This window comes from Leuciscus leuciscus (assembly GCF_965113295.1).
Source record: "Leuciscus leuciscus genome assembly, chromosome: 6".
NCBI classification, from domain to species: Eukaryota; Metazoa; Chordata; class Actinopteri; order Cypriniformes; family Leuciscidae; genus Leuciscus; species Leuciscus leuciscus.
The window spans coordinates 7,182,891-7,321,537 of NC_138730.1; the positions used below are offsets into that span (position 1 = coordinate 7,182,891).

At 39.3% G+C, this 138,647-nt stretch overlaps 3 protein-coding genes and 1 long non-coding RNA gene across 9 annotated transcripts; 2 read left to right on the forward strand and 2 right to left on the reverse strand.

Annotated features, from left to right (window-relative positions):
* Positions 1 to 33,338: 33,338 nt before the first annotated feature.
* On the forward strand, positions 33,339 to 39,361 carry LOC309501999 (GTPase IMAP family member 4-like). 3 transcript variants are annotated; one of them, XR_014207065.1, is made up of 4 exons: positions 33,339 to 33,412; positions 33,960 to 34,025; positions 34,543 to 34,608; positions 39,327 to 39,361. XR_014207065.1 is itself a non-coding variant. In XM_082174315.1 (4 exons), coding segments are annotated over exons 3-4 (852 nt in total). In that variant the 5' UTR covers positions 33,339 to 33,412; positions 33,960 to 34,025; positions 34,543 to 34,607; the 3' UTR covers positions 38,748 to 38,912. The 3 variants fall into 3 exon arrangements, 2 of the variants coding, with proteins under 2 accessions (XP_082030441.1, XP_082030442.1); XM_082174315.1 differs by lacking the exon at positions 39,327 to 39,361 and adding an exon at positions 37,897 to 38,912; XM_082174316.1 differs by lacking the exons at positions 34,543 to 34,608; positions 39,327 to 39,361 and adding an exon at positions 37,897 to 38,912.
* A 6,095-nt stretch (positions 39,362 to 45,456) lies between these two features.
* Positions 45,457 to 87,502, reverse strand: dsg2l (desmoglein 2 like). 2 transcript variants are annotated; one of them, XM_082174204.1, is made up of 16 exons: positions 87,355 to 87,502; positions 84,439 to 84,561; positions 80,862 to 81,017; positions 79,091 to 79,229; positions 71,333 to 71,490; positions 70,848 to 70,982; positions 69,323 to 69,508; positions 68,793 to 69,058; positions 68,545 to 68,687; positions 67,644 to 67,865; positions 64,881 to 65,102; positions 61,684 to 61,811; positions 53,429 to 53,725; positions 49,851 to 51,459; positions 49,539 to 49,736; positions 45,457 to 49,506 (listed from the first exon to the last, which is right to left on the reverse strand). In XM_082174204.1, the coding sequence occupies exons 1-14, from the start codon at positions 87,403 to 87,405 to the stop codon at positions 50,479 to 50,481; spliced, it is 3,207 nt and encodes a 1,068-aa protein (XP_082030330.1). In that variant the 5' UTR covers positions 87,406 to 87,502; the 3' UTR covers positions 45,457 to 49,506; positions 49,539 to 49,736; positions 49,851 to 50,478. The 2 variants fall into 2 exon arrangements, with proteins under 2 accessions (XP_082030330.1, XP_082030329.1); XM_082174203.1 differs by having other exon boundaries at positions 49,539 to 51,459.
* An 8,837-nt stretch (positions 87,503 to 96,339) lies between these two features.
* Positions 96,340 to 119,900, forward strand: ss18 (SS18 subunit of BAF chromatin remodeling complex). 3 transcript variants are annotated; one of them, XM_082174285.1, is made up of 10 exons: positions 96,340 to 96,498; positions 98,639 to 98,715; positions 100,482 to 100,566; positions 105,301 to 105,427; positions 110,649 to 110,828; positions 111,003 to 111,167; positions 111,824 to 111,901; positions 113,284 to 113,406; positions 117,455 to 117,585; positions 119,090 to 119,900. In XM_082174285.1, the coding sequence occupies exons 1-10, from the start codon at positions 96,430 to 96,432 to the stop codon at positions 119,114 to 119,116; spliced, it is 1,062 nt and encodes a 353-aa protein (XP_082030411.1). In that variant the 5' UTR covers positions 96,340 to 96,429; the 3' UTR covers positions 119,117 to 119,900. The 3 variants fall into 3 exon arrangements, with proteins under 3 accessions (XP_082030411.1, XP_082030410.1, XP_082030412.1); XM_082174284.1 differs by having other exon boundaries at positions 96,341 to 96,498; positions 110,649 to 110,873; XM_082174286.1 differs by lacking the exon at positions 111,824 to 111,901 and having other exon boundaries at positions 96,341 to 96,498; positions 110,649 to 110,873.
* Positions 101,377 to 104,926, reverse strand: LOC309502058. The gene is made up of 2 exons (XR_014207109.1): positions 104,412 to 104,926; positions 101,377 to 104,345 (listed from the first exon to the last, which is right to left on the reverse strand). It is a non-coding gene; the product is annotated as an uncharacterized lncRNA (long non-coding RNA).
* Positions 119,901 to 138,647: the final 18,747 nt, after the last annotated feature.

Consider the following 138,647-nt stretch of genomic DNA (forward strand, 5'->3'; position numbering starts at 1 on the left):
GATTTACTGGTGTGTATTAATCACATAAAAACACAAATGAAAACACACATTATCCTTTATTTCATAATCTGCATTTCTAACATTTGTTATACAAACTAAACATACAGGCTAAAGTTCTCACTTGACAAACATTATATTATATGTGTCCATATTATCCAGTCCATATTATATATATATATATATATATATGTATATATATATATATATATATATATATATATATATATATATATAAACTATATTGCTTCTACAAACATTTGTGAAAGAATGGGTTGCTCTCAGGAGCTCAGTGAATTCAAGTGTGGTATCGTGATAGGTTGCCACCTGTGCAATAAGTCCATCATTTCCTCAATACTAATAGTGTCATCTTGAACTGATGTTAACTCAATCTCCCAAAACACAGTTGTCATTCAGATTACAGAGTTGAATGTCAAATGCAGGGTCTTCAAATTGAAGTGTGATGCCACGTGTAATTTCAAGTTCGTGACAGATGATATCCTTCCACTCTTCCAGTGATGATGGCTTTCCAGGAATGTCAAGCCTCTGAATGTTGTCTGGGCCCAGTATAACACAAAGCAACATTGTTCTGACAGAATGAAATCAATCAGATCATCATATAGTTATGTAAAATATTAGTGTGTGTGTAGGTGTGCACATTACTTACTAGCAATGAATATACCTCTTGAGACACACCAGATGCTTTCCTCCAACTTTGTACACTGTAAGAGGGTAGAAATCATTCAGTTCTTTGAGAAGCTTTACTTGTAGTTCTCCAAAGGCACTTCCAACAACTTCATAAGCACGAAGATGTTCAATGTACCATGAAGCCAGACTTTTCAGGAACAACGAAACCTCACCATCAGTGATCAAAATATTCTGGATGATGCTGAACTCTGGTAATCCTGAACATGAACCAACAGAGACAGCCATACCCTTAAAGTAAGTTGTTCCATGGACAGCGACTGTTCGCTGAGAGTGTTGAAGAGTGGTCCGACACCCAAGCTTTCTTCAATGGCAGTCTTCAGGTTTGGTTCTAGTGAAGCTGCTCTGATGGTTTTGACCTTGCTGACTTGTAGCACTAGTTTTTAAAAAACTAGATGACTCTAGGACATATGCCTGCATCAGTTGATGTCGATTTGCTAAAGTTTTCAGGATGTTTTTGGTATTCTTGCTGTCACGAACGATCCTTTTGAAAAAGTTATGCTTTGATTCAAATCTCATAGTCCACAGGTCAAGCAAGGGGCCAAAGTAGCGGATAAGATGAGTGTTATGCTCAACAAAGTGGTGCTTGAGTTTAAGCTTTTTATTTGCAAAAACCTCTTTGAACAACTGCCTATGATCAGAAATGTTTGAAATAGCACAGTGAATCTTCTGATTACAAGCTCAACTATGTCCTTAAGGTCCATTAAAACTTGCCATGCCTTTTCTTCTTCAGGTACTAGGCTACCTATCTTAAATGGAAGAAGTCTCAACCACGTCCAATTCTAATGGCCATTACCACCAATACTTTTATTTTTGTCAGATGCAAATGTTTTTGGAATTTTTTGTGGCTTATTTACCTTATCAGTATGTTGTTAAGCTGGTCCAATGTGAGAGTCTTTTCAGAAATCAGCTTCCGCAAACAGAGATCCATTTCAAAAGGGACAATCCCTTCGAAAAAATCATGCAGTAAATCCAGAGGGAATCCAGTTACTGGATGAAAAAACACCATTACCATCTGTCAAGTTTTCATTAGATTTTAGTTGCTCCAAATTGGAATCATGCAATTCTGTTGTCCTTAACTGAGACTTTCCTTCTTGTTCAGTTGTTTGAATCTCACTCTTGGAGGCTAGACAAAACCGATAGAATTTATCCACCAGAAAGTTTTCATAAAACCCTGCCAGACCATGGCCACCAAGATTATCAGCTGAAACAACAAAAATGGTTCCTTTGATTTTTTCACCCAGCTGCTCTACAAAAATGCCTTCTCTCAAGAATCTTTAAATCATTGAGTAGAGGACCAAAGAATCTCTCATAACCAAAATCTGTGACATTGTCACTTCTTCACCAAAAGGACCAACTGAATGGAATCAAGGCTTGACCGAAAATGTGATGGCCAATTGAGTATAAACCAGTAAATAGCTGTTAGCTTATTTTTTTTAACGCAAAGTCCCCAGTGGGTTGGCAGTTTCAAAATCATCAATGTACAAGCCTAGGCTCAAATGTAAATCTTCATTTTGAAAAAGTTGTTTCATTTATAATAGTGTCCATCTCTGAATGAAGTATATAATCCAGTTGTTTTCGCTGAAGAATTTAAAATTGTTTTTAAAAACTTCAGATCGACTCAATAAAGTCTTAAAAAGTTTTAGAATAGGAACATAGACAAATTACTTTTTGTGTGGTCTTTCAAAAAAAATGTCAACAGGTTCAACTACAGTAAAGTTGTTTTTGAAATATGCTAATCATTTGTGGTGTGTTGCCAGTGACCCTTTTCCACTAGTGACAAGTAAAGGGTTAGATTTATGTAGGAATTCAGATACTGTATTTCTGAAATTACAGTTTCATTAACAGTATAGTTGTTTCTTTGCAAAATGTCCTTAATAACACTAGCTGTATGCAAGCTTGAAAAAGACAGTAAGTCGTTAAGATTTTCAATTATTACCTGAATGGCATTAGTTTGATAAATGAAGAACTGTTTGCATACACAGTAATAGTGCTGCAACTTTGCGTTCCAAAGAAGTATTAAAATCTAGCTGTCACTGTCACTACATTTCCCATCATCCTCCCTGGCCCTCACCTGCATGCTCTTCCTCTATTCATTGTTCAGCTGTGCCTTGTTAGTTTCCATGGTTACTGTCATTGAGTTAATTTGCCCCAGCTGTGTCTCGTTTCCCTGATCTGTTCTCTGTGTATTTAAGCCCTCTGTTTCTCCCTGTTCCTTGTCTTGTATCATTTTACTTTAAGTTATTGTTGACATGTGGTTATGTTTCCTGGTCTTATTTCTGAATTAAAGTCTCCTATTGAATCTCCTTTGTTAGTGATGGAAAAATGAGGCTTCCTGAACCACTGAGAGCTCACAGCCCATTGCTTCAGCCAAAGGTTCATTACTCGAAGCTTCATTCAGCATTGCTCACTAGTGACACCTAGCTACTGTGCAAAGAAATAACAAATTAATTCATTCTGAACCAGTCTGTTTTATTTATTTATTTATTTTCTACTCACTGTTAATGTCTGTAACCTTTCATTTGCTATAATAAAAAGACCTGAGCAGACATTTGTCCATTACATGAGTACAATATAAAATATGTATCTTTCTCTGTCTGAATTTACTTGTGCAGAGACAACTGTCACACAAAGAGTTAAGTTAATTAATTATTCATAAATTGTTTGGATAGTGACAGTATGAACAACAAAAGTGACACTGTGTTGAGTGCAGTGCTTATGGTGGAGGGAGTGTAATAAAGTAAACTGCAACAGAATAGTCTGGAAGGAAGGATTACAATAGATTTTTATTGAGAAACAGAATTATTTCAAGTGTGTTGGGGTTTAGACGATTCCTCTTCTCGGACAAAATCTCTCCAGCCTTGGAAAATATCCTTTCACAAGGAACAGAGGATGCAGGGGAACATAAAAATGCCAGTGCCAGCTCGTATAAAGGAGGATACTGATGCTTCTGTTGAGTCCAGACAGGGAAGGATCTCCTCTTTCTCGCTGGCTCCATTACCAGGAAAAAGGAAGAGGTCAAAAAAAGCAAACAAATCCAAAAGGGCAATCCAAATCCAAAAGCAGTCCAGTCCAGATCCAAAAATTCAAAGCAATCCAAATAATCTTATCTAATTAATATAACAAGACTATAATATAGCTACTATAATTAATAATAACAATATTTTATAATTATTCTAACCTGATAATGTAATAATATACAGCCCTATCACATATATGACACAATAACGACAATGACAATGATAGTTCTCTAATTCTCTGACTCTCTGACACTACTACAACGGCTTCTACTACTCCTGACAACACCCACAAGGTGACGCGAGTTTCGAACCGCCTTTTTTTATCCGGAAGCGACACTCAGACCAAACTGATTTTTTGCGGTGTTTTCTTTTGTTCGTTTTTCTCCATGGATATTGGGTCCTTGTGAAGATTTCGCCGCATGTGGAGTGGGTGCTGGTAAACAACAACTCTGCATTCACCATCGGCCTCACAGAACCTACCAACACCCCTCCACCATGTCCAGAGTCTCGTCCCGTTGAGATCACCCTTCCAGAGTCTCGTCCCGTTGAGGGGACATGCCTGCCCAGCCAGAGACTATTCCCGTCATGGCTGCCCAGCCAGAGACTGTTCACGGCAGGTCAACCGTGCCTGTGTCTTCGGACAAGGTGGCCGCTGCACCTGAGACAGTTCCGGATGATACAGCACTCATGTTTGGACAGCACACACATCGGCTCCAGCCTGTGAACCCTCGTCTCTGGCCAAGATGGCCGCCGCCTCACCGCCTGAGCCCTCAACCACGAAGGTCGCTGCCACATCTGAGTCTGTCCCTGAGATCCATAAGATTTGTCTTTATGCAGATGATTTATTGTTATGTTTACCTTTTTTTTTCTGATTATACAATAAACTGGAATAAATCAACAATACTACCCCTTTCTGAGGACACCTGGGATTCCACAGCTCATAATTCTTCTCTTCCACTCCACACCAGCAACATTACATACTTGGGTATCAACATTTCCCCCAGACTGTCAGTTGATTAGTCTCAACTATACCCCACTTTTAAAAAGGATTGGAGATGATTTAAAACGCTGGACTAACCTACCACTATCACTTGTCGGTCTCATTGCTACAGTTAAAATGAAAACTTTACCACAAGTCAACTATCTGTTCTCAATGCTTCCAACAACTCCCACCGATAAATGGTTCAAATCACTTGATTCATTAACCTCTCACTTCTATTGGAAGAACAAAACACCTAAAATATCTCTGGAAAAATTACAAAAGACAACGTCACAAGGCCGCCTAGAAGCTCCAAATTTTCAATATTACTTTTTAGCAAACCAGCTACAACATTTATATAAATGAATTCATAAAAATAATCATAATAATTTATGGATGGAATTGTAACAAAATCAGTGCAAAAATACTTTAGTTTCAGGCCTCGCCTTCCAACCAAACTCAATTAAAGGACAAGTTCGGTATTTTACTTAAAGCCCTGTTTACAGATCGTATCTGATGAAATAGAACAGTTAAGATTAAAATTTGGACACATGCTGCTGTCCCGAGAATTTTAGGTTTATTTCGCTTCACCCCCCCACCCCCACAATGGTTGTCTATATGCACTGGAAGATTCCGTCCTAAAAACACATTAAACTTTCGTTTACAAAGACGTGAAACTCACCGAGTGGTCAGGGGGTGTTCACTGATATGTGCACTCAAAAATCGCTGAAAAAGATGCATTCCAACAGGTTTTATCGTAGTTTTTGTCCAACTCCATTGACTTAATAGGACGTGCTGTGAGACCGCAGCACCTTTACGATATTACTCCGCCGCTTCTTCTTCTGTGTATTCAATGAAATGCCCGTGGTTTGCTTGCAATTGGCAAAGGTGCATTATCGCCACCAACTGGGCTGGAGTGTCTATTATTCAAGCTCTCAACGGAAGAATCACGGGTGTGACGCGTTTGGCAAAATAGGTCCACAAAAGCGAAATAAACCTAAAATTCCCGGGACAGCAGCATGTGTCCAAATTTTAATCTTAACCGTTCTATTTCATCAGATACGATCTGTAAACAGGGCTTTAAGTGTAAAACACCGAACTTGTCCTTTAAGAAAATGCACTATTTTAAGAATATTACAATGGCATCAACTCTGACAGCTTGGTGGAAAGTAAACAAAATTAATAATTCACCACTAACATCATGTAGACACACCCCCATCTGGTTCAACCCTGATTTCCAACTTTGCAATAAACCTATCAATTTTCCATCATGGCAACAAAAAGGAATTACTCACCTCCGTCACTTATTTGAAGATAACCAATTCACATCATTTAAAACACTAGTCCAGAGGTCCGGTCTTGGGGGAGAACAGTTTCTACAATATCAACTAATTAAATCCATAGTTAAATCCAAGATCAACATAATTAATAACCCACTTCACCCCTCTCTGTTAATTGAAGATATAATGAAAATCACTAACTCCAACAAATTAACATCCAAACTACATGATGCAACAATTATAATACCCATGACCAAATGGGAAAAATATTTTAGGCTTCTCCCTCAACACCGACCTCTGGAAGGAAATCTGTAACAATACATTTTCAATGACTAACAATACAAACCTCCAGCTCATACAGTTCAAGATTATTCACAGGATTCACATCGTCGAAAGAAAGAAGTTTATAATGGGCTTGAGGAACACAGATGTTTGTTCACAGCGCACATTGGGGAGCACAGACGACTACTTTCAGGCTATATGGAACTGTCAATCAGTTCACTCATTTGGATATCAGTGACCACATAACTCTCCATTATCATGGGTTGTGGAATCCCTTCATCTCCGTCACTCTGTGTACTCAGTAACAGCATAGAAGCTGATAATCTCCCAGTCTAATATAAAAACCCACTCCTCATTTCTCTAACTATCGCCAAGAAAGTAATTTAGCAAAACTGGAAATCCAAAAATTGTATCAATCACTGGACTGGACTAATCTTCTTACAGCATACATCACATTAGAAAAAAAATAACATACACTAACAAGAATATTATATCTACATTTCTTGATATCTGGAAACCATTCCTACTGTAACTCATCTTCATATAAATCAGTCACCTGGAACCGGACCTGGAACCTGGAATCGGTGAATCGAAGGGAGGTGTACCTGCATACACCACTATATCGATATCTATATTTAGCTGTTTTCTCTCTCCTGTATGTATGTGTGTCATTGATTTCTTACCTTGTATAAGCTACTGTTTTGTTAATTTGCAAAAAAAAAAATTTCATTAAATGTTTATAAATGTTCATTTTAACAACACAAACATCAAAAATGTTCTGTTTTACGCATTAAAATATTTTATAGCGTATAGCTGACCTTAATAATTTTAGCAAATATTGGCTAGATTTGTGTTTATTAGTCCAGTCAACATTAGCCATCCTAAAGTATCCCTTCATTTAATTTTTTTCAAATATATTTTTGCAGATTTAATATAATGTCTTCTTAAAGCTGCAGTCCATAACTTTTTGGGGTTAAAAATTATCTAAAGTAAATTCTAATCTTTCCTGTAGCTCAAACAGTAGAGCGTTGGCGCTTGCAATGCCAAAGTCATGGGTTCAATTCCAAGGGAAAGCAAGAATTGATAAGAATGTAAATGTGTACCTTGAAATGCAATCTAAGTTGCTTTGGATAAAAGCGTCTGCCAAATATGTAAATTTACATTTTTGAGCAAGTACATAATCAGCCAGTGTTCAAAACTCTCTGCTTGTCTTAGCTCGATTCAAAACGGTAAGCTTGTAATAATGTTTTTAATTCCAGTGGTACTGTTGGATTTCCACGGGAAATTCGAGCATGTCTTTGCATCGTCACATCTGTCCACATAAAGTCACATCTGTACACATAAAGAAGAGATTTATAGCCTTTTCTCACAGTACTTGATATAATTAAACTTATCAATTTGATGGTGAATCCAGAAAGGTTCAAACAACAATTACCAGTGACAACTGGAGATTCACCCATTGTAAAAGGCAAAAGACTTCGGACTTCGGAGTGGCTACAGAAAAAAAGAGACCGGGCCCGTGCGAAAACAGGGATAAATATCGGAAGGGCATTAAATGTAGTCCCGCAGTGCTGATGTTGTTAACATTAACAATTTGAGAACAAAGTATAATTTGCACAGTTTGACGTGATATAAGCGATTGTTAGATTTAATCAGCGTGATTTACTGCAATGCTTTTTTCCCCTGAGTTGGTCAGAACAAAAGTGGATGTTACTTGTTCAGACGACATATTCCGGTGAAAATTCTTATGTTGTTCATATTTCCAAAAAGTAGGATCTGTGATTGCGAATGCCAGGATCCACACCGGCGCGTGACAGACAGCCGCACATTCTCCTCAAAACATTGGATTCGTCCATGCCGAGGCACAACGCACGTAAAGTTGATATTTCCGCGAATAACTGCAATTGCAGATTTTGAACAGAGATGGCGACAAAGAGGAAAAACTACGGACTGCCGCTTTAACTAATCCCAAGCATGAATGTTAGTTCAATTGAAATATTTTTTGCTCTTCCAACATTTTATTAATTGGCGTTTTTACAGTGTAAGTTACATATTTTTTGTTTTAAATTGGGTTATTAAAAAACAACACTGAACTGGAATTTCAAAAATGAAACGCATATAATTATTTTCAACATTGTGGGCTCACAGCGTATGTAATGGTGCCATAAGCAATACTAGGCTATTTCTAAGCCAAAACACATGGGTTATATGTAACACATACTTTAACGCCTTGTTACAGTATAGACTTATTTAACATCCTTCCCTCGAGTCATTTACACTCGAAAACATTTTTTTTTATTATATTTGACCCCCTTAGGAATGAATGGAATGCGATGAATGCTTCAGTACACACAAAAACCTAAAAATGCTAAAAATTCAAACTAAAAATGCTTAAACTTTACCAAAAAATGATTGTTTAATGTCTACATGTGTATCTGAATGTATACTGAAGATAACTGACTTTAGGACCCAGTGGAACAGCTCATTTGCTCCATACAGAGCTATAAGGCCATCTAGTGGCAAGAGTCATGAAATATCAAATGGAGATTTTTTTTATATTAATTCTTTTTTCCACAAGAGGTCAGCAAAGACACCCAATTTAATATATTTTGAGCTGAATTAAAAGGGTTAGGCATGAAATTGCGAGTTATTTTGAATTTAAGTTGAAAGAATGTGAGAAATTTGCTTAAATTACTATTTATTTATTTATTGATCAAATCTAATAATTTAAAAGTAAATAAAAAAATGATGTCTCCCGGCTGGCCTGGGAACGCCTCGGTGTCCCCCCGGAAGAGCTCGAGGAAGTGTCTTGGGAGAGGGAAGTCTGGGCGTCTCTGGAACATCAGGCATCAGGGGGGTTTTCCTTTGAGAAACTGTTTGGCAAAGTGATTTTACTTTTGAATTCCGTGATTGTTTTCCATAGGAAGTGCACTAGGCTGGTGTCGGGAACCGCAGCGTTTGCAGCTGAAAGTCTTCACATGCTTTGCATTCTTTGTTGGCAGTGTTTGTCTTCAGTTCTCACTCTCAGTCTCTCATTCACCGGGACTGCACATGGGTCTTTCTCTGTCCTTCATATCAGAAATCCCCAAAACTATTTGATCGCAAATCATAGACTCCTGTAAGTCTGCGAAATTACACGTTTAGGTCTTCAATTTAATAAAAAAAAAAAATCAGTCAGAAAAAAAGTCCAATGCTTTATCATTTTGCTGAACTCGGGAACGGAAACAGTGTTCGTTGAACTTCTGGAGTATTACATCATACTTTGTTCTGTTCTTAAAAACTCTGAGTTGAACAGTCAGGAGCGATGCTATTGTTCTAGCATGAGGTTTACTTTCCAGTCCAACAGCACAAATTGTTGCTTAAAAGTTCTCCATTTATTGTCCACATTCCTTCATTTCAGTTTATACGGTGGTTTCAAGCTTTACATCTTGCCTTTGCTTTTTAAACCCTCATTCTCTCCTCCCGTACCTGTATCCTTCCCTCGTGGGCCAGAAGCTCTAAAATTGTACTTATTATTATTTAATTTTTTGTCCAGAAAGCTTATATCATTTCGTTTTGATAATAATTTTTTTAATACATTGATATATATATATATATATATATATATATATATATATAAAAAATTACCTCTAAATGACTAGATTCTATCAATAATTTTGAATATAAATAAGCACATTCTTCACATTCTTTCACTTAAATACAAAACTATTCTCCATTACATGAATAAGCCTGTTAAAACAGCTCTTACTTACACTTTACATTAAACTGCCATCTAGTGGTAGTCTGGCTCAATCTTTTGGCTGGCTTTACCCAGTCTAATCTAGTGGGGTATTGAACACAATGATAGCGATGATGTCACACCCTGTAATACATGTTGTCCACATTCAGTCGGTGAACTCTTTTATGTCTGGACTGAAGTCGACTCATCGGATCGGATGTGGATGTGGATGTGGATATCACCCGCAGGTCCAGGGAAACGGTTTGCATATTCATTTTAGATGCATTATTTCCTAAAGGACTTAATCAGGAAATTAATTATGGTATGTTTTATTGATTAGTGCTATTGTTTTTTTTTCTCTCTCTCTTCCTCACTCGTCATGTCACGTGACACACATGGTACACACTTAGTTTTTGTTTCTGTATAAAACACCAGGTTAGGGACGTGTGCGCCTGCTGTATTTTAGTGTAGGGTAGATAAGACGTCTTGGGCCTTGAAGATTTTTCTTTCTACCATTTCTGTTTTATTAGACAGGTTATGCAAGTAAAAACAAGTTAGAAAGGTTGTGTTTTTGTTTTGTTCTTTGCTTTGGTACATTTCTTTTTCCTTTTCCAGTTCCCTTAAAGGGATACTTCACCTCTGGAAAGATGAATGTGTATTTAAAATAGGTCATTTATGTAGAAGAAATGTGAAAATATTTTTGAATTTGGAGCTTTCTAGACTGAGAAAAGCCAGAAAATGTATTTTTGGCTTATGTGGATGAAAGACAACAACTCCCAGAATGCACTTGCTTCGCTGCTCTACGAGGCCACTCCAAAGCCACGCCTACTGGTAAGAGCGCGCAGTTGAAAACAAGGCTAGGCTACCAGAGCATGTGAGCGGAGTGGAGCGGGAGCGAGCGGGGAGCGGGAGCGGGCGGATCTTGGACAGAGCACAGAGCGGCATTTTTAAAAGGACGGAGCGTCGCCTTATTTCCCGCTCCAATTTCGCTCAGTTCACACCACGAGTCTGAAGCATGCTCAGTCAAACCTAAACCAGGATCCATCTGTCTTGCACAGTCATCAACAGTAGACTATTTTCAGTCAAAACTCGGCTCAATAATGGAGTTCAAAAAGTAGGCTACTTCTAAAAGGAAAATGAGAAGTCATACAGGTGTAGGCTACTATTAATATAAAACTAACTAACAATGATAATGTGGTACAAGAAAACGAATGTGGAGACATCGTTTCAGTCAGCAAAGATTCATTTTGGAATCTCAAAAGACACATCTCTCGAAAACATGAACGTGACCTACGCCAACACACAAAAGGTTAGCAAATTGAATACGGTAACTTAAAGTGTAAATTAAATATAGCATAATATTCAAACAAATTCGTTTTTTCATTCAAGTAGACCTAATGGTTCGTTTTATTTAGCCGAATTTGTGTCGTCCGTAATAATATTTATATTATTAGGCCCATTTATTCGTTTTAATTGTTAATTTTAATCGTGCGAGTTGCGCAAAAGTTCACTTATCAAAATTCTGGCCTTATAGTTAATTTACTTAAAAAAAAATGTATATGTATATTTTTGTTTATATAATTTTTATTTATATTATTAGGCCCATTTATTCGTTTAATTTTACAGGACTTTTTGTTTAGGCTATATTGCTTCTCACATAGGCCTGTAATTTGAAATAAAACATTTCAATTTGAAAAATGTTGTTGTTGCTCATTAGTTGTTTAGGAGGTAAGGCTGTGGTCTAAGCTAAAAGTGATATACATGTAGATTTTTTTCCTTTTTCGGAGCGAGCGGGGGGGGGGGGCGATTTGAGTGGAGCGCGAAGCAAACCTCGTTGAGCGCTGAACGATAATGACGGAGCGGCCTGATGTAGCTTAGAGCGGGGGAGCGGAGGGGTGAACAGTTCCGTGAGCGATGAGCGGAGATTCTCACCGCTCCACTCCGCTCACATGCTCTGTAGGCTACTAGTAAGTCTCCGTGAAGAGTCTGCCCGGGATTTCGAGATTGCCCAAAATGTCCGGGATTCGGCTTTTGCGTTCTACAGTCGCCATTCATTATGTTTACTGTGGCGAGCAGGACGAGACTGAGGGGCGCGGGAGAACGGCGCAAGGCCGGTGGCGTGATTACCAATGAGCAGGTCGCGCTGCAGTCAAAGACGCACTGGTCTCGTATCTCTCACGGAGGAGCGGGAATTTTCCTAGCAATGTTAAAACGCACATCAACCGATCACTTGTTTAGCGTTCATGTAAACACTACATTCATATTCACCAATCGGAATGAATTCAGTTAGATTGAAACAAAAGGTGTGCATGTAAACAATGAATGGCGACTGCAGAAACCAAAAGCCGAATCCCGGACATTTTGGACGATCTCGATGTCCGGGAAAAAGAGGATAGTAACCCCTACCTCAGCTTTCTCCTACTACTCAGCTTTCTCCTACTACTCAGCTTTCTCCACAGATCAAGAGCCTGTTAGCTTAGCTTCCAAAGAAAGACGGCGGACACTGTGTACATTCTGTGAGTGAGATCCCTCTATGGGCGGGTTGAACACATGCGGGACAGCTCCTCCTACTGGCTGTAGTCTTTAGCCTCTGGCCAAAAAATCTTCAGATGACGCAAAACAACGATTTTTGTGTCATCGGAGGATTTTTTCCAGACAACAAATACATAAATCTCTCGTCTCAGGGGGATATGAGGGTGGAAAGCACGGTAATTCGAAAATACTACAGGTTTTCTACTAATACAAAGCTTAATGCTAAATCCTGAAGTATCCCTTTAATTATTGCCTGTGTGTGTACATAGATATTTACCTTTGTAATTATTTTCAAGTAAATTATTATTTTGTTTAATCTCTTCCACATTTTGTTGATCATTGCACCGAGAAATAAACAAAGTTTCACTTGTTCTGCCGTTCCCGCTGGCCGTTTATGTTGTTTATGTCTATGTGGTGTTTTTAATGCTTTAAGACAAACCATGTGTAAATTCATAAGTCGACACCATTGCTGAGTATTTTCTCCTTAAAACTGCAGTGAACCAAAGACAGTCTCAAAAACACGGGTTGAAATCGCTGGTGTTTCTGACGTCACAAACTACTTTGTAACCAATCAGATCAACGTGTGATCGTCCACCCCTTGGATCTCTGAGTGGAGGCAGGGCTCATTTGCATATTCATAGAACTGCGTATACTAAATGAGGCAAGGGTGTCGAGCTACAAGCCATTTAAGGCAAGGAAAACACGCTTAAATATGCCATTTTGGTGATCAAAGATGAGTTTTAAGGGATAAACCGATACCTCCAGAAATCAGTTTCCTCATTTTCCTCTCAACACTGATTAAATCAGCACAGATGCGTCAGATGAAACCTATTGCAGACACCGACGGGAGTAACACACTGATCCAACAAAACCCGGTGTACGTGTCTGATGCCGCTGGTCAGTGTCTGTTGGTGCGGTGTGAAGTGGCCTTTATAAAGACATACTAAATGCTAAAAAACTTATCCATGTGTTCATAACCTCAAGACTAGATAATTGCAGGACACTACTGGGTGGAAGTCCTTCAGGCTCAGTAAATAAACTTCAGCTGGTTCAACATTCAGTGGCTAGAGAGCTTACGAGAACAATATCATATCATATCCGCCCAGTTCTGTCAGGATCACTACCGTCAAATATGATTGACAATTAGCATACAGTTTGGATTGGCGGTATGGTTCCGTTCTGGGCGAGAACTCCCTGCGCATCCATGCAGCCTAGGCAGTGTTCGAATTGTGTCAAAGCTCTTGGGGGGGGGGTCCCCCCCCCCCCAAAAAAAAAAATAAAAAAAAATAATAATATATATATTCATTTATTTGTTTCATATAATACTATCATTTAATTTACTTAACTTTTAATGTTTCAGAACATGTTTTTGCAGCTGAGCATTAACTCTGCATAATTGATGAACAAAGACTTTTCTCCACCCAAAATCTATGTAATAATTCGGGTTTTTCCTGGCTCAAAATGAAGCGTAGGTGCTAAAATCCCGATCATGTATTTTAATAAGATAATTAAATGTGTATTTTTTGTAAACCATCATATAGCCTACTGTGTTTCCAACAGTATTTTTGTGGGTTGAGCTCGGTACCTCTAGGGGGGTCCGGGGGCATGTCCCCCCGGAAGAAAATTTTGTACATTTTAAAGATAAATTCATTAATCTGGTGCACTTTGAGTCACCCGAATCTGCTGTTAAAAATAAATAATCCACCCGCAAACCTCCCGAACCTATGATATTCTCTGATTTAGATATCTGATCATCACATTACAATTTTTCTAATTCTCAGTGTTAAGCATGATAATATGATAAAATATCACACTGAAGTAGGCTGATTTAAAATTAAGATTGATTTAAAATAAAAGTTCTTCTTTTGTCAAAATTACATTTCCAGCGTAAACAGAGGCTTTACTCCCTTCAAACTTAAATTGTCAATGTTTCATTACATCACTGTTGGAAAACACTCTTATCAGAATAATGTTTTAGCTTTATAAAGGGCATTTATTTCCCTAATTTTTACTCTCTATACTCTCTCCCTACTCTCAGGGAACTGAGGTTATACATTAGTAACCGAGTAGGCTACGTTATCTCTTATTTTATTTTTTTGATATTGAAAATTGTTTTAATCAGGGCATTTGTCCAGTTGGGCAAGTACAATTCTCTTTCACTTGTCCCTTAAAACACACACGCACGTGTCCCGGACAAGCGTTAATGTCGAAATTCTATTCAGATCAGTAAATTACCAAACAATCATAAAAGAAAGAAATATTATCTTACCGTCATCGTGAGGTGAAAATGAGAATCCACTCTGCCAGACTCTCTTGAAAGTGCTTATCTATAGCACGAAATGTATTTCTCGTACCATTTATTCGCCAAAAATAGTTTTTGCGTGCATATGATAGGCTACGCACTTTATGGCGTGTAATACGCACATACTCCAAACCCCTAATCCTACCCAAGGGTTTTAAAAAAACAACAACTATTTTTGGCGTATAAATGGCACGATAAATAAAATGTATCTGTTTATAAATTCAACAGTCTGTAAATTCCTTCAGAAAACAGCGTGTGCCGCACTTGAGCGTCTTATCAGACGACTCTAATTTGAATTACTTTCTAATGGGAGCGGCAGCGCAATACTTTGATTAAAATATATATATATATTACCTAATAAATTATGTTTCTATTATTTTAGTTTTAATGAGAAACCAGGGGACCCCCCCAGGTAATTTTTTTGGGCCTTATGGGGGGTCCCTTGATGCTTATGGGGGGTCCCGGACCCCCCCAGCCCCCCCTCAATTCGAACACTGAGCCTAGCATGGATAAGAGCAGGGAGAGCAGCAATAACCCCCCTTAGGGTAAACAGAACAGAACCAACATGAAAATTTGCAAATATATTTAATTCAAGATTTTAAAGTACAACATTATTCGATATTATTCTGATTCAAGGGGAATCAGAATGTCAAATCCTGACAGGGCGAGAGGAGGAGCTGGGGATGGAGGAGGGTAATTAGCTCCTGAGAAACGCGATAGCTGCTGCTGATAATACTGAAGGAGTTTATATACACTGTTAGAAAAAACTGTAGAAATTACAGTATTACTGGCAGCTACTTGCCAGTAACTTACTGTAGATTTAAATTGATATTATTTACTGGCAACAATTTGTTCAAAATTAAATGAACATTAAACATTAACAAGTCTTTATCTTTACATAATAAAACTAAAATAACAGCCTCATGCAAAGCATTCTGGGAACCAAAACCTGAAGGAAAAAAACAGAAAAAGGTTGATGAAGATTTCTGGTTCCCAGAATGCTTTGCATTAGATTGTTATTTTATAATTTTATTCTGTAAAGGCAAAGACTTGTTAATGTTTAATGTTCATTTAACTTTGAACAAACTGTTGCCAGTAAATAACATAAATTTAAATCTACAGTAAGTTACTGGCAAGCAGCTGCAAAACTACAGCAAATTTTTTACAGTGTATGTATATGGTGATAGGTGTCGTATTACTATAGGTAGATGTGGATCAGCTGAGGGTCAGCTGATGCGAGCTTGACTAACGTGACCTGCCAGAACTAACGCTACGCTTGATTTTTATCATCATGCTGGCCTGTCAGGTACAGTATAACTGTTTCAAATCCCAATAATTACATGCAAAGCTTTAAATGGACTCTAGCCCATCATTACTAATGTGTACTTTATACTGTGCAATAATCCAACAAACTTTCAAAACCCACAAAAGAAGATTGATCCTTTTCCTATTTGGCTTCTGATAGCCATGTCCAGGAGTCAGACACACTCTCGCACTCCTTTAGTCAAGAGTACATCTAATTCATTCACACCTCACAGCTCATGGCTTTATAATAACATATTTCTGTAAAGCTGTGTATTGTGAACAGTGATATAGAAGTAAAATTTACTTTACTTGAGGTGAATTTTAAATTAAGACAAAATAACGGGACACTTTCATGACTTGCATGTTCGTTCTTTGTTCATTTATTTACAAAAAAATAGTTTTAACACATTGTACAGTCAGATCTTACTGACAATACCAGTCTAACCACCATTCTTAACTAATACAATACACTGAAAATGTTCCTTTACGATTATGTTCAATGAAAACTCTTACGAACACACACATCCACAGTAAGCAATATACTTTTTAATTCTCATAAAAGCATACAAATAAGATCATTCTGATTTTAATAATTTCCTTTTCTGGTCCTTGAAAAGACAGGAACTTTCACTGGAAGTTTTTTTTTTTTTTTTTATATATACGTACAGCATTACTTACTGAAAAGAAATGTACTACATTAAAGCTTGGGTGGAAAAAACAAATTTTACAGTGTCTATCACTTTACAGTCATTTATCCGTTCGGTATTTATGGAAGGGGCCACCGGAGGAAAATAGGGGAGGGTCATGTCTTTTTATTCTTTGTTGAGGGGAGGGTCATTCAACTTTTTTTAGTCTAGGGGGAGGGTCACCCAACTTTTATATACATGAAAACAGCAACTTTGTGCAGCAAAAGTGGCTTGTTTGGTGATATTTTTTTCCATTTAGCTCCATGTTGATCTCGCGTTATCAGCCCCACTTCGATATCAGATGGGTCTGACCCAACAAAAATCCAGTTTGGCGCTGTTTGACAGTGCGCGCGCACTTCAGTTCGCGCTTAGAAAAAATGCATCATGTCAGAACAGAATGCCAATGAAATGTTTACCCGGCAAAGCTTTAAAGCACGAGCAAATAATGAACTTTTGTGATTGCGAATAAGTGCACAGTGTCCTGTGAGTGTAACTCTACCACTGCATTAACATGTGATGTGAACGTCGAGTTTTACAGTATTGCGACTGAGGCGCCAGAACTGCTGCTGATAGAATGTGCGCTGTAGCGTGATACTACCATATTTTAGTTCCATTCTTATTTTGTTTCCACGATGTGTAAGATGTAGGGCTACCACATCTTTAAATTACTATTAGTATTATTTAAGTTAACATAATAAAATACGTAGACCTACACCACAAAAACTAGTTGAGGATAAATTCGTTAAAATTGGGCGATTCCAGTGTTATAGACGTAACATTTGCAGTCAAATCTTGAAATATAAATTCTCCGAAAATGCATTTAATACCAATATTTTGGAGTCAAGACATTAGAAAAATAAAGGAGTCAAGACATTAGAAAAATATCAGTCTACACATTAAATTTTATATTTAATATGAGGGAAATACACATGTGACGTGACGTGACACAAAAAAATCTTTAACTTTTAGGTGGCAAAATATGTTTTAGTAATTCTTCTATAAATTATACTGTGCAGACCAAAAGATATATACCCACCGGATGAATAAAGATCGGCCTCCACAGAACATAAAATATTATTTTTATTTTATTTTTCGTGTTCGCATTTATGTAAAAAAACAACAAAAAAACAATGTTACGGGCGTGACAGTTCTCCATTACGGACATGACTGCTCTGAAAGCGACTTTAAAAATTTCACAGAGACCTCAAACAGAAAGCACAAAGCCTTTCTTTAAAGTGAATTTCGTTTTTTTATTAATTGTATCTTAATTTTAATCAATGTTTCATCTGGATTTAATAAATAAGAAGTAAATATAGTAGAAAATAGATAATCACGGAGGCGCGGGCGAGTGAACTGGACTCTTGTCTCATAAATGAACCGAAACTCAGCGTAAGGTATGCTACTTGCCTCACAGACCTGAGAAATATATAGAAAGCTTGAAATGTCTACTTTTAAACAGAACAATTCAAAACGAAGGAAAACAGACTGCTTTCTGCTTATGAAATGTGCATTTATCTCTGGCGCGTTCTGAGAAGATCGCGACGCATCGTCAACTTCATCTTTGCAGTCGACACAGAAAACACTTGTTTATTAATAAACAATTAAAATGTTTAATTCCTTGCTATATTTGACATATTAATAATCATTACTTTTGCTGGTTCTTTGTGACAGCTTTTAGATGCTTTATTGGCAGCCCCACCCACATGTTGAACGAGTCACAAACATCAGCACCGAAAACATGATTCTCTTACGAGAGGTCTCTCGTACTGCGTAAGATATCTTACGCTAGGGGAAAATCCTTTTCCGCGAGATATTGAAGCCAAAAATTATCCTTAATTTTGTAATAATGCAAAACGCGTTGCAGCAGCAATGCAGACATAGGCGAGACAGCTCGCGCGCCTATTGGCTGCTCTGCGGCAACTGCAGCAGCCTATCGAGCGAGGCCTGGCGTGACGTCAGACCCAATCAGGGCACTTCGCGCCCGCTGCGTCACGTCCCGCCGAAATGGGCGTGGTCTAGGCCTATAAATATCGCTCGCAGGCAGCTATTATCTGATTTTTCATCCTTCAAGCGAAGCACACGCATCGCTGGAGCTGGATTAGAAGCCGCGCCGTCGAGAGAGAGCACCTTCAGCGGGACGAGTCACTGAAGTCGCTGGCCGCGCCGCCTTCCTGCCTTCCTGCTGCGCTTTCCGGCGCTTATATCCTTCTCTTTTATTTGCACTGTATTTCTGGCGGCGACACACATTTCTAAAAGAGCTAGCGTCTTTTTAAAGATGCCTTCCTGCGGCTCGTGCAGAGCCACACTCAGCGACGGGGACCGCCACGTGATCTGCGTTTCCTGCCTGGGTGAGGAACATGCAGCTCTCGCGCTCGCTGACGGCGGATGCCCTCACTGCGAGCTGATGGCAATGGCGACTCTGAGGACTCGCCTAGCCGTCTTCACCGAGACTGCTCCCCCGCCCGCCGCGGCGTCGCGCCGTAAAAAGCGCCGTGCCCAGCGGGCCCCGGAACCCTCCCTCAGCCGCCAAAGCTCGCCGGTTCGCCCGCTTGCTTCCCCGGCTTCTTCTGTTTCGCTTCCTGACGGACAGCGGCCGCCGTCTGCCGCCGCTTCCGTTGATATCGCGGATGAGGAAGCCCTGCTGGGAGAGGATGATTCCTGCTCTATCCTGGCGTCAGGCAGTGAGGATTGGGCGGGCTCTGAGGACCCCGCACCCCCTGCCCGCACTTCGTCAGGCAAGAGAGCTTCCATTGAGACGGAACTCATGCGAGTACTCGCACAGGCCGCGGCGAGCCTCGGCCTCGAATGGTCTTCGCCTGAGCAGCCCGCTCACAACCGGCTGGATGGATTTTTCCTGCCTGGGGAGCGCGCTTCGCCTGTGTCCAGACCGGCGCCTTTTCTTCCTGAGTTACACGAAGAAGTCGCCAAGTCCTGGAGCGCCCCCTATTCTGCTAGAGTGCGTCCTGCTGTTTCTTTGGCATTCTCCGCCGTTGACGATGCCAAGAACAAAGGATACCTCTCGCTGCCGCCGGTTGAAGAGGCGATAGCGGCCCACTTATGCCCGCCCTCCGCTGGACGGCGCGCTAAGCCGGCCCTACCCTCTAAAGCTTGCCGCACGACGTCGAGCTTGCTCCACCGCGCTTTCTCCGCCGCCGGGCAAGCTGCGTCAGCGTTGCACACCATGGCAACGCTCCAGATCTTCCAGGCCGATCTCCTCCGTAAGCTGGATGAGGAAGGACCTGACGCGATCTGCGTGCCGGACTTAAGGAGTGCCACGGACCTCGCTCTTCGTGCTACTAAGTCCGCAGCGCAAGCCATTGGACGGACTATGGCTTCTCTCACCGTGTCTGAGAGACATCTCTGGCTGACGCTCTCGGAAATGGCCGAGTCTGAACGCACCGCGTTCCTCGACGCCCCGCTTTCCGCCACAGGCCTCTTTGGATCCTCCGTCAAAGATTTCGCGGAGAGATTCGCAGAGGTACAGAAAGCGTCTCAGGCTATGAAGCACTTCCTCCCGAAGCGCTCCAGCTCTGCAGCAGGCCGTGCGAAACCGTCTGCTCAGAGCTCACAGCCACAGCCACCGTCCACTGCCTCCACTTCACAGCGCCGCCAGGCCAGAAGCGCGAGACCGCGCTCCCGCTCATCCGGTCGCCGCCCCGCAGGACGCGGCTCGCGACCTAGGATCACGGTGAAGCCCGAGGCCCCGAAGTCGTCCTAGCACAGCTAGGAAAACGACGGTGTTCCAGTCCCGCTGCGGCCGGACTCACACCAAAGCTATTCGCTCGTCCAGTTCCAGAAAATGTGACTGTTCCAGTGTTTTCTGCAGCCAACAAGTCGGTTCTGTCACCCGCTTGCCTGCACACAAATGCCGTTTTTACGGCTACCCAGATAAATCCCCAAAAGAGTGTATTTTCTGGTGTCCCGGCCACGGCCGATGGTGTTTCGTGTGTAGTAAGAATGCCCACTGCCCAGTGCCCATCCCTACACATAAGCACAGCCTGTCACACAGGGCTCGCGCACATAAAACCGACTCAGATCGGTTGCGCTTCAAACATGGTGAACGTGCCCACTACCCAGTGCCCACTAACACCACGTTATGCATGTCTCACGGTTTCTGTAAAAACGAAACCAACGTGCACTCGCTTCACGCAAGCGAACGATGCTTTCGGTGTGATAAATGTGCCCGCTGTCCCGCGCCCACATCCACACATAGACATGACAGTTCCCACGGGAACCGCCCAGCCCTCCCCCTCGCGGTTAACCACCGCAGAGGAGTCGAGCGCGGGCAATCTGCCCGCTGTCATCAGCGCGCCCCATGCCTCAAATGTCACGAGCGACACGCTTGTGTTACAGCACACCGAAGCTTCTCCATCGCTGAGCGAGCGGAGCGCGCTTCGTATTCGACCCCTAGCTATCCATGCAGACGCATGGGCAAAGCTACCCGGGGTTTCGAAGTGGGTGCTGAACATTATAGAAAGAGGCTATTCGCTGCAGTTTCGCCGACGCCCTCGCCGCTATGTGGCGCGCGTCGAGACCACGGTAAAAACAGAAGTAGCACATCTACTTCGAGCCGAAGTGACGAAACTATTGAGCAAAGGGGCCATAGAACCTCTCTCTCAAGATCAGAGCGAGGGAGGGCTATACAGCAGATACTTCCTGGTACCGAAAAAAGACGGGGGTCTCAGACCCATACTAGATCTAAGGCAACTGAACAAAGTGCTTGTGAAGCGACAGTTCAGGATGCTCACGACCAGGCAAATCCTTGTGCAGATTCGCCAAGGAGATTGGTTTGTGTCAATAGATCTGAAAGACGCGTATTTTCAAATACAGATAGCGTCACGTCACAGGCGATATTTGAGATTCGCCTTCGAGGGCCAGGCATATCAGTACACAGTCCTGCCGTTCGGTTTGTCCCTAGCACCCCGTACATTTACGAAGTGCATGGACGCGGCGCTCGCACCCCTCAGAATGAGAGGCATGCGAGTGCTGAACTATTTGGACGATTGGCTGATTCTAGCGCAATCTCGCGCAGTGCTCATAGAACACACGACCATTTTACTCGATCACCTCGAGGATTTGGGTCTGAGTGTCAATTGGGCGAAGAGCTCCCTGTCACCCAGTCAGAAAATGTCTTTCCTGGGCACAGAACTGGACTCACTATCCATGATAGCGCGACTATCACAACAGCGCGCGGTAGACATTCGACGCACAGCGAACTCTTTTCGCTGCGGCGCGTCTGTCCCGCTCAAAAGATTTCAGAAGATGCTAGATCTCATGGCCTCAGCATCGTCAGTGCTCCAGCTGGGTCTGCTCCGCATGCGCCCGCTGCAGTTTTGGCTGAAAGCGCGAGTCCCACGCGAAGCGTGGGCACCCGGTTTGCTTCGCCTCAGGGTCAATCAGAAATGCGTTACAGCTCTGAAACCCTGGAAAGCGAACGACTGGTACCAATCAGGTGTAAGCCTGGGGACTTCCTCGAGGGTGAAAGTGGTGTCCACGGACGCGTCCACCTCGGGATGGGGAGCGCTGCTCGAGGGCAGACCGTTCTTCGGCCAGTGGTCAGAACGGGAGAAGCTCCTGCACATAAACTGCCTCGAAATGCTGGCAGTAGACAACGCGCTGACGCGTTTTTGTCCCCAAATAAAAGGTCACCACGTCTTGGTCCGTTCGGACAACATGTCTGTGGTGTCCTACATAAATCGCCAGGGCGGCATCAGATCCGAGAAACTGTACAGGCTGGCAGAATGCCTCCTGGTATGGGCTCAGTGCAACCTGCGCTCGCTCAGAGCAGCGCACGTGCCAGGGATCATGAATATAGGACCAGACAGACTGTCCAGGAACAATGTTCCGGCAGGCGAATGGTCCCTACACCCACAGACAGTCCAACTGCTGTGGAAGAAATTCGGCAGAGCGGAAGTGGACCTGTTTGCGTCTCAAGAAAACGCTCACTGTCAAGAATTTTTCTCCAAGAGCAGGAGCGCGCTGTCCCATGTGTGGCCCCGCCGCCCGCTCTATGCTTTTCCCCCCGTCTCTCTCCTGCCTCAGGTGATAGAACGGATCAGGGAAGAAGGATGCTCAGTACTGCTGGTAGCACCGTTCTGGAAAAACCAACCTTGGTTCCCAGCCGTGATGCAGTTAGCAAGTACTGCCCCGTGGCCAGTACCAGTGAGGAGAGATCTCCTCTCACAGGCCCGCGGCTCGATCTGGCATCCTCACCCGGAGCTATGGTCCCTTCATGTCTGGGCCATCAACGGGTACATGTTGGACTCCCTAAAGGAGTATTAAACACGATCACGCAGGCTAGAGCTCCGTCTACAAGACGACTCTATTCTTCGAAATGGTCAGTGTTTTCGGGCTGGTGCACAGCCCGTGGTGTGTCACCCACAAACTGTGATGTGACGGAGGTGCTTTCCTTCCTACAAGAGCTGTTGGATGGGGGCAGGGCCCCCTCCACGCTCAAAGTTTATGTGGCGGCTATAGCAGCGTTCTCAGAAACAACGCTTGGTCAGTCAATAGGAAGGAACGATTTAGTCATCCGCTTCCTTAGAGGAGCTAAGAGACTGAATCCTCCCAGACCTCCCTCAGTCCCCGTATGGGACCTTTCTACGGTTCTGGAAGCCATGAAAGGTGCGCCATTTGAGCCTTTACAGTCAATCGATTTGAAACACCTGTCTTTCAAAACGGTGTTTTTGCTGGCTCTCGCTTCAGTGAAGCGCATAGGGGATCTGCACGCGCTCTCTGTGAGCGCGGCGTGCATGGAGTTTGGGCCCAATGACTCAAAAGTTATACTCAAACCTAAGCACGGTTATGTTCCAAAATCCCTCAACACACCGTTTAGGGCGCAGATTATCTCTCTGTCAGCCCTACCGGTCCCTGATGAGGAAAGAGACGCGAGCCTCCTTTGCCCAGTCAGGGCATTACGAGCTTATGTGTCTCGCTCGTCTGTTTTCAGACAGACGGAACAGCTCTTTGTTTCGTTTAGCGGACGTTCTAAGGGACTAGCCGCGTCGAAACAGAGCCTATCCAGATGGATAGTTGATGCTATAGCGCTGGCATACGCCTCCAAGGGCATGCAGTGCCCTTTGGGTGTCAGAGCGCATTCCACGAGAGGCATGGCCTCTTCGTGGGCCTGGTCAAGTGGGATTGCCTTGCAAGATATTTGTATGGCGGCAGGCTGGGCCTCCCCGTCTACATTTATAAGGTTTTATAACCTAGAGGTTCCCGCCCTGCAGGCCAGGCTGCTGTCGGTCTAAACTACCAGTATTATCTGACCTGATGCGTTCAGCTCAGAATGCTGCGTTTGCTGAGCACAGCTCAATGTTCGACAGTTTAAAGCTGGGCAAACTGTGTAAGACCCACATTTTTTCCCATCAGTTCAGGCCGTACCCCGCCCTGTCTGTATGATGAAATTCGCGTCCCATCGACGCTACTTTATGTGGAAAAGTGAGGCTGCACCCCTCCTTCTTCCCGGACTCTCTGTGAGTTCACTGAGTGATTGTGCACTATATGTACCCCGGGCTTTCGCCCTTGGGTCTTTGGTGTCAGATCTCAGCATGCACGGCGTTTTACATTGGGTCCCCTAGCGTAAGATATCTTACGCAGTACGAGAGACCTCTCGTAAGAGAACGTACTCGGTTACTAACGTAACCTCGGTTCTCTCTAGAAGAGGGAACGAGTACTGCGTATCTTGCCGTGCATGCACACGCTCTGGTTGCTTCGATGATGAAAAACCAGATAATAGCTGCCTGCGAGCGATATTTATAGGCCTAGACCACGCCCATTTCGGCGGGACGTGACGCAGCGGGCGCGAAGTGCCCTGATTGGGTCTGACGTCACGCCAGGCCTCGCTCGATAGGCTGCTGCAGTTGCCGCAGAGCAGCCAATAGGCGCGCGAGCTGTCTCGCCTATGTCTGCATTGCTGCTGCAACGCGTTTTGCATTATTACAAAATTAAGGATAATTTTTGGCTTCAATATCTCGCGGAAAAGGATTTTCCCCTAGCGTAAGATATCTTACGCAGTACTCGTTCCCTCTTCTAGAGAGAACCGAGGTTACGTTAGTAACCGAGTACGTTTTTTTCAAATCTAAAATCAAAAATCGTGATACGAACCGAATCGTAGGTTTGGTCTATCGTTACAGCCCTAGTAAGATGAGAAAGCAAGAGTTTATGGTTTAAAAAAAAACAAACAAAAAAAAACAATGGCTATCTGAACATCTTTGCCAAGCGCAAACCAGTACTGAAGTAGGCTAATCAATAAATTATCGGGGAGGGTCATGCTTTTTTCACAAACATTTTGGAGGGTCATAGAAAAATGTATTGCTGGTGAAGGGAGGGTCATGTCTTTTTTGACAACAGATCTCAAAACTCCTCCGGTGGCCCCTTAAATAAAAAATGAACAGTCCCTTACGATTTCCTGTTTAACGTCTGGTTTGTTTGCCCTGGACTTGCTGATTTGTTTAATAAACTCCAGAAAATGGATTCTAAATCCTCCAGTAGTGGATCCGTTACAATGACACATCTAAAAAGAGATATAAATAAAAATAAAAATATTTGGTAAATATTCAGGCTCCTCCACTGACCAGTTCATACGGCATATGCAAGCAAATTACTTTTTTTTATTATTTTTTTATTGATATAATATTTGTTATTCTATTTTTTACACTCATTGGATTATTTCAGGTCTGCACCATCCCTTCCAATCTGATCGAAATTTCCTTTAGATCTAGCTCAATAGAAGATATTTAAACTATAAAAGGTGATAACCAACTGCCCACTGAGTTTCAGATTAGGAAAGTACAATTCCTCCATTCTCACTTCCTTTAGAATTCCCATAAAAACAGATCAACTTCCTGTTTGAATCTCTTCATCACTAGGCTGGTCCATTACCACAACACACCAGGTACTAAACATTTAAAGTCATCTTAATTAAAAAATTAACTTAAAAAAAAAAAATCCCATTTTAGCCAATTTTAGATTTTTAACTGGTTTTAACTGGCTTTGAGTAAGCCTGTGCACTAACTCAAAAACAAGATCTTTAAACAAACCAATATAGTAATGTCCTTTTATTTATTGATCAATGCAAAGATGAATGTATAAGAATTATGTGTGACATATATCCTGGCCATCACACACACCCTCACCCTAAGATCTCATGCTGGTAAGTAGAAGAGGAAGTCAGCAGTATTACTTTTTCCGGGCACATGCTGGATGTTAAACTTATAAGGCTGCATATAAAGGTACCAGCGGGTAATTCTAGCACTGGTCTCCTGCATTCTGTCCATGCACTGTAATGGTCGATGATCAGTTTCAATGGTAAACTCTCTACCAAGAAGGTAGTACCTGAAGGTATCTAAGGCCCATTTCACTACTCCTTCTCAATGGTGGAATACCGTACCTCCCTTGGATACAGCTTTCTACTGATGTATGCCACTGGATGTCTACTGTCTGCAAGTAGATATAACTGCAGACCGGAGATCTCCAAAATGGGGTGGGGTCTCAGAGACTTTCACCATTGGCTCTGGCTTCAGCCAATTGTCACAGAGCTGCCAGTGGCACTCAGACTGAAGTTTACCTCCCGCGAGCCATCTCAGTGCAGCACATGGGAAAGTTTTTACTTTATCTCTGTGTTCTAAGCAATGGGGGAGTCCCAGGGCTTGAGATTCGCAGGGAAGAAGAGTGTAGTGACGCTGAGTGCAACTAAAAAGGTCCCATTGTCCTGAGGTACAGTTGGGGAGTTATGGATCTGCCCAGCTCGACGATCTCATATCGCATAATCATATTAACTGCCATGCAGTCTATTTCACTGGTTAAGGCTAGGGTCAGGTGTAGGGTAGGTTTAAGGGTTAGAATTTGTTATAGTATATCATGGTGTAGGAAATCAGCACTGTAGAATCAGCTGTGGGGCGGAGTTTGCGATGAACTGGATTGTTGAAAAAATCGTGCATACGTATCATGTGCTTATCTTCCAATGAGAGGAAGCCACACCCTATTTTGGAGTTCCCACCACCATGTCCTGGAAGCTTTCTTTGCTTTCTCTGTCCAGCAAATCTGGAATTCTAAGAATGATCGGATCTGAGTTTTTGTCTTTGAAAGAAGGCAGTTTTGGATACCCTAATTTTTTTTTAAGTTGGGGTCTAATGACCCCATTACCAATTACATACCCTAGGTACTCAGTTTCCTTTTTAGCTAGGGCACACTTGGAAGAGTTAATGGTGAGACCCGCCTCCTGAATGCGATGGAGCACCTCGTTCAGATGTTGAAGATATTGCTTCCAGGATGAACTATACACAATAATGTTATCCAAGTATGCAGCTGCGTAATCAGAAAGGCCAGACAACACATAATCCATAAGTCTCTGAAATGTAGCGGAGTACAAGAGCTGAGTCATCAGTTCTCATTCTGCTAGATATATCTGCAGCATTCAACACCATTAATCATCAAATCCTTCTGTCCACCCTCTTATCACTGAGCATCACTGGAACTCCACTTTGCTGATTTGAATCTCACCTCACTGATAGGTCCTTTAAGGTTTCTTGGGGAGAGGAGGTATCCAAATTACATCAACTGGTCACAGGGGTTCCTCAGGGATCAGTTCTTGGACCCCTCCTCTTCTCCATGTACACTACATCACTGTGACCCATTATACAGGCACATGGTTTGTCCTACCATTGCAATACTGATGACACACAGCTCTACTTTTCATTTCAACCAGATAATCCCACAGTAACTTCATGGATCCAAGACTGCTTGGTAGACATCTCTTAACCTCGCGAAGACAGAGCTTTGTATCTTCCCAGCCACTCCGTCAGTACAGCACCAATTTACCATCCAGCTACATTCATCAACAGGGGCTTTCGCACCGGAGGAACCTTTTTATAGTTTCTAGAACTAATGGTGGAAGTACCCGGATTTTGGCACGTTTTTACCGCAGGAACTATGAACTATGAACTATGAACGCCTTTTGGAGAAATTAATTTAGCTCCTACTTCAGAGTCGGTCTAAACCAGCACTATAGGATCTACCAGTGACGTTAGTGTACGCTAATTGGCCGAACGCACGCAAAACACCAGCACCCGCCATTTAAAAAAAAGCTGTGTAAACACAGATTATAGCCTATATATTTACTCCAGAAACTAACTCTACGAACTTGGAAAACAGTGATAGATGGGTCTCTTAATCTTTACGCTAAGGAGAAAATCCAACGCACCTTTGAGGGGACCAAGCCAAACATGATTATGTATTTCTGCTCAACTAGCAACACTGGACATCAATCACACGGCATATGCTAATACATTTTCATTACTGTCTACTTTCTATTTGTAACTGTTCTATCCCCTCATAGAATAGCCCCTAATGATAATCCCATTGAGTTCGGCTGGAAATCTTGGCGTAAATCTTTGATGATCAGCTGACCTTTGAAAGTTCATATTGCAAAAAAAGCACGATCATGCAGGTTTGCACTGCACAACATTAGGAAGATCAGGCCCTTCCTAACAGAGCATGCAACACAGCTTCTCGTACAGACCCCTGTCATTTCTAGGCTGGACTATTGTAATGCTCTTCTTGCTTGCTTGACCTGGTGTGGTCGCTGTGCTGTTGAACATCTGACCAGGTCCCTCCACTTGTCTCGGTCATGTTCTAGTGCCTGTGTCTCTGCAAAGCTTTTCATAGTCCATTCTGTGATGTTATCAGCCCACTTCTTTCTCTGTCTGCCTCGTCTTCTGCCACCTGGGACGCTACCTTGGAGGATTGTTGTGGACAGATTTTTGACATGACAACATGTCCATACCATTCCAGCTTTTTCTTTATAACTACAGTGAGGAGATCTTCATACTGGCCAGCTTCGCGCCTAATGATGTTTCTCACCGTTTTGTTTGTGATATGGCCTAAAGGTGATATGGTTCTAAAGCATCTCATTTCAAGTGCCATACAGGTATGGTATGGTACTCACAGTTTCCAGTTCTTGTCCTCTGACTTCAATTTTGGTAGTTATCTGCTTGTCACTATTCACGGCCGGAGTGGGACTCATTTTCAGCCCTGGAGTTTCATGCCTTAGACCGGCTTACTTAAGTTCTCGACTGACTATATTAAAATAATGTAATTAAAACCTCAGTATATAAGTCTGCAATTGTGCACTCTTCTGAACAGCCGTGTAATTTATTGTTTCTCCCCCCAAGAAAATTTAGATTTTCCTGATCTCGACATGTGCATTTTAAGGTGTTTGGAGGCCAACAAAATTGACAACAAGTAGCTTTAAAGGGATAGTTCACTTTGAAATTAAATTTTGGTATGTTTTAGCTTACCTCAAGGGCATCCAAGATGTAGGTGTCTTTTTTCCGCAGTAGGTTTAATTTTGATATTTTTAGGTCAAACCGTTCTTGTCTGTCAGTCAGATAATGCAGGTCGATGGTCACCACCTCAAAGAGCACAGAGTCCAAATTAAAACAATTCCCCGTCATCCAAATTAAACAATTCCCCATCGTAAGTACACATTGATGGCCTAAGACACGAAACGAGCGGTTTGTGTGAGAAAACAAACAGTATTTATATCGTTTTTACCTCTTGTACACAGCCACGTCCAAGTGATCTGAGAGCGCGGGCGGGTATAGATATATACAATAGAAGTCGCCTTGGCTACGGCAGTTCATTGGAACAAAACCGTAGCCAATGCGACATCTAGTGTATAGATCAACAGTAGGCTGGAATTGTTTTAATTTGGACTCTGTGCTTGCTCTTTGAGGTGGTGAACATCGACCTGCATTATATGACTGACAGACAAGAACGGTTTGAAACTACTGTGGAAAAAAAGACACCTACATCTTGGATGCCCTTGAGGTAAGCTAAAACATACCAAAATTGAATTTCAAAGTGAACTATCCCTTTAAAAGCATGTCCGTGGGCAGTAGCATAAATTATTTCGTCAAGCATATAACAGATCCTTAAACATGAGAATCAGTTTAAATGTTGCATTGAATGATCCACACTACAAAATGGAAATGCAGAATGAGAGAGAGAGAGAGAGAGAGGTGCTTGTGTTGTTAAATTGAGCTTATAGTTACCACTGTCATTGGCAAAGAACGTATACAGTATATCTGTGTTAAGTAGGAATCCATTGTAATAAAGTTATTCTCATTCTGGGCACAGTATGCAATAGGCTACCTGCTCCCCTCTCTCATCTCCATCTCCTTCTCTCTTTCTTCTTCTCTCGGTCTCTTTCCTATTATCAATGTAAAGCTGCTTTGGAACAATCTACATTGTTAAAAGCGTTATATAAATGAAGATGACTTGACTTGACTCTTTACCTTTACCTGTAAATCTCCCCTTCCAAAACAGCTGTTTAGTTTAGCCACTTGCATCTTATCTCATGAAGCATCGCATTGGGATTCATGCTCGGCTCGCGCTTCTGTGAACATAAATCCTGCTTGCTTTGATTGGTCATCTCAAACATTTTGACATTGCCGACGAGCGGGTTTTGATTGCTGAAGCAGCTCAGATGAGAAGGTCTGTTATCGTTGCGATGTGCGACTCATTGCTGTACACAAATTAGAGTTAATATTAGGCAATTATTTCACAACGTTCATTATACACTCAGAAAAATTACAGAGGTACGGACCTGACTCGTAGGCTATTTGGCCGCTTGAGTTTCTAGAGATTTTTTATTATTCTGGCCTTTTCAGTGCCGCCTTTGCGCCTAGTCTACTATTATCCGTGTTTTGTATCTCATATTTTTTGTTCGCACATCTTTAACAACTGACTTTTTTTTTGTGTGTGAGTACTGTAAAGAACTCTATAACCATCAGACCAAAGGAGACCCAGAAGTGCTTGAGGTATCAGAGTCCTCAAATTATGACAACTTCCCCATTCTCAAAGACGAGGTTGAGGCAGCAGTAAGTTCGCTGAAGAGTGGGAAGGCTGCTGGAGTAGACAACATCCCAGCAGAGCTCATCAAGAATAGAGTGGAACCAAAGTATCAAAGTACTTGCAACACAGAGACAGAGTCTGGCATGATGCTTTATGGGCAACAATGAAGAAGTACACCATGGGACAAAAGATAACCAACAACATCAGACTGTTTGATAAGGCCAGCAGTGCAGTAGTCACCCAAGGCTGTGGGACAGTGGTTCTGTACAACAGTAGGTGTATGGCAAGGTTGCCTTTTGTCACCCACGCTCTTTAATATATATTTAGAGTGCATCATGAGTGATGCCCTAGAGAACCACTGTGGCACAGTCAGCATTGGAGTAAGAAACATCACCAGTCTCCGATTTGCAGACGACATTGATGGACTAGCTGGTAGCGAAGCTGAGCTGGCCGCCTTAGTGAAAACCTGGATGAAGCATCCTCTAGGTTTGGCATGGAGATAAGCACTGAGAAGACAAAGTTAATGACAAATAGTGACATGCCCGGATTGGCTAATCGGGAGCACCGGGAGAATTCCCGGTGGGCCGGTCTGTTTTATTGGCCAGGAGGGCCGTTGTTGTCATGGCACTGGGTTACTTTCCTCAGTGAGGCATTTCCCGTCTTTACCTGGTATGGAACAGATTTTGTATTGTTTTTTGTTTTGTTTAGTTAGGTCTTTCACAATTTGGAATGCTTTTCTGCTGATGTTTTTCTTCAAACTATTCTCTATTTCTAAGCACTGCTGTCCTGTCCAATCGTATTTAGCCTTTTCATGCTTTTTCGGATCTTTTTATTGATTTCATGGTATTCTGCTGCCACAGTTGTGTGCTTAGTTTTGAGATTTCTCCGGGTATCACACATTTCAAGAATCTCTTCTGTAACCCAAGGTTTGTTCTTTGAGCGATAGGGGCCAATGATGTCTCTGGCAGTTTCCCTCATGACTGTGTTGAAGGTAGTTGTCATAGCTTCAACATCCTCATCAATCATTAGGAGTGGTGCAAATTCTCCTCCAATTTTAGCTTGAAAGGACTCACGGCACTTAACTGCATCCTGCTAAACTCATTATTCCTTGTTCCAGCTTATAATATCTTGAACTATGACTGAAACTTTGTATTACTGGCACTTGCATATTTATTGCCTTTTTAAGATTAAACGCTTGTAATATTGCTTAACTGTAAGACACTTTGGATAAAAGTATGTAAATAGGGTTGGGCCGATAGACGCATCGTGAAGCCAATCAGTGTATATGGGGATGATTAGGAGGCCACGATGGACAGAGGCCAAGGGGCAAATTTGTCCAGGATCCCGGGGTTACACCCCATTTTTTTTTCTAATATTTGCACACACACGCACGCACGCGCGCACAAACACACACACACACACACACTAAAGAAAACACGGAACAACCAGCCTACAATGGTAAAAATCCGCTCACTCCTTTTTTTTAATAATTTTTTTTTATAATCCCCATTAATCAGAAGCAATCTGCGATTTTTGCGATTCAAGCGTTTTTGCAGCGCAGCATTTTTTTCAGTTGAGACGCTTTGCTTGTTATGATACGGAATATCCGTGAAAGTGTCACATATTTTACGCCAGCCGCGTGAAAAAACGCTTTGGTGGACAGGGCCTTTTGTAAGAGTAGAGAATCCCCGTCCATAACTGGTGACAATCTGCCCTATTAGCAGTGGTCCGCCCTGAGTGAGCCGCAGCAGTCCACCATTTCTGTTTCCTCACTGTAGCAGCTGAAGATGTACAATGTCTGTGCCAAAAAAACATTAACAAATGTTATGTTATTGGATGTCTCCATAGATTCTCGACATCTGAGCCACTGAGGAAACTGTGGTTGAATTTCATTAATGAATAAAATGTGCCAAAGAAAGTCGGTAAAGTGTTATATATTTGCGCAAATCATTTTACGTGTGATGATTATAATCATACATTTGCATAAAGCATCCATATTTGTCCATGCCCATGTTGATTAAAGTATTAAAAACTTGAAAAGTATTAATTTAAGGTACATTTAGAACAGATAAAAAATTGGATTAAGTTGTGATTAATCACGAGTTAACTATGGCAATCATGCCATTAATCGCGATTACATATTTAAATCAATTGACAGCCCTAATATATATATTTATTACATGGCTTGGTTGAATTCTAAGGTAGAATGCGGTGTGTTATTTCTTGATAACAGACCACTGCGAAGTATAACACACCGTTGCCATGAAAAACAGAGCATGGCTATGGATGCAGGATTCTAACCGTAGAGACGGAACAGACTATTTTCTTTAGCGGAAGCAAAACAATCGTTTTTAAATCAATAAACTCCTTTTTAAATCAATATTTTGTGTCAAATTATTGATTTATTTGGTAGGTAGCCATGTAATAAGCGGGATAATGTAGAGCAAGGCGGTTGTTATCAGCGTATTCACGTCGGGGTCCTGATCAGACTGTCGGGGTTGTATTCGCTATAACAACCGCCTCGCTCTACATTATCCCTTACATATAGTATAAGAAACCAAAATACAATAATAGTTAAAACACAAACACACACACCCCAAACTAAAGAAAACACTGATCATTATAATGGTGACTTCAAACAAAACATTTTCATTATAATTCAAGATACACATTCTTATCACAGAGCAGCACATCTTGTTCAGACAACGGGTCAGAGATTACCAGCAGTTTATAACCAAATCATCATCAAGTTTTCTAATTTATCCTTATGAAAAGGGGAAAATGCTTACATTTTAATGGTGAATTTAATATATATATATATATATATATATATATATATATATATATATATATACTGTATATACAGTATATTCCTTCAAATATTCCTTCTTAGTGATACTCATTTTGCAATTTAGTTATGGAGATAAAAATAAATAATAATCACTGTGTGAAATGTTATTCAATCCCATTTGTGTTGAACACTTTTTAAACTTTTAATATTACAGTGATCATTCTTAAATATATATACATAGTATAAGAAACTTCCCAAAATACAATAATAGTTAAAACACACACCCAACTAAAGAAAACACTAATCACTATAATGGTGACTTCAAACTAAACATTTTCAACAAAACATCAAGAGGCTGACTTACAAGAACAGCCTTCATTTACAGGAAACGCTGCGTCACTTGCATGGGGGCGTTTGTCTGTTCATTTACAGAGAAGAAGGGAAATGTAACTCTTTATTCCCTTTTAGACTGATATATTCACATGTACATTCATTCTTATCACAGCGCAGCTCATCTTGTTCAGACAACGGGTCAGAGATTACCAGCAGTTTATAACCAAATCATCATCAAGTAAGTTTTCTAATTTATCCTTATGAAAAGGGGAAAAGGTGCTTACATTTTTATGGTGAATTAAAAAAAATATTGTAAACGGATGTTTTTCTGATGACTATATTCTTTATTAGTGATACTCATTTTTCAATTTTGTTAAAGAAATACAAATAAATAATAATATTAATAAAACAAATTAATTCTATTTGTGTTGAACACTTGAAAGGCACTTTTAAAACTTTTAATATTACAGTGATCATTCTTAAAATATATACATAGTACAAAAACCTCCCAAAATACAATAATAGTTAAAACACACACCCAGAGAACACTAATCACTATAATGGTGACTTCAAACTAAACATTTTCAATAAAACACCAAGAGGCTGACTTACAAGAACAGCCTTCATTTACAGGAAACTCTGTGTCACTTGCATGGGGGCGTTTGTTCATTGTAATTTTCAGAGAAGGAGGGAAATGTAACTCTTTATTCCCTTTTAGACTGATATATTCACATGTACATTCATTCTTATCACAGCGCAGCTCATCTTGTTCAGACATCAGGTCAGAGATTACCAGCAGTTTATAACCAAATCATCATCAAGTAAGTTTTCTAATTTATCCTTATGAAAAGGGGAAAATGTGCTTACATTTTTATGGTGAATTTAAAAAAAATATTGTAAATGGATGTTTTTCTGATGACTATATTCTTTATTAGTGATAATAGAAATAAAAATAAATAATAATATTAATAAAACAAATTAATTCTATTTGTGTTGAACACTTGAAAGGCACTTTTTAAACTTTTAATATTACAGTGATCATTCTTAAAATATATACATAGTACAAGAAACCTCCCAAAATACAATAATAGTTAAACACACACCCAACTAAAGAAAACACTAATCACTATAATGGTGACTTCAAACAAAACAGTTGAGACGCTTTGCTTGTTATGATACGTTATATCCGTGAAAGTGTTACTAGTATCTCATTTCACACATATGTTGTTTCTGTGTTGATTCTATATTATAATGTCGATACAATGTAACATATTTTCTCTGGCTCTTGTTTTAAATGAGTCTGTTACATTATTATGTTTGTTGTTGTCGTGTGTTGATGTTGTACGAGCAGAATGTGGCGGTTGGTCGGTGTGGTATTAGCCCCGCCCCTCCTCCACTGTGATTGGACGGTTGGGTAAAAAGTGACAGTGATTAACGCTGCGTTTTACCCAAAATTGAACATTCTTCAACTCTCGGCGACCAGTAAAAAACGCCAGGCGTTCAGCGCTTCAGCATGAAAAAAACTCTCAGCGCCTTGTTACGCTCATGGCACTCAAAAAACGCAGCGCTCCCGTTGAAAACAATGGGAAAAATACGCCAGCTGCGTGAAAAAAACGCTTTGGTGGACAGGGCCTTTTGTAAGAGTAGAGAAGCCCCGTCCATAACTGGTGACAAGCTGCCCTATTATTATAGCTCCGCCCTGAGAGACGCATCTGAGCCACTGAGGAAACTGTGGTTGAATTTCATTAATGAATAAAATGTGCCGGAGAAAGTCGGTAAAGTGTTATATATTTGCGCAAATCATTTTACGCCGGTGTGATGATTTAAAATTTTTGGCAAATATTCGTCAGAACAATGGGCTGCTTCACATATGAGGGTCAGTTCAACACTGGATTTGCACAAAAAATTTAACATGACGGTGCATACTGTAAGACAAACAGAACCTCAGATACTACTGAGATATCTCCTGAGATATGGACAACACAACACATTCTGCCATTTGTCTCCACACCCCACAAAGTGAAGTTGCGGCAAAAAGGTTCTTTCCCTCCTGTCCTCCTTTCACATTTGTTCCTTCTTCCCCACTTCCTTCCCTTGAAAGCTTGAAAAAATATGCATTGCATTTACAGTGCTTGCTTTTAATGCATAATATTTTTAGGGCTTGCATTTTTATGGGCTGAAATTCAACATATTCGTATATTTAAGCTGTGTATATTTAAATTCAAAACATTTCACACACATTTTCATTATTAAAAATTTCATCAAATTTCACTTCCAAAATATTCATTCTTTTTAAAAATACAACCTATAATATTTGACAGGCAAATGTCGGTCCATTTTAATTGCACAAATTCAGTGGTTCAAATTTGGCCGAAAATTCAACATTTCACATCTGGGAACTGCAGGAATAGCAGTAGAGTCCCGATGCATAATCTCCATCTGCCGTTAGTCAGCTCACCAGCAGAAGACCAGAGCAAGAGTTAGAGCAAGTCATTCATTCATAAAAACGGATTTACAGAAATTGAGTATTTGTGATGATTATCTGGGCCAATATATATATATACAAAAGCTGTGATTACATTTAAGTCCTCGTTGTTACTTTTGTACATGTAACAGTTTCTCTACCGTGAACGAGATCATAACATTATTCCCCAATGCAGATCAAATGTTAAATCTGAGGTAGACACATATTTATCTTGGTTGTTTAGTTTCCTTAACTTTATATCTCGGTGTAAAAAAATATCTTGGTGCTGTGCTGCAGTACTGGTGGTTCATACTCCAGGATTCCCAGCAGTCGGGACATAAAATGCTTAACATAGCTTAATGGACTAAAACAGTGACATAAAAGACAAAACTCGCACCTTATTGGGAATGTAGGATAGGCTACATGCAAGAAAATGGACTCAGAATATGAATACAACGCGCAAAGTTTCACGCTAAGCATTTCCCAGTGATATACTGGCATAAAGTTGGCTTGATGTTGGAAGTTCGTCAGAGACTGCCTCTAAAGTTACATACGACTGAGATGCACGTTTCTAACTTCAATAGTATTTAAAGAGAATGACTTAAATCCATAAAACCAACTGTAAAGTGTTCATGTAGGTGTCAGGCATGATGCACAGCTTTTAGATTTTTTTATATTAAAATAAATGAGGCTCATGCAGTAGTGAAAAAATAGCAATATTTACACATGATTTGACAGTTTATTTTATTATATATCAAAAATATAAAAGGTATGCATTATGCCTGACACCTACATTAACTCTTTACAGTTGGTTTTATGACTGTAAGTCAATCTCTTCAAATTCTATTGAAGTTAGAATCGTGTACCTCAATGTCGTATGTAACTTTAGAGATGGTCTCTAATGAACTCACTGTGGTGAGTGTGCCCTTTTTCCCGGGGTCCTTCATCCAAACCACCTCCTGTTCCTCGACAAGGTGCAAACTCCTTAGGTCTATGACCCTAGTCATTGCAAATTCCTATTGGAAGTTCATGCTCCACATTTGGGCATGTTTTGTCTTGGTATTTAAAGAAATGCTGAAAAAGGCTCAGGGTGAATTGTGGCCTGATCCGCCAATAATGCCGAGTGTCGCCATTGTGTTTCATTCTAATGTCAGGTATGCATTTTTTCCTCCTCATTTCCGAGCATTTAATATTATTGTATTGATTTTCTTTGTATTTATTATGTAATTGGCATGATACTTTTACCTGACTACTAATAATTTGTTATGTTTGAATTTATTCTGACTTAAGAAAAGAGTTAAATAGAATAATCAAACATTCACCTAAATTTAATGATTAACAAACATCAATTAAACCTTTTTCATTTTTGGAGTCAGATGAAATAAAGAAGTAGTTAAATTACTTTGCCACACTGAAAAGACAGAACGTGCATGAAACCTTCACCTTCTTATCGTTGGGCCGAGCTGGTGGGCCTTACAATACTAGTCGATGAGTTGAATCAACCCTACTCCACAACAAATCCATAAATGTATCCACTAAATGAGGCCCATGGTCTTGGTCTTGGTTTGGTCTTGACTACATCTCTGCTCTGTTCTGAAACACTGATATACAGCCAACAGATTTTATTTTAGTCTTTGTTTCACAGTGTCTGACATAAGGATTGTCCTGCTGGGTAAAAGTGGATCAGGAATGAGTTCAACAGGAAACACCATCCTGGGCAGAAATGTGTTTAAAGTGGGTTTCTCTTCTGAATCTACAACTCAACAGTGTGAGAAACATGAGGGAAAAGTGGACGGAAGAAACATCACAGTGATTGACACACCTGGACTGTTTCACACATCCATCACAAGTGAAGAAGATCTGAAGGCTGAGATTGAGAGGAATCTGCAGATGTCTGACCCTGGTCCTCATGTGATTCTGCTGGTCATCAAACTCGGCAGATTTACAGAGGAAGAGGAGAACACAGTGAAATGGATTCAGAAAAACTTTGGAGAAGATCTTATGAGATTCACCATCCTGCTGTTCACTGGAGTTGATCAATTGGACAAATCACTAGACGAATTTCTGCAAGAAAGCATCAAGATAAATGAACTCCTAGATGAATGGAAGGTGGCATGTCATGCCTTTAATAATGCAGAGAAGAAAGATCGAACTCAGGTCACTGAGCTGCTGGAGAAAATAAAGGTCATGATGAATAAAAATGAAAGAATGAATGAATACTACACTGCGGAAATGTATCAGAAGGCTCAGAGTAAGATCAGAAAAGAAGAGGAGAGAAAAAGACAAGAGGAAGAGAAAAATAAACAGGAGGAAGAGAAAAGGAACCAAGAGAAGGAAGAAGAGAAAGGAAAAGAAGATGGAGTTGGTGAAAGAACAATGATGAGAGAATTTGCAAAAGTAGTTTTAATATCAATAGGAGGACTAGTTGTAATATCAATAGCAGCAAAACTATATGCAAGATCTTGTCTGAGGGGAAATAATCATATATCTGTATGAATCACAGGTTCTGATCTGCATGAAAAAAATGTAATAAATGAAATGCATGATTATTTTGGGATTTTTTTAACCATTCATATAATAAATCATAACATGAAGAGTCAACATAAAGAGCTACTTTTTCGTAAATGTGATAACATGGCAATGTAAGCTGGCCTTGTTGTAACAATTATACATTATAATAAACAATAAAAAAAATTATAAATTAATCCAATTTGACCAGCTGATGTTTTTTTCTTTTTTTTCCTATATTAAATAAATGTAATGTGATCTACTGAATCTATTTTAATACCCAACAAAAGGGATTCAAAAGGCAGGATTTGACACACACACACACACACACACACACACACACACACACACACACACACACACACACACACACACACACACACACACACACACACACACACACACACACACACACACACACACACACACACACACACACACACACACACACACACACACACACACACACACACACACACAAACAAACAAACAAACAAACATAGTGAAGTGTTTTATTTGTAGAATTTGTTAATGTGTGTAACTGCTAACTATAATTTTGTGTCACAGATTTACCTGACGCCTCAAAACTACAGCACAGATGGGTGAGTACTGATCTGTGTGTTTGTTCTGGCATTATGTGAAAGGCTGTTAAAAGATTTGCCAAATCAAAGTAATGGCACAATATCCTGTGTACAAGCTCGAGACAAGAGCTGATGCTGATGGGGACCCATGTTTAAGTCCTGGGTTGGACTTTCCTATGAGATAAAGGCAAATTGGTTTAACACAATATATTTTTTAATCAGTATAAAATAACTTAATGTTAAGTAATTACTGCCTAAATTTATTTAAGCCTTAAAGAACAATGCGTTACATTGGTAATGTACTTTTGGGGTTGCTTTCTGATCATCTATTATCTTTGGATAATCTAAGTGTTAAGATTTTTTTTAAAAATAATAAGACAATTCTGAATTACAGTTTTAGCCTATTGCTTACACACTTTTTGCAGAATTTGGCTCATTATGTCAAAACTCTACACACAAGCCAATCAGACATAGCACTTGGAGATGAACAACTCACATCTATGGCAAAATGAAACACTGAAATCAAAACTTAACACTCCTTTCTAAAAATGCAATTCTTGCAACAAAACCATACACACAATCACTCTTTCATATCACCAGCAACACACTGATGGGCTTTATATAAAACACTGCAGTCTTTGTGTTTCTATTTTATTGTCATTTTCTCAGACTCAGTCTTCTGTAAAGCTCAAAAGTAGAATTTCTGCAGTAATCAAACAAGAGTTTTTACAAAAAACAAACATTCTAACAGAAATAAAGAAAAATAGAATCACAAATCATCAAATTTCACAACAAAACAAAAGTAAAAAAAACAAAAAACAATTACTGGATAAATTGCTATTGGGGGAAAAAAATAATATATATACTTGTTTTGTGTGTGTGTGTGTGTGTGGTGGGGGGCGTTCTGTTCGGATCTGGCCACAAGACCTTGTCCAACCATTCTGTAGAAAATGCCACCACAAGATGTCATTGGTTAGGTTCTTTTTCACATACTGTACTTTCAAACTGTACACAGTACTGTTAACATCACAATGGTATTCCTTTACATATACTTAACAGTACAGTTAGTACAGTAATACTGTAATATGATACAGAATCATGTGACACATACAGTAGGTACAGTCTGGAGTAGAAACTTGAAGATTTACCTGTTCTCCAGTCAGAATGTCCTATTTCTAAGGCTCAGACCGATTGGTGCTGTTTTCTGAGCAAGTGTTTTCAGGTGTGTATGTAAGTGCCTACAATGGCCAGATGAGTTTTGTATTTTGAACAGAGTGTTTTCCCAATGATAACAGGTGATTTTGTTTTTGAACAAAGTGTCTAATGTAAGAAAACGTGTAGTGTTTCGCAATAAGTGTGTTACAGAATTGCAAACAAAGTGGCAAGTTGACAATGTGTTTAAAGGGATAGATCACTTTGAAATACATTTTTGGTATGTTTTAGCTTACCTCAAGGGCATCTAAGATGTAGGTGTCTTTTTTTCCGCAGTAGTTTCAATTTTGATATTTTTAGGTCAAACTGTTCTTGTCTGTCAGTCATATAATGCAGGTCTATGGTCACTGTCTCAAAGAGCATGCACAGAGTCCAAATTAAAACAATTCCCCATCGTCCAAATGAAACAATTCCCCATCGTAAGTACACATTGATGGCCTAAGACACGAAACGAGCGGTTTGTGTGAGAAAACGAACAGTATTTATATCGTTTTTACCTCTAATACACAGCCATGTCCAAGTGATCTGATCTGACGTGTACACAGACTGGTGCATAGATATATACACTAGATGTCGCCTTGTCTACGGCAGTTCATTGGAACGAATGTCTTTAAGGCGACATCTAGTGTATATATCTATGCACCAGTCTGCGTACACGTCAGATCTGATCACTTCGACATGGCTGTGTATAAGAGGTAAAAACGATATAAATACTGTTCGTTTTCTCACACAAACCGCTCGTTTCGTGTCTTAGGCCATCAATGTGTACTTACGATGGGGAATTGTTTCATTTGGACGATGGGGAATTGTTTTAATTTGGACTCTGTGCTTGTGTTTTGAGATAATGACCATAGACCTGCATTATATGACTGACAGACAAGAACGGTTTGACCTAAAAATATCAAAATTGAAACTACTGCGGAAAAAAAGACACCTACATCTTGGATGCCCTTGAGGTAAGCTAAAACATACCAAAAATGTATTTCAAAGTGAACTATCCCTTTAAGCCATGGTTACACTGTTTAAGGTATGCTACAAGAAGTGTAGGTATTGAGGCTTTGGTCTAAGCGTTCAGTTTTAGTGTGTAAGCAATGGGCAAAAACTGTAATTCAATATTATTTAATATAACAAATATCTCATATGAGAAGAAAAATGTATGTATTTTGTCTTATTTTAGAGCAAAAAGATCTCCGGATTGTTCTGCTGGGTAAAACTGGAGCCGGGAAGAGCTCAACAGGAAACACCATCCTGGGCAGAAATGCTTTTGGGGAGAAATGTTCCTCAGAGTCTGTCACTAAGAAATGTGATGCACATGATAAGATAGTGGATGGCCAGAAAATCACTGTGATTGACACGCCGGGACTCTATGACACATCAATGAGCCCAGAAGACCTAAAACAACAAATAGAAGAGTTGTTCAATCATTCTGGTAATGGTATTCATGCAATTCTGCTGGTGATCAGTCTGCGCGCTAGATTTACAGAGGAGGAAAGGAATACTGTGCAGTGGGTCAAGAAAAACTTTGGTGAAGAGGCTTCAAAAAACACTATAGTGTTGTTTACAAGTGGAGATGAATTAGAGTACAAGGAAATACCAATTGAAAAATATATAAATGAATCGGAAACCCTGCAGAGATTAGTTAAGGAGTGTAATGGAAGATATCAGGTTTTAAAAAACAGAACTAATGATCGCTCCCAGGTCACTGAGCTTGTGAGAAAGATAAGGGAAATGATGCAGGAGAATAACAATAAACTTTACACTAAAAAGAATTATGATGAAACTCAAAGTAAAGTGCTCAAGGCAATTACTGTAGGAGCTGCAGCAGCAGGAGGATTAGGAGCATTAGCAGCAGGAGGAACAGCTGCAGGATTAGGAGCTGCTAAAGGTGCAGTATTTGCCGCTACAGTGGTGGGGGGTGTAGGTGTAGCTGCAGTAGTTGGAGTTGTTGGAGCTGGAGTACTGATATATAAGTTTGTAAAACGTAATTCATCAACTAAAAATAAGGACCAATAAGCTTGAAATTAGATAATGTATTTTCAAAATGTGGACTAACCATCTTTCCAGGGTGCCTCTGGCCTAGAAAATTGGGATATAAGAGAAAAATGTGGTATGCTTTTGAAGATACACATCACATAACTATGGAAATTAATAGAAATTTAAAAACATATATTTTATTTTAATTGGCATGTTTAATCCTAAAACAGGCAAGGGTGGAAAATGATCATCAAAAAATAATTGAATGTCACTTTCACACAATATCATCTGGACTTAAGTAAAACATATCCAAAGGAATTTTGGAAATATTTGATATAGTTTGTGATTGGATTGGATTGTATGTGTTGGATCTCCCAGGGTAAGTTACATTGCCCTATAGGGTATAAATAAGGCCCAAGTCATCAATGTTTCTGTGATTTGTTTGATGCAAAAAAAAAAATATGTTAATGTAAATATGCTGCATGAATGACATGTCTGAGTGTCCTAAAATTAGGGCATATACCTTTCTTATATTGTTCACTGTTGAACAGTTGAGTCTTCAGCCTCAGAGATGGGAAACTCTAGCCCTTGAGGTCCACTGTCCTGCAGGCATACCCTCATCCTCTCCTCCTGTACCTGTAACAAATCCTTCCCTCGCACGGGTCAGAAGCCCTAAAATTATACTTATTAAAAGAAAAATTGTCCAGAAATAATATTGTTTCTATATTTTTAATAAAAAAAAATTGGAGATATTTTATTGTATTAGCCTCTAAATTACTAGATTTTATCAATCATTTTGAATATAAATAAGCACATTCTTCACATTCTCTCACTTAAATACAAAACTATTCTCCATTACATGAATAAGCCTGTTAAAACAGCTCTTACTGACACTTTACATTAAACTGCCATCTAGTGGTAGTCTGGCTCAATCTTTTGGCTGGCTTTACCCAGTCTCATCTAGTGGGGTATTGAACACAATGATAGCGATGATGTCACACCCTGTAATACATGTTGTCCACATTCAGTCGGTGAACTCTTTTATGTCTGGACTGAAGTCGACTCATCGGATCGGATGTGGATGTGGATATCACCCGCAGGTCCAGGGAAACGGTTTGGATATTCTTTTTAGACGCATTATTTCCTAAATTTATTATGGTATGTTTTATTGATTAGTGATATTGTTTCTCTCTCTTCATCACTCGTCATGTCATGTGACACACATGGTACACACTTAGTTTTTGTTTCTGTATAAAACACCAGGTTATAGGGACATGTGCGCCTGCTGTATTTTAGTGTAGGGTAGATAAGACGTCTTGGGCCTTGAAGATTTTTTTCTTTTTTATTAGACAGGTTTAGCAAAAACAAGTTAGAAAGATTGTGTTTTTGTTTTGTTCTTTGCTTTGGTCCATTTCTTTTTCCTCTTCCAGTTCGCTTAATTATTGCCTGTGTGTGTGCAGAGATATTTACCTAGATAGATAATTACATACTATGTCCAGTATGTAATTTAACATACTGGACATATATTCTAATAGGTGTGGTATTGTAGATTATATAGCATCTTGCAGGGTGCAATAATTCATTTTTTTTCATAATTGGGTAAACATTGGTATTGGCATTTTCTTTTAAATATTTTACTTTTAATGTATGTGTATGTAGAGGTTTGCAATGTGTGTATGTATACATGTATGTATGGATATTGTATGTTTCGGTGTGTATATGCACTTATACATATATATATATATATAGGCATTTATCATAATTTTTTTTTATTTACTTGTTACTTATTTGCTGGCATGGGGTGGGGGGGTTGTTCTGTAAAAATGTGAAAAACTTTAAATAAAATATATATATAAAACATAAAAAAAAACTGCAGTGAACCAAAGACAGTCTCAAAAACACTGAAATCACTGGTGTTTCTGACGTCACAAACTACCTTGTAACCAATCAGATCAACGTGTGGAGCAATTATTTGGCATGAAGGAATTATTTTTCAAGGAAAAAACACTTAAATATGTCATTTTGGTGATCAAAGATGAGTTTTTAGAGATAAACTGATACCTCTAGAAATAATTTTCCTCACAACACTGATTAAATCAGCACTCCTCGCAAACACACATGCACTTTTGTTTCTGTCAAGAACCCTCGTCATACCAACGGTTCGTGGCCAGGTCAGATTACACAAGAGTTTTGTGTAGTTTTTTGCAGTTCAGGCATTCCCAGACCCGACATACAACGCTTAAAGTAGTTGAAAGTCAAATGCGTCAGATGAAACCTATTGCAGACACCGACGGGAGTAACACACTGATCCGACAAAACCCGGTGTACGTGTCTAATGCCGCTGGTCAGTGTCTGTTGGTGCGGTGTGAAGTGGCCTTTATAAAGACATACTAAATGCTAAAAAACGTATCCATGTGTTCATAACCTCAAGACTAGATAATTGCAGGACACTACTGGGTGGAAGTCCTTCAGGCTCAGTAAATAAACTTCAGCTGGTTCAACATTCAGTGGCTAGAGAGCTTACGAGAACAATATCATATCATATCATATCCACCCAGTTTTATCATCATGCTGGCCTGTCAGGTACAGTATAACTGTTTCAAATCCCAATAATTACATGCAAAGCTTTAAATGGACTCTAGCCCATCATTACTAATGTGTACTTTATACTGTGCAATAATCCAACAAACTTTCAAAACCCACAAAAGAAGATTGATCCTTTTCCTATTTGGCTTCTGATAGCCATGTCCAGGAGTCAGACACACTCTCGCACTCCTTTAGTCAAGAGTACATCTAATTCATTCACACCTCACAGCTCATGGCTTTATAATAACATATTTCTGTAAAGCTGTGTATTGTGAACAGTGATATAGAAGTAAAATTGACTTTACTTGAGGTGAATTTTAAATTAAGACAAAATAACGGGACACTTTCATGACTTGCATGTTCGTTCTTTATTCATTTATTTACAAAAAAATAGTTTTAACACATTGTACAGTCAGATCTTACTGACAATACCAGTCTAACCACCATTCTTAACTAATACAATACACTGAAAATGTTCCTTTACGATTATGTTCAATGAAAACTCTTACGAACACACACATCCACAGTAAGCAATATACTTTTTAATTCTCATAAAAGCATACAAATAAGATCATACTGATTTTAATCATTTCCTTTTCTGGTCCTTGAAAAGACAGGAACTTTCTCTGGAAGTTTTTTTTTTTTTTTTATACGTACAGCATTACTTACTGAAAAGAAATGTACTACATTAATGCTTGGGTGGAAAAAACTAATTTTACAGTGTCTATCACTTTACAGTAATTTATAGTTAAATATTTACTTATTTTCTGTTTATTCCCATTCTGGAAAAAATACTTTAATTCCCATGTACGCATGCCATTGATAAAGGTGTTTAAAGCTACACTGTGAAATTCTTTTAGTTGATTCTTAGCAAAAAAAACACTTAGTTCTTTCAAAAATATATGTGCTCATTAATGTATATTTACTTCTTTCAAGTAATAAAGTAAAGTATTCTCGTAAGTTTATAATCTGCCACTGAAAGTACATACGGGTGAGGGGTTCGAATGCCGGCCGCCATGTTGCCCCTCCATCTTGAAACTACATTAGTCAAAGAGGGACATTTCCAAGATGGAAAGAGCTCATGAGGAGCAAGCATTTTAAAAAGGACGCCGAAGTTGCCTGCTTTCTTCTCGACAGGTAACGTTAATTCAGCCTATTTGTGTATATTGGAAGTTTTATTGTTGCTTGGCTAATTATATCATGGTTGTTGTGCTGTGCCTAACGCTAGAACGACGTCTAGGATAGTTTTCCTCGCGTCAATGATGAAAAAGTATTGTTTACCTTGTTACACTCATGGACGAAGTCGAACTGGAAGCCATGTTAATCTTGGACTAAATCAGCCACCGTAGGAGTTAGAACGCACTAGGAATGGGGGAGGGGCTAGAAAGTAATAATCAGTTTGTGGTCATATACAATATCACCACTAGATGGGAGTAATTCCTACACAGTGTAGCTTTAAACAAATGTAGTTTACATGTGAACTGAAGTATACAGTAGTGGACTCTTGCTCATCAACAGCTGTCGCTCATTAAGACACTGACAGACATCAGCTGATAATTCTGCACAGCTTGTGGAAAGAATAAAGCCAACTAAATCTAATCCCACAAAATAAAATAAAAATACATCTCATTTACAATGGTGATTATCCTAGATTTTGTTTCTAGATTAGTAAAAAAATTATTAAAAAAGCACAATCTGGATTTTGATCTGTATAAAAATTTGAATAATTAGAATCACAAACAAAATCCTCACAAACATTCCTGTGTAATCCGTGCAGGAGTTTATCAGCGGATGATCATTACAGTGTTTAGGCGGTGGCAGACAAGTATTTACATTTATTCCGATAACAGATGCTCTTATCCAAAGGAACTTACAAATACACAAAAACACAAGCAACAAACTAGGAAAGAAATAATAAAAGTAGAATAAAACACTGTATATTAGCAGTGCTGTGATATAAAGAGTGTACACCACCAGAACAGCACAGAGTTAGTGAAGAAATATAAATGCAACAAAAAAAGTTGTTTCTTAGTTTGTTTTACTCATAAGAAGCAGCGTTATGAATTAATGCTCATAGAAGAGTTGTGTAATGGTCTCAGAAAGTCTGTTGAAGGCTGGAAAGCATTTCACCACAGTGGGAGAGAGCAAGGCCAGTTCACACCTGGTGTTAAGATGTGTTCAATCTAACGGACAAAATAAGCTTGCACAATTTCCATGAAAAGGGAAGCTACATGTAGCCAAAGCAGAGAGATACCATCACTCCATCTACATCAGCCAAGAAATATCTTGTTGAAACCAGTATTTTAGCGTTATTTGACTATGGTGATGTATAGGAATGCAGGAATTTAGAAGAATTAGATGTGTTATATCAAGCAGATATTAGACTGATCACTAATGCACCTTACAGAACGCATCACTGTGAACTGGATTACCTTTTAGATTGGACATCAGTGGATATTAGACGGGAAATACACGGGTGTATTATCTTAGGTTGATTCCCCTTACGAAAAAGAAGTTTATTCAAGTGTGCTATTAGTATACTTCTTTTAAACTAAAAATAAGAAAGTATACTTTCAGTCTACATTTTATATACTTCTCAAAATATATATTTAAAATGACACTTAAGTGTACTTGACTTATACTGAGAGAAAAGTGTGAGTATATTTGGCCTGTACTTGAACTCAATCTTTTGATCGGGATATAATTAAGTATTCAAAGTAAACTTGGCTCTTTTGATCGAGTAGCCTATTTAATATACTTTTTTTTTTTACATAGTTTTTCCATATACAGTCTTATGAAACTTACATTGTTTGAAAATATTGATTAGAATATTGATACAAAACAGATGTTTCTAATTCTGCGTATCTGAATGTTTGTGTAGGCTAGTCCACTGGTAGTGCACATAGGAATTTACTTTAATTCTACTCTTTCCCAGCATTGACTGAATTTTCCAGCTATCCATGTTTTCACTGTTATACGGTAGGGGGCGCTATGACACATCTTCTAGTACAGAATCTCCAGATCAAAACAAGAAGATGAAGAAGCTGACACAAGTGTTTTTGAAGAAGATTGCTCACTCAAATGTGAAATAATGTGATCCTCAAACATTAAACAGCTTGTAAATCAAAACTGCTTAATGTTTCCAAATGAAATGAAGCGTAACCCATGAAGAGAAAACGACTGTGAAGCTTTGGGAGTGTTGGACTCGATCTACTCCATCTGTGTTTTGATCATGTTTCTGAATCAGGTCAAGGCGTAGTCTTTGACAAAAATGTGATATTCTCATCTTTTTCGTTTAAAATGTTGCCTTTCTTTATGAAACTTACAGACATTCAAGTGTTGATAAAAAAGGATGAATGAAGCTAATAAAATTTTTTAAAATTAAAGTACAGTTAAAGGTATTTTTCAAGTATAAAAAATAATATCTACATTTGGTCATAGTAGTATACTGCAGGTGCAAACATAATATATGAATAGTAAACTATAAGTATAATGTTATGTTCACTTAAAGGGATAGTTCACTTTGAAATTAATTTTTGGTATGTTTTAGCTTACCTCAAGGGCATCCAAGATGTAGGTGTCTTTTTTTCCGCAGTAGTTTCAATTTTGATATTTTTAGGTCAAACCGTTCTTGTCTGTCAGTCATATAATGCAGGTCTATGGTCACTATCTCAAAGAGCATGCACAGAGTCCAAATTAAAACAATTCCCCATCGTCCAAATTAAACAATTCCCCATCGTAAGTACACATTGATGGCCTAAGACACGAAACGAGCGGTTTGTGTGAGAAAACGAACAGTATTTATATCGTTTTTACCTCTTATACACAGCCATGTCGAAGTGATCAGATCTGACGTGTACGCAGACTGGTGCATAGATATATACACTAGATGTCGCCTTAAAGACATTCGTTCCAATGAACTGCCGTAGACAAGGCGACATCTAGTGTGTACATATCTATGCACCAGTCTGCGTACACGTCAGATCTGATCACTTCGACATGGCTGTGTATAAGAGGTAAAAACGATATAAATACTGTTCATTTTCTCACACAAACCGCTCGTTTCGTGTCTTAGGCCATCAATGTGTACTTACGATGGGGAATTGTTTAATTTGGACGATGGGGAATTGTTTTAATTTGGACTCTGTGCTTGTTTTAAAGAAAATTTAAAGAAAACTTACAAGTATACTTGCAGTATAAACTACTAAACTAGTAGTTTACTGAGAGGACACTTCAGTGTGTACTTTCATAAACTAAAAAATTTACTACTTGTATTAAAATAGTAAACTAAGTAGTTTATTACTGTTACACTTATAGTACACTTAAACATGTAAGGGTTAATGCCCGACGAGGTGTCCATTGTCAGGTATTAATGGACAACGGCGAGGCGTAAACTGTCCGACGCGCAGCGGAGGTCCATTAATACCTGACAATGGACACCTCGAAGGGCATTAACCCGCTTATACCATGGTCACTTGCCAAATAACACATTTTTAAAACATTAGTTTATATTTTAATTAGTTTTACAATCGAAATCTAAAGTTTTTACAAACAATAACTTGGTTTCCCTGGTTACGCCTGACGGTTTATTTAGCAACCGGAGATATTTATAGTCCGCTCAGCTCTAGAACCCTTCAGTTTACTGCCTGTTGCTATGGTTACTCACAGCTGATGTAGCCAGCGCATTTATTTATTAATTTCGAACGGTAAACAGTCAGTTTCACCAGAACCCCTTTACTAGGTGTCCTCTATCACTTTTTAATGGACACCCTGCAGCCAATCAGAATCGAGTATTCACCCAGACCATGGTATAAATACTTTTAAATACTAAAAGTGGGCCAATTTAGTCCCAAGCAGTATTGAAGTAGGACACTTACAAGTTTACTATTAGTACACATTGATATTAGTATACTTACTCCATAAAGTATACTTAAAATATACTTGAACATTAAGTATACTTCATAAAATGAACTTGAAGTATACTTCTTTTTCATAAGGGTTTCCCTAGAAAGAAAACTGTTCAAGCTGCTCCACAATGATTGGAATGTGCTACAAAAGTCATTGACATTAGAGTCATTTATTTCAATCTCTGCATTCAAAAAAACTATTAGGGAGTGTTTTTATCACAGTTTGTAAATGTTTTAAATGAATGTATGTGTGTGTGTGTATTGTAATATGTTAGTATGTCTTTTTAGGAGATTTGAACTCTCCTACCAGGCTGTTGTTGAAAATAAGAACTTGTTCTTAAGTGACTTGCCTGGTTAAATAAAGGTTAATCAATCATTATAAATCAGCAACGAGCGGAGATGAACTTAAAGATGTGGGATGGGAATATCAATCCGATATATTATAGATCGTGAGACTGCTTACAGACTCTGAGGAAACCTCATATCCAACGAACCAATAACTTCCCTCTCTCTGGCCCCTCCTGACATCCCCGATCTGACCGGATGGATGGCCCGTCTAACCTCACGAGACTCTGTGGACTGCGTTACTTCAGTGTTAACAATCTGAAGCCCTCCAGAGACAAGCCCTCCAGAGACAAGCCCTCCAGAGACAAGCCCCCCAGAGACACTCCCTCCAGAGACACTCCCTCCAGAGACAAGCCCTCCAGAGACAAGCCCTCCAGAGACAAGCCCCCCAGAGACACTCCCTCCAGAGACACTCCCTCCAGAGACACTCCCTTGAGTCCCTTGAGCCTGAAGAGACGCTTTAGTAACCGGCTGCTTCTCAACAAGGACTACGCTCTGGTAGTGCTGCATTTCACGATTGGCATTTCCACGCAAGCCGACATCAGATCTCCTCTGCTCCTCTACTAGCATACTCTCCTGAATGCCGAGGACTGGGCCGGACGTCACCAACACAGTAGGATGGGGTTCAACCACATAAATGGGGCTGGCAGAGGAGTAGTACAACGCAGGCTGCTGGACTAACAGAGTTTGGTTAGGAACCATCATCTTCTCATGGACATACACTCCTGTAGAGGACATGCTGCTTGTCTGATGTGCTCCTCCAGCATGAATAGTGGCGGAAGAGCTTGCTTTCTCCTGAGAGTGTAGCAGACTAGTCGTCCCGTGTACCTCGTCATCTTTGTGTGTGGCAGACAGGACCGGTTTGGAGGTCACATGGGTGGTTGTGCTAATTTCAGTCTCTATTGTAGAACCACTACAGATCTCAGCCAGGGTTCTGAACCTTATGTCAAGGTTATCAAGAAAAGCAAGGTCATCGTCTTCATGCAAGAGACTGCAGATGTCCTCAAATGAACCCGTGAAAGATTCCTGACCCTCGTAGTCATAGACCTTCACACAGTCTCCCGTTTCATGCTTCTCAGCCACATAGCTTGATTTCTGTAAAAACACAGAAATAATGTTGCATTTACATATACCAAGTTCTGTCATGAAACTCTAGATGGCACAGGCTGACAAGTCCTCAACTCTGTAGCGATCACATCATTATCTACATGGCACAGCTGATTGGTTGCTGTTGCATCAGAGGCCAATGAGTTGCAGCTCAATATTCAAATACTGGTAGTGTTGCTGTTAGCAGTCTACTTCGCTTCCAGAAACCCTCCTACTTCCCCAGCTCCACCTGTATAGATCTGCTCTGTATGTTACATGTACAGCACCAGCATGTCACAACAGTGTCTGTGAATAGGGTTGGGAATCGAGGTCAGGAATCAGATGCTTGTTATAAAATTAAAATTTCGATTCCTCTTATCGATTCCTCTGTGTGCATTTCAATATGACTAAACAATTCAAGTGCGAGACGACTCACGAGCTGTTTTATGTTCTGCACACACATCCAAAGCGCGCTTACAGAAAGAGTGATTTTAAACCATTCAAGCCCGAGACGACTCGCACGCTGTCTCCAGTAGAGTTCTCAACGTGTCGGGTCGGCCCGACAAACCCGACGGGACCCGCGGGTTCGGGTCGAAAATATAAGCAAATGACTCGGGTCGGGTCGGACCTCGGGCTTAATCTTTTCCGCTAAGTAAAAAAAAAAAAAAAATGTATTAATCATCGCTGCTGTTCACCGTAAAGAAAGTCTGGCTGCTGCGTGCAACATGCATCATGGAGAGGGGCGGGGGCAGACGCCTTTAGCCTGGAGAAGAAGATGGAGTTGGTGAAAAGTAAACTTGCCGCAGGTGAATTCACCGTCGCTACTACAGCCTATTTATATATTTAAAGTTGATTGTTTCAGTTGTTTGTATTGTTAAAAGGCGTGAACATTAAAGGTTGATTTGAATTCGCGTCTGCTGGTCATGATAATACGTGTATGAGAAAAAAGAAAATTCCGACGCGGCGTCGGGCCGCGGGCCGGGTTCGGGCAGATAATTCATGTTGATGTGTCGGGTTACATCGGGTCCGGGCTTTAAAAACCACGGGCCGGGTCGGGTCGGGTTGTAATTTTCAGGCCCGTTGAGAACTCTAGTCTCCAGTGCTGCAGGCATGAGTAACTATATTGGGCAGCTCTTAAAAGTGACCACAGCCTAATATTCCTGCTGCCGTCTCTATTAATAACACTAATCAAACAACAAAAGACAACTGGAAAATTCACTCGTTCTCGAATGAATACGTTTTGTAACTATATTTGTAATGTATATTTTATTTATAAAGTGCAGTGTTATTTTACATCTGATTACAGTTTCTGAACCTGAAAATATTAAAACACTTATTTATTTCAAGCATACATTTTTTCATTTGTATCTATTTGTTGTGATTGCTAATTTTTTATGAGTCCTTTTTTAATTACTGAGTGTTTACATGTCTTTAATAATGCTTGAAATGTATATTAGTTAGGCTAGTTGTTTATCTATGGTATTTTTAAACCACAGGCAAACTCTCCTTGTGTAAGTGTTCTTTAGCCTGTTGATTTATGTTCATGATATTCAGCTACAATTAAATATTTTGCTATAAGACTAAATGTGAATGATATCTTTATCTTAGTGTTTTTTTGTTGTTGTTGTTGTTGTTTTTTTTGGAATCGATTAGAATCGTAATTGTGATTCAACACAATATCATAATATAAATTGGAGCTGAAACTGTGCAAGAGACCACAGCATGTGTGTGGAACAGCAGAAGAGAAATGCATGGATGTCCACAAGAGGACTTTTTGAATTTCTGTAGTATTTCTTACCTGAAAACTACTATTAGATAGACTTGTCTGAAAAACTTAAAGCACACATTCATTGATGTTTTATTGGTACAAAGACCTCTTGAGAAATCAAACTTTCCTTGACCTTTTATGTCATGACCCCTTTAAACTCAATGCGGCATTGATATTTAATTTCTTAAGCTGTATAAAACTCATACTTACTTGAGAATAGTAGTTGCCTAAGAAAGCGCCAGACAGTGCAAGCCCATCATAAGTGTCAAATCTGCTATACATGTCTTTCCTTTTTGTATGCATGTAGTCCCCATCAGTCTGACTCTTGTGGTGATGATATGCCTTATCGTGCTGGTCATATTGGTGGAAAGAGGACCAATGTGATCCTTCAGCCCTCCCTCCACCATCTTTTCCATCTTTTCCCACATTCCCCGTATGAGCCCCTTTTAAAGGGCCCAAAGTGATGATGTCATCATGATCTTTTGTCATCTGTAAGAAAGCCATGTTCTGTAGGGCAGAGCACAACATATGTATATGCCTCTGTTAGCAGTGCCTGATGCAATATTCACATGTACGCAAAATGCAGGGTCTTAAATTAACACTTGCTGAGTATGAAAATCATCTTTGGCAAGTAAATGATATATTACCAAATCACTTTAACTTGATAGGAATGATAATTTGACCCTTGCAGATGTAAGCGATATGCATGATTCAAATGAAAGACAAAAAGAAAGCTCAACTTTTTTCTTTCTACTAAATAAAACATCAAAACTTTAGACCGTCCGAAACTAAAACATACAACCAGACGTTTGCTCTAAATTTAATCTAGGACGTCTTTAGTTTTTTTCCTTCCTTAAATGTGCAATATCCCTTACTTAAAGCCACAAAAATGGAACAAAATATCCACATCAACAGATCATCTGTGGAGGAACATTATGCTTCTTTTGCCTCTTTAGATTTAGATCCTCAAAAAAACGTGTTTTGTTAAAAAGACAATTGGGTTGTATGAGATAAACCTCAACAGACTGCGGCCGAAAAATACAATCTGTTACATATTTGTGTCAGGGCAAGTGCTATTCAGATTAATAAATAAATAAACAATAGGCATATGTAATTATTAGGTTTAACAATTTGTGTGGTTGACAGTGAAGAGCAAACATTTCTCAGGTCAATAATATTGTTGAATATTAAATTAAATGTTAAATTTAATGTCCCCAACTAAGCAAGCCAAAATGGCAACAAAGGGGAAAAAAGGTCAGTATATGGAGTATCGTGTAACACAAAACAGTATAATAATTATTATTATTTAAAAAACAAAAAATTAGCCAAAAGTGGAAATTATTCCAATTATTTTTTGGGTCCAAGCAATTTGTAAAATTACCAAAATTGTTAAAATCTGAAAATGTCCTTGCATTAATGGTAATGATCATTTGAGTTGGGGGCAATTATAAAATATTCAAAGGGTGCAAAACTGTGAATTAGCTTTCCATAGTGCTAACGTTGGCCGATCTGAACATTTTCTGGAAACACTGCCTCGTTGAACTTTGCTGATAACGACAGAACTTGCGCCCATAGTTGACAGCTCTCGACCTGTGGTTAGAAGAAGAGTTTCTTGTTTGCATGACATGTGGAGTCAATAAATCATTATCTGGAGCCAAATAAGCAAGCTGACATTCAGTACAATCTGTATCTTTTATTTAGAATACATACAAATGTAATTTACGTCTTTAAGTTTGTCAAGAGATTTAAAGCGTCGTTATTGAAGAGTGCGCATGTGTGAACGTGCTCTAGTGTGTAAGAACGAGACTATGAAATAAAGCAAAATGACTGAGAAAAAGAGTCCTCAGATGTCATGTCCGTAATTTATAGCAAAACATCTAGCATTAGTTCGATCTCAAACAGATTCATTAAAGTAAGTCATTACTCCAACACCTGCGTGACATCGTGGTGGAACAACCACTTTGCGACAATATGGTTTTGGGAAACAGTCGTGACTAGCTAGTTGGTTTCTTCAACGATGCATCATAATATGATAGTGAAGCAGTGAGTTACGTCGTTCTTCGGGAAACCCCCCCAGTCAGTCGCCTAGGGAAGTGGTTTCAGTCGAGAGGGAACCTCAGAACGATTTCTCCCACAGCTAACTGGAGTTAATACAGTAGATGAGATGGAAAGTGGTTGTATTTTTGAGCCCAAGACAAATTTCCCTTTGGGACAATAAAGTATACCTTAACCTTCAGTGTGTTGCACAGGTGCCCACAAAGCTGGAAAAGGCTACAAAAGCATTTCTAAAGACCAGGGCCCGTATTCATAAAGATTCTAAGAGTCCTCTCAGAAAACTCTTCATTTAGCTTAAAAACTTTTACGTAGGAGTCTTAGCTTAAAACCGATTCGGGACCGATCTGAGAGCAACTCTGAGTAAGGAAAAGACAAAAAACGTTCATCTTAGTAAGGAGGCGGGGTTGACCCCGTTGCTATGTATGCAGGGCCGGAGTGGGACTCATTTTCAGCCCTGGAGTTTCATGCCTTAGACCGGCCCACTTTAGTTCCCGACTGACTATTAAATTAATGTAATTAAACCCTCAGTATATAAGGCCCAATCTTCCAAGGGCTATCTGGCCCTTCCCCCTACCCCTAACCCTCCAACCAAAAGAGAATCGAGCCAACCCTACCCCTTCACGGGAACGCGCAAAACGGAGGGGTCAAGGGCCAAGGGGTGAATTGGGATTGAGCCTAAGGCTGCAATAGTGCTCTGTTCTGTACAGCCTTGTAATTCATTGTATTTTTCAAAAATATAATTTTCTATTCTGTGCAATATCAGTACACAGGGTTTTATAAATACAGAGGTCCCAAAAGTGATCTAGGGGGTTCGGGGGCATATTATTTTTCCACAGTCATTGGCAAAGAACATCTGTGTTAAATAGGAATCCATTGTAATAAAGTTATTCTCATTATTATGCAATAGGCTATTGCTCTACCTGCTCTCCTCTCTCATCTCCATCTCCTTCTTCTTCTCTCAGTTTCTTTATCTTTACCTGTAAATCTCCCCTTCCTGAAGCTGAGCTTAGATTGATACAGTCTTTGCAAAGTGATTATTTATGTCGGTCGTTTAAAATTTCTATCGTAAAACAGCTGTTTAGTTTAGCAACGTGCACCTTATCTCGTGAAGCGTCGCGTTGGGATTCTCGCACGGCCGCGGCTCGCGCTTCTGTGAACATAAATCCCGCTTGCTTTGATCGGTCATATCAAACATTTTGCCATTTCTGACGAGCGGTGTTTGAGTGCTGAAGCAGCTCAGATGATGAGGTCGGTTATCGTCGCGATATGCGAATCATTGCAGCACCAAATTAGTTAACCCCTTAAACCCTAAGCGTCCCGCCGGCGGGACGCCACCCCATGAAAAATATTCATAATCAAATTACTAAGCAACCACTGAATGGAACAACACAAAATAGGTATCATTTTAAAGCTTAGAATCTCAGCTTTTTAATGCATCTAATTACTTCGATCAACTTCTAATGATTGCAGAGTTATTCCACTAAATACGAGTGTACCCGCCGCAGGCGCCACCTAGCTGCAAAATTAATAATCATAATTTTTTTTCAAAAATATTACCTGGATCAACTTAAAATAGATGTCATTTGAAAGCTTAGAGTCTGAAATTTACAATGAATGTAGCCAATTTGATAAACTCCAATGTAGTGCTGAGTTATTTGCTGATAAATAGAAAAAAAATGTTTTCATAATTTATAAACTACTTTTTTGTACCACATACTGCAATATGTCAAAAACATCATACAGCTCAGATAGTCCTGTGTCATATGTCATTTGAAAGGTCTCAATGAGTAGAATACAACAAGCATAATTGTTCCAGGGTTTTTAATAAACTTGAGCAAGGTTTTTGTAAAATAACCCCTTAAGAGACCCATGTGTAAACCATATATGGATGCTGCATTTTAGACACATTTCCGCTTGTAACTTCATGAAACATGCTCCAATTGTGGAAAATGACACATCATTATTTACAGCAGATGCTTACAATTAAAAAGAGTCCAAACTCAACATAATCCATCACTCAGAACTAAAGATAATCCTCATGGAGTTCTAAACCACAAAAAATCCACTGATTCACGTAGCCTAGCAAGGTAGCTTAGACTTGGCCTTTTTACTCGTATCTTCATGAAACATTCGCCGATCATGAAAAATTATACATCGTTATTTACAGCAGGAGCTCACGATTACAAAGAGCCCAAACTTAATATATTCCATCAATCAGATCTAAAGATATTTCCTCATGGCGTTCTAAAACAAACAATACCTCAGACGCGCCTATCCTAGTATATACTCATGAAGCACTCGCGTTTGGTTTTCACTTATAACTTCACAAAGCATGCACAGATCGTAGAAAAATGCACATCATTATTTTCAGCAGACTCTCACGATTAAAAAGAGCCCAAACTCAGCAAAATCCATCACTCAGATCTAAAGATATTCCTCGTGGGAGTTGTAACACACGAACCACCACCGGCGCGCATAGAGCGTTTATTATAGATGTAGCACTTGTCGCGTTTTAACTCATAACTCAATGAAGCATGCATCAATTGTGGAAAATGGCACATCATTATTTACAGCAGATTGTTAAGATTAAAAAGAGCCCAAACTCGCCATAATCCATCACTCAGATCTAAATATATTCCTTATGGCGTTCTAACACAAAAAATTCCACAGGCGGATCTATGAAGTAGCAATAGCAGTGATGCGATGTTGTTTTGATGTGACGTTTCAGCTCATAACTCAATGAAACATGCATGGATTGTGAAAAATCACACATCTTTATTGACAGCAGATTCTCACGATTACAAAGAGCCCAAACACAACATAATCCATTGCTTTGATCACGAGATATTCCTCACGAAGTGATGCATACTTGGCTAAAAAACAAGTCTCTCATCCTCCCGGGGTGCAAAGTGTTTTCCAGTTTTCCCGGAACCATCCGTGCTCGATTTCAAACGTGGAATAACACAAAATATGTATCATATTAAAGCTTAGAATCTCAGCTTTTTAATGCATCCAACCACTTCGATCAACTCTGAACGAGTGCTGACTAGTCTCTCTCAACCGGAGTGTACCGCCCGTAGACGCCCCACAGGCGCCACCTAGCTGCGAAAATATTAATTATCATATTTTTCCAAAATATTGCCTTGATTCAAACAAAATTGGTGTCATTTGAAAGCTTAGAGTCTGAACTTTACAGTGAATGTAGCCAATTCGAAAAACTCCTAAGTACTGCTGAGTTATTTGTTGATAAATAGAATATTTTTTTTCATAATCTATAAAATAGTTTTTTGTACTATGTACTGCAATGTGTCAAAAACATCATACATCTCATGAAACATTCAAAAATCATTGAAAATTGCACTTAATTTTTTACAGCATATTAATACAATTCAAATGAGCCCAAAATTTACTTAATCTATTGCTTTTATGACAAGATTTTCTTCATGGTGAAACAATTTTAAAAATGCCCATGAGGGGGCGTCAAGGTCTCAACAAAAAGGCTATCTTGGTTCCAAATGCTATAACTTTTGATTGCTTTATCCAATCACCACAAAATTTTATCCAGATGCAGCTCATATATAGAGGGACTTCCCCAAAAAAGAATTTTCCTTCTACCTTATTTCCTTCCTGAGTTATTCCATGTCAAATAAGAAAGATATGCATTATCATTATAAAAATTATATATATTTTTTGTCTTTTATCAGCAGTTTCTCGGCAGGAGAATGTCCAAATGTAATGTAATGTATATTTTCAAAAAATTTGAAAAGTGTTCTTTCAAACGATACCTACCTTTAGAATCTCCTTGCTATAGTTTTGAAGTTATGAGTCTTTAGTTTTGTGTATGTCACTAAGAAAACTCATTTTTTTTATTGCCTTCCAAATGTGTGAGGACTTAACAAAAAGGCTCCCTTTGTTCCAAGTGCTGTAACTTTGGATTACTTTATGCTATCATCATAAAATAACGATCCAGACGCAGACCACACATAGGGGAACATCACAAAAAAAGAATTATTTTGCCACCGTATTTCCTTCCTGAATTATTGCATTTCAAATAAGAAAGATATGTAAATTATTAAAAAATAATATTAATATTTTTGTCTTTTATCAGCATTTTCTCAGCATTAGATTGTCCAAAAGTAATAAAAATTTATATTTTCTAAAAATATAAAAAGTTTCCTAACAAATGATATCTACCTTTTGACTCTCCTCTCTATAGTTTTGAAGTTATGAGTCTTTACTTTTTTGTTTGTCACTCAGACAAAAAACTCCAAAAATGGCCTCAGGGTTTAAGGGGTTAATATTAGGCAATTATTTCACAATGTTCATTATAGGCTACACTCAGGAAAAATTACCTCAATGGTCGGTACGGCCCTGACTCGTAGGCTATTTGGCCGCTTTTCTAGAGATGTTTTATATTCTGGCCTTTTCAGCGCCGCCTTTGCGCCTAGGCTATTATTATCCATGTTTTGTATCTCTTATTGTTTGTTCGCACATCTCTAACAAAGTGACTTTATTTATGTTTTGTGGGGCTGCGAGAAAATAATTATAAAAAAATTGTGGGGCTGCGCTATGACTGGAGCCTATAGGGAAAGCATTCAACCCAGTGCCATGACAACACCGGCCCTCCTGGCCAATAAAACAGACCGGCCCACCGGGAATTCTCCCGGTGCTCCCGATTAGCCAATCCGGGCCTGTATGTATGACACAATCTTTTGAAGACTGTGATTGGTTGGTTGTCCAAGAAGGGAAAAAAAAAGTGATTTTAATTATAGGGTCTATTCTAAGCCTTCACTTTGAAATTACATGCGTCATTTTTCCTATTTGACCGTTCTCACACACACACACACACACATTATATATGTGTATATAAATCCTTTTTATTTTTATTTACCATGCTGTTAATTTCCTATAAGGTATTTGATTGGCTTAGAATGATAAAAATGGTTCCACTCTTTCCAATTACACTGATTGCTGGCATGTCTATTTAAGTGGTGGTTTGAATGTTGGTTTTAATGTATCAAACATGGAATTTTCCCAGTTGCCGAATATCGTAATGTAGTGATTACTTTCATTTCTGGCGCTATGGCATTTCTGTGCTGTGTCGGAGATGTTAGCGCGTCTCTAATAAGATCAGTCACAAACATGATCCCTGCACGATCTAATCTATAGCGTCTTATTAACTCACTGTCATCCACTGTCTGCAACACATTTCTTCTCCCTCTTCGTCTTTCTGCCATTTTCTCCTCTGCTAAAGAAACTCTTAAGCCTCTTAAAAGTCCTCATTCGTGCTCCTAACAATTTTGACCTTAAGACCTCTTTTAAGGGTTAAGATGCTTTCTGAATGACTTTTTTTCTTTACTAGGATTTTTTTCTTTAATTTTAAGAGTAAACGCCCACATTTCTAAGAATTTTCTTAGAATTTTGTCACTAGGAGCTACTCTTTGCATTAAGATTCTTTATGAATACGGGCCCTGGATGTTCATCCATGATAAGATATCCTTCAGAAAACTCTGGACTGTTGCTAGTCTCCCTAGGAAAGCACATCCTGAAAGAAGTGAGAAAGAGCCCAAGCCCTCCAGAAGATGCGACATGTCATTTAATATCTGACTCTGAACTGCCACTATCAGTCTCTGTTTCTATGGTTGCTGATTAATATACAGTCAAAACAAAAATTATTTATTAAATTAAATTAAAATTATTATTCAGACACCAGATATCATTTTTAATATTTTTTTACTAATGTGTGCAGGACACTATAGTTAATTTATGTAAGTGAGGATAGAAAAATAAAGTAAACTCTGACATATAATACCCACAAATTCTTCATACAGTGACTACCAGTTAAATTTATACAAATGTGGGACCAAAAATGATTCGGACACTTTGACCTGACCATGTTTTGCTTAAGTATTTTTCCTTTAATTGCTAATGGACCTTTTTACACCACAGACTGAACAAAATGAAGCATTGCTTGGTGATTGGTTGAGCTAAACTGGTATTATCTAATTGTGTAGTTAAATATAACAGCTAACATATATTCAACATAATTCATGTGTGAGACAGTCTAACAGAAGGACGGACAAAACCAGTCAAATATCCACTGATCTGATAACTCTGAGTTCTTGTCATATTTGATTACCATTTTCTAAACTATAGCAAATAAACTGTGATAATGTGAGAAATGTTGAAGGTGTCTGAATAAAGTTTGGTTTGACTGTACATGAGGAGCACTACTGACTCTGCAGAAACAGAAACCAAGCAACCGGGAGAAAAAGTAGTGTTGGTCCTCATGTGTCATCGTCACGGCTGGCTGGGACAAAAACTCTCATTAACATCTACCTCTACTGCGCCACGACTGGTTAGGGCATGTGTAAGAGTAAAATTCTGCCTTGTACTGTAGTGTTACATACCTTGTCCTCTCCCGGTCCTTCAGTGTTATATGGGATAAGCTGCTCTTTAGCATCAAATGGGATGGTCTTGAAATCTGCAGCAGCTGCGGCTCCGCCACAAACACAGAACAGCAGCAGAAGAGGAACCACTGCAAACACAGACAACTCAGTGTTAATTCAGCTGTAGTCGTCTTTAACTCAAGTGTTCATTCAGCTGTAGTCGTCTTTAACTCAAGTGTTCATTCAGCTGTAGTCGTCTTTAACTCAAGTGTTCATTCAGCTGTAGTCGTCTTTAACTCAGTGTTAATTCAGCTGTAGTCGTCTTTAACTCAAGTGTTCATTCAGCTGTAGTCGTCTTTAACTCAGTGTTCATTCAGCTGTAGTCGTCTTTAACTCAGTGTTCATTCAGCTGTAGTCGTCTTTAACTCAGTGTTCATTCAGCTGTAGTCGTCTTTAACTCAAGTGTTCATTCAGCTGTAGTCGTCTTTAACTCAGTGTTCATTCAGCTGTAGTCGTCTTTAACTCAGTGTTCATTCAGCTGTAGTCGTCTTTAACTCAGTGTTCATTCAGCTGTAGTCGTCTTTAACTCAGTGTTCATTCAGCTGTAGTCGTCTTTAACTCAAGTGTTCATTCAGCTGTAGTCGTCTTTAACTCAAGTGTTCATTCAGCTGTAGTCGTCTTTAACTCAGTGTTCATTCAGCTGTAGTCGTCTTTAACTCAAGTGTTCATTCAGCTGTAGTCGTCTTTAACTCAAGTGTTCATTCAGCTGTAGTCGTCTTTAACTCAGTGTTCATTCAGCTGTAGTCGTCTTTAACTCAAGTGTTCATTCAGCTGTAGTCGTCTTTAACTCAAGTGTTCATTCAGCTGTAGTCGTCTTTAACTCAGTGTTCATTCAGCTGTAGTCGTCTTTAACTCAAGTGTTCATTCAGCTGTAGTCGTCTTTAACTCAGTGTTCATTCAGCTGTAGTCGTCTTTAACTCAGTGTTCATTCAGCTGTAGTCGTCTTTAACTCAGTGTTCATTCAGCTGTAGTCGTCTTTAACTCAGTGTTCATTCAGCTGTAGTCGTCTTTAACTCAGTGTTCATTCAGCTGTAGTCGTCTTTAACTCAGTGTTCATTCAGCTGTAGTCGTCTTTAACTCAGTGTTCATTCAGCTGTAGTCGTCTTTAACTCAGTGTTCATTCAGCTGTAGTCGTCTTTAACTCAAGTGTTCATTCAGCTGTAGTCGTCTTTAACTCAGTGTTCATTCAGCTGTAGTCGTCTTTAACTCAGTGTTCATTCAGCTGTAGTCGTCTTTAACTCAGTGTTCATTCAGCTGTAGTCGTCTTTAACTCAGTGTTCATTCAGCTGTAGTCGTCTTTAACTCAAGTGTTCATTCAGCTGTAGTCGTCTTTAACTCAGTGTTCATTCAGCTGTAGTCGTCTTTAACTCAGTGTTCATTCAGCTGTAGTCGTCTTTAACTCAGTGTTCATTCAGCTGTAGTCGTCTTTAACTCAAGTGTTCATTCAGCTGTAGTCGTCTTTAACTCAAGTGTTCATTCAGCTGTAGTCGTCTTTAACTCAGTGTTCATTCAGCTGTAGTCGTCTTTAACTCAGTGTTCATTCAGCTGTAGTCGTCTTTAACTCAGTGTTCATTCAGCTGTAGTCGTCTTTAACTCAGTGTTCATTCAGCTGTAGTCGTCTTTAACTCAGTGTTCATTCAGCTGTAGTCGTCTTTAACTCAAGTGTTCATTCAGCTGTAGTCGTCTTTAACTCAGTGTTCATTCAGCTGTAGTCGTCTTTAACTCAAGTGTTCATTCAGCTGTAGTCGTCTTTAACTCAAGTGTTCATTCAGCTGTAGTCGTCTTTAACTCAGTGTTCATTCAGCTGTAGTCGTCTTTAACTCAAGTGTTCATTCAGCTGTAGTCGTCTTTAACTCAAGTGTTCATTCAGCTGTAGTCGTCTTTAACTCAGTGTTCATTCAGCTGTAGTCGTCTTTAACTCAAGTGTTCATTCAGCTGTAGTCGTCTTTAACTCAAGTGTTCATTCAGCTGTAGTCGTCTTTAACTCAAGTGTTCATTCAGCTGTAGTCGTCTTTAACTCAAGTGTTCATTCAGCTGTAGTCGTCTTTAACTCAGTGTTCATTCAGCTGTAGTCGTCTTTAACTCAGTGTTCATTCAGCTGTAGTCGTCTTTAACTCAGTGTTCATTCAGCTGTAGTCGTCTTTAACTCAGTGTTCATTCAGCTGTAGTCGTCTTTAACTCAGTGTTCATTCAGCTGTAGTCGTCTTTAACTCAGTGTTCATTCAGCTGTAGTCGTCTTTAACTCAGTGTTCATTCAGCTGTAGTTGTCTTTAAACATATCCACAACCACACAGGATTCTTATGCAACACTTACATTTTACTAATATGTATTGTACGTACAGGTATACTCAGATTTCAAAATCCAGGATGTGGACATGGAGGACCAGATGTAATCAGTATTTTGTTATTTTAAGTGCTTATTATTTGAATAGAGTAGCCTTTAGTTTGACAGTGATGTAAGGCTCCAAAAAACTCGTATCCAAGGCCCAGTATCATCACCACTGTCACCCTATACATGTCGAACTAATGACGTTGTCATCGGGTAAAATGCACGTTACTTCCTGAACAAGTGCGGACCCAAGTTCGAGTTGCTTTCAACCATGAACAAAGTTCATGTGCAACCGAGCTCTGACCACTTTCTACAGGTAGTCTTGGGTTCTGCACTGCGGTGCGCTCCTGTGTACACATGACAGCTCTCACATTAACCAATGTTCATGCAAACCCTGCTCTGTTTCAAACTAAACCATGGAAGCTTGTTTCCGCCACAGAATAAAACATTTTAAAAGATAATTGCGAGTTTATCCCACAATTGCGACAATCTCAGAATTCTGAGATATAAAGTCAGAATTGCGAGATATAAACTCACAATTGGGAGAATAAACTAGCAAATTGTGAGTTTATATCATGCAATTCTGACTTTATAACTCGCAAGTCTAAGATAAAAAGTCAGAATTGCGAGATAAAAAGTCGCAATTACCTTTTTTATTTTGTATTCTGTGGCGGAAACAAGCTTCCATTCTAAACTGTCTGTGTGAAAGCAGTAAAAAAAATATTTCTAGGAAAACACACATTTTACTTTTAAATCATGATGCAAGCATTTCTATGTTGACAAACAGCGCGTCCCTACAGCAAGAGAGAGGTTAAATGTTGCTACTCACACAGAAGGAGCAGCAGTCCCAGCAACATTAGAAAGACACCAGATATTCCAAATCTAGAGACCGTTTCTTGTGGCAGGCAAACTTTGGATGCGTCACATGTGCAGACGTCTATGCTGAGCCTCTGAGCAGCACAGATCTTCCCCTGCTGGTCCCTCACATCCACAAACACATTGTACACACTGGGCCATAGTGTGGTTTGAGATCGGAATATCGCTGTAGTGTCTGAAAATATGATGGTAAACAAGAAGACATAAAAAGATTCATACATGATTAATGACCCGTTTGAGGCAAAAATTCAGTACTAAAATTAGTTTCTAACATTTTTAGGTTACTAATTGCATGACTTCATTTACTTAACAGTCTTAGGGTATGTTTACACGACACCGTTTTCAACTGAAACCAAATTTTTTAACGCACTTTGGCCGTTCATTTACACGTCAACGGCATTTTGGGGCCTGAAAACACAAGCTTTTAAAAACGGGTATCAAAGTGACGTCATGCGCATGCATACTACATGTTCACGCTGCACGCATGTGTATTACGTGTTCGTCGGGTGTTTCTTGACATCGCCAACTACTGGCCTGGCATGCATAATACAGCCTTTTTGGTCATTTTCGCAGGTCTGTGTGAACGGGGATCGTTTAGACAACGTTATCGTCTGTTTTTAGTACATCGTTGTCTTGTAAACATTCTCTTAAGCCCTATTCTGATAGGATGTGGGGTAATGTGATAATAACCAGAGCTTCTCCAGGATCCCAGACAGCAACATAGTGTCATACTGTCCAAAATCAGACTTTTTCTGAACAGTGCATTCTTGTGCTTGTAAAGAAATGTCCTTGAAAGTACCCTCAGGCTGCTGATGCACTAGACCACATCCAGTTATTTATTCACTAGTGTAACATGTTCATTGTGCTTTTCTTTTGTTGTGTGGACTTTCAGTTTGTAGTCTGTTCTGTTCATGTTTCTCCTCATTAGTCCTTGTTTCCAGGTGTGTCTTAGTCTATTAGTTCTTGTGTATTTAAGCCCTTGTGTTTCAAGTTTTCATTGTCAGGTCTAGTTTATACATGGATGTTTAATCCGCATGCTCTGTTCTGTTCCGTGTTTCTCAGTTTCTTGGTTTTAATTACAATCAGTTACTTATTGATGGTTTCCATTTTAATGGAAAATCTAAATGCAATGCTTACATAACACGTCTGTCATGCATCTGCATCTACAGCATTATTCCCATGAAGGGGGTTTAAAATGCTTTAAAAGAGATATGAGGCAAACCCTATTGCCCTTCATGCTGATTTCAAGTTATTGTATATATATACATACACACACACATATATATAATGTGTTGTTAATATAAATATATAAATATGGCACATAATATAGCAAATATTTATATAATAATGTGGCACTGGCCGCAACAAAACTAAACAAACTGAACACGTCCCTTCCCGCACACTGTAAGTACAGTAAGCACTTAAAGAGGTGAAGCATGTTTTTCTCAAGCATTTCATTATGCTGTCATTAGGTAATGCAGTTTAAGAGTCATTAAACTTGTAATACAATTCTAAATTAATTTCAAAATGCTAAATTTGTTGACATTTTGTTAGCCTCATAAGAGAAAGAAAGGATTGGGTTTTTTTTTTTGGTTACGAAAATGAAAAAAGCATCCAGGCATGTAATGTCGTGACTGGAATAGAGTGAAGCGAGGGTGATTACAGGCTCGTTAATGACAAAAGTAATTTTTTGATATATGGTCATGTTTTAGTATTTCCTGCATAATAAATTAGAACAGCCAAATACATTGTGATAGGTCAGAAACAAGTGATGACATTGTGTAAATGCAGGAGACAAACCCGTCTCAGTAGCTGTTTCCATCCAAAGTTGGGAATTACCGTAAACTTATGCGCGAAATTGGAATATAAACACAGAACATTTCCAACACAGTTGGAAATTCCAGTCAAAAAGAACAAAATCTTCACTTCCTGATAAACAGGTGCTAAATATAACTAAGAAAAGTAGGAGAAGCCACTGACTGTTCGTATATAATTCATTACTTGTTCATTACTAGCACGCAGACGAAATGCAATACACGTGCTAAAAAAACAATAATCTTGCTTTCAGAGGCATTTCAGAACGACCAAAACATTATTTCAGATGCTGTGCTAAAAGATCGTCCGCTGGTTAGTCCAGTTATGCCGTCCCAAAGCGCAAAGTCACATGATTTTTTTTTGATCGAAGACTTTATTCTGTAAACGAGTTGCCATTATAGTTTATGCGCATGTTTTCTTATCCGATAAAAATTTTATCCGACTCAAACGAGTGCAAATAGTTTTTATGTTTTTTTTTTGAATCGATGCGCATCTTGGCGTTTCCATCCAGCAGTTTTTGATGCGATATCCCAAAATGCGCATAAAAATAGGTGGATGGAAACATAGCTAGTGATTTCTACAGACACTGCTTATTAAGTGTGATGACGTTTATGACTGAAGAATTAAATTACAGCCTGTTTTCTAATCAATCAGTCAATCAATCAATTGCTTTCACATCACAGCAATCGAATAGATAGACAGTAGAAATAATGAACATGAATAATATGGACTACTTTTATGTGGTGTTTGATTTTGACATCTACAATCACTCTTATTATTGTAGAAACACGATTATGATTACAGTAGCTGGAGTAATCTTGGAAAGTATGGTTAATAAAGTATTTTAAAATCTTAAAATGTACACATAAGACAATAAGTTTCGGTCCTAGTTTTTCATTACCGTTGAGATGTTCGACACGCCATGACTCCTTTGTTCTTTTGCTGTCCACTGTGAAACCAAAGGGGGCTCCATTGGGGAAATGATCTTCGTCCTTCGCCGTGACATAAACCACGTGCTCTTCATAGCACAGTCTTTGAGACTGATGGATCAGCACAGGACAGTGGTCATTAAAGTCCTTTACTTGAATGGCAATGGTACCTGTAGCAGTTTTAGCTGGGACTTCTGTAACAGAAGTGATATATTCCTCCCATGACTTTAAATGCAGTTTAAATGTTTGCAACACAACAATATATGTCACAATATATCATAATACAAAAATGCAACAATATGTATCGTGGATAGTGACGATATTTATCGTGGATAGTTCACCCAAAGAAAACAATGTTTAGTGTCAGTACCACATTAAACTACTATATATAATGTTGAATATAATGTATAATAATGCAATGGGGGGATATTTGTGGGTTCTGATAATGCCAAATGTCTTACGTTACCAGTAAAAAGTGTCTAAATTATTTTACATATATCTCGTCAGTGACAGAGATCAAGCATATTCGTCTACAATAATTCTGTGTTTTCAGCTTCAGAATCATGGATATTTTTACTCTGGTGTCTCTATTGTCCTGTTCATTGGGTTTCCAGAACCAAGTCCAAGCCTATTCATGTACACCCACAATGTAATACCAAATTTAGCATTTTAATCAACAGAAATAAATTTGTTAACCTTTTATCATGTCTTTATCATGTCATATCGTATTGTGTGTTCAGTATCGTGATATGTCTCGAATCGTGACATGAGGGTATCGTTACACCCCTAATGTTTATTGCTTCTTCTTTTTTTATGCTTGCCAATGCTAACTGTCTTACATCCGTATCATGAAATGTACACAGATTGACTTACCATTGGTGATGCAGATTATGTGGGCATAATATGTGCCATTGACTAGAAACTTGGACTCATAATCTGGAATTTTATTGAGTCTTATATCAGCCGTCCTCTCATCTATAATTAGCCAGTTGTCAACGTCTTTGCCTTTTGCATACCTAAAATGAATGAAATGAGAACTTTTATTACAACATCTGAACAAAACACATTCTTGAGTATGTTGTAAAGGCATGTTAATTTTCACAAAATGTTTGCAGTCTCACCTCACGTTAGTAGCAACTAATAGTGTGTCGCTGTCGATTGCTGCGTAGTTGGTTATGACTTTAGTTAAAATACTAGTGGTGCTTTCTTCAGATACGGTGATGACTTTGACTGCAGGTTTGAAGCGAGGGCCCTCGGGCTGGTTGACCACACTGACTTGGATGGTGTACGTCTTGCTCTCTGTTATAACTACTGACGAGTGATACTGTGCCTTGTTAGAGACAGACACCTGAAGACTGATTTCCTTCAGCTCTTCATAGTCCAGTTCCTTCAAAACGAAACAAAGGGTGAAAAGCAGGAAACGGGGGATGCAAGAATGTAGGACACTTCCTATCGAACTGCTTCACATTTATTCCTGTTCCATGAGGTCCACTTATAATGCTGGTAAGATTTTTACATCAAAAGTAATCAGAAATTGAACAATACATGGCCATTTTTCCCCCCTGTTTTCGAACACAGCTAGTGAACAAGGGAAAACAAAGCCCTGTTTGTAAAGGCAGAACAGAAAAAAAGGACAGTTTGGTCAGTTTACCTTAGTGAGAATCAGGATGCCTTCATTGGTCTTGTTGTCTGTGGTTATGGAGAAATAACTGGCCTCGTTTCCAGACACGATTGTGAAGACAGCCAGCCAGTTCTCAGAATAGATCAGATCAGCATCAATCGCTTGAATTCTCGTCACTTCCACATTTTTAGTGTTTTCCTCCACCCTGCACTCATACTACAAACCAAACAAAATGATTACACATGTATTAATAACTAGGGTTACTTCACCCTGAAAGTAAATTAAGTCATCGTTTACTCACCCTGGTGTTGTTCTAATGCCGTATGCCATTCTTTCTTTTTCGGACCACAAAAGGAGAATAAAAAATAAAAAATGTCCCGCTTGTGCTCTTTCATATAATGGCAATGAATAGCGACCGGCATCAAGCTTTTTTAAAAATATGAAAAGCATCACCGAATGGTCCGATGCTACACATTTCGTATATTCCAAGTGTTCTAGGGTTCATCGAAAAAAAAATGTAAGTCCCCCTGTAGTAAATAATTGTATCCCTTAAAAGGGAACTTGGCAACTATCTCAACTTAATAAAATCGTTTAGAAATCATTTGGATGGTTAAATAACCTGTTCTGGTGAGAATGGTGACTTTCTTCGCTCCCCCCAGCGTTCCCAGGCGGAAAACCAACCTTGCAACATGGGGACTAACGTCCCGGTAAGTTGGAGATAGGAAGTCTCGTGAGAAGCGAGAAAGAGCGAGAAACACGAACAGCTTTACGGCAATTCGACATAAACACACACGCCATATGATTAAGATTAAGAAAAATGGGACATGAAATACAATCCATGTGTTTTCTTCTCTGAGGTGAATATATCCGATGTGTTCGTCACAACACAAGTTATTACCGTGTTCACATCTGTCAGCCGTCATTCTGACTGTTCCGGTCAGGAGATATTCAACTTGGTGAAGAAAACTACACTACTTTTTGGGGATTTCTAGACATTGTGTTTCATGCAGTGTTTTGTGTGCTTTTTCTGGGCGAGTCGGAGCTAATAGACTGTCATGAACATGTGCCATCCACAGAAGACCAACGGCCAAGGTCAGGATTTTTGTTAAATGATACATTATATTTTTGTTTATTTTTCACCAAACCCTATCGTGAACCCCAGAACACTTGGAATATATGACACATGTCGCATGAGATCATTCTGTGATACTTTTGCGTCTTTTTGATCGCTATTCACTGCCATTATATGGACAAGCGGGTGGGACATTTTTAAAAACTCTCCTTATGTGGTCAGAAAAAAAAAGAGCGGGATACAACAGCAGGGTGAGTAAATGAAGACCCTGTCCTTTCAATGCTTGTGAAGTGTAATTTAAATATGAAATATCATAATTAATATAATACATATAATACATGCATTTTACAAGCTCACATCTGCATAAAAATCTATCATCACATCATGAACTAAAGATGTCATTTTAAGTCATTTGGTATATGTTGCAGTGGCTCTTAAGCTGGACCTGAGATGCCATGATACTCCAAAAAAAAGACATCTTACAAAGTTTTTCTCCAAAGTAGGAATGTTGTCATTGACGTCAAGAATTTTGATGATGGCTGTCCCCCTCCCTTTATTTCCGCTTGAATCTCCATCCAAATCGGTTCCTTCAATGGTCAACGTGTAAGTGTCTTTTTTCTGCGATGAGAAAAGCACAAACTTCAGTCTTATGGGGAAGACAAATATCAGAAATACAATTAGGATTCATTTCAACAGTTTTATTTAACTTCGAAAAACGTTGAATTCTGAAAACTCCATTTCAAAACCTTTAGTTAATGTCTGTGGTAAAACGATCCAGAAAAGTAGAAGAAATCAATGTTCTGAATGTCAGTCAATGGGAAATTTTCAATCTTTAATCTAACATTTATTCAAGAATAAATTTGACTTAACACCTAAGTCTGAAATTAACTACAAAATCAGTTTTGAATGAGTGTGTATGCTAAGCGGTTCAATAATCTAAACTCATGTTAGTGACTGTGACTGTATACCTCTCTGTCTAGCGTGTGCTTGACGTGTATCCAACCAGTCTTTCGATTAATGTAGAACATGTTAGCGTGACTCTCTTGAACAATGCTGTAGGAAATATTCGAATTCCGAGTTCCTGCTTCATCTGCGTCAGTTGCTGTGATTTTCATTACAGGCGTGTCTGAAAAATGACATGAAGAAACAAGGGTAAAATATAGCACACCTTAAATACACATAAACTTGTGAAAAAAGTGTTCAAACAACCTGTACAAGCTCTTTTTTTTTATATATAGTGGGAAATGTATTTTGTTTGTTTGTTAGATTTATTTGTCTTTTACTTATTTAATACTTCAAGTTAAACTAAACAAAAAAAAATTAATGGTACATGTTTTAGTTTGAGATAACACAGGCCAGTATGCCACACCTCTGACCACTGTATGTGTCATTGTGGTGCTATCAGCCAGTCAATGCCATCTTGGCATATTTCCCTGCAGCTCCAAAGAGATTAGTCACATGGCATTTGCACCAAAACACAACTGAGTTTTCATGCTGTCTGCTTTGAGATGAATGAGAGTGCTAAATGTTCCATGAATTCAAGGAAAATAGAAAGAGACATAACAATGCTGGTGCACTACAGCCTGATGCCCTTCACTGGGCAGTCTCCTGGATACATCCTGGGCTGACAACAAGCTTTATTCATAAGGAAAGAATGGGACTGGAACCGGCGAATGGTAAACATAACTTTAATAATAAAATAAATATAAACAACATGAAAGTAAAAGCAAAGTGCTGGTGTTTCGCGTGTGTTCAGCCAGTCAGCGTACACTTACGCCACTGGTAGTTCCTATAGTGCTGGTTTAGACCGTACTCTGAAGTAGGAGTTTATTAAGTTCCCCTAAAAGCGTTCCTGGAACTAAAATGGTTCCCAGTTCCTGTGGTGCGAATACGCCAAAAAGCATGTACTTCTGCCATTATTTCTAGGAACTATGAAAAGGTTAATCCGGTGCAAAAGCCCCTATAGTACAGTAGTCAACATTTGAAGTGGACCAAAACCTTTCATCAAAGTTATACATACATTTTTGAACAATACCCGTTCTTGTCTTAGGACAACTTTGATTAAGTTTTTTGATCCACTTCAAATGTTGACTACTGTATCAAGTCAGAACAGTCAGTCATTCTAACCCAATCATATGTTTTAATAAGGATAGAATCTTACTTCTGTTTCACACTGGACACGTAAGCAGAATGGAAGCTGTGTATAAGCTGTGTGTATGTAGAGTGGAAACTCCTGCTACGTCTATTGTGGAATAGGCACCAGGGTTAATGCACCATCAGAGCATGAACATGTGGGCAAGACTTTATCTGTGTGCCTGTGCTTACATGTCCAAAGCATGAAGATTCCTGACTTAAAAAACTCAGAATTCAGTTAATGGTTTAGTTTCACAGTGCGCATTCTGATGATTGATGCATAGATATGTGCAGTACAGAATGTGCGATTCTTATCATCTGCTCAGGTAAATATTTATATAACAAATGGTAATTACTGTTAAGTATAAGGAGGATCTGATGTTAAATTATATTTAGTGTTTATTTAAAGGTCAGTATTAACTTTTTAAAGTGACCTGCATAGCATACACCGATCAGCCACAACTTTAAAAGCACCTGCATACTGGGAACAGCCCACAAGACTCGCTGTTTTGGAGATGCTCTGACCCAGTCATCCTTGTCAGAGATCTTTTCGCATGCCCATTTTTACAGCTTCCAACAAATGAAATTCAAGAACTGACTGTTCACTTGCTGCCCAATATATCCCACCCTTTCCCAGGTGCCGCGATAACGATATGTTATTCACTTCAACTGTCAGTGGTTTTAACGTTGTGGCTGATCAATCATTTACTGATTTGACTGATTTGAAAGACACTGAACTAAGACCAAGTCTTGGCTACCTTGAATAATAAATACCCCCTGCTGACTTTTAAGTATGAGTATGGGATTACACTCTTATGGATATACACTCAACTCAGCAATAATGGCATTCTTGACATGCTTTACTGCTATGTAAAGCGTGTTTTCTTCCAGAGCTGAATGTATTCAACAGTGCTACAGCCTCACCTAGCAAACAATCAATTAGAGTTAGAGAAGTGTGAATTTCAAGTCTCTTGTTTTTTCTTGGCTATGTCATTTGAACAAGCAGAATGGATATGGATATTAATAAGTTCAAGGCAGTCTCTGGAATAGCCAGTTATGAACAAAGTTAAGAAAGCGTAACCATTAAGATCACAAGAATTTGGAGTTAATCAATGAAGCAAAAAGGTTGAATCCTAAACATGCCAGGTAAAACCTGTTTTTTTTACAGATTACTATCATGTTTCATGTGCATGACCCTTTCTCTGGATTACTGTCTTTGGATCTTGTTTTTGGGTTTGTTTGCTTTTGGACTGCTTATTTGGGTTTCTTGATTTCTGTCTGGACACTGATTACGATTTCCTGTTTAACATCTGGTTTGTTTGCCCTGGACTTGCTGATTTGTTTAATAAACTCCAGAAAATGGATTCTAAATCCTCCAGTAGTGGATCCGTTACAATGACACATCTAAAAAGAGATATAAATAAAAATAAAACTATTTGGTAAATATTCAGGCTCCTCCACTGACCAGTTCATAAGGCATATGCAAGCAAATATTACTTTTTTTTTTTTTTTTTAGCAAATTGATATAATATTTGTTATTATATTTTTTACACTCATTGGATTATTTCAGATCTGCACCATCCCTTCCAATCTGATCGAAATTTCCTTTAGATCTAGCTCAATAGAAGATATTTAAACTATAAAAGGTGATAACCAACTGCCCACTGAGTTTCAGATTAGGAAAGTACAATTCCTCCATTCTCACTTCCTTTAGAATTCCCATAAAAACAGATCAACTTCCTGTTTGAATCTCTTCATCACTAGGCTGGTCCATTACCACAACACACCAGGTACTAAACATTTCAAGTCATCTTAATAAAAAATAAATCCCATTTTAGCCAATATTAGATTTTTAACTGGTTTTAACTGGCTTTGAGTAAGCCTGTGCACTAACTCAAAAACAAGATCTTTAAACAAACCAATATAGTAATGTCTTTTAATTTATTGATCAATGCAAAGATGAATGTGTGGAATTATGGAATTAAGAATTATGTCTGGCATAATGCTGGTAAGCGGGAGAGGAAGTCAGCAGTGGTATTACTTTTTCCGGGCACATGCTGGATGTTAAACTTATAAGGCTGCATAGAAAGGTACCAGCGGGTAATTCTAGCACTGGTCTCCTGCATTCTGTCCATGCACTATAATGGTCGATGATCAGTTTCAATGGTAAACTCTCTACCAAGAAGGTAGTACCTGAAGGTATCTAAGGCCCATTTCAATGCCAGGTACTCCTCCTCAATGGTGGAATACCGGTTCCTCCCTTGGATACAGCTTTCTACATTTACATTTACATTTATGCATTTGGCAGACACTTTTATCCAAAGCGACTTACATTGCGATATCCTATACATTTATACATAGGTATGTGCAATCCCCTGGGATCGAACCCACAACCTTGCGTTGTTAACGCAATGCTCTTACCACTGAGCTACAGGAAATCTGCATGTATGCCACTGGATGTCTACTGTCTGCAAGTAGATATAACTGCAGACCGGAGATCTCCAATATGGGGTGGGGTCTCCATGCGCAGAGACTTTCATCTTTGGCTCTGGCTTCAGCCAATTGACACAGAGCTCAAGGCCAGTGGCATTCAGACTGAAGTTTACCTCCCGCGAGCCATCTCAGTGCAGCACATGGGAAAGTTTTTACTTTATCTCTGTGTTCTAAGCAATGGGGGAGTCCCAGGGCTTGAGATTCACAGGGAAGGAGAGTGTAGTGACGCTGAGTGCAACTAAAAAGGTCCCATTGTCCTGAGGTACAGTAGGGGATTTATGGATCTGCCCAGCTCGGCGATCTCATATCGCATGATCTTATTAACTGCCATGCAGTCTATTGCACTGGTTAAGGTTGGGGTCAGGTGTAGGGTAGGTTTAAGGGTTATAATTTGTTGTAGTATATCATTGTGTAGGAAGTCAGCACTGTAGAATCAGCTGTGGGGCGGAGTTTGCGATGAACTGGATTGTTGAAAAAATCGTGCATACGTTTCATGTGCCTATCTGCCAATGAGAGGAAGCCACACCCTGTTTTGGAGTTCCCCACCACCATGTACTGGAAGCTTTCTTTGCTTTCTCTGTCCAGCAAATCTGGAATTCTAAGAATGATCGGATCTGAGTTTTTGTCTTTGGAAGAAGGCAGTTTTGGATATTTTTTTTTTTGTTGGATATCTCAATTTTTTTAAGCTGGGGTCTAATGACCCCATTACCAATTACATACCCTAGGTACTCAGTTTCCTTTTCAGCTAGGGCACACTTGGAAGAGTTAATGGTGAGACCCGCCTCCTGAATGCGATGGAGCACCTCGTTCAGATGTTGAAGATATTGCTCCCAGGATGAACTATACAAAATAATGTTTTCCAAGTATGCAGCTGCGTAATCAGAAAGGCCAGACAACACAAGAGTACAAGAGCTGAGTCATCAGTTCTCCTTCTGCTAGATATATCTACAGCATTCAACACCATAATCATCAAATCCTTCTGTCCACCCTCTTATCACTGGGCATCACTGGAACTCCACTTTGTTGATTTGAATCTCACCTCACTGATAGGTCCTTTAAGGTTTCTTGGGGAGAGGAGGTATCCAAATTACATCAACTGGTCACAGGGGTTCCTCAGGGATCCGTTCTTGGACCCATCCTCTTCTCCATGTACACTACATCACTGTGACCCATTATATAGGCACATGGTTTGTCCTACCATTGCAATAATGATGACACACAGCTCTACTTTTCATTTCAACCAGATAATCCCACAGTAACTTCATGGATCTAAGACTGCTTGGTGGACATCTTTTAACCTAGCCTAGCGAAGACAGAGCTTTGTATCTTCCCAGCCACTCCGTCAGTACAGCACCAATTTACCATCCAGCTACATTCATCAACAGGGGCTTTCGCACCGGAGGAACCTTTTTATAGTTCCTAGAATTAATGGTGGAAGTACCCGGATTTTGGCGTGTTCGCACCGCAGGAACTAGGAACTATTTGGAGAAATTAATTTAGCCCTTACTTCAGAGTCGGTCTAAACCAGCACAATAGGAACTACCAGTGACGTTAGTGTACGCTAATTGGCCGAACGCACGCAAAACACCAGCACCCGCCATTTTTAAAAAAGCTGTGTAAACACAGATTATAGCCTATATATTTACTCCAGAAACTAACTCTACGAACATGGAAAACAGTGATCGACGGGTCTCTTAACCTTTACGCTAAGGAGGAAATCCAACGCACCTTTGAGGGGACCAAGCCAAACATGATTATGTATTTCTGCTCAGCTAGCAACACTGGACATCAACCACACGGCATACGCTAATACCTTTTCATTACGGTCTACTTTCCATTTGTAACTGTTCTATCCCCTAATAGAATAGCCCCTAATGATAATCTCATCGAGTTCTGCCAGAAATCTTGGCGTATTGGCTAATCGGGAGCACCGGGAGAATTCACCATGGGACAAAAGATGTTTGATAAGGCCAGCAGTGCAGTAGTTACCCAGGGCTCTGTGGGACAGTGGTTCTGTACAACAGTAGGCGTATGGCAAGGTTGCCTTTTGTTAGACAAAGACAAAGTTAATGACAAATAGTGACATGCCTGGATTGGCTAGTCGGAAGCACCGGGAGAATTCCCGGTGGGCCGGTCTGTTTTATTTGTCAGGAGGGCCGGTATTGTCATGGCACTGGGTTACTTTCCTCAGTGAGGCATTTCCCGTCTTCACCTAGTATGGAACTGATTTTTGATTGTTTTTTGTTTTGTTTAGTTAGGTCTTTCATAATTTGGAATGCTTTTCTGCCGATATTTTTCTTCAAACTATTCTCTATTTCTAAGCACTGCTGTCCTGTCCAATCTTATTTAGCCTTTTCAAGCTTTTTCTGATTTCTGATTATTTTTATTGATTTCATGGTATTCTGCTGCCCTAGTTGTGTGCCTAGTTTTGAGATTTCTCCGGGTATCACACATTTCAAGAATCTCTTCTGTAACCCAAGGTTTGTTCTTTGAGCGATAGGGGCCAATTATGTTTTTGGCAGTTTCCCTCATGACTGTCATAGCTTCAACATCCTCATCAATCATTAGGAGTGGTGCAAATTCTCCTCCAATTGTAGCTTGAAAGGACTCACGGCACTTAACTGCATCCTGCAAAAAAAATAAAAAAATCTCTATGTTCTCATTATTCCTTGTTCTAGCTTATAATATCTTGAACGATGACTGAAACTTTGTATTACTGGCACTTGCGTATTTATTGCCTTTTTAAGATTAAACGCTTGTTATATTGCTTAACTGTAAGACACTTTGGATAAAAGTATGCAAATAGGGTTGGGCCGATAGACACATCGTCTATCGGCCCAACCCTATTTACATACTTTTATCCAAAGCGTCTTACAGTCCATTGCGATGGCTGACAGACATTCACGATGTTGAGCCAGCATCACTGTTGGATTTATTACAGCACGTGAATTCTAGCCTGGTAATACCAGACTCTGCTACTTCACTTTGCTTCGTATACAGAGTCTGGAATAGCATAATAGAGAAGTGTTTTCTCTCTCGCGGGGGGGCGCTTGTCTGAAGTTTAAAATCATTGGTTACCCGTAAGCCAATCACATAACGTTTGGTTATGGCGTGTGTTATGCGCATGCTCAGCCGCATCTAACTTCCACTGTAAACGCATGTATGATGCAAAAACTAAACCATTGAGCGAAATACCGGAGTGAACATGGCTGTGAATGACTTTTGCAGATTATGTGAAGTAAATCTACGCATCCACGGTACAATCAGCGTCTACGTCACGGCTCTCAGCCCGCCCTCTGTTCGTTGATTGGCCCGGCTGTTTTCAGGCCGGTGGAAAACTGAAAGATAGGCTGCTATCTCAGACTGACTACAGGAGCGAAATGAAATTAGTGGAAGTAGGAAGTCTGACGTAGTCAGGCTACGTGAATTCATCAGTTTCTCCTGAAATACATGGAAGTAAGTGGCCGGTGAACTGGGAGAAGAATAGAGTAAACTTTAACACAGTGTATCTGATATGAATAAAACACGTCGGCAAATATATGAATGGATTGTTATTGCTGCTTCCATAGACACCATTGTGTATTTTACAAACTATAAATGTAAAGTGTTGCTGTAAATGATTTGTATTTAAATGTCTGAAACCTAAAATAAATATTATGTGCTTAAAAACACTGAATAGTTGTGATACATGACAAGCGCTGAGCATGTCCGTCTTTGGCTCAGCGCCAGCCATAGCGCGAAAGCACAGTTTGAATCTGGTCATGTCACTGTACATTCGCTCCTTAGTGGTCAGCTGCTGCAGAGCATGCCAACATTGAAATTGCTGATGAGATGTAGAGGAAAATATCTAGTGGGAAATGAGAATGTTCCGTTGCCCGTGACTTTTTCTGCCATGTTTATGAGTTATGGTAATGTTGCATGCACATTTAGGTTGTTGTTTTTTTAAACCCACGTCACCTTTAAATGAAACTTAGACCACTAGCCTGACAAATCATGAATCTATTATATAATGCAACTCTTCATTTAGTCAGCTGTACAAACAATTTGAACACTTCAAATGATCGAAGCAATTTCATGAGTTTCATGAATTATCCCAGTACCTATGGCGCTCAGCTCAGGAACAGATCCAGTTGTCAAGTTGAACTCAGGAGTACAATCGTTCTCATCCTGCACCACAATTCTTAACTCAATATCCTTCTCAGCTTTACTGCCATCCAGAAACTTTGCCACCCCTCGAAGCTGGAATACAGGAAATCACAAAACATTTCAACATGTTCAAACTGTGACATGAAATTTTTGTGAAATTGGATATATTATCACAAACTACTTGGCAGCTTAACTTTTATCATCAGCCATTAATTTTTCAGTATAAATTCTTATTTATTGGCAGGTATTCATATTTCCCCACCCCACCCTCCCATTACAAATATGTTTTCTAAAACTGCATGTGAAACACCCCATCAAATGAACTAAAATATGATAGGCAGTCCTGATGGACAGGATAAACCAGGGTGTGCTAAAAATATCAGAATATCATAAAACGCTCCCCAATCAGAACTCCTCTCAGTAAATGCTGTTTATCTGCTCGGTTGAAGTGTGTGAACTCTGATCCACAAGCACAAACTCTCTCTATCCCTTCACATTAGCTGCACTTTGATAAGCAACTCATTTGTCGCCTAGTGATGATCATGTTCATGTAAGCTGTGTAAATCAACATATTTAAAGGGATAGTTCACTTTGAAATTTAATTTTGGTATGTTTTAGCTTACCTCAAGGGCATCCAAGATGTAGGTGTCTTTTTTTCCGCAGTAGTTTCAATTTTGATATTTTTAGGTCAAACCGTTCTTGTCTGTCAGTCATATAATGCAGGTCTATGGTCACGGTCTCAAAGAGCATGCACAGAGTCCAAATTAAAACAATTCCCCGTCGTCCAAATTAAACAATTCCCCATCATACAGTTTCGCAGTAGCCAATGCGATGTCTAGTGTATATATCTATACCCGCCCGCGCTCTCAGATCATTTGGACGCAGCTGTGTTCAAAAGGTCAAAACGATATAAATACTGTTTGTTTTCTCACACAAACCGCTCGTTTCGTGTCTTAGGCCATCAATGTGTACTTACGATGGGGAATTGTTTAATTTGGACGATGGGGAATTGTTTTAATTTGGACTCTGTGCATGCTCTTTGAGACAGTGACCATCGACCTGCATTATATGACTGACAGACAAGAACGGTTTGACCTAAAAATATCAAAATTGAAACTACTGCGGAAAAAAAGACACCTACATCTTGGATGCCCTTGAGGTAAGCTAAAACATACCAAAATTAAATTTCAAAGTGAACTATCCCTTTAACTCACGGCTTAAGCCCAAAGTAAACTTTTTTAAAAAAAAATTTATACCTCGTAATATTTAATAAGAATATCTTCCCCTCCCTCTTGCAGGCAACCTGTCACTCAAATGAGATCCACCAATAGCAAACCACAACCATTCAATCAATTCCCCATGGACAAAATCAAGCCCCACATTTATTCTTGTTTCATTTCAACTTAAATTTGAACTTATTAATGTATCATGATTTCTTTGTGATAACAAATACATGCACACGCACAGACTTTACTTAACCTCTCTTTAAAGTGTGCTGAGGCTAAGAAAAGTTGTGTTTTGAGCCGCACCTCATTTAGTAGAATTCAGGGAGAATGCATGACATTCACCACTTCATGACAATGAAGCTCTCCTGTGAAATGTTGCTGCGAGCTGCTATCTTTCATACTGAGTCATCAGTACACTTTCATAGATTACTCAGGAAAGGACAGACACCCATACAATAAACGTTTATAGGCGTGCATGAAAGATGAAAGGGCCGCTCACGTAATAAATGGGAGTTTTCTCTCTGTCCAACACTCCAGTGATCCTGACCAAGCCATTCTCACTGTTAACAACGAACAGGTTGAGAGGGGGCTGGTCCGCCCCTGATCCACTCAGTGAATACCGGATACTTGTCCTGGTCTCCTCGTCTGAACGGATCTGAAATCAAATACATGTCATTCTTTAATATGGGTTTAAAAAAGGAGCATCTGGAAAAGTGCTTATAATTTTTTAAGTGTTCCCTAGTGAAAAAATTGTATACTTAAGCACAATTTATTTTCATGTACTAATTAGTATAACTAAATGTATTTGTGGCATGCTATACATTGGTATACTTAAAAGTCTGCTAAATTGGAACAACTAATTTTGTTGTACAAAAGCAGTGCTGAAGTTCAATTAAAGTTGTATTTAATATACTTGTTTGTGCTAAAGTGGAACTATTCCGAGTATACTCAAGTACACTTTAAATATACTCTAATATATTACAATTGCAATTCAGTTACACTGTAAGCGTGTTGAACATACATTACTATTATACTGATAACACACTTTTAGTGATTTTAAAACACATTGCGATGGCATTCCAAGTAAACTTGAAGTGTGCTAATGGCATCATTATAGTGTGCTTCAAATAGGCTATAATAAAGTTATCTTTATAAATAATGCCACAGTTTAAGAATTTGCCTTTTACTGACATCCTCATTAATAATAAAATAAATAATAATTTGTTACATTTATATAGCGCTTTTCTCTTCACTCAAAGCGCTTTACATAGAAGGGGGGAATCTCCTCAACCACCACCGATGTGCAGCTCCACCTGGATGATGCGACGGCAGTCATATTGCTCCAGAACGCCCACCACACACACACCAGCTTACTGGTGGAGAGGAGACAGTGATGAAGCCAATCAGTGTATATGGGGATGATTAGGAGGCCATGATGGACAGAGGCCATTGGGGCAAATTTGGCCAGGATGCCTGGGTTACACCCCTACTCTTTTTTCCAAAGAACATGCTGGGATTTTTTAATGACCACAGAGAGTATTTGACATTTTATTTGATATTAAAGTTCCTTTAATGGGAAAAGATGCACTACAGTAGGTGCACTGGAGTGTATTAGGAATACACTGAAGTAACAAACCTTTGGTCAGGTAGGCATAGGCATACATGAATTTTTTTTTTTTTTTTTTTTTTCACTATTTCAAACTGACTATAGGCTGTTGTTTCTTTATTTGTCATAATTACATATCTTTAATTTTGTAACTACTTCCTATATGTATCCTGTGTAAAGCTGCTTTGCAAACATGCAAAATTGTGAAAAGTGCTATTCATTCGGTTCACCTGACGTCACTGTAGCTTTGCGCCGCCATCTTTACGACCGACGGTCTCAGTAATGCCTGCAATATGTTGTGCAGTTGCTGCAACAACAGCCGAAAGAGGAACCCTGAACTGGTATTTTATTCTATACCAAAAGAAAAGGATAGAAGAGAGAATCATTTATTTAAAAGACTTGAAGTCTCATGTTGGTTTGTGTTCATTATATTTCCATTATACTCTCAATGCCCAACATTATACAGACAGATGTCGACAGATAATATTTTTTCTTCATTTTATTTGTTGGATCTGTTTAAATGTTAAAGCACTTTATCATGGTCAGTCAGTAAGATTTGGGGTTGTTTTGAATATATGTCTGTCTGTCTGTTAGTTAATACCTACCTAAATCTAATAAATATTTCTCTGAAGTTCATAAAGATATTGTCTTCATCACATATGCGCTTTAGATGTTATTTTGTGTAAGTAACGTTAGCGTTAGCTCTGCAGACGATGCATAATCTCAGCCTTGAAATGCATATTAAAGGACTAGTTCTTCCAAAAATGATAATTCTGCCGTCATTTACTCACCTTCATGTGCAAATCCTTAAGTTTACTTTCCGTGGAAGACAAAGGGACATTTTTGAATATGTAATGGAGACTCTTCTTGTCGATGTAATGAAAGTGAATGAGTAACGTTAGCCTACTGGGGGCTGTCACGCAAATAATAATAATAATAAAAGACAAAAAAAACATCACAAAAGTATAATAAAAGTGATCTAATACGACTCATCCATTATATTAATATCGTTATTTATTCATATGATAGCTTTATGTGACGAACAAACTGCAATTTAAGTCGTTATATTATAATAACTGATGAGCTTTACCTCTTGATAGCTTTTAATCGCAGCCGAATCGTGAGTGAATCATTAAAAAAGATTCGACTCGAAAGATTCTTTCATTTCGATATTTGTGTGTATTAAACCTTTAACAAATTAAATCATTTTATTTGCAAATTGCTCATTGTTACATTTTCACTGTAGGCAAAAGTTGTGTTTGGAAATTCTGCCTTTACAGCTCCTGTTAGCAGAAATAAACTATTTCCGTTCATTCCTCACAATTTCTTTGGTTTGCACAAAAATAAAGGTTTCCTTCTGACAAATGTGTCAAATCTGCAACACAGATCCCCAATAGTGTGCACTCTAGCGAGTTCAGTTCTAAAGCAAAGCGATTGTTGGTGAGTGTGAACTGATGCATTGGCTTTATGGTCTATAAGCAAATAACAGGCTGACGTGTCAACTTCTGGTTCAACCAATGATAGGACGTTGGGCAGGCCAATGGAGGTCAAGGTTTAGCTTCGGCAGTTACAGTGTTTTCAAGTCATGTTGGAAAGAATGTATTTATGAGATAAAATGCGCATGAACATCAGCACATATGTCAATATTCAGCTCAAGTCAGTTCAGTATTGATTGAGCTCAGTTTCATAAGTGTCAAATGTATCTGTTGTGCACACATACTGTATATACGGTGTATTTTTGGCACATACGTGTGCGTGTGACACACTCCTGTACACTCCCTGCACACTGAACAAGCAAAAGACACAAGATAGAAGTGTTTTACATTTTTCACATCTGTGTTTGTTGTGTTTATGTGGCTAATCATTTGATGTTTGTGTGTAGAGATACTATGCAAAAACACAATTTTTGAACGAGTTAAAATAGTTTTGAATTAAGTGTTTGCTTTTGCAAGAGATGTCTGATGGTTTGCATGTTGTGTGTGTGTGTTTAGTTTCAAGAAATAGTTTAGATAAATAGAGCCATAGTTTCAGAAATTGTATGTAAGCAATTTGAAAAAAAACTTAATATGAAGCCTAAGTGTTTAATATCACTATTAGTAGGGATAGTATGATCACTGTATAATTTAAATGCAAGATATTTAAAGTGTGCCTTAAGTATACTATCAATAGATCCATTTTAGCACAATCAAATATACTTAAGTATAACTTTAGTTGGACCTCAGCACAATTTCCAGATAACTAAAGTACATTAAGCACAAAATTACTAGTTCCAATTTAGCAGACTTTAAGTATACCAGTTTAGTATACCAACAGTACAATTGCAGGGTATTCATATTAAGTACATATGTCATGTATTTGTAGTATACTTAGCATAAAATAAATGTATTTCAAATATATATTTATTTTTCACTAGGGTTTATTCCCCCAAGAAACACTACAGAAAAAAAACAAAAAACATTGAAGATCTTACTTTGGCTATGTATTCCAGACCCGTATAATCCGTATTTTCCCTCAGTCTTTTCGGTGGGATTATCCATTCTCTCTTCTGTCTGATTTTCTTCTGTTGTCCTCCAGAAGCTGAAGTGTTCAGTATCTACACAAACACAAAAGCACATCAGTGTCTATTTTACCCAAAATAATGTGATAAACTACACTGGATAAGCTTTTAGGAGTAAAACAGATGTAAGAATACAAAATATATGCAATTAAATAATAAATTTACACTTTTTGTTTCATAATTTAACAGAATTACAGCTCGATTGGACATGATGCACAATAAAAAATACTCTGCTCAGGCTACTGTAACGCTAGGTGAACTCAAAAAACAAAAGAAGAGTTGGATCCAAATCCAAAAATAGTTTAATAACAAAATAAACATCAGGGAACCAGAGAACCAGGGAACCGAATGAGCATCACCAAACACATCGAACAAAGGACAACACCAGACAAAGAACATGAGAAACACTTGGGTATAAACACACTCAAGGGGAGATTGGCAAACAACCCTGGGAACAATCAGGGACTAGGCTAATAAACAAGAAAAACTACAAAGGACTACAAAACTTGGCACTGAACAGGAAATAACATAAAAGTCCACACAAGTCAAGGGGAACACAAGACAGGGATCATGACAGCTACATTGAGGCTACATTGTTTGGGATGATGGAAACAAATTCACAACTATGGGACGACTGAAATGCGAAAGTAGCAAAGATAAATGTTGAAAAAAATAAAAAATAAACTAGTGTAAATGAAGTTTGTGTTAGTTTTAAGAAAACGTATTCCCTGGTTGTAGTGCTGGGAGGTAGGCTATACCAGTTCATACCGAATTCCGGTGTTTATTTTTGTTATGATATGATATACCGCAATACGGTGTACATGTTGATCGTAACGGGGCGCGGCGCGACACTGTTTGAGAGGGGTCGCATTCCACTGTTACACTGTGGTGAAGTGCTGAAGTCATAGACATGTATAGAAAGGCTAGATGGCTCAAGGCGGAGTCAGCTGTGTCGTCACTTGGCGGCCATCTTAGGTCAGGAGACTGCGCTGCTGCTCCCTGCTGCTGTGGACGGAAGGTGAGTGACATACGCCAACTAAAATGCTCGTAACTTGCTGAATTCTTGACGGATTTACAAACGGTTTGCTTTATTACAAACCTTATTAACGTGGCTATGATTTGTGCTGATGCCGTTTGTGGCTATAATTTTTCACAAGTATGCAGTTAAATAGCCGCATCCCTGACGTTTATGACACACCAAGCCGTTTGAAAATCGGTTGAAAATTGAGCAAAATATAGTTATTTCAGCACTACATGCACAATAGACTTTAATGTTATAACTGGACGAGCGGTCCTGTCCTAAGATGGCCGCCGTGTGACGTCGTCGGGTCCCATTGGCTCTCAGCGCCGGTAAGCTATCTAGCCTTTCTATACATGTCTATGGCTGAAGTGATGAGTCCCAGCTCAGGACCCCAGTAATATGCCTGATCTAAAGCTGTTCTCGCGATTCTTAATGTAATCAATCAAACCCCTTAATTATTATTATTATTAGTAACCCCTTATCCTGATTATTTATATAGTTAAAGTGAAAGAAATTGCATTTTTAGGTATGTTTTGCGACATGTTAATTGTTATTAAGCAATAAGACGTAATATACATGTTTCATAGCTGTATGCTTGCTATAGGCTACTACTATGTAAGCTAACTAAAAAAAACAACATTAAGAATGAGAAATGTTTAACTTCGCAATCTATAGCTTCGGTTATATACTAGTATATGAAACATAAGTTCAAAAACATTAATGGGCGTTTATAACGTAGTTCAAATGACTTCTATAATAAAGCGATTTTGTCTGATTTGTAACCAGGCACTAAAGCGATTGCACAGGTGTGTGTGTTACTAAGCGTGACGGTGAAGATGGATATGTTAAACTATAATTGATAAATGTCAAATTATATTACAATGTGTTTGCCATACATTGGTTCAAAATATCAACACAGCCTTTTGGAAAATCTATTTCCAATTTTTTGGGGATTTTTTTCTACAATATTCCCTCATGACAGTAAAATATGCCATTATAAGTCAATCTACTGCAGTATTTCCTCTCTCAATCAGTAAAAAACCCAGTCATGCTTGAAGAAAAAAAAAGAAAGTCATATACTGTGAAACCGGTATAATTTTGAAAAATACCTTGATATGAATTTTTGGTCATACCGCCCAGCACTAAGTTATCTGGTTGCCACATAAAGTGCCAAAGTTGAAGATTCGCCATAAGAAAAAACAATAGGCTAATAGCCAAATTTTAAGACTGCCAACCTTTTATTTTGACTTGTTCAAAGAACTCTGTAATTCCCACCCTGAGTAAGATTAGCCTATGCTCTCTTCCTCTGGAAATCTGGTAATACAATAGTTTAACCTACCAATACTGTCTGTCTCCATAAAAACAGAGTATGAGTGTGACATAGGCTATAGCCTACAACATATAAGTTACAGTTCTTCAGTATATTTCTTTCCTAAAGTTGATTAATAACACACTCTGAGTGACTCATATCCCCTCTCAGACTAACTTGTTATCACACATCTGTGTAAGAATGACCAGCAGAGAGAACAACCCCCCCCCCCCCCCCCCCCCCCCCACACACACACACACACACACACACACACACACACACACACAAGTTAATATAAACAGAAAACAACCATGTACGCTCTTAAATCACATATAAAACAATTCTCTTATTAGCACAGATTGATGAAAGAGTGTTGATAGAGTGTTTAGAAAACAATCCAAATGAAACAAACGAAACTTTAAGGATACACACACCAGTTTTAAGATTATATTCGTGTCAGCATGAACACTGGAAACAACTTTTAAATCTTTTTGCTCACCGCCAGACTCAGCAGCACCAAGAAGAGTGAGATCCCGCAGAGCTTCGCCATTCTCCGGCCGCTTCTCCTGCCGTTACTCGCGGAACTCTGACACGGTCACGGACTGACTAACGGTCAGCGGGGGCGGGGCTTCGGGCGCGCGCTGGAGAATGCGGGGTATGCGCGAGAGGGAGACAGTCCACCGTCACACCCAATATAATGGCTTACAAAACTATTTAAATCAATCTTCTCACTGGACACTCAGATAATCTTCATTAATGTGAGAATGCAGTGCAATAACTCTAAGGAGGTTCTTGTCGGTGCCCTGATAAGTTTGCAATAAATCGTGTGTTAAGACTTTATTCCTTGGAAACAGACAGTTCTAATAAAACAGGGGTTTACATACAAGCGCCCTTAAACATTATTTTCTTCCCACTTAAGGTGCGTAAACTTCCTAATGTCCTAATGGCGGTTGCAAAACCTTATGCACTAGACTAGACTATCATACAATTAGTCATCCAATTTTTTTCTTTCAAGCAGACTGTAAATAACTTTTTTAAGTCAGTTACCTAAAAACGTACATTGGCCTGAAAAGTCAGACCAATCGTCCCTTGACTACCTGCTAGTGTGGGTCATCATACAATAACTTAAAACACTGTCTTAACATAATGGATTTCTATTTTGTATTCTTTTCTTAGTATTTCTAAGTAGATACGCTGCAAATTAAAAATGATCATTTAATACCCACAGAATTCAAATGAAAGTTTTCTCAGTGTATGGCTATATCAGAATCACCATTAACATGTTGAATAAATTCAGAATATGTTCTGTTGTCAACTATAAATGAACACAAGTGTTAACCACTCTATAATACAAAAACTGCAAGAAATAGCACTTTATTGTTTCTTTTACATTTTAGCACACACAAAAGGAAGTCAATGGACTCATTACGTGCTCTTTTTGGCCAAAATGACTGGAACTGAAGGATTTGCAAGTATGTGGAAGGACAGGAGTCACTGCTACAATGCAAATAAATGGCATTCAACATATGGGGAGGGCAGGGAATATACTGGTAAGCTTTGCCCCTGAAAGCGAACCTGAGGAAATCCCTGTGTTATGGAAGGATGGATACGTGGAAGTATCATACGTGGAAGGATCTATCGTGATAAACCAGTCCTCTGATCTGATCTTTGGTACGATCTGTCTCTAGGTTATAGCATTTTGAATTCGAACTACATGACCGAGTGATTCAGAATGGGACGCAATCCTTTCACAATCATTCGTCAGAGATTGTGAGTCATCACCCTCTGCTTCGACACTTTCTACATCCTCAGAGCTGGATATATGAAGCACTGGTGCGGAAGGAACCGCAATGTGTGCTTTCTGACACTGGGAAAAGGCACCAGATATATCAGGTGAGGGCTGAGGTAAGGCTGGGTCCGTCTCAAACCCCTCTGATAGATCCATTTGCGATCCCCATGATAGATTGCCACTGTGCCTCTGCAACAGTGAGACTTCGAACTCTGAGGAACCCGAGCCTGAGCGGAAGCGGAGCGTCCTTAAACTGGAAGCTGTTCACACACTGCACAGCCAGCACCCTCAAACACTAATGGAAACACTAATCACCGTTATGGTGACGTCAAATGAAACACATTAGATTTAAACCCGTTATTTCTCAATAACTACTTCTGTAGACGTCTGACAGAAATAAAGTCAGTCTGGTTAGTAACAAGTGAAGCTGGTAATGCTGTTTGTGGAGTTGTTTAATCCTCCTCTGCTGAGATCTTCACAGATTTAATGTCTTCTTTTCTCTTCAGTTGATTTCATCTTAGACTGTGGCTGAAGTCAGTTGTAGTTCTTGTGTTTCTGCTCGTCTCTTTTTCTGTTCTCTTCTTTCCTTCAGTGATTCTGCTTGTTAACAGGCTTATTAAGGCTGAAATGACATTTTGTGGCTCAGATAAGGTCCAGTTGTGGTTTATTTCTTTGCTCTTGGCTGACATGTGGCATTGCTATGGCCTGCTTGTGGCCCAGATCTGGCAAACAGGAGCGGTCCGCCCAAGGGCCATCATTCCACGCTGCATGTGGGCCAGATGTGGGCTGGATCTGGGACGTCAAAATGTTGCTATGTGGGCCGGTTGAGGCTGCTTGAAATTTGTTTTTCAAAGCTGCAGTTCCTACCAGCTCCAGCAACAGCTCTACTAAAATTAGACACTTTATCAAGCTAAAGATATCAATACACTTCACAAAACTATCTGCCTTTTACACTGTGACAGGCAGTCCAAACCCCACCAGCCAGAAGCTGCCAGCCTCCAACAAACAGATTTTGAAAATGATTTGATGCCACATAGATTTAAAATATAGACTAAAATATTAGACTCCATGATGCATTATTAATGAATATAAACAGAATAAATATAAAAACACATGTCTTTTGTTGCAGTTCAGCTTTTATTCCATAAGTGCGTAGCGCCGAGGTCAGAGCAGTGCAAAGACATTACACCAACTCTTTCTCCACAGTCATGTACAGTTGTGACTTATTTATTAGTATGTTGACAGCTAATACAAAGAGACCATTTTGATGCAATTAACAGCGACTGCGCAACAACAGTGTTCCTGAAAGCGCCCCATTTGACGTTCTTGTGTAATGACACTTTGTAGTATAAATAGTTAGCCTGACGTCGTCATACTCAGATTCCAGTCAGAATATGAGTCTGAAACTGCTCCATTGACCTTATTCACAGCAGCACTGTGTAATCTAGGAGCTTTATACAGCTTTTTACAGCGGATGCCATTGGAAACACAGCAAGTCTATCCCTCACAGCCTCACTTTCATACCTGTCATGGCGCTGCTCTGAATAAGGTCCATTGGGCTGTGATTATGGGCCGTGTTTCAACCGAACCAGGAAAGAAAATGCCTCTGCACTCAATTGGATAGACCTTCAACCAATCAGAGCAACGGAGTAAGTGACGTATGTTCTTCATTCATCTTGTACAAATGCCTTGATCGCGGATCTCTGTTCTTCTTTTAAAATTAACGCGCTGTCGATATCTTCTATAACAGACGCGATGGCGGAATCTACACATCTCAATTCTCCAGCGGCAGCCATCTTTGTTGAAAACGAATTCAACCCAAGTGCTCTTTGGTGACGAGGATGGTTACATTACTGTTGATCATCTGTCCATCATCGTATAAAGGCCTGCCTGACAATTTGATTGGTCCGAACAGCTCTGGTTCGAGCATAGTTGCTCCACAACGGATCAAGTCCAGGGTTGCGTTCCAGTCCAAAATTGTCATGCCCTTCACTCGCTGAAACTGGCGGAAACTGCGGTGGGCTGAATTGGACTGCCTAAGCCCTTGATCACTTGGGCTGCGTTCCAGTCCACTTTTAGACACACACTTGCAAACTTCCCTAAGCATTTCCCCTCGGGAGAATCCCTGCAGCCATTTTGAAGGGCGTTCCACTTGAAGTGGACGAGGGAAGTTTATATGGACAGACCCTCGTTCCCTCGATTTTGACCGAGGGAGTGAGTCTACTTCATATGTACACTTCAGGCACCTATATGTCCCACAATGCAGTACGATTGTGACGTCACCACAAATCTAATCACCAGCACAACAAACAACTCTATGATATATTAATTATATATTTTTTTATTTAAAACAACCCAAACACACCTATATACATTTGAATGCTGCATTAAACAAACTCCCTCGTTTACACTGCATGTCTTGATGCCCAATTCTGATTCGCTGCCTATATCCTTTTTTTTCTGACCGTCCGTTTACACGTTCTTTCAATTGTGACCCATATCCGATTCATGTGTTTACACTTGCCATACTATCTGAAACATTGCGCATGTTTAAAAGGGTTAAATTATCTTGCACAGATGGACGAACGTGAAATATGCTTGATGCTAGCTCTGCAATATATGCAGTTCGCCAAACATCACCATGATTATGAGGCGGAGGAGGACGAAAAGTGCTTTCTTTAAATGCAAACGTTTTTTGAGTATTTTATTTGTGAAGGTAAAGTATACTCCTAATTACAAGAAGAAGAAGAAACTGCTCTTAAACTGGGTGTGTGACTGTGGAATGGGGTTTGGCTATCGGCTGATAACGATCAGTGCCAGATCAATCGCACCCTTACTTTCAGCATTCTTGCCTTTTTGGCCTGCCTTTCTTTTTCAGCTGTCATGAGCAGCTGAAATGAATGTCTTATGATTGTGTTGCTGTAATATTCTAAATAATTTGCTAAATTATGACATCCTTTGTTTGCATATGATAATAGATTCTTTGCACACACAATCTTAGGCATAAAAGATTATCTTTTATTTATTTATTGATTACTGTGATCTTTGTTTGGAACTATTTTCGCTGCTGAAAAAGAACAAAAACAGTCAATATTGCATCTAAAATGTAAGGGACTTAATGTTAACTGTTTATTGAACTGTTTGTATGAAATCATGTCACATTTTCAATCGTTATTCAATCGATTCAAACATTTATATTCAGGAAAACAGCACTCGTCGTGTGAGGTTGCTTAACTGTGTTATGTAAAAAAATATAAAAACTCCACATTTAGAATTTTTTAGGCAGTTTTATGTTGTTAACTGCATTTCTTTGTGTAAGCTGTACTCACTTGTTTCCATTTCTCCTCATGAAGCTGCGCGAGCCTCAACAGCGCAACCTTCTTACCGTCAGTAATAGCCTACATAAATTTAATAAAATCAGAATCATTCTCACGTTTTGGTGATACTCTAGAAATTGTTTTGTTATTGACGTTGTAATCAGGCCGCTTGTCCGGTCGGGCAAGTAGCCTACATTTCTCTTTTACTTCAAAAAATCCACTTGTCCCGAACAAGCGGATCACGCCCTCCTTTTGCAATAATGTATAGATCTGGCTTGAGGACCGAGCTTGGGGGAGATTGTTATATACAATATAAAAATGTATTTTAATTGCCAAAAACATTGGTAAAGAACTACGATACCCACAATCCTGAATCGGGATCCCAATGGAGAAGTCGCGGTACAGCAGTGCTCATCACGAGAAACTTCCCACTACTACCAGAAATGAATCCTATTGGGAACCTAGCAATGTTCAGATCTTTTCCTCTAAGAATATTGTGATTATCTTTAACAAACATCACCATGAGCTTTTATTATCCCCTGTTTGGTCTGAATGCCAGGGTTAGACAACAGCCATACGTAAGCACCGCCTCTGGAGGGAATTATTTAAACGAGGAATATTGTGACGTGTTCGTTCCCGGAAGAAAACTCAAGACTACGATGGAGGCGTTTCAGGGAGTTCAGTTCTTTGCACAAACATCATGCAGTCCGTATGTGTCATTTAATGCACAAATAAATGCATTTATTAATGAAGCCTTTTGTAACAGTATTATCATAGATTTAGAAATCTTTACGGATGCAATGGGCGACTCGTCATATACGCTGGGAGTGCTTTAAACTGGGATATAACAACATTATAGGGAAAATGAAGAGCGATATTTGGCTATTTCTTACTAGAAAAAGACAGAATTTTATTTTGACTTAGAATTTTTATTTTGCTGCAGCATTACTGAAATTATTTTGAAAGTCTTTCTCATCTTTATTCACTTTTCCTATGTTATTTAAAGGAGACATACAGAGGGGAAGTTAATGTTTCAAAGTTTACAAGGGCATTGGTTTTGTTAATGTGCATGGATACATTTTGATTTCACAGACTTTAGAAGATAAACAGAAGAGAAATGAATGCCACCAGACTATGATCTTTCTAAGGAGTCTCTCATAAAAATTCACCATGTGTTTCTTATCTCTTTAAACAACAAGTTAATGATTCACTCCAATCAACTAGTAAAGATAAGAGCTCCAGCAGGCTTTCAATAGAAGCACTGTTTCCCACTCATCTTGACATTGACACTGACTTTATTTTTCTCCTGTTACAGTTGACAAGAGTCTCGTCTGTCATTGCACAAGTCCTGTCTGCAGTCAGATCGCATGGCGTATCATAATGATAAGATGGTGTGTTGGTCATGAATACCAACGCTCAGTACCGTAGAAAAGCACAGATGTGGGAACTCAGAGGTGTTATTTACTTCCCACAATGAGTCAGTGAGGAGTTGCCTACGCCCAGTTCACTCCTATCATGTCTATCAGACATATGTCAAGTTTACGAAATCTGGTCACATTTTTTTCAAGGAGAAATGTTTAAATATGGTGATCAAAGATGAGTTTTAAGGGATACAATGATTGACTACAGAGGGACTTTTAACCTATATTAAATTTATATTATTTATATAAATATTTATATGTACATTTATCCATTGAACACTATAGTGTTATATTACATTTAATTATTACATTTCTGTACCTGAAATGAATACTAGACCTTACTTTATTTTTAACTTTGTTATATTGTAATTTATCTATGCTTGTAATTAGTGTATTTGTTCTTATTTTTTCACTTGCCTTTAATAATTTTTGATCTTTATTAGTTATGCAAGTATGGTATCAGAGTACCTAAACAACAACAACAACAAAAATCTGATTTGTGACCCATAAACCGTTATATGATCTGAAGCGTGAGTTTTGTGATAGGCATAGGCATACATCTGAAAAGAATTCATCTGACCAAGTAACATATCTGCCACTTTTGTTCTTGACCAAATGAAAACTAAATCACTCATGTTCCATGTTTATATCTATCGATTGCTCAGTCAGATTAGATCACACGTTGCAAATTATCAAACAACATAATGAGCCACTGAAACGTCTGTTCAGCAAAAGCCATCTCTCGGTGTCAGTCTTCAACCCCTTCAGATCTCAACAAAACCATGTTTTATATATTCTAGACTAAAAGTAGCCATCTAAGATGATGTTAAACTCATCTAGTATAATCCTCATCACGTGCCTTCTTCTTTCTGTTTAGAGACGTGACGGGACTAAAGATCAATGACTTCAAGCTGACATTTCCCAAAAGCTCAAACTATAAATCAGTTTTATAAGCTTACTGATGTGAACCAGGGTAATGTTGTGCTACTCAAGAACTCATTTTTGTTATTTTTTAACCATAAAAAGTTACATACTGAATGACACCATGTCTGTGGATTTGATTTGTTAAACTGCATGTGTCATGATCTGATTCCACATATCCCGACCTCTGCTCCCTCTGCTGGTGATCGTTCCCAGTGTTCATGAGACCAGGCATTATATTTAGTCAGTTTTCATTTTCTCCCTCCATCTCCCAGTTTAGCTTTCGGAAACAACAACAAAAAAAAAAAAACCTTGAATGTTCAGTTCCTGTAAATGAAACGCATTCAACCAGACAAAACACTTTTTTTCTTATTTGGAAATGTAAAAAAAAAAGAAAAAAAAAGAAAATGCATTTAAATAAAATGTCTGCTTTTACTGCACCCAAAAAAAATAAAAAAAATTATAAAAAATATACAAATTGCAGTCTAGGGTTAGTTAACACCTTATTTTTTTCTCCTGACTGACGACACAAAATATCATCTCAGCACTTTTGATGAATGTACACTATTTTTAATTTTGTCGTTTCATCTGAATTTGAGAGAACTAGTCAACTGAAACAAACAGTTTTGAGGTTAATTTATGTCATTTTGTGTCTCTGGAAAAGTGTGATCTATGACAGTATTAATAACATATTTATAAATACTTGGTGTCTATTTGTTAATGAGGGATTTGTCGACACATCAGTGTTTTTGGATTTGTGGTGTGAAAGTTATAGCTTTTATTTTGAAGTAAAAATATAAAGTTAGACCCTTGGGGTAAGATGAGCCACCAGAATTGGCACAGAAAGTGCCAAGTGACATGTTGATAGTGTTATTTTTAAATTGAATAATTATTGTAATTAATGGGGTTATTATTCAGTATTTCCATGAATTAGATGTAGCCTACATTTCAGACATCTTTGCTTTCATTTTCTATAGGTTAGTTGAGTGAAGTCATTCAATTTGCTTTCATAGTGTTGCTACTATGGCATAGTTTCAATTAAAATATGGTCAATTAAATATGTAAATATGCTTGTATAGGCTATAAGTCACAGAATAATTTTACCTTTCAAAATGAATATCTTTTACTGGGATTCTGCTCTCTCTGTCATCATTTCATTCATTTATTCAATTACTAAATTGTCAAAATTCAAGAATAGCTGATTTAGTATTTTACTTTAATGGCACTTTAATTAATCAGAATTATTTCATACCGTCATTTATACAATTTTGCCCAGATGGGGGAGGGGATGGGGGCTTTTTACCCCAGTAGGGGGGTAAGATGGCCTCTATGAATAATTTTACATTTTATTCTATATCAACTAAGTGAGCAAAATTTTCTTTTTATTTCCTATAACAACACATTGGCGGTGCATCATCATCCTGCACATGCTAAACCTATATATCTAAATATGTTACACTTTAAAAGTAAATGCACTTAAATGCTTTAATTTTGTTTCTTTACAATATCTTCTAGTTGAATATAAATGTAATGCTATTAAATGCTGGTGTAGGAAAATGGAAAATTACATAAATTATTTAAAATGTTCATCTAGCACCATGTGTTGCACAAGCTTGCACGTACTCGTACGGAAAATGTAAATTCGAGGAGTATATTCCAATGTATTTAAGAAGCACATAATAATACAACAATGTTGACCATAGCGCTGCACAAACGTGTTATTGTACTTTGCATATGACGCTGTTTCACACATCGCATTTTAACTTGAATTGACCAGCGAAACGAACGCCATTTGGAATTCCCCCTCTGTGACCCTCAGGAACAAACCATTATTATCGAAAACGGTGAGACGCCGCTACTCTAGCACATATATTTTGGTGTTAACCGGGATACCGTGTTTTACATACACACTGTTGGATAATATAAAAGCCTAAATACTTTTTCCAAACGCCTGGATTCGACACAGTCTTGCTAGTTGTTTGTTTTGTGTGCGATGAGCGGATCGACGCCCCCCGTCGGTCACGTGAGCAGTGGCTCGCTCCGGTCTCGCAGCTCAGCGCGTTTGCTCGCGTCGGTCAGTGTGTTTGGTTCACCGTAGCGCTGATCTCAACCGACGGTAAACGAACATGTCTGTGGCTTTCGCACAGCACCGGCAGCGCGCCAAGGGCGATATAACGCCTGCCGGGATACAAAAGGTAATTTTCATGTAATCATTTATTAAGTTGCGCGTGCAGGAACGGTTAGTGGGCTCGGCTAGTTAGCCGTCACATCTCTCCCGCCAACACTCCCACATCACCGTAAACACAACATTCAGAGACGCGTTTATCGTCGTATTTTACCGCTCATACGAGACTGACACGAGTATGACGCAGAGCTGAAAATCTCGGATATTCATAACATATATTAATATCTGCTCAGCTCTGCTGTTTCTTTGTTAGCCGCTAACGTTACGCTCTCGACACTCCGATCATTCACAATAGAGGCTGTTGTGTAACGTTACCAGCATCGCAGAGGACACGTTCAGTCGGGAAAAACTGTGCCGTCGACGTATTGTTGCTAATAACGTTACTTTACACCTGATTTGGTTTTTAATCGCATATCGTTTCACGCACGTACGCTAATAGCCGAGTTCTCCGTATCGATTACGCACGTCTGATTTGACCTGTCCACCTTTATTCTTCGGCTTTTTGTCATTCATGTCTGATTTGATCAGTGAAACCTTTATTTTGTTGATGTATGTTTTGCGGTTTTTATTCAACACGTCTGATTTATCGATATTTGTGCTTCAGTTTTCATTAATCGGGTCTGATTTGGTCTGTGAAGATTTGTTATTCGGTTTTCTATTACTCATGTCTGATTTAAGTTGATCTGTTTTCCCTCGAGTATTTAATTTTTTATTTTCATGTTTTATTACATTCGAAATTGGTCTTAAATAAAATTTTCACAACAGAACAGCTGTATGATATGTTTTATATAATAAAGCACACAATTACACAGACAATGTAGCCAGCCAAGCGTTTGCTTCTTGTTTTGGTCTGTCTATCTCTCTAACTCAGTGCTTTCAGTCCTGAAGACTCATATCCACAGCATTCACAACATTCACACTCTCCATTATCAGAAATATGATGATCTGAATACGTATGCAATAAATACACATGCATGCATTAACATTTGTTTGCCCTTTTGATGTAAACGTAATGTCATTATTCATTAATTTGAGTCAGTTTTTCTCTGAAATGGTGTGTAATTGTAGAGGACATGATGTTGTGAGTCAGCTCTGAAAGCATCACACACACATTAGGTGTGTTTCCTCCTGTCTCCTGAAGCTTTGTTTAATGTTCGATCAGTGTAACACGTTGAATTAATGTTTAGGATTAAACATGTCGAATTTTTAGGCAGCATAATGTATTTAGGTGTCATCCAGCGGCTCATGTGGCACATCTATTGAGCATAAAGTGACTGCTGGATTTGTTGTGCTGGATCCATTGATTTTGTAATACTCAGATGTCATTGCAAATGATTATGTGCAGGGATTTCCCACGTTATAAATGCAGAATTGATTGCACAGATGATGATAAACCATGATCAGTACGCTGTATCATCTGTCGAGATAAACCCTTCAGCATCTATTTTTGACGGATTATGTGAAAACGGCTATTTTTGCATTTCCAAATGTATGTTAAACACATGCAGAGATTGAACTCCCCGTCCTGAGACGATCGCCCGAGCAAAGTGCGCATTTCGCTTTGAAACCGCGTGACACAAACAGACTAGCCTATACTTAATTAAATCACAGCCTTGACAGATACTTCGCCAAAGCATTGGCGCACGACGTTTGATAACTTTTGTTAGTATGAAAAATATTGAAACTCCCCCTGTAGTCAATCAGTGTATCCCTTACAACTCATCTTTGATCAGCAAAATTACATATTTAAACGTTTCTCCACACGTTGATCTGATTGGTTACAAGGTAGTTTGTGACGTCAGAAACACCAGCGATTTCAAACCGTGTTTTTGAGACTGTCTTTGATTCACTGCAGTTTTAAGGAGAAAATACTCAGCAATTCTGTCGACTTATGAATTTACACATGATTAGTCTTAAAGCACATTAAAAACACCACATAGACACATAAACAACATTAGAGACTTCAGGGGGACTTTGATGAAGGGGGAAACACTGTATAGAGGACCAGCTAATGTAGAAGTCCGTAGTTCTGCTTTTGTTGTGATGATCTGGTTGGATTTGATCAGCTATTATTAGGCTTTTACTCATTGATTTAGTTCTTTTTCTATCTTTAATAATGTTTAATTAACATTGTGACATTTGAAATGCAGTTACTGGATGAAAACAATCAGCTGATTCAGTGCATCATGGACTTCCAGAGTAAAGGGAAAACAGCTGAATGTTCACAGTAAGTTCTCGTACATCAGAGATTCACATGCACTTTATCTCTTTATGTATGTATGTTTTATTTTTGAATGAGCCTCGGGTAGCCTGAAGGGGGTCGCACACCGGACGCGCAGCTCAGCGGCGCCCCACGTCTTTTAAATTCGAACACACTATTCTCTATGAGAGTACACACACCGGCGGCGCCTTTCGGCGTCTGTCCGCGGCGGCTCAGGACCGTGTTCAAAATCCTGCCGCGCCACAGAGCGCCATTTACATTGTTTTATATTAAATTTACAGGTGTGTGTCTCAAATCGTAGTTAATGTATATACGGACCTCACCCTGTGCTGCAATATACATTTAGTTTTATATTTATTTACAGAAATCAGAAAATTGCTGATGTTATCGGATTTTCAGGTGAGAGTTGTCCTAGACGTGGCGCGGCGCTGAGCTGCGCGTCCGGTGTGCGGCCGCCTTAAGTCTTACACCAGACATGATGCTACGACGTGATACAAGGGATCTTTTCCATGCTAATCAGAGTTACCATTTCATCGACATCATTCAGAGTATGACTGTGATAATCTCAGGTTCTGATTATGTGCTTTATTTAATGTTGAAAGTGTCTAATATCGTTCTGCTTGACCTTTATAGCCATACTGAAAGCGACGTTGCATGTTAAAAAAATAAGTGAAAGGAAACAAGAGCATTCAAACTGTGAACTAACAAGTTAATTCTATGACCAAGACTGTTTCAGCCACTTCTGATTGGCTGTGGTTATAGTGATACTCAGATGTCATTGCAAATATTATGTGCAGGGATTTCCCACGTTATAAATGCATGTTATTCATTATTCATAATTCAATATTGATCATGATTTTTCATGGCTGATACCAAATTTTTTTTACAAGCAAATTGGCCGATTCCAATACCGATTTCTGTTGTTATGATGATGTATGAGTATGATTTGATTTGATGATTATTTGAAACAAGATGTTTATTTGGTATTTAACAGGCCAAACTGGCCTTTGGCCATTAAAAACAATAACTGTAATCATCTTAAATTAACGGCAGTAACTGCGCATCATTACATTCAATGTAATTTAAGGTGAAATAAAAATGATCATCCTATACAGAAGTTATGTTTACTTCTAGCTGTTCAAAAGTGCATGCAACTTGTTCTTTACAAAAAGAAGATCCAAGGCAACAACAACAACATATATCCTAGTATTAATAATAGAGGCTCTAGATAATAACAGGTTATAATCTGTAATTTTTTGTTTGCCTGTTTTTGCATTATCAGCAGATTTTTGATACTCATCATGTTCTTTTGGGTGATGAACTTTCAAATGTCTGGTCAAGTTTGTTGTGCCGAATGTCTTCGCTGTTGTTCCTCCGCGATTAACTTGTCCTTTGCAGACATTGCAGTTTGCAATCTTCACGTCCTGCTCACAGATTTCACGCAAAAGACATGTTCGCGAATGTTTCCAATGTAACTGTAAAAATAGTCCGAAAGAATACAAAAAAACTATCGCCTGTTAGAAGCAAAAACCACCCGGTTCCGATTTATGGCCGGTCAACCGGTGCATCCCTAGTTTTAGATTGATTTTGTGGCGTCTCGTCTGGTGTGTACAGACTAACTGCTTGTTCACTGGAATATTACCTCATCGCATCTGGTTAGGACTCTGTGTTTGGTACAATAGTGTTCAAGCACAAATAATCTAGGATGCTGCATAATTCTTTTCCTGATTCAGTCCGTAATCAAAGTGTGTTTCTCGTTTCTCTTTTGACAGCTACCAACAGATGTTACACAGAAATCTGGTGTATCTGGCCACAATAGCAGACTCTAACCAGAACATGCAGTCTCTGCTTCCCGCGGTGAGTAGTTATTCTCCGCTTCACACACGTTGGCCACAATTATAATTCAATATTATTATATAAAATATCTCTGAAGTATATTACCAATTAATATTTAGATTTTTTTTAGCACACCAGGGGTGACTAGGAACGTGGAATTGTCCAGCCATGACTTCTTGTTTTTGAAGGAGGAAACTCTCTTACAAATTCCCTTAATCATTCGTCACAATGAGTAAAACAACATAATATAGTTCTGATGTGCAGCAAAAGATTGTTGAGCTTCACAGAAAAGAAAAGTAGCTGAAAGAAAATAGCTAAAGCATTGAAATTCCACCATCAGGGCAATAATTAAGAAGTTCCAATCAACTAAAGATGTTACGAATATGCCTGGAAGAGGACGTGTGTCTATATTGTATGAATGCACAGGGAGGAGGAGAGTTCGAGTGGCCAAATAATCTCCAAGGATCCCAGATGGAGAATAGAAGAGATTTGTTGGGTTTTGGGGTCAGAAAGCCCCAAAAAAAAGATCAAACAACCCCTACATCACCACATGGGAGGGTTTCACGAAAAAATCCTCCTCTCTCATCCAGAAACAAACTCCAGCATATTCAGTTGTCAAACACGACTGGAACTTGAAAGGGACCGGATTCTATGGTCAGATGGAACTAAAAAAATAGCTTTTTGCAGCAAACCCACCTTTCTTGCAAGAAAATGACATCTATGAAAAGTTTCAGTCTGGATTCAGACCGCATCATAGCACTGAAACTGCGCTCGTTAAAATCACAAATGATTTACTTTTAGCTTCTGACCAAGGCTGTATCTCAATACTAGTTTTACTTGATCTTAGTGCTGCGTTCGATACTATAGATCATACATTACTCTTAGATCGACTACAAAATTATACTGGTGTTCAAGGACAAGCATTAAGCTGGTTCAGATCATACTTATCTGACTGCTACCATTTTGTCTATTTAAATGAAGAAAAATCTATCATAACTCCAGTAAACTATGGAGTGCCGCAGGGATCTGTGTTAGGCCCTCTGTTATTCTCAATCTATATGCTGCCACTTGGAAATATTATAAGGAAACATGGAATTAGTTTCCATTGTTATGCTGATGACACTCAAATCTATATTTCATCAAGGCCGGATGAAAACGCTAAATTATCCAAATTGACAGAGTGTGTTAAAGATATAAAAGATTGGATGACGCGCAATTTTCTTTTATTAAATCCAGACAAGACAGAGGTACTAATCATCGGTTCAAAAAACCGCCCACAAAACCTCTCACTAGGGCTGCACAATTAATCGAATTTCTAATCGCGATTACGATTATGGATGCCACGATTACGTAATCGTTCAAAGCCGCGATTACAAAAAAAAAATCCACTCAGCGTGCATTTAGAGCATGTTATGAGAGGCGAATCACAACTACTTCAGAAAGCCAAGCACAATAGGAACTACCAGGCCGTGACGTATGTGTACGCTGAAATAAAAAGTCTTTCACGTCTTGTCAGCCGTTATAGGCTACTGTGCTCGTAGCGCACACTCTTCAATTGCACGCGCAAATGCGGCGGCGTGTATAAAGTGCAAAGGAAACTACGAGCATGCAACGTTGTTACGTTGTAAATTAGTAAGTCACGAAATAAAAGTAAAATACCAATAAATCACGTTACTGGTACGTCATGTGTTAGCTGAGAAGGATTTGCATGCAGGGATGATTTGAGCGCGTGAAGTCGTGGACAAAACAGTCACTCTTCGTAAACTTTGTTCGATGCAAGCCGTATGCTTATTTACGCTGGTGTTGATAGTTTGCGAGCGAAGGTGAGATCGAGGTGTTAGCCGAGAAGGATTTGCATGCAGGGATGATTTTCATTCTATTCACCAGGAGCAGTTTCCATGTTTCATTAACAGTTCTTGTTAATATTGTGTATTCACCATGGTAACTGTCGTTTCAATATTAACCCTAAAATGCCAATTTATTTTCACTTTTGTTATTTTTTATATTTTTTAATGACTGTGGTGGCTCATACCAACATTGTATTAACAAAAGCTAGTTTGGGACTGCCATTTAATAGCTTTAGCATAGGCCTAATGTTTATTTCTTAGTAGTCTTTACTATTAGTCATATTCTTACAATTTATGTTTATGTTAAGTAAAGGGGGACAGTGTGTGTGTTCACAATTTTTAAGTAAACATATATATATAAATTGTGAATTGTGATAATCGTAATTAATAATCGCAATTACAATTTCAAGGGAATAATCGGCCATTATGATTTTTGTCATAATCGTGCAGCCCTACCTCTCACTCTACAACTTTAACATAGTAGGATGTCCTGTTACTTTATCCTCTACAGTAAAAGACCTGGGTGTTATACTAGACTGCAACCTGTCTTTTGAAAATCATATTTCATATGTTACAAGAACAGCCTTTTTCCACCTTAGAAACATTACTAAGCTACGTAATATGCTATCAGTTTCTGATGCAGAAAAATTAGTTCATGCATTCATGACCTCGAGACTGGATTACTGTAATGCTTTATTAGCTGGTTGTCCTGCATCCTCAATAAACAAGCTACAGTTAGTCCAAAATGCCGCCGCTAGAGTTCTTACTAGATCAAGAAAATATGATCATATAACACCAATTTTATCATCACTGCATTGGTTACCTATAAAGTTCCGTATTAATTACAAGGTATTGCTACTGACTTATAAAGCCCTAAACGGCTTAGCTCCAGTCTATTTAACGGATCTTCTATCACCCTATAATCCATCGCGCTCTTTAAGATCACTAAATTCAAGGCTTTTGGTCATACCTAGGATATCCAGAACCACCAAAGGAGGGAGAGCATTTTCACATTTGGCTCCAAAACTCTGGAATAGTCTTCCTGATACTGTTCGTTGCTCAGACTCGCTCTCCCAGTTTAAAACTAGATTAAAGACGCATCTCTTCAGCCAGGCATTCATATAATACTTTTAATCTTACAGTTAAATCCGACCTCTAGTTTATAAACGCCAGAGGAGAACTGGTCCCCGACTGAGCCTGGGTTCTCCCAAGGTTTTTTTTTCTCCATTAGGTCACCTGATGGAGTTTTTCGGTTCCTTGCCACTGTTGCATTTGGCTTGCTCAGTTGGGGATATTTAATTTAATTAATCAATCAACAATACTATTGATCAGCATTACCAAACGTGGACGTTTTCCACTAGAAACAAACATTGATGTATTATTTTAATTTAATACTGTGAAGCTGCTTTGATACAATCTGTATTGTGAAAAGCGCTATATAAATAAACTTGACTTGACTTGTGTTTGGTGCAAACCCCATGCCCAAGGTTAAATACACTGCTGTATCTTTAATGTTGTTGGGCCTATTTTTATGCTGGAGGTCCTAGACATCTTGTTTAGATACATGGCATCATGGATTCTAGCAAATACCAACAGATAAAAAAATCAAAACATGATGGCCTCTGCTAGAAATCTTATAATGGGCCATGGTTGGATTTTCCTTCAGGACAATGATCCAAAACAAACATCAAAGTCAGCACAAACATGTATTCACTGCCCTCGTCTCATTTTTTTCAACGCAATAACACATTCTGTGTGAACCGCTGCTTAAGAGCGGTTAATTAGGCGCCCCATCATGGGGTCGAATAATTTTCTTCTCTTAAAGGAGAACTCCGGTGAATTTTTAGGTTAATCTTGATCGTTTTACCTTTGTGAGTACTGTCTATAGAAAAAAAAACGAACCGGATCGGTGCTTGCAACGCGGAGCTGTTACAGTTAATGCCCAGACCAGAGCTCCCATTCAGCTAAAACGGCAGTTATGGGGGCATTAACCTAAATAGTGTCTTTGTGCCTCTTAACAGACACAAAATGCAATTAAAATGTCTGTCCAACATGAACAGGGCCCTTACATGACAACAAGATGCGTTTAGCAACTTAGCCATTGTTTAAACTCACCTAAATAGTGTTTTAGACGGCTAGCTGTAGTCTCGCGCTGAAGTCCCGTGGGAACTCAGTAGTAGCCGGAACACGACGCTCCTCCCACCTGCACCATGTGCGCGATTTTTTTCCCCCAAACCACTTCAGCGGAAATCCCGCCCTGCAGCTGATTTAATTGGTTTAGGTTACAATGACGATTGACATGACCAATGAAAACCTTAGAATCAGCTGCAGGGCGGGATTTCCGCTGAAGTGGTTTGGGAAAAAAAAAATCACGCGCACTTTTTCCGGCTACAACTGAGTTCCCACGGGACTTCAGCGCGAGACTACAGCTAGCCGTCTAAAACACTATTTAGGTGAGTTTAAACAATGGCTAAGTTGCTAAACGCATCTTGTTGTCATGTAAGGGCCCTGTTCATGTTGGACAGACATTTTAATTGCATTTTAATGCCCCCATAACTGCCGTTTTAGCTGAATGGGAGCTCTGGGCATTAACTGTAACAGCTCCGCGTTGCAAGCACCGATCCAGTTCGTTTTTTTTTCTATAGACAGTTCTCACAAAGGTAAAACGATCAAGATTAACTTAAAAATTCACCGGAGTTCTCCTTTAACTGTTGTAATTGCCGTATTGTCAACATGTGTAATTGTAATGTTCGCTAACAGTTTTATTCAAAACCCTGATTTCAAGATTTAAAAAGAAAAAAATCATGGCAAAACATTAGTCAAATTAATCTGAAAAAATATATGTGGTATATGTGCTCCAGAGTGCACATCATTGGTTGAGTAAGTGTCTTTCTGTGTTTCTCTATAGCCACCCACTCAGAACATGCCCATGAATCAAAGTGGCGCGACTCCTCAGCTCCCCCATGGTCACAGTATGCCCCCCGAGGGGCCGCCCGCCCCACACATGCAGAGCCAGATGAACGGACAGATACCAGGTAAATTCAGACACAAACCTTTCCAGAATGAAGCGTTTAATCAGCCTAAATTCAGAGAAGAACTTTGGCAACTAAAGTATATTGGGACAAACTACCGTACTGTGAAAAGTTTTAGACCGTTTTGAAAAAATGCTATTTTACGCAAGTTTGTATGTTTTCAAAAGAAATGCCATGAATAGCTTTAGTAATAGTTTCATGAACAGTATCAATTAAATTCTATTATTAAGGCTACATTTTTGTGATTTCAACTTACGGTTTAGATTTTCTAGTAATTTTAGAGTTCATATTATTAAGGGTGCTCAGATCAGGGGTTTTTGATCCGATTTCCAATCACTGGAAGCAATATTGGCTGATACGATCACTGATGCGGATCACCGAAATAAATAAGCCAACTATTCTTGACAAAAATGTGTTTTAAGCATTTAAAAAAAAAGAGATGTGAAAGTATCATGAATTGACAAATCAATATACATATATTGGCGTGCAACATCTTCCATTCCCTCTCTTAGAAGAGACCAGGATAAGCTTAGAGCTTAATAAATATAGCATTCCTGTGAAATAAGTAATAAAAATAAAAAACACAACAGTCTATCAGCAAAAAATAATCAAATGTAAAACAACTGCAAAGTCTTCACTTTATAAATTAAATATAGATTAATCCTACTAAATCTATTAAAGAGCAGTGAGTGATTATCTCTGTCCTTTGTTATTTGATTAACATTAATGACACAGACGGCAGCAGGAATATTAGGCTGCTGTCACTTTAAGACCGAATGCACTAGGGCTGTCACGAGAGACTTGTCTAACGAGACGAGATTTTTGCACAATATAAAAATCCTCAATGAGAAAATTCATGACTGGAAAAATAGTCTGTGAAATGTTTTAACTAATAATCTTGTAATGAATGTCATTTCAGTTCTACGTTTGTGTGCAGTTGTCCTTGCGTTCTGAATAAAAGTTCAGAAACGGAGCCTCTCTTGTCTGTCGTTCTTCAGACGTTACAGTACTCTCTCAACATTCAAAGTGCTATAGACCAGAGCCTCAACTACACAGTCCAGAGATAGGTTTGATTTTGGGAGACAGGCTATTGTATGCAGCCTAAATTGCGCGCATCATGGAGCTTGTGTTTCACTTTTGGATTTGCGATCGCACGTACTCTGTATAAAGGGAGCAGCGGTGCTGAGCGCGCATTTTACAGGAGAAGACATTTATCAAACGCTCAGGCTCTGTTGCACAACGAATCATCCGCCATCGTCGTACGATCAGTGAACCGTGATTCCTGCTTCACTGTGTGCGACACACGACTGCAACTCGCGCTGGATGAGCAGAGTAGACGTTTACAATAGTTTACAATGGTTTTTATTTTTATAAAAACAGCAAAACTACAGTGAAGGAGGTGCCGTGGTGGGCATCGTAATGTAATATGAATGTAGCGGTAGCATATTCCATGCTAATTTGACCCTCTCGCTTTGTCATGAAGAAATGGCGAGACAGCTTTTCACTCAACGAGAAATCTCGTCACATTTTAGTCTCGCGAGATCTCGTGGCACCCCTAGAATGCACAGATCTAATATTCTGTTACACACACAACTTGTCTCCCAACCATCTTCACTTAAGACATAACCAACAGTGTTTTAAAGGGATAGTTCACCCAAAAATGAAAATTGTCATCATTTACTCACCCTCAAGTTGTTTCAAACCTGTATGAATTTCTTTTTTCTGCTGTTTGGTTACCGACATTTTTGGCTGAACTATCCCTTTAAGTGAACACTCACCAAGCTGGGAATTTTGACATATTTCTGTGTTTTTAACCGTTTAGGAGTGAAACCGAAGCTCAAAGTTCACTTTGTTTGTACGTGTCCCACTCGGTCTCGGAAAGAAAGCCGCTTGAGGAACAGTATCTCTTTCAGTTTTAATAACTCTTATCAAGCTCGTTCGGCAGTTTAGCAATAGTAGACTGTATTTTACGACAATCTCTGATCTTGCTGATTTGCATATATAGCCGATTTGGATGTTAAGTTTGAGCTTTAAGGGAGTAACGAAAGTGCACCGCTACAAAGACGTTGCAAATCTATTGTCCTTTTCAGACACCGTGTAGAACTGCCAGAACGGTTAATGTAGTGAAGCAATTTTAGCTGCATAATAGTAATCTGATCGGCTCTCCTAATCTGCCATTATAGAGACCACCGATCAAACTGTATAAATATATTATTAGCCGATAACGATGGCTCCTGATCATTCGAAACACACTTGCTTATTATTTTGTAAAATATATATTTTGGGTGAAAGTTAACAGGTTACATCAATATTTGGTAGTATGACCACCCTTTGGGATAGCCTGGAAATCCAGACCCAAATCCGAAAGATTAAGGGTCTGGCATTAAGTAATGAAAATCGCCCAGCTCGAGGGGCGGCACCAAGCATGCATTTGAAAATCTCACTGCACGCAATTGGATAACACTACGACCAATCACAACAATACACAGGGTGACGGATCCAGAGCCCCATACGCTTAGCTACCAGCGGAGCTAACTGGTAGATTAGACTCTTGCCGTATCTGGTCGGCAAAACATCAAAAACGTCCTTCTTGCAAAGGAATGATTCGAGCGCCGTCTTCTGTTCCTCTTTTAGATAAAAAGACAAGTCTAACTCGTTCATTGTAGCGGCCAAAGCTGTTTCAAACCACTGGTGTTCATATATAGCCATCTTGCAATGTTTACTAATGACTTCGACGTCACAGCGCTGTCGTCATCTCGCCTCTGGCCCGCCTATATCAGATAACCCGGTGTGATTGGTGCAGCTCGGCTACAAGGGCATATTTAATGAGCATCATTACTCGACGCCAGAGTGACTCACTGAGCAAATTCAAATTGTGCTCTCGCGAGAACTCTGGATTTCCAGGGTACCCTTTCGACTTGCATTGAAATACACATAGTTTGCAGGTAGGTTGTTCCAATCAATATTGTTTTCGTCAACGATGACGATAACGAAATGATTTCGTTGACGCACCTTTTTTTTATGACGATAACGCGACGATGACTAGCTAAAAATGGCTCTAAGGTGACTAAAACATGACGAGACGTTTTCGAGTTTTCGTTGACGAGACGGAACGAAAATGATTATAAGTCTGACGTTCACAATGCATGTCATTTCTGCCTATTTTGCGTGAAATCTGATCTGTTTTGAGCTAAAAAAGTATCAGCAATGCTGCCGCTTCCTATCCTCGATATGAGGCGCCGGACTGGACAAAAGCGAAACGAACTGCGCGAGCGAGCGACAGTGCGCGAGAGAGACCGAGTGTGTCTGCGCGTGAGAGAGACCAAGTGTACGCGAGAGAGACCGAGTGTGTGCGCGCGAGAGAGACCGAGTGTGTCTGCGCGCGAGAGAGACCAAGTGTACGCGAGAGAGACCGAGTGTGTGCGCGCGAGAGAGGCCGAGTGTACACGAGAGAGACCGAGTGTGTCTGTGCGCGAGAGAGACCGAGTGTGTCTGTGCGCGAGAGAGACCGAGTGTGTCTGTGCGCGAGAGAGACCGAGTGTGTCTGCGCGCGAGAGAGACCAAGTGTACGCGAGAGAGACCGAGTGTGTGCGCGCGAGAGAGACCGAGTGTGTCTGCGCGCGAGAGAGACCGAGTGTGTCTGCGCGCGAGAGAGACCAAGTGTACGCGAGAGAGACCGAGTGTGTGCGTGCGAGAGAGACCGAGTGTACACGAGAGAGACCGAGTGTGTCTGTGCGCGAGAGAGACCGAGTGTGTCTGTGCGCGAGAGAGACCGAGTGTGTCTGTGCGCGAGAGAGACCGAGTGTGTGTGCGCGCGAGAGAGACCGAGTGTACACGAGAGAGACCGAGTGTACACGAGAGAGACCGAGTGTACACGAGAGAGACCGAGTGTACACGAGAGAGACCGAGTGTACACGAGAGAGACCGAGTGTGTCTGTGCGCGAGAGAGACCGAGTGTGTCTGTGCGCGAGAGAGACCGAGTGTGTCTGCGCGCGAGAGAGACCGAGTGTGTCTGCGCGCGAGAGAGACCGAGTGTGTCTGCGCGCGAGAGAGACCGAGTGTGTCCGAGCTTTAACTTAGATTATAACATAAATTATTACATAAATGATTATTTAACTAATTATATAATAAAGCCACAATTGCCAAAGTAAGAATGTTTTTATTCCTGGCTTTTTTGGAGTAAAACAGTGATTCCACTGTTACCACTTTATCTGTGTGTAATGTTGTAGTAGCTCAAATTGAATTGCAACACTTGCTACAACCTGTCAAACCTAAGCCCATTTTCAATACTTTTTAACCTAAATTAATTTGTTAAAGACTATTTTTTTTTTGTTTTTTTGTTTTTTTTTACTAAAATTGCCTAAAAACTTGACAAAAACCTTTTTGCGTTTTCGTCGACTAAAACTTGACTAAAACTATGAAGTTTATAAGTGACTAAAATGTGACTAAAACTAAAAAGCATTTTCGTCCATAAGACTAAAACTAAAAGGGCTGCCAAAAACAACACTGGTTCCAATCATCTTGGATTTAGGGTGTCTCTGTGGCTTTGGTCTCTTCTAGGGGTGTAACGATACCCTCATTTCACGATTCGAAACATATCACGATACTGAACTCGCGTTACGATATTATTGCGATACAATGCACAGGACAATAGAGACACCAGAGTAAAAATATTCATGATTCTGAAGCTGAAAACACAGAATTATTGTAGACGAATATGCTTGCACTCTGTCACTGACGAGATATTTAAAATTATGTAGGCCACTTTTTACTGGTAACATCAGACATTTGGCATTATCAGAACCCACAAATATCCCCCCATTGCATTATTATACATTATATTCAACTTTATATATAGTAGTTTAATCTAGTACTGACACTAAAACTGAAAACTTGAGTTTTTTCTTTTTTCTCTTGCGTGAACTATACACAATACATAGTTGCATTTTTGTATTGCGATATATTGTGACACCCCTAGTCTCTTCATATAACCCCAGACTTGGTGATGGTAAGATCAGAATGTTTGAAAATCTAAAATTTAACTGGAACACTGAAGCAAAATATATAAATAACCAAAACAAGGGTTTTTGTGAAGCATCTAATGTGTATGTATTTTCTTGTTGGTGGCTTTGAGTAATGATCTTATGATTTTTGGATTGTTAAAGGATTGTGTTTTGGTTGTATTTTCTCATTGAATGTTATTAATCTCTGTCTGCTTCTGCAGGTCCGAACCACATGTCCATACAGGGCCCCGGACCTAACCAGACGCCCAGCATACCCAGTGGCACCATGAACATGCCGGCCAGCAGCCATGGCTCCATGGGGGCGTATAACCACGCAGTGCCCTCCTCGCAGGGCTTGCAGTCACAGGGGCAAATGAACATGAGCCAGGGGCAGCCCATGGGTAATTACGGCCCTCGGCCCAACATGAACATGCAGCCCAATCAGGGTACATCTGCTCTCTAGTCACTGTCTTATGTCAAAACAAAAATATATATATAGATTTTAAATAATAATGGCAATCATATCATTAAAAAAACTTTCACTTTTAAGTGTTTCGGCTTATTTTTTGTTCTAGGGCCCATAATGCACCAGCAGGCTCCTTCCCAACAGTACAACATGCCTCCTTCTGGTGGAGGTGGGCAGCATTACCAGGGGCAGCAGAACCCCATGGGCATGATGGGACAAGGCAATCACGTGATGGGGCAGAGGCCCATGCCCCCCTACAGGCCGCCACATCAAGGTATGCTCAGCTTGTTTTGTTTAAGCATCATGTGAAGGAGAGATTACTCATCATCGCCGGTTGTCTTAAAGAGGACCTATTATGCTTTTGTCCATGTTCAACTTTCTTTAGAGTATAATGTTGCTGTTTGAGCATCAAAAAGCTCTGCAAAGTTCCAAAGCACAAAGTCCCTCCAGCGGGAGTTATTCTCTATATCAGTGACACTGTTTCTGAACTCCCTGAAATGCCTTCATCGTAGTCTTGAGTTTCTTTCGGTAACGAACACGTTACAATATTCCTCGTTTAAATAATTCATACGCAGAATAAAGGGGCGGGGCCTGGTTGAGTTAGTTAGTAGTGTGTTGAAACTGGCGGTTATGGTAAAGCGGGACATTTCGCAAACGCTCCAAGTGCTTGGCCAATCACAACACACTGATCCAGCCGACCAATCAGAGCACATTGTGCTTTTCAGAAGGAGGGGCTTCATAGAGACAGGAACTAAACAGAGCGTTACTGACAGACTGGGAAGAGAGGAGCTGCAACAATGGGGAAAATAAGGTGTTTTTTGAACATTCAAGCACGAAAATCTGGACTTTGTTTTTGGGCTCTACTAGAACAGACTTCAAAAGAAGGGCACAATAGGTCCTCTTTAATGGTGTCTGTGTGTGTATTTTTAGGACCTCCTCAGCAATATGCTGGTCAAGAGGAATACTACACGGAGCAATACAGTCATGGAGGACAGGGAGCACCAGAGGGTAGGATGCATTGACTTGCAACCTGCTATTTTTTATCCGTTTTAATGTTTGTCCTAATTTAGATCTGTAGTTAGTGCAGTAAATGTTTGTTTACTCAAAGGCGAACCTTGAAGTAGGGGTTGAACGACTTTGAACGATTTTTTTAAGTCGACATTTATGTGATGAAAGTCGACTAGTCGCTGATGACGTCATTAATGAACAGATAAGCCTGAACCTCGAGCTGAGACTGAACGCGGGTTGTCTTGTGCACAGCTATTGTATATTGAAACAGTGCTGCCTAGAAGGTTATAGCTCCTACATAGCTTATTTGTATCAGTTATTTTGTCTATGGGTCGTCATATTGCTCACAGATTTCTGCTCGTTCTAAATCAGTTACAAAGTTGCACAGTAAAGATTTCATTTATATGATTGCATTAGTGAGAGTGATTGCGTGTGAATTAATTCTTCCTGGCAGCGTCTCTCTACTAATAGTGCAGCTGTGGGTTTTAGTTACTAAGAAATATATGCTGGAACTTTTCTGTTTCTAAGCTATTTCATTGATAAATCACAAAACATCATTGACAGTAAGTTTCTGCGCTACTGAATATTTCTGTGGACGTCGTGTGTGAGCTACTGTCTGTATGTGTGTGCGTTACAATGCAGCAGCACATTAGTTTAGAACGGTGATTAACTTATGTGTACAATTAGCTGTTTAAAACGTGCATTCACCCGATCAGTTTTGAGCATCCAGGCGGTTATCAAACATGTCTTGTGGAGCGCTTGGAGTATCCATTTATTTGTAATTTTAACTGTTGGAAATGGAGTGTAAAAGGGAAAGATTTCTTATCCTGCTACGCCCTCTATAGGCCATGATCAGCGACTAGTTGACGTCAAGCTTAAAGCGTCATGGCAGAGCATTAAAGTCAACAAGTCTATGCAACCCCAACCTTGAAAGCCCATCATCCTTGCTATTATAAAACCCGAGTTTTTCCATTCCAAAATCAAACCCAAGAAATAACAAATATATTTTGCTCAAAAGAAAGTTGAAATGTGCTTAAATATCATGTATACTAGGGCTGGGTTGACAAGATTGATGAATCGATTTCAATCTTTTGATGAACTGATATCGATTCTTACATCCCAAGATCAATCTTTGATCTTCAGTTAAGATGAATGTGTCTGCCATCCAATAATTACAGTAAGCTTTGTTGCTTAAAAAAAAAAAAAAAAACTTAGCTTTGTGTGCACTTCCCTCCACCCTCCCCCTCCCAGCCTGAATGTAGTAGTGCAGGAGGGCGAACAGTTGTGCGTGATGTGTTGGAGTTCCTGCAAACATGGTTCATATTACTTAGCGGATAGTCTTGATAAAGTCTTTGTTAATTGCCTAGTCTTTTTTTCTGTAGGAAATGCACAGTATGGTCAGCAGCAAGAGGCGTATCAGCAGGGTCCACCGCAGCAGCAGGGTTACCCACCGCAGCAGCAGTACACCGGACAGCAGGGATACCCCGGACAACAGCAGGCCTATGGTAGGAATGTTATCATCACATTGACATTAAGTCTGGGGTAGGGTCTTCTGGCTGGGTCTTAAACAAATGTCCTGCTTTTTTTCATTCACACAATAACATCCCAGAATGAACAAATCAAACGAAAGTAATTGAAATGGCTTAACATAAAAATGTTTCAAGTGTTTTCCCGAAAACCAACTGAATTCAACTTGTAATGACTTCTACAGTCTCAAAATAAGTAGAATGGTCCAAAAAGTTAAGAGAAGATCTTATTGCCCCTTACAAACAAACAAGGAACCGGAGACAAAAAGATGGCGGAGGAACTAAATCTCCCTAGAGAAACCGTTGGAAGCATAGTTCGCAAGTTCAAAGTTAAAGGAACAGTGGTCACACTACCTGGACGGGGAGGAAAAAGGCAGCTATCAACGGCTGCAAACAGATTTCTGAGAAGGCAAGTTTGGAAAATCCCTCGAGTGACTGCAAAAGACCTGCTGCAAGACTTGGTGGCAACAGGCACTGAGGTTTCAGCTTGCACAGTAAAGCTTGTACTAAACGCATGCCAAAACTCTTAAGATGTAAAAAAAAAAAGTTTTGGGATTCTGTTCTGTGGAGCGATGAAACAAAACTGGAACTTTTTGGCCCTATGGATCCAGAGCGGTATGTCTGGAGGAAGAAGAATGAAGCATTTGCTGAAAAGAACACTCTGTCTACAGTTAAGCATGGTGGTGCTCGTGATGCTCTGCGGCTGCTTTATATCATCTGGCTCTGGAAGGCAAGATGAAAAGAAAACGTCATGCCGTCAGTGAGGAAGCTGAAGCTTTGGTCATTGGACCTTCCAACAGGACAATGATCCCAAGCATAACTCAAATTCCACCAAGCAGGGTCTCCGCGGATCCTTAAAAAGTCTTAAAAGGTCTTAAATTAGATTTTTCAAATTTAAGGCCATAAAAAGTCTTAAAAATATATATATTTTTTTAAATGTCTTATTTTTACTTATGAAAGGTCTTAAATTTTAGATGACACTTTGACTTATACTCATCTAAATGTTTTCCAAATTAAAACTATCTAATTAGCGTAGGCCTACGTATTATTTTTTTTAATCTATCTTGGTGGATTTGCTTGTTCACGTGACAATTCGCGTCACTTACGGCAGTATATCAGCCTGCGTCTGTCTCCTGCACGCGAGAGGAGAGAAGAAAACGAGTAAATGTCAGTTCGATTGTAAGTTCAGTCTTTATGTGCTTAGGAGTGTGCGATGTTGTCTATGAATATGAACTTTGATGATATTGTAATCATTGTTCTAACTATGTACGAGGCACTGCGAGTGCGAGCTGGCATCGCGTTTGTCTCTCATACTTGCTTTCACTGCGTGATGTGTCAGTGCAGTTATAGAGGTCCCCAAATGAGTTTTTGTCTTATATTTATATCATATTATGTTGTTATATTAGAATATCACATGAGCAAGAGTGTCGTTTTCCTTTGCACAATTGCAAATGTGCTATTTATTTTATACAACAGTTAAATTAAAAATAAAGTTAACATTGTGAGTTACTTTTTGGACACAATATTGTCAATTTTCACTTTATATCGCCGACGAGAATTTCATAATGAAGCCGTGACAGCGATTATTTTTTTTTATTTTTTTATTTTTTTTTTTTTTTTTTTTTTACTGAAATCCGCGTTTTGAACGAATCATTTCAACGATTCAATGAACAATCACTTGTTTTTCTGAATGAATCAGCTGTTTGAACAAATCCATTGACTCCAACAACTCGCTTATTAAGACAGTGACTTGCCGCCACCTACTGGTGGTTTTAGTTTCATATTTAAAGTATCCTTTAATTAAAATGTTAAAATTATAAATCATTTCATATTTAAATATTGAATCGCTTTATTTATGCAATTGTAAATGAAGTGTAAATATAGTAGGCTAATACCAGTTTTGATGCTGCTTCTGTGTCACCTCTGCACTGCAAGGATGGATTTTAATTGAATGATTTATTTTGACATTGGTACTGTGTTATTCTAATATAATTTTGAATATATTATTGAATATATATTTATATATTGAATATATATTTAATATATTTGAATGTTAGAATTTGACATAAAAGGTGATGCATACCTCTAAATACGTTTAGAAACAATGTCCATATATTAGGGGAAAATGCCCCTGGAAATCAATTTAAGGTGGAAAATATTGCCCCTTAATAATTTTTTTTAATTTCAGTCACTACTGTGAACTGACCACTATAGAATATAAAAAATATGAATATCTTCGTGGGTCTGCTGTCAACAACAGGCATAAACCAGCCAGGGTACCAGTACAAAAACACAATCAGTAAAATATCATCTAATTATTATCAACAAAACTTTGAAAATATATAGACATATTTTTGTCAATATTGCTCACCCCTAATGTACGGTATTAATTTTGATTTCTTCAGGTCTTAAAAAGCCTTAAATTTGACTTAAGATACCCTGCACCAAGTCAAGTCAAAATTAATTTCTATAGCACATTTAAAAGCAACAGAGTTGCACCAAAGTGCTGTACAATAAAACATCGAGTATATAAAGAAGAAAGCATAAAAAGAAACCATGCAGCATACAAAATATTAACATTAAACAAAATGTAAAAATAAAAACCTTTATCTAATCAAAAGACAAAGAACAAATAAGATTTAAGAGCTGATTTAAAACTGGCTAATGAAGGAGCAGACCTCACATTTAAAGGGTTAGTTCGCCCAAAAATGAAAACTAGCCCATGATTTACTCACCCTTAAGCCATCCTAGGTGTATATGATGTTCTTCTTTCAGACGAATACAATTGGAGTTATATTAAAAAATGTCCTGGCTCTTCCAAGCTTTATCATGGCAGTGAATGGTTCTGTTTTGAAGTCCATCAAAGTGCATCCATCCATGATAAAAGTGCATCCATCCATGATAAAAGTGCATCCATCCATGATAAAAGTGCATCCATCCATGATAAAAGTGCATCCATCCATGATAAAAGTGCATCCATCCATGATAAAAGTGCTCCATGCGGCTCTGCGGGGGTTAATAAAGGCCTTCTGAAGTGAAGCGACGCATTCGTGTAAGAAAAATATCGATATTTAAAATTTTATTGACTAAAATAAGTAGCTTCCGGCAGACGGAAGGCAGACTTCCTGTCACTTGACCTGACACATGACGTAATGACGAACGCGGAAGCGCAGAGGATAGAGCAAAACAAGACACCAGTCACAAATTAGAAGTCTAAAACGAGAATTTTTAAAGAGAAATGTCGGAGGAGCTTGAGTTTGTTGCCCAGCCCTGTTTGTTTGAACCGCGAGAGGCGTCTAAACTTACGATACTCCTGCATGCGTCACGAGTTACTCTTGTGGCGCAAGTCGACTTGCGTAGTGTGCGTATGGTTGTCTGCCGTAAAACTGGTAGATAAAAACTGTCAGTTTTAGCTGGTAGATAACAACATGCCACCAAGTTTCTTCTGCACCAAGTCCTGGAAGATACAGTGGCATCACCGTCACCTGGCTTGAACCCCATAGATAATCTCTGGTGGGGTTTAAAGAGGGCGGTTGCAGCAGCAAATCCAAGTATTTTACTGAACTGGAGGCCAGTGCTCATGAGGAATGGGCTAAAGATTCCTCAGAAACGCTGCCAGAAGCTGGTGTCTGGTTATACATCTCGTTTGCAGCAGGTCATAAGGAGTTCTGAAGATGCTTGCCATGAATGGGTTGAATAATTTTGAGTTCAATTTGGGGAAACCACTTGAAACATTTGTTGTTGAGCTATTTTAATTACTTTTGTTTGATTTGTTCATTGCAAACAGCTGAAAGTCTGTAAATTTAGCCAATAAACCTGATTTGCAATGGGGGTTGAATAATTTCGAATGTCTAAAGTAGACCATTAAAATATAAAGCATTACCAATAACTAGTAAGTTGAACAAATCGTGAAGGTCAGCAAAATGCTTAATCTACATTCAGTCTACATTCCTGGTAAGAATACGGAGTATAAACTTCAACATTCATTTATTCCCATCAATGAAAACACTTCCTTTTATACCAACAGGTCCGTCTCAGGGCGCTCCAAGTCAGTACCCAAACTACCCCCAGAGCCAAGGGCAGCAGTATTCAGCCTACAGACCACCACAGCCTGGACCACCACAGGGTCAGCCGCAGCGCCCCTATGCGTTTGACCAGGTGAGAAACCTCTCACAACGCTCATGTAGTCAGAGCATTTTTCCTAAAAATATCCACTTGAGAGCAGTAGCACCAGTGCCGCTGAGTTCTACAGATGGTGGCACCAGCACCTGATTTTCTAGCACTGGGGAAAATTTTATCTTAAAGTTAATTTAATCATAAAATTACTATTGTTTTGTGTTTAAAAAGTACAATTACCAATTTTTTTTACTGAAAATGTAACCGTAAAGCAGTAAGCTTGAATTGATATGCAGATAGAATTAACTTTTATTAACAATAGTAATGTGCAAAAACCTAATTTTTATTGCGGAAAAGATAAATATTCAGCTTTTATGTACCATTGTTGTTCTATAGTATCATAATGAAGTGACTGACAGCTTCAGTGATTATAAAATGAGTGCTCTTTAATAGTTTCCTGTGAAGTTTTAGTTTTTTATGAGATTTTGTGACCCTACTTTTATTAAGGATTGAAAATGGCTAATAAGTGCTCCTCTGCTGCCATCTACTGGTTAGAGTGGGCATTTCATGTTTTTTTTTTTTTTTTTTTTTTTTTTGTCTGATTGCCATAAGTGTTAGTTTTCCTACATCTTTAAACTTTTTGTTTTAATATCACATGGATATTTAGTGTGAAGCACTTGAAAGTCCTTTAAAGTGCTTGAATTTTACTCTCCAATGGTTGTACTGAAAAAACGTTCGACTATTTCTGCAACAATACCACGGTTACAGTTAGGGTTGATGCATTAAATCCAAGGTGAATGTGATTTGTGGATCTTTAACTTGTTTGTTCGTAGTACAATGATTTTCCTGGTTTCCACGTCAGCTCTGTTTGATCTGTTATCTGAGGTTTATCTGAGGTTTAGATCTCGCTGTGATGTTATTCATTTTGCGGCAAATCCAAACACTTTCTCACTGGATCTCCCAGCGATGTGTAGTAACAGTGTCGCGTGATCAAGATCGGCCCACGAGTAAACCTGTTCTTAGCTCAAGCGAGTAGCGTGATTTTTGTTCTGCTTTTGTTTCATTTGCCATTTTATGTTTTTCATATGCAACCCGAAATGGCAGCTCTCATCAGTTGGTCAATGTGACGGTGGCACCAGTGCGGCCGCTAAATAAAAGGTCGCAAAATGAGACCATTTGGTCGTAGTCTATTTAAAATGTGTTTATAAATACCCTGTTTAAATGAGAATTTGAGGTGTTTCCAGTGTGACTGTAATCTGCTGGTGGCATCATGTTAACTAATTTAGTCATTATTTCTTCTTGTTCTCTTTTGAATCATTTTTGTACTCACCTGTGATGACAACAACTCCTTTTCAAACATTTGTTTCTCACTCTCTTGGAATCCTTAAATATTTTGGATTAATTTAATCATCTCTTTTTTGAGATTTATGTCTTCAAAAGAAATAGAGAAACTAATGTTTTCAAGTGTAACACATGACTCTTTTCAGTAAAACAATGTCAATTGTCTTGTTAGCTGTGTTGCTTCACCTTGTGCCTTTCCTTACAGGGGCAGTATGGCAACTACCAGCAGTAGATGAGGAGGATTTGACTCTCCTGCCCTTGCGTCTCCCATTTGGAGCTGTGTGTGATCCGGTGAAGGGCTACTGCGCTCTCAAGATCTCTATACATCACCTATGAAGAGATGAATCTTCCCCCGCTAATGTAGACTGAACTCTTCATTCGGCCACAAGCATTTGAACAAACTGAACAATGATTTGCTCGATATCAGCACAGGTGATCTAATTGTGAAACGCCACAAAACTCAATTGACATAAAAAAAAAGAGAAAACGTTCATATTTTAAGAATTTCTTGTCAACTCTTATGTGCATTTTTAGGTTTAATAGAGAAGCAATTTCATAGCAGCAATGCCTTAAGTGAAACAGCTGCCTTATTTACAGCAACTTACAAAATCAGTGAAAATACGTAAACATACACACACACAGCAATGTTCATAAGCTATGGAACGTGTTTTGTTTTTATAATAAAATTCATTGTGTGTTGTTGTTGTTTTCTTCTCCTCTCCCGCAAATGTCAGAGAAGCAATAATGCTGAGGTGCGAATGAAGGCTAGCGGAGAGGGGAAAATGGTTTTATATTTCAGGTTCAAAACTATGCTATGATGTATAAATGTATTTTATGCTTTATCAAATAGAGCTCAGATTGAGTCCAGGTGTTGAACAGTAGCTCAAGTGTTGTCCCGTGTGCTTATTGACTGTATTGAATTTTTTTTTTCTTGTTGTTTTGTTTTTGGAGGTGGGACGTTCCATTTAAAATATGTATGTCTTGCTGAAATTTGATTAAAACGATCTGGTACTGTAGTGGTTTGTATTTAAGTCATGTTTGAATTATGGTGCAGTTTTTTTAGTTTTTTATTTATTTAGTGGACCTAAGAGTCTCAGTGAAATTGTCAAACTTGCTATCATAGCAGCAATTTGTCTTTTTAGGGTCTAGTATCTTGTAGGGAACCTGATTAGAGGGGGTTGCTAATGATGTTGTATCTTCAGTTAGCCTGTAATGTGTATGTTTTTGCTTCTCCAGTTCAGTTTAATGTGAGTGTGCAAGTGTAGAAGCTAAATCGAACATATTCAAGTATGGGCTACACATATGTGAGATGTAAAAAAAAAAAAAAAATAGATAGCTGATATAATTGACATTTTACCAATATATAAAAATAGCACTTAATTCCAGTGCAAACTGACATGCAAGTAAAACCAGGGAATATGCGCTCTCCAGCCTGTAGCTGTAACTCTTATTGTTTCTTGAAGAGTCTGAAGTGGATGTTGGCCAATGAGAAGACATCAGAAAAGAGACGTTTCATAAATTATTCAGCAAAATCAATAATGTTGGCTGTTGCGTATAGACCCAATGAAATCAAAATGAGAGCTTTATGGGTTTTAGCCTTGTGGTTATCTATATGCACTCCTAAACAATGACAAAATTTGCATTTAGAAGATAAATGCGTAATTTTTTCTCTTTCCCACAAATAATGTTACTTTTTTTGACTCATTCTGGATTTCAAATATCAGATTTTCTGTCCAATCAAATGCTCTCTAGAAGCTAAAGTGTCCCGCCCCCTACATTGTAAAATCACCTTTCCGATGTTGTTGTTGCTGAGCGAGAGAAACCAGCAAACAATGTGCATTGGATGAGAAGAAAATGGCTTGATAATATCTGCTAAATTATATACTAAACTAAATCTGACTAAAGCTAGTCACTTGTTTACTACACTGCTCAAAAAATTAAGGTATCACGTAAATCACACATTGGATCTCAATGAACAAAATATTCAAGTTGAACACCTTTACTTGTGTACATTGTGTAATTCGTTGAGAACAAAATTATGTGACAATGGTCAATTGAAGACAAAGACAAAATTAACACATTGAGGGCTGGTTTCAATAATCACACCAAAAATCTAAGTAAAAAAAAAAATATCGAAATTGCAGGCTGATCCACCTTGCATGAAGTCTCCTGGATAGCCTGTGGTGCTACTTGGCGGCTTCGACTTGGCAGGTGAAACCAGGGGGACGACTGACTGAGACAGAGCTGTAGACGGTGGAGACCCAGGCGGAGCTGAAGTGCCGATGAGACCGGGCGACAGTGAAGTCCTGTGAGGTCCTGGAGACGAAGGCAGAGCCGCAGGGGCGAATGGCCGAGGTGAAACCAGGGTGCAGGAGGACTGAGATGAAGCCGGGGGAAAGCGGAGCCCGACGGAACTAAAGAGGTGAAGGGACGAGTCGCAGACGAAGGCCCTGAAGTCCATGGCGAAAGCAAAGAGACAATTGACCAAGGCAGTGCCAGAGGGATGAGGAAGCCTCGTGGACCCAGGTGGAGCTGACCGTTTAACTGGCCGAGGTGGAGTTACAGGTTTGGAAGTTCTGGGCGGAGCTAGAGGGTCGACATTCCAGGGCTGAGCAGGCGCACCAGAAATCCAAGGCGGATCCACAATGCTCTGGACAGGCAGCGTAGGAGGACACAGGACTGATATGAGACAGGGCTGAAGGACTGCAGTGCGGACTGAGGGTTCAAAATGGCCTACCTGGCCAATACTGGACAAATACACAGTCTAATACACAGCCTCCTTGGTCGATGCATCAAAGACATCAGTGAACTGTTGCTGGCTGATAAAACAGGCAGTGTGCTGACACTTGCACTCTCTACCAATTTTATCAGGGGTGCTGAGTTCAGTGCACTTACATCCACTTTGGCAGAAGGGACAGGGCTCCACTCCATCCCCTACGTATTCCACCAGTATATTCGGGCTCCGGACGAACATTGGTGCTGGCATCGTGGCATGCTCAGGCTCTTTGTCTGCGGTGGGCTCTGGCTTTACGTCCACTGGGCTGGTGGCAGCGGGTGCTGTGGGTGTGCTGGACTCCTACTCTCTCGTGCAGATGGTAAAGGGGGATCCATTATGAACTCCAAAAGCGTGCCTTGAGGACCGTCTTGTGATGTGATTTTTTAATTAATCATAACATTTATTTTTCTTTTAGGATTAACAGTTATGTTCTTTTGAAACCTAAATGTCCCCAAACTTTGGGCCAAAGTCAGTGTGTGTCTGAATTATATCTGAATATAACAAAAGGGGAAATAAAACTTGACATATGTCTAAATATAAACTCATGAATTTGAATAGCAAGGTTAAGGAATCAAGAAATCAGGATTTGCTTTTACCTAGTAACAGAAGGGTTTGTTGAATTATACATATGAAGAGCCAATCATATTCTATAAAAATGGTTGTATTCTTTTTGCCGGTGAGATTCTCTCTGAAATTGGTCTGAGATCCTCCGCCCGTGATTAAAGCATATTCAAAGGCATTGTGGTGTTTGATTATTGATGCCCAGCAGGATAGACACTAGAGATCTTCTTTTCTGAAGTTATAGTGTTTAGTGGAGCAAGTTAGTGGAACACTAAAGACCTTATTCTCAAGTGATATTGTTCAAAAACGTTGAGACGTCGACCGACTCGAGGCCAGCTGTCGACTGTAGACGCAGTGCTAGAGTATAAATATTATTAAGTGTCGGCTGTAGACACCCCAGATAAACTTAAGTCAGGTGCGTAGGGGAAAATTACTACAGTCTCTAAAACACACACAGGCTGTCTTCATCTGGAAGAGGTGTTAGTGAGGCCAGGAGGGGGCGCTCACCCTGTGGTCTGTGTGGGTCCTAACGCCCCAGTAGAGTGACGGGGACACTATACTGTCAAAGAGCACCGTCCTTCGGATGAGATGTTAAACCGAGGTCCTGAGTCTCTGTGGTCATTAAAAATCCCATGGCACTTCTCGTAAAGAGTAGGGGTGTAACCCCGGTGTTCTGGCCGAATTCCCTCCAATGGCCCTTGCCAGAGCCATAGAGAGAAAGAGTTGCGACACTCCCATAGACCTCCGTTGTAAAAAATGGCGGCACTTTTAACCGCCTACTTCCGGGATTTGAAGATCGGATTAGTTCCAAACACTGTCATTTGGGCGTTGGACACCATTCACTTACATTGCTGCGCGTCGAGTTGTTCCAGAGGTAAATTGCTGAAATATCGACCTCTTTTGAATTGTCAACTGTCTATATTGTATCAGAGGCCCTTTGCGATGCTTATACTGGTCTTCATTTGTACATGCACAGCGTAATTATTTATATTTTATGTTGGTTGTTTCAACCAATTTTCAAGCACTGCCTGCTAGCTAACGTTAGTTAGCTAGCGCGACTTCGTCAGCTAAGAGTTCGGTAATGAATCGCTACCACCTTTATAGCAACTTTTATTTAATTAAATTTTTGGGGGATATACTAACTTTTCATTATGTTTTGTTGTCTTGAGTGAAGCGGCTTGTGAGAACAATGCTGGACCTCTAGGATTGTTATGGCCATCACCAGTCCTGTCTGTTTCATGGATCACCTGCCCCTGGTTTTTGTTTTTCTTGTTCACACACACTCACACAAGCACACATTTTTGTTGTCTGCCATTGTTTAATAAAAAATATTTTATTTGAAAACCTTCATTTGTATCAGCCAATGCGTAATTGATGTCTCAATAGCTGTAACAGAAGTTACAAGTGTTTTGTTAGTTAATTGCTTAAGTTACTTGCTACCCTTACTCTTAGCCTACTCTGTACACTAACCCAGAGCCATAGAGAAAAATCTTCACTCTGCACTATATACCCAAACATAAAAGCGTAAATTCGTTTTTAATCTGTTATAGTTTTGATAATATGTGTATGGCTTAATCTTAAAATTATATTCTTAGTCTTAACATGATCATGTTTCACGTTGTGGTCCTGGGGGATGGCCACTTTCATGATGAGCTAGCTTCCTTTTAACGAATTCTGAATGGACCGCCACGGCAGACCTCTTTGCGTGATCACGAAGGTAGGCTAATGGCTGAATCGGAATTTATAAGCAAAATCACGGGAATCAATAGCCTAATACAGCCCAGTTGTGCTAAAATAAATATCATGAGACGTCCATCATCAGATGAATGATATGGAAAAGTTAAGTTAGAGCCGTTAAAGCCAGTGCTACTACCCATGCGAACATGAACACTAAGCTTTTCCCTCCAAAAATATAGCCTAAAACTTATCTCCAAATGCAAAACTGACATTAACAAAATGCAATAATGCTATAACAGCTGAAAAAGTACTTGGGTGTGTGTTTTATTTTATATTTACCGTTCAATAATGCAATCGCTGCTGTCTGTCCCATAGAAGAACATGACAGCCAGCGTACGTTTTGGAACTATTGGGGCTTACATGAACCACGTGACAGCCATAGCGGCGACATCAAAGAGTGTCGCAACTCTTTCTCTCTATGGCTCTGGCCCTTGCCAATTATGGCCTCCTAATAATCCCCTTCCATTGAATTGGCTCTATCACTCTCTCCTCTCTCCACTATAGCTGGTGTGTGGTGAGCGCACTGGCGCCGTTGTACTGTGGCTGCCATCGCATCATCCAAGTGGATGCTCACACTGGTGGTGGTAGAGGAGAGACCCCGACATGAATGTAAAGTGCTTTGGTTGTACAGTAGTACATATGAAACGCACTATATAAATGCCAAATTCATTCATTCATCAAAATAGACACAACGGTACAGATCCAAGAAGTCCTGTGTGCTCCTCGAGAGAGAGAGCGATCCCCCTGCGAGAGGCTACTGCCGCTAGATCCATATGTTAGGTCCGTTCTTCTGTCATGTACGGTTGTGGCAAAGATGGGAAAAGCTGGATCTAATTGCTGTCAGCAATGATTTAATTAATTTCACACTCAAAAACAAAACACTCAGGGAAAAACATGAACTGAACAACCGGTAAAATGCAAAGAGAACGAATAATGAACTGAACAAATTCAGGATTTAAATACAAAACAAAAAATCAATCAAATGAACTACAGGTGCAAATCATAATCAAATAATCAAAGAGAAGCCATGGAAATCAACACACACACAGGAAACAGAACTGAGACATGTGCAAACCCATCCAAAACAATCACACAAACAGATCCCATTGTTACATGTATATTGTTAAATTCAGAGAGTTGTGTATGTACAATATACACTTATTTGAATTTTGAGACTGACAGAGACAGCAACACAGAACAGAGCCAGTCATACAAGTCTCCTCATAAGACATGGTCGTCCAGTGTCGAGGTTACACATGGTCATGTTGGAAGACAACATCTGTATTGCAAACCCCTCCATGTTGCTGTTGTTTTTCGTTGTTGTTGTTGTTGTTGTTTTTTTTGGTGTAGGATTTACAATGCAATGTCATTACCATAGAAACCAGTGCAGATATTCCAGGAAAAAAAAGAGTGCCACAGGACACACTCTTCTGGACAGTCAATCATTTAGATCAGATTTCAATGAGATACATAAATAATCAGATTTGGACCAACAGTGTCTAAGTTAGAGGATATTTAACGTCTGCATTGTGATTAGAGGGTTAGAAACAGCAAAAATAAGACAGCAACCAAAAATAAAATCTCTGTTCACGAAGTGTGCTGTCATGAAGATCAACACAGCTTCCGTTCATCTTACTCAATATTCAGACAATTATAATTCACTGCACCTCTCAGGGCAAGACTCAGTGGGAATGACTGCAATCATTGCTGGAAGGCAGAGTATTCCCCCTCTCTCTCTCTCTTCTTTGTGTTTCTGTCGTTCTCTCTTTATGACAGAGGGTTGTGAGAGGAGTGAGGGGGAAATGCAGTTCTCTGCACACTTTAATTGGAGATGTGTCACACTAAATAAATAGTGTGAAAGCAACCAGCAACCAGAGGCTTGAACTGGTGGCCCAGGGGGAGCCAGCAGCTTTATTGGGCCGCAGCCACACTGCCACGGGCCACAGAAGTGAGGCTACGGTAACACCAGTGCACATATCTGCAGTTGCCATAACCAGAACCTTTTTTTAACATGCTTATTTTACTTATTATTCTAACTATACATTTACATGGATACACTTATTATGTGCCGATGTGAGAGACATGGGCTTGAATATCTACTCAGAAATAACACACTGTGAATGAATCCACACAAAACATGTTCATATTAAAGTAAATGATCTAATCAATACTTTAAAATGTATCTTTACCCTGACTTTACTGTATCATACAATTACCATTTTCTATTTTTATGCAGTATAAATATGTAAATAAATATCTTAACATATATCAATGTTTTTCAAAAAGCATCAAAACCTTCACCTTGAATCTTCTCTAACACAAGAATGCAGTAACTCTTCATTGAGTTGAGTCAGTGTGTCCTGTAGGGGGAGTTAGAGAACTTCTAATAAACCTTCTATGAACATGTTTCATGGGTTTCACAAACCTGATAACAGCTCTGGAAAAATGTGTGACAATGACGGCTATCATATCGTATCACTATAAACACAAATGGGGGCAAGTTAACAGTGATTTTGACTTCAACTTGATGAAAATGCTGTGTTCATGGTGACAGAAAATTCAGCAATACGAAACATAATGCACAGCCAAAGACGTTTTTTTGCAAGTGTTTAAGTTATAGACTGACAAATTTGAATTGAATGTGAACTGTACACCAGTGATAGAGTGGTGCAAAGAAGACCATTTTTGAACTTTTGCTGGGTGCATGTTCGTTCAGGCTTAGTACATTTATTATACATGATGTAGATTTTATGTTGACACTCTCAATGTTATAGCAGCATTTTTGGTGCTTGATAAATAAGGAATTCAATCAATACTTTTTAAACATTTAAAATTTTCAATGTTTATATAAGTTTATTTGCTGTGAGTGTTTGATGGAGAGACAGAGCATGAGATTGAGTATTAGTTACAGTGTAGTGAAGATGGTGTCCTTGATGTGAATCTTTGAGCCAGAGGATGATGGGATGTCAGGATCTGATGTGTTATGTGTTAAAGAGAGAAAGAGGATGTTACAACACCTATATGCATAGACATAAGCTGCCATTAGTCTATTTAATACACTGCACAGAACTTATAACAAATTATGGTAATCAGGTTACATGTAGCCAACATAGCATGACATTTAAAAAAAATATTTGTTTTTCAATATATATATAAAACTTGTATGAATCATCATTAGTCTGTTTCATTCAGCATACATGTCACTTACAAGCTGCATTATGAGCTTCACTGAGGGCAAGTTGAGTTCAGTACAGTAGGCTATATCCCTTTTTTTTCCACAAATGTCATTTTTACCAATGCAATTTATTTGCATCAAATACCAGTTTATAAAAGAAAACATTCGAAGGGCACATTTGAACAGAGGAAACATTTTTAATAACTCTGGTCTCATTTTACATTAATATTTTATTCAGTGGCAGCCATGTGTGTATGTTTGCTATAATAAGTATGGATATTGGCCAAGAGCAAAGTTAAATATCCGTTTGAGATGCTTTTGTCCTTGAATGGAGCAGTGAGGGAACTCAGCGTGGAGTGTTGGTGAATCCTCTAAATAGCCCTCGGCAAAAGAAAGCCTGATTAACATGCCAAGAACCACTCCAGCTATCACTTACCAACTGTTTGTATTTATAGTTCCTGTCTGTGTGTGTTTGTGTGAAAAAGAGCTTGAGAATTTTCTGGCTTTTGATAGTGTGTTGTCCTGCTGTGTGTGTTACTGTGGCTCAGTCCTCGCCGCTCCCAGCGGACAGGAGGTGTGTATGTTTGTTCTAGAAAGAGTGCGGCTACATCTCACTCAAGGTCAAACAGTAATACAGGTCAGGATTGGAGAAGAATGCTATCGACTGCTTTGCTATCCCAAAGGTAAAATGTTTGAATATTAGATAAACTTTCTCTTTTTTATGTGAATTCATAAGTATTAAAGAAAAAAATTAAAGCTTGTAGTTGAAAAAAAAAAAAAAAAAAAATCCACATTGAATCCAAAATGGCTGACCTCTGTCAGTGAGTAAAACTGATTCACCACTTTAGTCAGAGAACTACAGAGGTAGAGTTATGCCTAATGGCTGATAACTGATGTCTGTGCCAATATATACAGTACAAGCCAAAAGTTTGGAAACATTACTATTTTTAATGTTTTTGAAATAAGTTTCTTCTGCTCATCAAGCCTGCATTTAATCGATCAAAAATACAGAAAAAAAAAACTGTAATATTGTGATATATTATTACAATTTAAAATAATTGGTTTTCAATTTATTATACTTTAAATTATCATTTATTTCTGTGATGCAAAGCTGAATTTTCAGGATCATTACTCCAGTCTATCACATGATCCTTTAGAAATCATTCTAATATGATGATTCATTATCAAAGTTGGAATCAGTTCTGCTGCTTAATATTTTTTCATAACCTGTGATACTTTTCTAGGATACTTTGATGGATAAAAAGTAAAGAAAAAAAAAGAAAAAAAAGAAGCTAGAAGCTTTATTTGGGGTCATTAATTTTTTTTCTTTCTTTTTTTGAAATAAATCAATACTTTTATTCAGCAAGGATGTGTTAAATTGATAAAAAGTGATAGTAAAGAAGATTTATATAATTAGAAAATATTTTTTTTATTTTGAATAAATGCAGTTCTTTTTAACCTTTTATTCATCAAATATATTAGGCAGCAGAACTGTGTCCAACACTCATAATAAATCAGAATATTAGAATGATTTCTAAAGGATCATGTGATAGACTGGATGTCACATGTGACACTGAAGACTGGAGTAATGATGCTGAAAATTCAGCTTTGCATCACAGATATAAATGATAATTTAAAGTATAATAAATTGAAAACCAATTATTTTAAATTGTAATAATATATCACAATATTACATTGTTTTTCTGTATTTTTGATCAAATAAATGCAGGCTTGATGAGCAGAAGAAACTTCTTTCAAAAACATTAAAAATAGTAATGTTTCCAAACTTTTGGCCTGTACTATATATATATATATATATATATATATATATATATATATATATATATATATATACAGTATTTATATATTATTATTATTATTATTATTATTATTATTATTGCCATGTTCAGCATGTTAAGTGCCTCAAAAACCATGAAAGGTAAGATAGTTATAATAATATGCTTAGAACAACAGTAGGGCCCTTCTCACTTTCAATGTCTGGGCCCTAATAAATTAAACTTTTTAAAATATTTTTTTTACTAAGGTTATCCCATTGTCCTTCCAAGAGTCTTTCATTTCCACATTGAAATTAAATTAGAACTATAGAGTATATGAGAAATATTGAGTAAACTTTATTCTTGCAAAGCACCTCCCATTTTATCTATGTGAAGCACATTTACAATAAACCTTCCCTATTATGTAAACACTTCATATAGAACCCATTTACTGCAGCAGTTTTTAACAGGTTCATGCAAATTTGTTACCATTTCAATATACTGCAATTTTCACCCCAACCCTGATTGGATTGTGGATACAATAGCTCTGGCTTATAGTTCGCCGGAATATGGAGTGTCCTGAAGGTGTTCAAGCCTACTCTATTAGGGGGATGGGTTCCTCATGGGCATAGGATGTCTATGGAGGACATTTTCTCAGCAGCTGGATGGGCTTCCCCAAACACTTTTGCCAGATTAAAAAATCTGGACGTTTCTTCACTAGCTTCTCGTATACTCTTGGTGCAAGAGAGCAAGTTTTACGTTGTGTATCCCATATAAACTGCATGTAATCTACAGCTAGTTGTTTTCTTCTTAAGTATTGCCTTAGAACAGGGGTTTCCAAACTCTGTCCTGGAGGGCCACTGTCCTGCAGAGTTTAGCTCCAACCCCAATAAACACACCTGAACCAGCTAATCAGTGTAGTAAGACTAATGCTGCATCTCAATTCGCCTAAGTCCTAATGTACTCTTTTTGTGAAGAAAAAGTACATACTTTTGAGTGTGTAGCAGAAGAGTAGACAAACTTGGGACATACTATCACATCATATAATTGCGTCTTTAATGGTTGCTCTCTTTCGCTTAGTTACACGCATCCTTTCACAAAAACTGACCTGTCAATCATCTTGTCAAAGATAAAAATCCTCCACATTTCATTCCAGAAGCACGTTCATCTGCGGAGACTCTCCTCATGCATAACAATGCATTTAAAAGTTAATGGCTAAACGGATCTTTATAAAAGCTCACATTGTTTTTGCAGATGAAATATAACACGGATAACATAAAATAAATATTTTTTTTTTCCAGGTTAGACTTCGATTAGTCACTCAAACTGGTTAGTCACTTTGATTGGTCATGCATATCCGCCATGTTTTGTAGTTTTTTAACACTGTGTTTGTAGTTCCTCCACCAAAGCTGCAATGGGTTGTGGGCAATATTAGCCATTACAGTGAGCACGGATCCATACTACGAAAATCTACCGGAAATAGTAGACCATCCAGGGACTTTTGACATACTCTTTTCAACAAACTATGCTTTGGGACACACTTATTCTCACATACTAGGACGAATAGTATGGACTAGTGATGTAGTACTCGAGTCCGGTCTCGGACTCGAGTCCGGTCTCGAGACCGATTTCTGCTTTCTCGGACTCGACTCGGACTTGTTCCTTCAAAGACTCGGTCTTGACTCGGACTCAGCATAGGCGGTCTCGTCCCCATCACTAGTCCACTAGAATACATACCACTAGAAAATTTTATTTGCTCTGAATGTCCTAACTATGATTAAAAAAGTCAGGGTGGGCTTAACATGTTGATGACAGAGCAGCACTGTTGAAGCAGTTTAGAAAAATAGGCAGAAGATGATGCATGTGGTGGGGATTTTTTTAATAATAGTAAAAGCATAGTCCATATTAAGACGTTAAGACTGCTCCTCTAAACAATTCCCAATCTAGCTTAGTCTGTAGGCCTAACTGTTGATTATTAACTGGGGTGATATTAAATCATGAATATGAAAACTGACATGTTTTTATGGTCTTGGTCTCGACTCCTAAAGACTCGGAAGGGGTCTCGCCCAGGGTGTAATTCAATGTAGAACCGCCACTGCTAGTCTCCCATAGCCAGAGCTTCAGACTGACAGCAGAAGATCTGGACTCTATTGCAGCTTTTCTTGGCCAAGGATCGCCCAAGAGGACGTTTGACTGACATGTAACACAACCAATCACAGTTCGTTATGTTCCGCGTCATGTGTAGGGACATGTCAATATAATGTCGATGTCCCTACAATAACAGACCGGCGTGCATCTAATAAATTATTCAAGAACATTGTGCGAGTTTACTGCGACAATGGTGCCGCTAACTTCACATACTTTTGAAAATCCTGCGTTTAGTTGACCCTGGTAAGCGTTTAGTGTCACGGTTGTAAACACAACGGCTTTCTTCTTCCACGAGGGGTGTTGGCATCACAGCATTTGTTTCCAGGCGGACGGATAAAGAATGCGACACGCACGTCTCCCAGACATCCTGTAGAATTCAACCAATCAGATAGCGACTTCAAAACTCCTGAAGTGTTTCCAGAAAAGTGTGCTATATGCATGAGACGTCTGAGGCTGAGACTAACACCTAGCCTGCTCTGTGGCTGTGGACTGCTCTGCTGGTGACATGTTTTTGCCGCTTTTTTCTAATGCTGTTTGCGGCAGCAGTTAGTCCCCTGAGATAGCATTGTTCATCTACGGTTGATATTGTGTTAGTGAACCGGGATTCACTGCTTCCTTTTCACTGTCACTGTAGAGGCGCCGCTTGAGCAGTATTATTCAGATAACTTCAGAAAAGTATGATTAAGTTCAGAGATTCACCACTTCTGTCACTTGAAGTACTCACACGCTTACAGCGGCTGTGTAGGCGCCACCCCCCTCCCCTCCTGGGTGTGGTGTTTTTTAATCCAGTCCCCTAGTGTGTAACAAGGGGCACCAGTGCTGCCAGTGCTTAGCCAACCCATTGAACACTGGTGTTCAACTAGGTCTGGTAGACATCACTGCTGTGTCTGTAGCACTGGAGATATACTGTCATTAGATACTGTATGTGATGTTATGCAACTTGTTACAATAGTTGTATCATTAGCGTGTTATTTCCTACTGTGAGACACCTTGCTTAGGGCCATTAGCTCCACATTTGCTGTAGCACCCATCACAGTAACACGCCGTGATTTGACACATTCCCCATAGCATTAGTTCTGATGCAACATTGAGAGACCAATATTGAAAGGGAATGTCTCCAGTTCCTGACGATAGGCAAAACACTATCTTTGTGTTCCAGGGACCAGTGTCCCAGCTGAAAGAATTTTCTCCACAGCTGGAGACAATGTTCCAGCTCAAAGTTGTTGCCTTCTGCAAACAAATGACAGTTTCCAATGAGTTACTTTGAGCCTGCTGTTAGTCCAGTGTTAAGCCAGTATTATTTTCCCTTAACTGTTTATAGACTTGCAGCCTCCATGTTACAGCTAATGTTTTGAGATTTAAAATGTATGTTTTATCGTAAATATAAAACAAACGAACCCTGTTTGAACAAGGCATGCAAATGTTCTGACTTTGAATACAAATTATGGTATGCATTTTAAGGAGTTTGAAGGAGTGAATCGAGCTGATGCTTCTAAATCACAAAAACATCAACTGGAAGGTCTAATACTTAATTGGCTGATTGTATGCACTGATTCTTAAGGACAAACTAACTTTATTCACCATCAAAGCAATACCATTGATAAGATTCCCTTACATAAGAGGGCCTCTCCATTTCTGTCAGCAAGTACAATTTCATCAATGAGGTAGTAACCAACATGTTGAGCAAAGGCTTTATATAATCTTCTGTTTCCTCTTGGGCAGCGCCAGTAGTCCTTGTACCAAAAAGTATGGCAGTACCCGTCTCTGTGTCCAAAACTCCAAAACTCCTCTCAACAATTTCCAATGCCACAGGATATTCTAGAGTCATTGTATGGAGCAACTATCTTCAGCACTTTAGACCTTAAAGATGAACTGAACTGAAAATATGAGTAAAGGTGATATAACAGATGTATTTTATTTATTCTCATTGTTACAATTATTAAAATGGCAGAATTTGTTAAAAGGGATAAAATGGTACGTTGAAAATGTTGTTGTTGTTACACGGGCGCCGCCATGTTGGATTTCAGCATTCCACTACGTCACTGGCATGGTAAGCTACTCTGTTGCTAACCAACACAAGCAGAGCAGCCATAGCATGTACATAGTCTGAGGCTAGCTGACATGGCTGAGGAAACAGAAACCAACAGGTCTAGGGGGGGTTCATACTGTATTGCCCCTGGCTGTAGTAATGAATGGTATAGGGCTAAGGCAGCTGGGGTTACGATACATTTTCACAGGCTACCTTTGACAAGGAAACCAGGCTTTATAGACAAAACTGTTCAACAAAACTGAGACTGACACACTCGGCATTCATTGAAATTGAGTCACAAAACCAAGCTAGATAGCCTACCAAACGATCCAACCTAGGTAAAGGGCTAGCAGCTAAACACGTTGGAAGCACTTTTGTCAAACTCCACAAGCTAGCCACCACTCCGACCATATAAACTGTATAAATAAATCATGAATCCGACGATATCACAGATCGATAATAATGCGTTTACTAGCAGCTAACTAAACCGCAGCAGGTCTGTCAACAGAATCCAATGTCCCTCTCTACTCACCCTGAAGCTAGCTGATGTTCATCGTGTCAGGAAACATTGTTGATGCAGGGAGTTCAACTCGCAGAACGTTAGCTGCTAGGTCCATAGTAAGAGGTATCTGTGTAGTAACCGGCCATACAGTATTTTGATTTTAACATTTTGCGTGCAGCTAACTTAACAAGCAATCCCATTGGATGAATTCGTCCAATCACATTTGCCATTTATCTGCCTCGACTTTCTAAAACGCACAGTACCTCAACCATATGTTTTAGTATTTTTCTCTAAATGCACACGACATATATAAGCAGTCTCTATTTAATAAAATGCATAATGTGCTTGTATACAATAAATGAGAGTGCATGACAGGCTACAGCCCTCCAACCTCCCACCACATTTCCCTCTTATAACACCATGAACCACTATTGCTCCATTAATAATTGACTATGTACATTGCAAATACAATCTGGATCATACCTGCATTACTTTTATTTCGTGTAATTTACAACGTAACGGCGTTGCATGCTCGTAGTTTCTTTTGCGCTTGATCAGTGAGGTGATACAGCGCGCGCCGCTGCATTTGCGCCTGCAATTGAGTGTGCGCTACGAGAACAGGATAACGGCTGACATGACAAGAAAGTCCGTTTTTCTGAGGTGAAAAACTTTATTTCAGCGTACACTTATGTCACTGCCTGGTAGTTCCTATTGTGCTGGGTTTTCTGAAGTAGTCATGATTCGCCTCTCATAACATAACATGCTCTAAACACGCACGCAGAGTGGAAAAGGAGGCGCAGGGAGCAAGGATCACAAATTTGAACTATATCGATATATGCGATATGGTCTAATTCCATATCGCATTTCAAAAATAAATGTTCCAGGTTGACCTCTCTGCAACAGATCGATTCCGGTGCAGTGTCCATGCTCCGGCAGCGCCCGCACCCACACCAGTCACTTCCCCCCAAACGATCCTGTTCTGTAGGTGGAGCCTGAAACTGATCGTCCTCCTTGTGGTGGTAGTCAGGTACAACTGGCCTGTACCTCACAGGCTCAAACGCGTAACCAAAATGACTCATTTTCGTGTGTATAGGACCTGCAGCTGCAGCTGCCTATATGCCTTCGCAGGTCTTACCATTCCAGTGACGTCATCAGAATTGCCAGCGTTCTTATACTAACAAACGCAATTTTTGTGTTGCTTAAAAAAAAGCTATATTTATATTTTTAATTTTTTTTTTTTGTGTAATTTACTTTTAATTGTCATAAACAACACGTTATCAATGTTGATTTTTTCAGTTCAGTTCATCTTTAAATCTGCATACTGGCAGGATGGACTGGATGAAGACAGCTTCATTTGTCACCAGAAATGCTCAATTTGGATTTGTTCACCTTAATAGTAATTAATAGTACAGAACCTTGAATAAAACCTTGAATACATGCAAAAATTATAGTACTTATACCGCCGTTAATCCTCTTTTTGGCATCAAAAAACACAGCTGGATTTGGTACAGTGTTTTTGATGCCAAAAAGAAGATGAATGTTGGTACTACTATTGGTAGTCATTTTTGTATATAGTCAAGATTGTAAATATAGTTTGTTAGCAGATTAGCACCAAGCACATGTTGATTATCTGTTTGTTTGTGTGCAAAGTTTTCCATGTGTGTGAGGAAACATCACAACTATTAGCAGGACCAAGACCAAAAGGATTAATTATCTTCATTCATCGATCCTTTTAATCGATTATTCGTTGTGGATTGTTCATGGACCGATACAGGTTCATCATTACCGTACTTAAGGACTGTTTTGGCTTGATGGTGGACCGTATTCCAACCTCTATCATCTCTGAGTTCTGCTCACGGCTCGCATCGCATAATGTGGCCTTGTCCAGGAAGCTTGTGACAATCAAATTGACAGGAAAGACTCGCACTGTGCGTGTTACACCTGTTTAGGACTACAGTATGCACATGTGGCCTTACTTTACCCAGTCTTAGAGACTTGCGCTGCCCTGATCCGAACAGGGTGAGCCTTCTGAGGAAGATCTCAATGAGTCAGAGAAGGGTGGGGAAACCACTCTTCCGAGCACGCCGCCAGAAGCCACCCCGGTGGCATTCTGCACAGCAGGGGGTTTGTTTATTGCTGTCTGTCGTCGGGCTACTGCTAGTCTTGGCCTTCAATGGCTGGTAGACAGTCTGTGTCAAACATCTATCCGTCTGGATAGTAATTTTTTTGCCCAAATATCCTCTTTGCCAAAGGTGGTGATTCCAGCATTTCAGGATTGCAACGTGACAAAGACCTGGGAAAAGACCTGGCATTGGTGGAACCTGGCAAGATGGAACAGTCTTTGCCTGCATTCCTGGCCCCAGAGACGAATCTGAGGTTAAACTCTGCAACACAACTGTCACACAAACAGCCAAGAGTATCATCACAGATCTTGTACATGGCCTATTAACCCCAGGGACAAAGGGCCAGAGCACAGAATTCAGTTTTGCTTCTGTTGGCTTACGTGGCAGTTCTGGCTGCAGTGCTGGCTGACGGTAGCAGCGCAAAGACATCTGTGGTTGAACCTGTCTAAAAACATGGGTAAGGATTTCTTTATTTTCTTGACACACCTATGTCCCCAGACTGACTTTTCAGATCAGTGGTTGAAGCCATACAATCGGCGGCGGATCATCCTCATTACACTACAGGGCAGAACACAGCATGGGCCAGGGCATGTCTCACCGTCATCGCTCCCCAGAGCCGCAGCGACCCCAAGGGCAAAGAAGAAGAAGCAGGGGTAGCAATAGGCTTTCCTCACAATGTTCGGAGAGAAGTGGGGCCGGTGATAGCTTGCCCTGCCCCACTCCTTCAAAATTCATCTCACATCAAGCAAGGGATTTGTTCCACAAAGGACAAATAAACTGCCTACAATGTGTTACCACAATCCAGAGCATGTTAGCAAAGTCAATGGCGTCTTAAAGGGCACCTATTATGCAAAATTCACTTTTACATGGTGTTTGAACATAAATGTGTGTTGGCAGTGTGTGTCACAACCACCCTATAATGATAAAAATCCACCCAGTGCTTTTTTAAAAAATCCCCATAAATCATAAGCACTGCCTCAGAACAAGCCATTTTCAGATTCGGGGCAATGTGACGTACTTTTGCACAAGCCCCGCCCATGACTGTTGACTGACACTGCAGTTTTAGCGTAGACCCACCCTGAGTGAGCTAAACACAGTCCGCTATTGTTTCGACAACAGAGCAGCTATAGACACAATGTAAGAATGAACACAGCAGTCTTCATTTACTCTCGTTGTCACTCAAGGATGGTTATGTACTGTTCGTGATCCAGCTTACAGTCTCCGGAGATAGGCCTAGCTTTACTGGTCACTGATCACAGCAGAAATTAAAGTGAGAGCGCGCACTTTATAACAGCTCGTCGAGTCATTTTACGGATATAAAGTTTACCCGTTTATAAAGGACCCACTGAAAAGGTGTGAATATATTTGTTTACTGTCAGTTGTAACGAGTCTTTTGTGTAATTTGCTGAGTATGTTGATGATAATGAAAGGGAGAGAGAGACAGTTTATGGATAAGACTTTAATGCGCACTTCTTATACGGTGTTTATTCAGCTCTTACAGTGATTTTCTGGCGTAAAACTAACGCTTCATCTTTTGTGTGATGTACAATAAACTTCATATTTTTGGCCATCATTCGGACGGGGTCCGATACAACAGGCTTGTACTAATAGTGGATAAAAGCAGATGACTAATACGTTATTACCGTAATTAAACTAAACTATACCTGTTCTAGCTCCATACAGTATATATTCTCTGACTCTGTAGGCATTATTGTCCGACTCCTGGTCGAAATGAACACCGCTACTGAGAGTTTCTTTTCTGATATTATCATTCCATGAGATGAGATTGTCCTGACACTGAGCGCGAGCTTGTGAGGCTCCGCAGATTGTCCTGACACTGAGCGCGAGCTTGTGAGGCTCCGCCCTCTGTGCTGGCAGCAGCAGCAGCTCATTTGCATTTAAAGGGATACACACTAAAAAAGCGTTTTTCTGAGCCCCAAAAAGTGACAATTTAAACATGCTGTAAAAAATTACCTGTTGGGTATTGTGAGCTAAAACTTCACATACAGACTCTGGGGACATCAGAGGCTTATTTTACATCTTGTGAAAAGGGGCATAATAGTTGCCCTTTAAATATAAATGCTGTAGAGTGTGTTAGTGTGGGCGTGCATTGTCTACACTGGGCGTAGTTGGGCCTGGTCGTAGGTTTAGTTGGTGCAACAGATGTGAATATTTATCGGAAGGCTTGGATTTAGCTAAGCCCAGCGTAGAGCTGACTCTCAACTTTTTTACGTCCAGCTGGTGCAACCGGCCCCTGAATTGCTGGTGGGAGTGGCAATGGATGCAATCTCAAGCCTCAAGGTGGTGACCACAGACATGTCTCTATCAGGATGGGGTGGCATACTGTAGGTACGAGCATAATGGGACGACTCTCAAGAGCCACCAGTACAATAGGGCTTGGGCGTCGTGACGTCATACTTGGCGTGGCGGCCATGTTGATGGCCTTGCGAATGTAAACATACAGCAAGTCGAACGAGGAGAAGCAGAGTTGGGAGAAAGAAAAGAAAAAAAAAGATGTTAAAGTCCCGAAAAGGATGTGGAATTTACGGGGATATGTAAAATAGGGAAGCCAGGGACTGGTATGTGGACAAAATCGGCAAAAAAGTGCAGTTAGTAGCTGTCAACCCTCCCGTTTTTTCCGGGTTTCTCACGTATTTGAGCTCTTTTCCCGCTGTCTTCCTGTTTTAGTATTTCCCTGTAAATTTCAACATTCATCTTTCTGTTGCTATCCCTCTGCTGACAGCAAAAATTCGTACTACAAAACTGCTGCATTAACTAAGCGAGTTGTGAAGCTAGGTCTAACGTGACTTTGCTTAGAGCAGATTGGCGTGAAATCGTGCTCTCACAACAACTACGCTGTTATCTTAAAAAGGCTAATATCTCGATAAGGTTGCCTTCAAGTAAGCAAAACGATGCTTTGAAAACATCTGTTTCGCT

Coding starts and splice junctions, on each gene's coding strand:
- dsg2l (XM_082174204.1), bottom strand. CDS start 87,405: ATGGCGAAGCTCTGCGGGATCTCACTCTTCTTGGTGCTGCTGAGTCTG. Junction 84,562..87,354: donor TGGTGCTGCTGAGTCTGGCG/GTGAGCAAAAAG, acceptor GTGTTTGTGTAG/ATACTGAACACTTCAGCTTC. Junction 68,688..68,792: donor TTAGTTGCTACTAACGTGAG/GTGAGACTGCAA, acceptor CATTCATTTTAG/GTATGCAAAAGGCAAAGACG.
- ss18 (XM_082174284.1), top strand. CDS start 96,430: ATGTCTGTGGCTTTCGCACAGCACCGGCAGCGCGCCAAGGGCGATATA. Junction 98,716..100,481: donor AAAACAGCTGAATGTTCACA/GTAAGTTCTCGT, acceptor CTCTTTTGACAG/CTACCAACAGATGTTACACA. Junction 111,168..111,823: donor CTACAGGCCGCCACATCAAG/GTATGCTCAGCT, acceptor GTGTATTTTTAG/GACCTCCTCAGCAATATGCT.